Raw genomic sequence first — 116,780 nt, forward strand, 5'->3', positions numbered from 1 at the left:
TTTGTGTGTGTGTGTGTGTGTTTGTGTGTGTATCTGTCTGCCTGTCTGTCTGTCTGAAAAAGAGTGGGAAAACCTCTATATTGTGTGTGTGTGTGTGTGTGTGTGTGTGTGTGTGTGTGTGTGTGTTAGTGTGTGTGTGTGTGTGTGTCTGTCTGTCTGTCTGTCAGGCATTGTATGCATGAGAGTCAAATTGACCCAAACATCCTATGAAGGACATAAATGTGTAGGGGTATTGTATCATGTGAAGTCAATTTATTTTTTTCTTTCACATGTTCTTCAAACAGGTCAATTTGACCCGAACACCACATAAGGGTTAAAAGACTTATCAACCTTGCCCCCCCTGCCTTGCCAGCCTCTTCAAATGCTGACTATGAAATGTTTTTTATCCTTCTTCAGGCGACAAGAAGCTGACATCAGGTCTGATATTGCACCTCCTACCATTGTTGCTGCAGATATTTGTGATTATCCTGCCTATTCAGAGCTGCTTTGCTACTTTCAGCAAATTTGCAGAACAATCTTTTTAATGCATTTCAGTCTGGATTTCGTCCACACCACAGCACTGAGACTGTACTTATCAAAGTTTTAAATGACATACATCTGAATAATGATTCTTCCAAAACCTCAGTCTTACTATTATTAGATCTCAGTGCTGCCTTTGATACAGTTGATCATGACATGCTTCTTGACAGACTGGAAAAGTGAGTGGGACTTACTGGCACTGTACTACACTGGTTCAGATCCTATTTACAAGATAAGAGACTACTTTGTGTCAATTGGTGAGCATGTGTCTGAATGAAAAAAGATAATGTGTGGGGTGCCACAAGGGTCCATTCTCGGACCACTTCTTTTCAATATCTACATGTTGCCCCTAGCTCAGATTATGGAGCATCATAATATTTCTTATCATACTTACGCAGATGATACACAGCTTTATATTTCTGTGTCATCACATGACTACAGTCCCTTACTTCCACTGAGTGAGTGTATTCATCAAATCAATGAGTGGATGTGGCAGAATTTTCTTCAGCTTAATGCAGATAAGACAGAAGTGATTTTATTTGGCCCCAAATATGAAAGGTCAAAGATCAGTGCTCACCTTAACTCCATGTCACTGACAACAACAGATAAAGCCAGAAATCTTGGTGTAATTATTGATTCTGACCTGAATTTTAACAACCATTTAAAGCTCATTGCCAAATCAGCCTACTACCACCTGAAAAATATAACCAGAATTAAGGGATGTCTATCCAAAGGAGACATGGAAAAACTTGTTCATTCGTTCATTTTCAGTAGGTTGGACTATTGCAATGGAGTCTTTACTGGCCTAAACAAAAAATCAATTAGGCAACTATAGCTGATTCAAAATGCTGCTGCACGAGTCCTTACAAACACCAGAAAAATGGACCATATCACACCAGTCCTCAGATCACTGGCTTCCTGTGAGTCGAAGAATAGACTTTAAAATGTTACTGTTGGTCTACAAAGCATTAAATGGTCTAGGACCAAATTATATTCTAGATTTATTTACTCCATCTGAAGTATCCAGACCTCTCAGGTCATCAGGGACAGGTCTATTGTGTGTTCCCAGAATCAGAACCAAACAAAATGAAGCAGCTTTCAGTTATTATACTCCTCACCTGTGGAACAATCTCCCTGCACACCTGAGGTCTGCACCAACTGTCAGCTCATTTAAATCAGGGTTGAAAACATTATTATTTGCTACAGCTTTTACTTAAAATAAATATATCTACTCAATGATTTTAGTCATTCTAAATGCTAAATTATTGTCTTTTACTAACTTCTGTTTTTAATTGTCCTTTAAATGTACTTTTTTTTTTTCTATTCTCTTCTAATTTCTTTCTTTCTTTCTTTGAAATGTATTTTGGATTCTATTTAGGATTTTCATGTATTTTTATGCTTCTGTAAAGCACTTCAAATTGCCTGGTATATAAATTGTGCTATACAAATGAATTTGCCTTTGCCTTTGCCTTTGCCTATGTTACGGTTTGTCACCAATCCTTTCAACAGGACCCATGTTGCAGACCAGAGAGAAAGCAGGTAAAAGAACAAAAATTTATTACAACAAAAAGCGCACTCAAAAGGAGTGGAAAAATAACGAATAACACAAAACGCACTCTAACAGAGCAGAGAAAACTAAGGGATCTCCGAAACGACGGGTCTGAGGCAAGGCACACGTGGAAGTGGCAGACAGGCAACTGAAACAAAGAAACACACCTTAAGTTGTGGCACATAAGAAACACATCAGCAAACTCATGATGGAACAAGAGAGAGAAATTACTCACAACACTGAATGCACAACCAGGCCTGGAAAGATCCCGGGAGGAAGAGACTGGAACAATCCAGGACAGCTAGGATTCTCCTTTTATGCTGTGCCTAATGAGCCTGATGAGCTGCCGGTGTGCTCTGGGTAGGCGGAGCCGGCCAGGTGCAGGGACACACCCATCTGTACAGACAGGGGGAGACAGACAGACAAAATCCACACTGGGAAAAGGGAAAAGGAAACACAAGGGTGAGACAGGCTGCCAGGTCCTAACAGCCTATTGAGAAATGGATGACTTACAACTCTCTGCAGCTAAATTCGGACATGACCCAAGTATTCATCTTTGGCATGACCTAGTACACAAATTCCAACTGTTTATAAGTCATCTGGCAACCAATATAAAATCCACAGCCAGAAATCTAGATATCACTTTAGATTAATAACTGAACTTCAAACCACACGTGAACAATCTGTTACTTCCACCTACGAAATACTTCCACCGAGGAAATATTAGCAAAATAAAATCAGCTTTGTATTTTTCTGACTTATTCATGATTTGGCTATTGCAATGCACTGTTTACATGCTTGCTTCCCTTCACTGGCTGCTGGTTAAGTTCAGGATTGATTTTAAGTTTTTTAAATAACTTTTAAGGTTTAACATGGCCTGGTGACTATAGATGACTGGGATTTTGCTATCAGGGCTGCTTGGCTCTGGAATTCCTTCCCAGAGATTAGGCTTGCCAGCACAAACATTGCCTGTTTTTAAAGCATTGCTTAAAACATATTATTATTATTATTATTATTATTATTATTATTATTATTATTATTATCACATGTGGGTGAGGAAGAGGAAGAGTAGGGTGCAGCAGTTAAGTCTGGCCTTGTTAGCTGACACTTGAACTGTTGGTGGTCATGTTACATTGGGGTCAGATGGGTTAAGGTTTTTTTTTTGTACTGTTTTTTTTTTTTTTTTTTTTTTTTCTTTTTCAAAACGTTTTCTAACTATCAATCATGAGTTCCACAATGTAATAAGAGTGCAATGCTAGCTCAGTGGCATACTCCTTTAGTGAGAAATATGCTTTGCTTGATTAACAGATGTCTCAACCTATCACAGCTCCACATAGGCTTCCACCTGTTTGACCAAATGATAATTTTCTGACTGTTACTGTCAAGATGGTGACAAGAAGTAAACCCATAACTAGGTGATTTATTGGTGACTTCAAAGATTCTACATCTACTGGGTGTTACTGGCCATTTGACAGATTTGTTTTTAGTGTCGTTCAAAACTGGACATATACATGCCGACATGTATTGTTTTGTTATTTTTTCTATACTTACTTGCCTGTTCTCTTTTGTTTTAAGCTATATCTCAAAGTGTTTTGTGTTCAAGGATCAATATAATGAGGTAAACTTCACTTGTACATCAGACATTCAAGCAGGAAGCAAGGCAATAGGTGCAAGAGGGATTGAATTTCCAGGACCAAATACCTGTCTTTTTCACTATCTTGATTTCTCCAAGACGCCTGTCAAAATTCAGAAGAAGACAGCATACAGGAAAGAAATAGGGAAAAAGCTCACTTTGTACTAAGCTTGTGAGTGATACCTCTAGCTTTGTGCCCCCCTTTCTTAGTGAAACAAAAGAGAGTTGCTAATCCAGAGCTCAAAGAGTGCTGGCCTTCCTGTGTAATTACCAACGCAATACAACACTCTGTCGTCTGGGGTATTACTGCCGCCGCACGAGATGCAGGGTTAGGGGAATCAGAGGTGGGGTGGGCAGGCACAGTGAACCAAACCAAGATGGTATCAAGTTCAATCAAATTGCTGTCAAAAGAATGCTTTGGCTGTGTACATCCCAACACACAAACACACTGGCTTACACACACATTACGCGGTTAGACATGTACTTTCTGTCAGTAGCCTAGCCTCTGAGATTTTTCTCTCTGCTGATGGGAGCCAGCACATTGCTGGCTGTTGATGTCACAGTTTGAGTACCTCTCTCTGATTTTGTGTTATTGTGTGCCGCCAGCTGCAGCTGAGTAACCAAAATCTCTAAATCACTTTTCTCCATAGAAACAGTGAGCCCTTTTACCCTTAAAATCTGCACTGTCCTCCACTGCAGATTTGCAGACCTTTCACACTGACTGCCTATTGCATGGCTGAGGACAGAGGGCTCTTCACAGGTTCATCCATCTAACAGGACTTCACTTCTCACTCTCAGATTACATTTGTTGTGGTTATATGAACAAGACAGTTGTGAAGAAATGTTCCATCATCAAGAGGAATCTGATTGGATTCAACATTCAAAACATTGAGTTCCACTCCATGATCAGTTCCAGTCTGTGTGTGACAGCTTGACAATCGAGCAAGTCAAGTCATTGCACAGATCAAGCAAGTGACAAGTCAAGTCATACAAAATTCTGATGATTGCACCCATTTTCCATATTTAATCAGTTAAAAGACAGTGGTCAAAAAAAGCTGACATTTAAGGCTTTATTGTATTTATTTTACATATTATAAATCTTAACGATATTTAATATTTTGTGGCCATCAACAAGAAGTTCCCTAAATGATCAACAATGAAGAATAGGATCGTGAGAGTTGAATGACTTTATCATGGAGATTTACAACTGCCAGTTACTTCTCCAGTAAACAAACAGAATTACCAGCGGTGGAATGTATCTCTGTAAGTATGTTTTCACAGTCTGGTATTGCTACTTTAAGTCAAAGACCCAAATACTTCTTCCACCTTAGCTTATTATTAAGACCAAATCATGGATATATATCAACCAAATCTACAGAAATTGTTGTTGCCATACAATCAGATCGGTTCAGCGGAAAAGTGGATTAAATCACCAACTTGGAAAACTTCATCGACCACTACTACCTACAGTGCAACATGTCTGCTCATCTCTACTCCATCTCCATTACACTCCGCTTCAAAGCAATAGGGAATGGGTGTAATGAGAGGAATTTCCAGCAGTAATTTTACCCCAGAAAGCATCAGTGCACATCAGAAGACTTGTAGGTGCAAGATGTTAGTGAAGAAAATACATGAAAGATTGACTTGTTTTTATGTGTTGACTATGTGCCGATCAGGGCATTACTTTCCCCTGAATATGAGCTTTATTGTGTTCTCCTTCTGGCAGAAGGGAAAAGTCTGTATGGATGATATCTTAGTTCATCCTAGAAACCAAGGCAATCCATGATAGATGACTGGAGGGGGTAATTGAATTGATTGAGGCAGGTGGCCTTGAACAGAACAGAGCTAAATTTAAGTTCAAAAAGTGGCAGATTTGCTTCTTGGGAATCACATTTGATGAGAATGGTGTGAGACCTGACCCAGAGAAAGTGGCTAGGATAGAACATTTCCCACAACCTTGAATCGGAGCTCAGGTGGTTTCTTGGAATGGTCAAGTACATGGCCAAATTTATCCCAGAAGCTCTCTACAACAGGACAACCACCTTCCAGAGACTGAAGTCTGCATTGGGATCTGCTCTTATATTTTCCTTCCATGATGCTACCAGGTACTCTGTGGTGTTGGCTGGCTAGCAGTGATGGCTCTGGAGGAGTCCTGCTACAGCAGCATGTGAGGACTGGAAACCTGTGGCCTATTGCTACAGGAGACTCAGGGATGTGGAGACCAGGAATACTCAAATAGAGAAAGAATGCTTGGCTTGTGTTTGAGAAGGTGAAGACTTTCCAAATACCAGTTTGACTTGACAACTTTAAAATGATCACTGACCTCAAGCCCTGGTACTGTCTGTTCTGTGTCTTTTTGCAGTCTTGATGAAGGCCCAGTTTGGGTAGCCACATGTTGATTGCTTCCCTGTGTTTCTGCTCCTTATCCTTGCCTTCTGTCCTTGTGAGCACATTATGAGCCCAATGCTGAAAGGTTTTGATAACCCCCAGCTTTAGCTCCAGAGAGTGGTAAGAATCAAAGCGCAAATATTGATCGGTGTGTGTGGGTTTTCTGTATACTGTCATCCTTTCTTCTCCAGGTTAGTTCTGTTGTGTTGAGCTAGTTTCAGAAGAGTTCAGAGACCACAGTGTGAAACACGATTTTATTCATGTAACATCTTGTCTGCATTATGCCCAGACGAACGGACAGGCTGAGGGGGCCATACAGGTTTAGTTTGTGTTCACACTTAAAGGTCAGTTTCTTCAATCAAACCAGTGCAAGGATGATACTTTGTTTCAGTTATGCAATTGGTCCAGTTTGTGTTCACAAAGACCAAACTCAAATGGTCAGGAAGAGTAAACAGACAAACATCTGTGGGTGGTGGTTGTGCACCCAAAAGCTGTTTGGCAACCGCTAATAAATCCAAAAAGAAGAAGACTGTAAACAAAGCCATGTGGTTGGAAGTGTCATAAGATTATTGGTTTGACAGTAAATCCCTAACAATTTCTACCTGGACTATTATACCTTGTACCCTTCCTGTCATTGGTTCGAATGGTGTTCACAGCAGAAATTAAATGTTCCTCAGTTCACTTGACATCGGACCGAAACTACCCCTTCCTGGTGTACCAGGGAGCGGTTATGTGGTCCAGACTTGGGTTCAATTCGTGAGAAACAATGGACAACACCAGGTATTGTCCAGCCAGTTACACTCCTAGATCCTACATGGTGGACATGGCTCAGTGGGGACAGTACAGGCGAAACTACCATCATCTGTTGAGGGCACCTACAGCAGGGATGTCAAACTCAAATACACAGTGGGCCAAAGTTAAAAAAAATTGTTCCAAGTCGAGGGCCGGACTGGTTCAATGTTTATTGAAAACTGATTGAAATGACTATATTGCACATATTGAACCTGGAACAAACAGCCTTTAAGTTACTGCCTATAAAACAACATTAATCATTAAATGAATGAAAAATCAGTTGCATTCATTTCTTATGGCTTTATCTGCAGCTTTCCATAGTAATTTCAAATGAAAACATTTTCCCACAGGCCAACAACAGCCAAAAAATCGAAAATTCCCAAAGAGTGCAAAAAGTCAACATATATTAAACCTGAGTGTGCTCCTCTCTGATGCATGCTGGTCTAAGCCAGATACTTGAACCTGGAACTAACACAGCTTATAAGACCGTTTTTAATCTATAAACAACAACATTAAACATTAAATACAAGAAAAATCAGTTGCATTCATTCATTTCTCTTTATGCAGCTTTTCCAGAGTAATTTACCTGTCACTGTGTTTTGTTTCATAGTGTCTTCTTACGTTATATTCTTCCATGACAGCCGCACTGTCTCCACACAGAAGACAAACAGCTTTGTCCTTCATATCCGTGAATACATACTCTGCCTCCCACCTGCCTTGAAAACCCTTGTTTTCAAAGTTTAGCCATGTTTCGAGGAGAGGGTAGCCGAAAGTTGACCACAGGTAATGAGCTCCATCAGGCTGCTGATGAACGAGTGGGGCAGGGATTCGCACTCGTGGGCCTTTGATTGCACTGGCAGTGCATTGTGGGACTTGTAGTACTAGTGGTGTGTGCAATATACTGGCAGGCTAGCTCTAAAAATTATTAGATATTATCATGCGGGCCAAAGATAATTCCATTGCGGGCCTTGTGTTTGACATATGTGACCTGCAGTATCAACACACACACCTACATCAATAGAGCTCTTTACTGTAAAGGTGTCCAAGGACTGCAATAAACAATGAGCACACATACACATTGGCTGGAACAGCAAGCACTAACACACACACAGGGGACAACTACTGTAACTCACTCAGGTTGAGTGAGCAAACCACCACTTCGGCTGGACATCTCTAGTGAGGAACAAGGACAGAGACAGACAAGAGACATATTACCTTCTGTTAAAAGAAAAAAAGGCATCAGTGCACAGTCAGAGTTTTCTGACTGTTAATGTTGAGTTCTTAGTTATATGTTAAGCAGACATTACAGTGCTACATGTTCTTGCTCCCACATTTGGATACGTGGTCAGGACCCCTGGGCATCACTTTTTAAGCCACTGGGTTACTCTTTGGCATATTTTTTCTAACTTAACTAACATGCTTATTTTAACCCAAACCATGATCTTTTACCAAACCAAGTAGTTTTGGTGTCTATACCTGACCAAACTGTGATGTTTCACAACATTAACCACATTTGTTATTGTGCTCAACAACCTTTGTTTTGAAAGTCTAACTGGACATTGTTATCTGGATTCTGCTTATTTATTATTGCTAACTCCTGAACATGCAAATCTGATGCTGGAGCTGTACTCCGCACGTCATAGTTTGAAGCATATGGCCACTGACCAAGCATCCACCTGTGATGAGTTGGAAGTGTAAACATGTTATACAGTGGTGCTCTGATATGATAATACAGCCATTTCGAAATCATACGCTAATGTTAGGTCTTGAGTCAATTCTTTCACAGCTGTAACAGCATGGGAAGCAAAATGAAAATGAAAACAGAGGAGGCACAGAATTCAAATTAGTGGTGCATTAAAGAGGCGCTTAAAACAGCAGAGAAAGGGGTACAGTGACATGTCACAATAAGATTAACATTATACCTGTAACAATTTAGTTATGAGCACGCAGCTGTTTTAGCTAATGTGCCCACATAGTTTAACTGGTTGTATAACCCGAATCAGTCCCTCGATAGTCTTTAATGACTTGTTTTCTCAATAAAATTGGGAAGCCATATCTAACCTACTGACCAGTGAGTAAGTAAAAAAACACATTACATACCTTTCTCTGTGGGTTTTGTAGTGATGGCTGAAGTTGGATGTTGTGGTGGTCGTGTCTGATTTTTGAGCAACAGACCTTGCACACTGCTGTTGTCTTCTTTATACTGTCATCAATAACATAATCATTGAATCCTTATTTTTTAACTAGTAGAGTAGAGCAGCAAGTCTCATGTCCTCAAATTTGCAACTCAAGTCTGACTTGTAACGCGAATCACCTGTGGTTGCTCTGGCAGCCACAAGCTTCTCCTCACTCTAAGCAGTTAAGGTACAGCAACCCTACACTTTTTTGAAGGTAGTTTAAAACCAAAAGAGACAGAACTGACATACTCTGTCAGTAGTGCACTCTTTCTCTTCACTCTCTTTTTCATTTGTTACCTATCTATTTCTGTCACTTTTCACGTAAACAACTGAGTATACTATGATAACAATGATTGTCTTCTTAGATAGACTATCAGAAAATGTGTGCTGTTCCTTCCATATTTAAACAAACATGCATGTCCCCCCACTCTATGACCATTTTTCACTCTAGTAAAGCCACTGGTAACACCTATAAATGCTTTTGGCTTGTACAAAATATTTTAAAGCTATTTATTTGCTAGGACAAGTATTTAATCCAAACATAATTGACTAATCTCATGCCTCAAATCAAAGGGTTATGCAGTTACGAGGGCTCCTTTTCTCAGATTGAAGACTTTCTTGAAGCATTTCAGCTTGCACAATGGTTTCCGCCAATAAGTGGAGCAGGAGATTAGGGGAACTGCCCACACATTTAATTGATTCTCGTGATTTGGTGAGCAGTGATAGTGCTACTGCATGACTCATTTCTCACACTGTGGATCAGTTTTCTTCACTAAATTAAAATAACATATGTCTGCAAAACAAGATATGTCTGTCTGGTCCAAGTAAATTAAATCAGTGCTGCAAATTTTACTGAATAATGTCTGCATGAGTTCAGTGATGTGATAAGCTTCATGATTTCTAACTGTGCACTTGCTGTATATGTTTTACCACTGGTATCCGCAGAAGCAAATATCACTTAAATATAACCCAACTATTTTTTGGTTTGTGGACTGATTGGTCAAAGGCTGATGTATCATCAAACTTTATTTCAGTTTAACCCTGATCAGCAGTTGTGATTGTGCAGCTATGCTCAGCACAACATGATTGCCAGTGACCCAAATGATGACACACTTCAATAGTTTCCAGCTGCGATGCTGAGTTATAACTTGTGGAGGTCTAGAATAGAGAGCCAGGCTCTCCTCTGGTCTCCCCTGGATAGGAACCACACAGAGCCAGGATCACACGGTCTTTATTTATCACCGGTCCACCATGTAGACCCAATCCTTCATACAGAGCATGGTGGAAAGCCCCATTCCAGAGCTGACAAAAAGCTCCCATACTCTGTTACAGCTATTCTCACTCTCATTTTCTCTTCACTCAACACATCCCTCTTTTTTTTGTTTTGGCATGATTTTTTTTATCACAATGGTAATGTCATCAGCATGAGCAATTGCTGCAACTCTGTGCACATGCCCTACCGTGTGCCTCTGATTTGGATGTCAGTTCCTTTAATTAAAGGACTTATTGCTAGAACATATAGGGCAACCCTCAGCGGACATGTCTGCTTGACTCCCCTTTCCACCTCAAAACACTCAGTTAATACCCCATTTATATTTACATAAATGCTTGATTTAACGTACAGACATGTGGTCATTTGAATAAAGCCATTGGGAAAGTCATATGCTTTCATCACTGACCAAAGAAAGTCTCTAGAAATGTAATCATATGATTCTTTTGGTCAATCAGCAGAATTAAGAAAGAGCGCTGCAGCCGGCAGCTACAAAACGGGCTGCAATGTTACCCCTCTAGGCAACTGTGTACCATCATTATTATCATCACCATGTATGGCCAGTTCCTGTTTTTGAAAATATTCTGCATCTAAATACTGTGTTCCCTTGCTCCTTCTCTGATGACTGACCTCCCTCTTGCTCCTGTCCTGATATTTTCACATCTCAATTGGTAAAGTAAGGGCTTATGTCAACCAAACCAGAGATTGTGATTGTTGGATCAGTGGAAAGATGAACCTGACTATGTGTGAAGTCCAGGTTGAATGATTACAGCAAAACAAAAACAGTTTCAGTGTTCATATGGGTTGACTATTGTTTTAAGACAGACTTGAAAAATTGTGAACCTGTCTTTTAAGGGCAACAGACGTTAGTATCATAATCAAACCCACATGGGCATTGTTTTATATGTCTTGTCTCATTGAGATACGCTGTCCTATTTCCTGGTATGTCAACTCAGAAAAGTAAGAATTTTATCACATCCTTGCAACTGTATCCTGACTAATTTATCTGCCTGTATGATATGCTTGGTATGTGCTACTGGCAATTGACATGTCAAATGACAACTGTGCAGCTTTGCCTTGCAAAAGTTACTTTGTCAGTGAGACTCATGCTGGTGGTTGCAACAATAAATTAAAAACATTCAGATAAAGCAATCATAATAACATATAACAAAATCAATAACAATATCAATAATTTGAACAATGCTGCAAAACTCTGGAGTGCATCCATTGCCATTGTATCTTTATGTCTCATGACAAGGTTTTTTAAAATTATCACTTATTTACATTATCATAGCAACTGCTTAATTATAAAGGTTAGGGGAAGGTCATTCATGTGGAATATAAGCTACATTACGGTATGATTATGGAAAGGCATCTAATGTTCCTGTTACAATTAACAAAAAAATCTACTGTAATTTGCACATCTTGAATGGCACATGAACTTAAGTACATATTTTTTAGTATCTTGTTTGTCTTCCTGGATTTAAGAGACTTTATTTCAGTCTAAAGCCAGGAAGACCAGAGAGTATTTTCTGATGAGGACACAGAAAGACATATATTTGTGTTTTACTTAACATATTTCAGTTTGTTTATACTAAGGTTTGTTCAAATTATGTGTACCCACTGGAGACCAAACCCAAATTATAACATTACAGTTTTGCATTTGGATGTGTATCTCCTTTTGTCTCCAGTCTTACAAGTACCCTGCTTTTATCATATATCAAGTTATGGTGCATGACTGCATTATAAAAATGATGGGAACATGAGCCTCTTCTTTGTCTTAGTGGCTTTCCTTACTCCTCTTCAAGGAGTAAGAGTTTCAGAGAGGAAAGGACATGCTGCAGCGGTTAGATTAAATATCACATGTAAACAAATCAGCATCAGAAAGAACACACAAAACACTGCGTTCCCTTGAAACTTAAATAATTTATTGACCACTAGAGCACCACAACAATACTGTGTTACAATACAGCATAGTGGGTCACAATAAGATCATCTTCACCATCATCAAAACAACAAATACACAATAAACATAACAGCCCCATTGTGACAAAGTTGGTGCCTAGCTCTCTTTTTTTTCTTCCATTCAGTAAGTCCACTGACACTGAACACCTGAAGGTGCAGGGGGTCAGGTCATCTACAATAACACTCATTTGATAAGGGGGAGAGTTCTGACTAAGTAAGAAAACTAGGTATTTTAAAATAATAAAATTAAAACAGTGTCAGTGCAATTTGTTTTTATTAAAGACACAAAACGATACTGAATGACAGCTTTTGCAAGTTTGTGGTAAAAAAAAAGTTTTATGTTGGCAGGAAGATAACACAATGATGAAACTACAAAACACTACTACAGTGCGACAGAGGTGGCTGATGGAGAAATTTCATAATACATCTGGCTCTAAGAGCAATTTTTTCAGGTCATATCAACTCTTCATTAATACCTTCTATAATCTTTCATCACATGAATTGCTGACAGCATTTCTCAAAACATAACATTATCATCATTTACGAAGAGATAACATCTTTCTTTGAACCCAGACTTTTTATAGCTAGTGTGGATTGAATCTGTGGCTGTGCTGAGTGCTTGAGATGACACCACGGTAATTATTAAACTTATGAATTGTCATCACTTCTTTGAGATTTTTTGTATGTGCTAGTATACACTAAATGGGACATGAAGGACACTTCTGTTTTTGTAGATGTAACACAAGAATCTGTCCACCGATAACTGACTGGTTGGTACCACTGAAGGGCTCATTCTGGTTTTTTACAATCTGAGTCTAATTTTTGTCATTATCTTTAGTTATACCAACACTGCACTTGCTACTTGCCTCATATCCATCGTGTGTGGGATTTGCATGTTCTCCCCATGCCTGCAGGGGTTTTCTCCCACAGTCTGCATGTAGGATAATTGGCAACTCTCTTTGTGTCAGCCCTGTAACAGACTCGTAACCTGTCCTTGCCTCTCACCCATTGTCAGCTGCGATCTGCCCCATCTGAGAAAATTTGTTAAAGGCTGCCAAAAACAAAAGTATTAAATAAACAATGTCAACGATTTTGTTAATGTATCATTCTTATCTAGACATACGGAGTGAGTGTGTTACACACCATTGAACTTTATGTTCCAAGGTTGTATTTTTAATCAATTTTATTACAAATTTAGAATGTCTTTCATTCTAAATCACTCTAAATTAGAATGAAACACAAACACAGAAAATCAGGTTTTACTGCTTTTCGCTATTGGGTAGAAATTATGGCCAACTACAAAAATAAGACCATTATTATAATAGACCAGAATTATCCTTTAAGGTGCTCCCATGTGATGTATCTTTTTCTTGTCTGTTGGCTTTTATCATGCAGTTATCAATGGAGTAGATATAATATATCATCAGTGCAAGGTTGATACTATCCACTATTCTACCTGGGTAAAAATTTGCAGGGTGCTAAACCAAAACCATCTTAAATAGCAAAACAATGGAAAGATTTAGAAAATTACAAAGGATACCAAACAAAGACAAACACACAAATGAGGATGTGATGTGGTGTGACTGTGAAAACTGTGGAGAGGTGAGGTGAGGGAAAGAGGACTGAAGTGGTGGGAAGGAGTCAGTGGTGGGGCTGAGTTATTTTCAGGACTTATTTCACATGTAGACACTTGTCACTTATACTTCCAGTGTTTGCCTTACTCTCATGTTTCGGTGTGACAAGTATGTGAGGTGATGCATGTTGACAGGGCCTTCAAAACGCAAATTAGGGCATACCTGTACAAAAGCCATATCTGTGTCACTGTATGTGTATGTTTGTATGCATGTATGTGTAGCATATATGTGTCCTGTGTAGTGGGGTCACTATAATCTTATATATAATAATTTTGGCATGACTTTGATACCACTGCTAAAGATCATTTTACAAAAATTCAACATTTTCATCAAATAAGCTCTGCAAGCTAAAATTTGATATGAGTCACCTCTTGACAGTGCAAATGGGTGCACTGGAATAGGCAGACAACTGAAAGAATAACCACGGGTGAGCTGGAGGAGAATGTTTAATGTGTATAAAAAACTGTATGTTGACATTAGGTTTGTCACCTAGTACACAACATGAAGGCAAACTACAACCTGGACTTGTGGACCAAATACTGCAATGCAACACTGTACCTTGTGGTACGTCCTGTACCTGGTATTTAGCCTTGGTATCAAAGTCAAGTTTCTGGTATCATGACAGCATTGGTCCTGTTTGGTGTGAATGCATTGAACTAGCATTGAATTGTTCTGCTCCAACAGACCTCTCCTAACACTGGCAGAAGTATAATAGTGCATGTAAGAGAAAGCTGTACATTTGCAGTTTGACTGTATGTATGTCAAAGTGTGTGTGAGTGTGTGTATTTGTGTTAAGGAAGGAGAGAGAGTGTGTTTGTGCTAGTTTTAAGGGGTTCTAGCTGCACTTGCAGGACTTGACCTTCATATTTGAGAGCTGTTCTATTTTGGGGGTCTTGCCAATGTAGTAGAGGATGGTGAGGGGCTCCAGGTCCTGGGAGACGCAGCAAGGCGATGCCGATGCTTCAGGGTTGATGGTGTTATATAAGCCTAACACCTGAAATACAAATATGTGCCATACCATGATGAAAATCTGACACAAAATAAAGTAGAAGAAAACATTCACGCTCAAGTTACTGACCTCACTAGATCAAATCCCACAGATTGCTTAATCTCTGACCCTGTCCCTCATACAGTACCTTGGAATGCTGGGTGTCAGCGCTCCACAGATATGGACATGCCCCAGCACAGAAGTTGGCCTCATAGCCCTTTGGCTCATGGATCCACCTCCAGCCCAGGTCCTTCTTAAAATCAATGTAGAGTGATCGTAAGCAGCAGTTGTCCTGAACATTTCTACAAAGAGATTAAAGGGAGAGGTGGTGCAGTAGCAACTGAGTTTCTGCTAAAGTCTGACTTTGTTACAGTGCATTATAGGTCAAAATGGGATAAAAGCTGTGAAGAGTCTGAGATCTCTGAATATTGCAACTTTTACTTAACAATGTTGATGGTGGGAGATACCACACGCTTTAAACAACATATAAAACCAGGTATCAGTAGACTTACGCCGTTGTATTTGAAGGATAATTCCAGTTTATATTTATAAATGTGGTGAGGTGATTCAAAGATATGCATTATTTCATCCATTATTCTTCTGCTACTTATTCCTTTCTATAGTTCCCAGTCTATGCTGCAGATCTACTTGCAACATGTCTTGCATGGGTACAGATGATTAGCACAGTCAAAGAGTTAAGAAAAAAAATGTGATAAATTACATTTGACAATAGCTAAGCCAGAACCCAGCCTGAGCCTGAAGCTGTATGCAAGAAAATGACCCAAACCCAACTCAATATTTTGTTGGGACCTGTCAAGTAGACAGGTGATAATTGTATTGCTTGGCTTTGACTGCTCATGTTTTTTCACCTGTCTTCCTTCTTTCTGTTCCAAGATCTCAAAAATTAACAAAATGAGTGGTGATACCTATATTATGATGGAGATTGCTACGTGACTACAGCTAAACCAAATGAATCTATAAATATATAATCATGATTCAATATCTGACCAGAGAAATTCTCACAGGTCTATGTGACAGGATTTTACTCAGCAGCCTATAAAAGTTTTAATGGAGCCTGCCTCACTCTGCCTTAACAAGCTTTTAACACACAGGAATTTCATTGTTATGGCTTTCCATAGAGAGTGCATTGTGTTGTGGCAAAAACAACAACCATCAATTCATCAAGTCATGCAAATAGAACTTTCCGAAAAAAAAAAAAAAAACAAAAAAAAAAACTCATAAAACAATAATCATTTGCACTGGACAGCTAAAATATCAGATCTTACATGCAAATAATGTGACGTGGGAGCATGGCTGCTTATCATTGAACAAAAGTAATTAACAGTTCAGATTACTGGAGGATTTCACCATGACTCCTGATACCTGAGGAAAATGTCAGGTTAACATGTGTAAGGAGAACTCACAGAGGGGAGAATCTCTCCTGATGCCTGCATGATGATAGTAAGAGTGCGAATTCCAGGCTAGTACCTGGAGCAGTAGGCAGTGTCCAGGGCTCTCTTTGATCGATGGTTCTTGTGCTGGGACTGGGACTGGGACTCTAGCCGGTATGAAGGTAGCAGCATGAGGAGAAGGTGTGGAGCCCGAGTGCTGTGCCGCCGCTTCTTAAACACTTTCAGGTCACTGCCATGGATGAAGCTGTCATCAATACCTGGAAACATAACAGAGAGATCAACAAGATGCATGCAAGTACTTGTGTTAATGAAATTAACAAAACATATCATTAAATCTAATCACCATTTATCAAAACATACAGACTAAATGTATCAATATGCTTCAGAGGAAGTGCTTGTCAGATTGTGGAAAAGCGCCTGTAAGCCCATCCTCCCACCCCTTTCTCAAATCAAAGCTGGTGGGCATTTTTGTGGACTGGTGTGAGCTGGACTACCTGTAGCTGAACATCATCAACATAACAAAGGAGCTGGCAGTAGACTTCAGGAGATCCAGGACCCTTACTACAATTTCCATTATGGGGGGGATGGTGGAGATTGTATAGGAGTACAAATAAAAAAAGGGCCAGAGTAGGCTCTTGTTCCTGCTGAGACTCTGGTCCTTCAGTGTCTTCCATTGAAGTACCATATTTTTTTTATTATTGTTTATTTTATATACACATAAAAAAAAAAAAAAAAAAACCTTCTGGCCCTGCCTGGGGCGGTATTGTGCCTCCTTCAAGCTCAGGTCCTCTACCAGAGGCCTGGGAGCTTGAGGGCTCTGTGCAGGATCTTGGCTGTTCCCAGGAGTGCGCTCTTCTGGGAAGAGACCTCAGATGTGCTTCCTCGTATCTGCTGGAGCCATTCTCCCAGCTTGGGGGTTACCGCTCCAAGTGCCCCGATCACTACTGGGACCACTTTTGCCTTTATGCCTCACATCTTCTCCAACTCCTCCTTGAGACCCTGATATTTCTCCAGCTTCTTGTGCTCTTTCTTCCTGATGTCACTGTCACTTGGGATCGCTACATCCACCACTGTGACTGTCTTCTGTTCTTTGTCTACCACCACTATGTCTGGTTGGTTCGCCATCACCACTTTGCCGATCTGGAACTGGAAGTCCCACAGGATGTTGGCTCGGTCGTTCTGGATCACCTTTGGAGGTGTCTTCCACCTTGATCCTGGGACCTCCAGCCCATACTCGGTACAGATGTTCCTGTGTACGATGCTAGCCACCTGATTATGACACTCACATAACTCTAATATAACACACACATTTGCTTCATTATTAGTATTATGGTAATGTAATCTTTATAGTAGTTTGCAACTTTGTAGTTTTTACCTGTTTTTTTGTTTGTTTTTTTGTTTTACCTTTTTTAAGTATTTCATCCTTCTTTCTAACTAGAAATAACAATTTTCGTGCACTGATCAATAAAGTTTTGCAGAATCTGAATCTGAAACTGTGAGCAACAACGAACAACTTCTGTTGTGCATTAGAAGAGGGGATACTAGAGGGAAGAATAGAATCAGCATGGTAATGGCAACGAGATTTCCAGTACGATGATATCACTTCAGAGAGAGGAAATTAGCATTTACAGTATACTGACTATTTACTAAGACCACATTTTTTCTCTTACCTTAACCAAATGGCCCATCATAGCGGTGTTGTAATTGGCTTTGTCTAGAGATATCATGTGCTCTTATTCTGTACTTTTCCACTGCACTTGTGTAAGCTAATGTATGTCCTTGTACTGTTCAGAACTGTAAGACTGCATGACTAATGAAAGCCGGTTTGAATAACAGGAGGCAGATGACACTTCTCTTTTCTGTCAGTAAGGTCTGTTGCATTAGATACACACACACACACACACACACACACACACACACTGTTATAGTCTGTGCGATTATTATTTGGGTTTTCTTTCTGTGTGGTTGTTTGTGTTTGTAACTGTCTCTCCTTGTCTGCAGTGGAGGTGTGGCCTGGCGGTGCGGCAAACTGACGACGCACCTGAGGTTGATCTCCCCTGATTCACCTCATGATTTAAGCAGTGTGGCAGAGTCGGCACGTTGCCAGATTGCCAAAGCTGTCTTGCTGAGACCTTCCAGCCATTTCCTTGTTGCCATAGCTTTCCTGTACTCTCGTTGTTTTAGTTGCCTGTGTGCGTATTTTGTCCTAGTCTTAGTTGTGTAGTTCTGAGTCTTTTGGTTGGTTTATATCATAGTCAAGGGCTTTTTTTCCTTCCTACCCGCTCGCCACGGTGTAGTGAATGTTTTGTTTTCTTGGGCTGATTTTGTGTTCATTATTATCATCAAGGATTTTGGTTGTGTTTTTGTGTTCTTGGTTATTGTTAATAAACCGTTTGTTTAACGGCTCCCTTGGTTCTCTTGCTGTTTATCTGCTCCTTGGGTCCTGCAAAAGTATTATTCATTCAACTGAATCATAACAGTACAATCTGGCCAATATGGACCCAGCGGATGCTCAGCTCGGGGACGGGGATCTCACAGTACACTCCGCTTTATGTAAGCAGGATGAGTGGCTAAGGCACCGTGACCAAGAACTGTGCTCCTTAGTTGAGACCACACAGCAGCTAGCCCTGCAGGTGAACCAGCTCACCACACAAGTGGCTGGGCTTGCTGTAGCACCCTCGGCCTCGGGAGCTCAAGCTTCGGCACCAGCTCCTGTCTCAGTGGCTCCGGCGGACCCTAACTCCACTCGTGAAATTCCTCTCTCCAACCCTGAGCCCTTTTCAGGGGATTGAAATAGGTGTTGGGGGTTTTTGGTACAATGTCAGCTCATCTATGCCCAGCATCCCCAAGCCTTTGCCACTTGTCAGGCCAAGATTTTCTTTTTGATTGGGTACTCAGGGGTCAGGCATTAGCCTGGGCAGAGGCGGTGAGCTGCCAGCTGGGGTTTGAGGAAATGAGTTATGATTCATTCATCCAGCAGTTTAGCTCTGTATTTGATCACCCTGATTATGGTGGCAACGCGCCCACGCATCCTCGTTTCGAGCTGCAGGCCACTTTAACCTCTGCAACTGCTGCGTGGCCAGTACGAGTCCTGATGGACTCCGGAGCCGAGGACAACTTCCTCGACTCGGAGTTCGCACTTCAGGCTGGCATTCCCCTTATTCTGTTAGCACAAGGATTAATGTAAACACACTAAATGGTAAACTCCTCACCACCATCACCCACCAAACTGCACCCCTTCAACTAGTATTGTCTGGAAATCATCACAAGCAGCTCCCATTCAAAGTCCCGTCTTCTCCATCAGCTCGCGTGGTATTAGGCCATCCCTGGTTCAAAGCCCATAACCCTCACATAGATTGGTCGGTGGGTAAGATTCTCAGCTGGAGCTCTTTTTGTCACCTGTCTGCGCTCAGCCATTCCTCCCACGGCTGGAGCAGAGACTCTGTGGTTCCTAAGGTCTATCACGACCTGGTCGAGGTTTTCTGTTAGAGTAGGGCTCTGTCTTTGCCTCCTCACAGACCTTATGACTGCTCCATAGGCCTCCTGCCTGGGGCTCCATTACCCTCCAGCCGCCTATACAGCCTGTCGAAGCCAGAGTGGGAGGCTATGGAGAAGTATACAGGTGAGTCACTGGCTGTGGGCATCATCAGGCCCTCCTCCTCTCCACTCGGCAAGGGTTTTTTCTTTGTGGAGAAGAAGAATAAAATGCTGCACCCGAGTTGCACCCAAGTACCCACTACCACTGCTTTCGGCGGCATTTGAGCCCCTCCAGGGGGCTACGGTGTTTTCCAACCTGGATTTGAGGAACACCTATCATCTGGTGCGTGTTAGAGAGGGGGGTGAATGGAAGGCAGCCTTCAATACGCTGTTAGGGCATTTTGAGTACCTTGTGATGCCTTTCAGGCTCACAAACGCCACCGCCATTTTCCAGGCCCTGGTAAACGACGTATTGAGGAACTGTCTCTACCGATTTGTGTTTGTGTATCTAGATGAAATTTTGATCTACTCTCGCAGTGTGGAGGAACATGTCCAACACGTGCGCCTGGTGTTACAGAGACTGTTAGAGAACAGACTGTTCATCAAGGCAGAGAAGTGCACTTTCAACCAGTCGTCGGTCCCCTTCCTTGGTTACATTATCAAGAGCGGGCAGATCAGAGCCAATCCGGTGAAGGTGCAGGCAGTGGCCTACCCCTATCAACCACAAGCAGCTTCAGTGCTTTCTAGGGTTTGCAAATTTCTACCGCCAATTTATTAAGGACTTAAGCCGCATGGTGGCGCCACTCACCCACCTCACCTCCACCGAGCTGAGGTTCGCCTGGACGGAGGAGGCGGAACTGGCGTTCAACCAGCTTAAGACTCTCTTTACTGCTGCTCCTATTCTCGCCCAACCAGATCCATCCAGGCAGTTCGTGGTGGAGGTGGATGCCTCGGACACGGGAGTCAGGGCAGTGCTCTCCCAGTGTGCGGCACGTGTCCAGCGTCTTCACCCCTGCACCTTCTTCTCCTGGAAATTATGCCCTGCAGAGAGGAACTACGACGTGGGGAACCAGGAGTTGCTAGCGGTCAAGATGGTGCTGGAGGAGTGGCATCACTGGCTGGAGGGGGCCGAACAGCCCTTTTTGGTTTGGATGGACCACAGGAACCTGGCATACACCCAGACGGCCAAGAGGCTGAATTCATGCCAGGCCACTCGGGCCATGTTTTTCAGCCGGTTCAACTTACCGGCCTGGTTCTCGTAACACCAAACCCGACGCCTTGTCCTGGTAATTCACACTCGCGGAGGGCGACACGGCGGAGGAACCTGAAACCATCCTGCCCACCGACTGGGTGGTGGCGGCAGTCTCCTGGGATGTGGAGGCCGTGGTTCACGACGCTCTCCAGGCCAAGCCAGACCCCAGTGGCGGTCCACCCCACGATCTCTTCGTTCCCGCTGGAGTACGCTCCCAAGTCCTTGCCATCCTGTTTCGGCCCGAACCCTGCCATTCCTCAAGAGAAAATTCTGGTGGCCAGCCATGGAGACAGATGTCCAGGAATTTGTGGCGGCGTGTGCAATGTGCACCCGGGGCAAGGCTCCCTCCGGTGGCCAGCCATGGAGACGGATGTCCGGGAATTTGTGGCGGCGTGTGCAATGTGCACCCGGGGCAAGGCTCTCTCCGGTCACCTCCAGCCTCTCCCGGTTCCCCACCGCCAGTGGTCTTTGTCACCGGGCTGCCACGGTCTAAAGGTAACAACACCATTCTTATCATAGTGGACCAGTTCTCTAAATTGGTCCATTTTGTGGCTTTAACTGGATTACCATCAGCTAAAAAAAACTGTTGGCCATTTAGTCCAACAGGTTTTCCGCATACATGGAATTCCTGTGGATATTGTGTCTGACAGAGGCCCACAGTTTATCTCTCAGGTGTGGAGAAGTTTTTGTGCTGCTCTCGGTGCCTCTACCAGTCTCTCTTCAGGCTATCACCCGCAGACGAACGGGCAGATGGAGCAGGCCAACCAGGACCTGGAGGCCACACTGCAGCGTGTGGCTGTGCACAATCTATCAGACTGGGCAGAGCTTCTCCCATGGATTGAGTATGCGCACAACTCCCTGGCATCCTAGGAGACCAACCTCTCTCCCTTCGAGGCATCGCTGGGTTTCCAGCCGCCGCTGTTCTCCGATCAGGAGGGACAGACAGCAGTGCTGTCGGTACAGGAACAGATGCAGAGAAACACTCGGGTGGCCCTGCTGCGCACCGCAGATACCAACAAGAGGGTGGCGGACAGGCGGTGCACACCGGCTCCTGAGTATCGGACGGGGCAGCAGGTTCGGCTTTCTTCTAAAAACATCCCTCTCCGGGTTAAGTCCCGGAAGTTAGCTCTCCGGTACATCAGGCCATTCCCCACCCATCATCCCCGCGCCCCCCCCCCGCAGTTCGGCTTAAGCTCCCGGTTGCCATGGAAATTCACCCTACGTTTCACGTTTCCCAGCTGAAGCCTATTGCCTCCAGCCAGTTTGGCCTGTCTTCCGAACCCCCTCCTTCCCCCCTGATCATCGACGGCCACCCGGCTAGGTTTATTTTGAATGCCGGGCTAGTCTGGGACTTCCACCAGACCAACTGTAGTGGGCCTGGTGGGACGCCAGGAGTCGTCCCTTGGGGGGGGGGTGGGGGGGAGGGGTACTGTTATTATTTGGGTTTTCTTTCTGTGTGGTTGTTTGTGTTTGTAACTGTCTCTCCTTGTCTGCAGTGGAGGTGTGGCCTGGCGGTGCGGCAAACTGACGACGCACCTGAGGTTGATCTCCCCTGATTCACCTCATGATTTAAGCAGTGTGGCAGAGTCGGCACGTTGCCAGATTGCCAAAGCTGTCTTGCTGAGACCTTCCAGCCATTTCCTTGTTGCCATAGCTTTCCTGTACTCTCGTTGTTTTAGTTGCCTGTGTGCGTATTTTGTCCTAGTCTTAGTTGTGTAGTTCTGAGTCTTTTGGTTGGTTTATATCATAGTCGAGGGCTTTTTTTCCTTCCTACCCGCTCGCCACGGTGTAGTGAATGTTTTGTTTTCTTGGGCTGATTTTGTGTTCATTATTATTCAAGGATTTTGGTTGTGTTTTTGTGTTCTTGGTTATTGTTAATAAACCGTTTGTTTAACGGCTCCCTTGGTTCTCTTGCTGTTTATCTGCTCCTTGGGTCCTGCAAAAGTATTATTCATTCAACTGAATCATAACACACTCACATTCCAAGGACAAGATGTGGACAGTGGTTGGCCTGCCCATGTCCTGGTAACTGACCAATTACATTCGGTCACGTTAGTCCATCTTCTGTATGGGGCAGGCCCTACCCAAGAAGAAACTGTGAACTATTATCAGAGGTCTGGGCTCATTCTGACTGAGGTCCTGCGAGAGCTCTGTCATTCTGAGCACAGCACTGCTATACTACTGTGTCCTCAATAAATACATTGTCTGTGAACTGAAGATTTCTCCAGTTTGTTCTTGGACTTCCAATGAAAGAATCAGGCTAAAAGCAGTAACTCTGTGATTCCTGAGAAACAAATTTAAGCAAATTAAATGTGAGCATACAGTGTTCATAGCTTCTCATTTCAATGCAAATTCTTCAAATAGTCAAATGTTCAGTGATGGAAATCAACTTCTTTAGACTTTTGGAGGCTTATTTCTGTTTCAAAAACAGTAAAGTCTTCACTGCATGATAGGCAGAATACATAGTTTTAATACACAGTCAAAATTATGGGGGAAGCTGCTGAGCTGAATGCACTGTTAAGAAGTGTCCTCCAGTAGCAAACCCTGCATGGATATTCTTTGAAAAATGCTAATCAGCCATGAAATTTATACAAAATACTTATGCATAGGCATAAAAAAAACACATGAAACCAGCCCATCAGCCATGATACATAAAAACACCCTGCATATGTTTAGATCAATCATGTTACCCACATTACTGAAGATGGAGTCATGCAAACTTACTAGGGCAGAATCTGACACACATTTAGAATTACAGATGACAGGACAGACTGTACCTGAAAGTACAGTATGTTAAGGTAAGTTGGCATCATGATCATGATCTTTCATTCAAATCTTGACCTCACCTGACCCTTAATCAAACAAGTCCAGAGCTGCTGCTGGGCAGTGCTGGCACAAAGCTCAAGGCACACGATGGCCAGAGAAAGTAAACAAATGTTAAAACTAAAAACACAAATAAAACTCACATATTGCAAAGGCAGATACACCCTCCATGTTTTTAAGTGACTATGTCCACTTTTGTTTCTAACTGATCAGACCAACTCATTGGCAGAGAGGACCTCTCCAAAACTGCGTACTCAATCATAAACAGACTGCTTCAGGGCTTGTCACATTTTGTATAACATAAATAGGGACGGATATTTTTGGATTAATTTGTTTATTTGTCTTTAATATAATATATAACATACCATAACTCTGTAATATAAGTGAGTTTTTTCAAATATGAAGAGAAGTAGAACCACAGAGTACAAACACATCAATTAGCCAATATAATACAATATATACAATGTCAGGCAGCACCAGTTTGCCAGCGGCTGCAGCAACAATCTCAGCTGTCTACTGCCTATATGCCAGAAGCGTCGCGATTATCATCTAGCCATCTAGTCTCATGGCACAGCATGTAATAGACCCACCGATCCACTAGAGGGTAGAGTGTAAGTGCAACGGTTTCTCTCACCTAGGTGTGAAAAGTGCACGCATGTATGAAGGTGCAGTATCAGCAGGGAGCAATAATAATAGGCGTGGGAGACAAATGTAGTATAAAAGGAAACTAAAATAACTATTTGAAGGAAAACCATGATCGCTTCCTAAACCTACCTGGACCTAACCAAGTAGTTTTGGTGCCTAACCCTAACCAAACTGTGACCATCACCTATAGTGTTTCCCAGCAATTCATATTTATATAAAAACATATGTATTCTGCTCCTTTAAAACATAATATAGTTTGTTTATCTCTTTTTTGCCTTCCTACTGTACATTACTCCATATGTATTGCCATCAATTGTCTGTTTGTCCTGACATGTTGCTGTGCCCCTCTTTTCAGTCAAAATTCTGTGGTAAAGTCCATCGTACTGTAGGACTATGACTACTATTGTACTTTACAGTTAAGTGGGGATCCCGGAGGCATTATAATGAGATTCATCTTACTCACAGAGAAGTGAGAATTAAAATGGAAATGAACTGCCTCAATTTTGGTACTAAGGTAATGATGCACGCCATTGCTGATACAGAGAATCAGAATAAAATGTACAAGTACTGTAGGTGTTTCTAGGGTTCCATGTAGATTCATTTCATGAAGCATTCACAATGTACTCACTTTAGCACGCAGTCTGCTAAAATCTTTTGCTTTAGAGTAAACCACAAAGCTTTGTATTCAAACAGCTGGCATGGTGTGCTAAACTCTGATAAGATGGAGTCACTTGTTGAGGAGTCAGTGCTCAGTCTTCTTTCTTACAACATGGAACTTTGTAACATTTTGATTGAAAACATTTTTTGAATATATATGAATGTGATGAACATATGAATGTTTTCCACTGAAGTATCTGTTTAAGATTTTAATACCTTCTTCTGTACTTTCAAACTCAGTTTAAAATTTGCACAGGAACACTCCTGACCTGTCACAATTGTCAAGAGAAGGGATAAACAATTGCCCCAGTAGCATCCATACAGTCATGACACAGTCAGTACATTTGTGGGAGTTTACTACCATATACCAACAATAAATGTATCCTACTGACAAGTATTGAGTGTGTATCAATGCCTGATTGACTGTGAAAGTGGTGGGATACCACTGTGAATGCAACTCTCACAAGATGGCCCCCAGCTACTAAACCTCTGATTCATACAAATCTCCTCAAACATAAAACCTTTTTTTTTCTTTTGCATTTTCCCCCATCTATTATTGCCTTTTTTTACATTCAAATGCCCAAATACAACATCAAATATCCTGGATGATCTAGAAGAATACACCAATGAATGCTTCAACAGACTCTGGGTCATGAACAAGGATAACAAAGACAATACAAGGATGGGCAAAGACAGCTTCACTCAAAGAGTGACTCTGCAAGAGCAAGAGACTCTGTTAAGATTCCTTCACCAGCCCAGGTACAATACCATCAGCATCCCTGGAACCACCATGCTGTATGGAGGTAAGCAACATACTTGACTTTAAGAATGCAGTCATAGAAGTACTGCAAAAGGAATTTCAGGCACTGCAACAAAGCATAGAATTCAGTAAGGATCAAATAAACACTCTCACTCAGGAAATAAATCACTACAACACACTATCATCACCGACAAAACCAATAAAGAAATCTAATTCTAGTTTTCCCAGCATTCCTGAGCAAAACACAGATGACCCATAGAAACTAGTCAAGGAATTCATGACTAAACAGCTGCTTCCCGAGAGCAACAATAACATCACATTTCATTTGTACATTGTTTGTGACTGAAAAACAACCAACCATAGCTGATCCTCACAAAATTCGAACATTACAAACAAAAAGTTCAACCACCAGACAGGCAACTGAAAGGAACACTCATACTACAGACTATGGCGTGAACCACTAGTGTCCATGAGAAATCATGCAAAGACGCAAACTGCAAGCAAATGATGAAAGAAGGAAAAAAACAAAAAATTAAGTGGACAAATTATTTATAGAAGGACATAACAAGGACATAATCCCTTGGCTTTTGAAATCTAAAAACTGAATTGAAGTATTGAATCCCTTGGCCAAACTACAAGTATGTAATGGGTGTGTTTTGAACCCAAATACTTTTGCTTATACTGACTTTAAACTCATATTCGGCAATGAGGGATAAGCAGCAATGGAGTTCAAAGTATAGTTTGGATATAAAGCAGGCATGTCAAACCTATTCCACAAAGGGCTGTTTGGCTGCAGGTTTTTCCTCCAACCAATCAAGAGCACGCAGTCTGACCAATCAGCCGCTAATGAAATCAGTCAAGTCTGGTGTGCTGCTGCTTGGTTGGAAAGAAAACCTTCAGCCACTTTTGTGGAATAGGTTTGACATATGTGATATAAAGTCTGTCAATATATTTGATGCTGCAAAACACCAAATGAACAGAGGAAAATCACTTAGCTCAGTCTCTTTAGGTGGATTCAGAGTCTCTTGAATCGCTTGGTGAGGTCAACACCAAACAATCACAGTCAGATGAAAAACCAGGAATTGCAGGGCAAAACTCATAGTCAGACAGAGGTCTAAGATATTTACTGGAGAACAAGAGGCCAGGTGTAGTCAAACACAAGCGGGTATGATAATGAGAGATCCTCATGGACTGGGGGAGTTTCAGTCTCGCCGCCATCAGACTGATGACCCTCTGGATAGCGAAGGGACGGATGAACATGGGTGCACCCTTCTTGAAATCCACCTGGAGAGGAAAGTCCTGGTTGAAAAGAACACCCCTAGGTAAGCGGGACCCTGGGTGCTATGATGAAGTAGCGACCAGCAGAGCAGAGGAGTTAGGCTCTTGCTTGGGACCAGATGTGGCAGCAGCAGCAGATGAAGGCTTGGATGGAGGGGCAGGAAGCCTAATTCTCCAGAGCTGGGAAGAGAGGAGGCTGGAACACAAAGGCAAAATGGAATGTTGAAAGGCCTGTGGCAGAATTGGTCAGAGTGTTGTGGGCATATTCTACACACAGGAGGGGTCCTGGAACACCAAGCAGCGGAGGACCTTCTCCATCTCTTGGTTCATGCACTCAGTACATTGGACAGGCTGGCGGTGGCCCCCTAGGTGGACGAGATGGAGCACAACCATGCTGAGGGAAGCTTGAGCAGGGGCACGAAGTGGGCCATCCTGCTGAATCGGTCCACTAATTGTGTTTCCCATCAATGGCGAAAGACCAGTCACAATGTCCGAGGAAATGTGAGACCATGGGCAATGAGGAACTGGGAAGGGCTGCAGGAACCTGGTGAGACAGCTTGTGCTGGTTGCAGTGATGGAGGTTGCTTGATGGAGGATGTCTCTGGTTGAGTTTGGATTGGTGACCCCACCCAAGGATGTCAGACCACAGGGCAGGAGGAACAAACTGGCGATCAGGGGGGCATGTGCTGGGACCAGGTTGACCCTCTCCCAGATTTCCCAGGTTATGCATGCAGATCCCAGAGTAATCTCCTCCTTCTCCTGAAACTGGTGCAACAAGGCACCAGGCTTGATATTGTGGGGCCACTCTTCCAGGGCCATTTTGACAACCAGCAGCTCCTGGGTGCCAATGTCATAGCTCCTTTAAGCAGGAGACAGTTGTCGTGAAAAGAAGGTGCAGGGTTGGAACTTCTGGACAGTGGCTGAATACTGGGACAGGATGGCTCCCACTCCTACTGTGGATGCATCCACTTCTACAATGAATTGTCAGTCAAGATCGGGCAGCTGGAGGGTGGGAACTGATTTGAACCTGGACTTGCGAGTCTGTAAGACCTCATCTGCAGCTGTGATCCACTGGAGGGACATTTTGGAGGACATGAGAGCTGTAAGGGGAGCATGTGAAGATGGTGGCCCCCTGAAGTAGCTTGAAGTTGGAAGGATCATTGAGGGCCCTGTAGTCTATAAAAGGTTCCAGAGTCTATAAAAGGCCTCAGAGCAGGGTTTTTCTTAACAAGGAAGAATATGATATGATATGAAATTGTGTGTGTCCAATTTTATATCAATCACATTGTGTGAGGGAAGGAGCTTTTCGAAACATGAAATTTTGGGCCTTAATTACAGTGTCACCATCTCCCCAATTAGGCTTGCATTTCTTGCGGAGTACATACACATTATTCCTTAGTTACTGGTCAGAGTTTCATGTTTGTAGGTCATTCCATTTTATGTCAATTTGAGCCATTAGGCCAGAAAAAATAGTGTCAATAATAAACTGACACAAACACAATATAGAAACCTAAATCAAAAGAAAACAAACTACTGTATACAAAAATTATAACAAGGGGACATCAGAAATGTTACACAAGTCCATTAAGTGATCAACACTCAAGTCATTTTTCCTGCCAGGTTTTCAGTTCTTCTGATGCACATAAATCTTCCTCATCCAGTCTAACCAATGAAGGAAAAGCATGTGAAGTGTGAGCAGGGGCCTTTAACTGCGAGATCTTTTCACCATACTAGAGTTAATGCAAAATGTAAATCTTCCTCAATCTCAGATTCTATAAGTATAGGTCCAGCCCTATCATAGCTACCACAGTTGGAAGTACTCCTGTGCTTATGCACAGTCAAGAAGATTTTCTTTCCTGCCACTGTACACTGTGCAGTTGCCTCAGGTCCCCATTTGCACTATATAATACTGTCAAGACATGAGCTCTGCTACCAAAGGCCAGTATTTTCTGTGGCATTTTCTGTGACATTTTCTGTGACTCCAAGGTCCACAAGCAGATAACATACACCAGTTTAGAACCCTGTAAGCACAAAGTGTAAAAAGACAGGGAGCCATGTCAGCCCTGTGTGGGGAAGAAAGGGGTCTGGTAACTGCAGAATCGTGGGTGTCTCATGCACTGGACAGTGTGCACAACTCCAGAAGCAGTCATAACTTTTCAGTGCTCCCATTCAGTAGCCAGACCCACAGCAGCTGACCTATCTTGGGAGGTGGAAGATTGTGCCATCAAGCTGTGACAGTGCATCTTTGTACAATGGGAGCTGCCATGGATTTCCCACCAACAGCTGCACCATGGTCGGGAACCAAGACGCACTTGAGCGTTCTGGTGCTACCAGGAAGACCGATAGATTCTCCTCCTGAATACACGCTAAAAGGCAAGCTAGTGTGAGAAGGCATCCACTCCAATGTAGGCTCTCTTGTGCATTCATGAAGAACCACAGCATGCATTGCGTACTCTCTGGTAAAACAAACAGATCCAACCTTGCTTTCCCGAACCTGTCCCACTACCCACTATCTGCACGAGGGACTCAGTTGCCACTCATTGTGTGAAGGACTTTACACACAGCATGTGGTCTGTGTGACCACAGCAGGAACCTCCTGGCTATTTCCAGCAGCTGTGCTGAGTGGACACAGCCCTGACAGTCAATATACACATTACGATTATGTCAAGTTGTCTGTCTTTACTATGACATGTCTGTCTGTCTGTCAGTAGTGGAGCCAAGTGGTTTAACACTTTTGGTTTGGTGGATATCTCCAGATAATTTATGTGGAGGGATAGACGCACCATATAAGATCTACACATCCCACCCCAGCTAGAGAGAGTTTCATCCATGTACACCAATATGTGTAACATCACTCTCCTGAATGGAACCCATGTCAACAGAACACAGGGAGAATTCCAGTATGTCAGGTCTGACTGCAGTGAGGGAAGGATGGTCAGCATTAAGCTCTTGCCAAATTGGGTCAAGGCACAGGTGGCTGAATCCCCTCTGGATTTTCCTCATTTGTCGGCGCCCTAAGGGGACAACCACATAGCTTGCTGACATCATATCCAGCAGTAACTTTGCTGATAGCACCGTCACTACTCTGCGGGGTGTGATGCACGACAGCAGAAAGTTTTGCGCACGCTGTCTGCCTGGGGACACCTTTGCTCCGACATACAGGTAAATTATTGACTGGGTGGGAAGTGGAAAGGTATTTGCCAGTTTATTCCAAAATCCAATGCAACTTTCTCCTGGGAGAGGACCATTAGGATCAGATCATCTAAGTAGAACAAAACCCTAAACCCTTTCCTACATAATGGGTCCAACTCTGTTTCCATATACTTGAAGAAAGTGCACAGAGCCAGGGAATAGCCCAATGGTAACTGGCTGTACTGTTATTATACTCTTTGGAAGGAGAAACACAGGAATTTTCTGTGTCTGGGAATGACAGGGATATGGAAATACACATCTCTCAGGTTGATGGAAGTGAACCAATCGTGGGGAAGCACACATTCCAGCACATGTCTAATTGTCCACATATGGAAAAGTTGCTTCATCAAGTACCTGTTGAACAGGCAGGTTGAAAATCTGCCTCATCCCACCTATTTTCTTTCGTGTGAGAAAATAGCTGCAATCAAACCATTGTTGGTTTTGGTCATTTCATGGGATTTGGTGAGAATAATAAGATTTAGATTAACAACAGACTTATCTTTCATTAACATCATTTTTTTTTTTTCAATTTTTTGAATCAAACAACCTGCAAACCGTGCCTCCAGCTCCTCACTCTTGTTGGGAATAATGTAGTTATTTGATGGCACGAATGTACAGCATGGGCAATGCAAGCTGATCTTGAATCCACTGTTTCTGTCTGTTGATAAAACAAAAACCAAAACCATAAAGTGATGTAACAATATAAAACATGCAATAAGTAATGAGGAAAAATATACAGTGATGGAAGTAATATGAACTCACCTCTGTGGTTCAGCCATTCACTCACTGCCTCTGTCACATCAAAGGACAGCCACTCCCCCTCTGTTTGTGTTCGTACCACCTTGCTGTCAATATACCGCTGTGTTGGGGACGTCAGGTCTTTGTGACCTAAGATCTGTAGAAAATACAGAGCTATAACAGGTCAAAGTAGTGAAACAGAAATAATATCTTCAATCTATTTATTTAACAACACATACTATTCAAATAACTGTACTAAGATGCTTGAAAAAGTTTTTTTGGGGGGGTTTTGTGGTAGTCTCACTCGTAAGGAGAAATACAGAGAGCTCTATGTACCACATTCCTGTTCAACAAGTCTTCCGACCTTGACAACAAGATAGGTCATCTGTAACCGACTTCTAAATAACCCATATAAGTGTTTTGAGATCTGCCTCCTCTGTGGTTAAGGCTTGCTAGGCACTGACGCCTTCTCTAAGACTCTTTGCAGCAGTATAACAACTTAAACAGATTCTGCCTTTGATTCTGAAAGACAACAGTCATTATTTGGACAAGAACATGTGGTGCTAAATAGATGAAAATGGGATAATCAATGTCATTAGGATACATTGTCTAAATCCATTAATGTCTTACAAAGGTTGTCACCAACTGAACTGGTAGATATTGAGATATTTCATAAGGGCAACTTATGACCTCAAATCAAAATCAAATTTTATGGCAATACACCCTATAGCTTTAGTATTGTCAAATATTAATTCAGTGGATCACCATAGACTGTAAGATTCATTCTCTAGGGACCATGAATGTCTGAACATTTCATTGCTACCCATCTCACAATTTTGGAGATGTCAGTCTGGACCAAAGTAGTAGACCCATTGATGACAGAATATTTTTTGTCTTGTTTGTAGACAAGAAAAGCTGTAGTACACATAGTGTTCGGTATTGAGAATGAATAAAGCAGAATGGAGATGTCATTGTCCGAATTCAAGTAGATATTAAAACTGGGGAATCTTTTTTTTCATAAACTTAATGAAGCCCTTTCAGAGCCTGAATAATATTTCAACCATATTCTTGATTTAGCAAACATGCACAACATTAAAACAGATTACATGATACTTAAACATAGAAGACACACAATACTCCACAGTAGCTTTTGATTACAGTTTGTTGAGGTCTAGCAGTCTGCTCTTTTCTCTCTGATTGATTGGCCAGGTCTGGAGGGAACAGTGAGAGCATAACCAGATGTTGGACAGATCTCCGTTATTCTGCTGTCCTTCAGAACCATGAGTTTATGTTGGCTCATCTTTGCCTAATGTGTAAAACACTATTCCTGCTGCTTTTACTGAGATCTCCTGTTAGGGCTTGTGTGGGAAACCTGACAGAGTGAAGCTCAGTGAAGCTCAGACACAAACAGTATATAGAGAAAACAATCAGAGGGAGTTGGTGTGTGAAGAGGTTTAATGTTGTGGTGGGATGAGGGCTAATAAACCTTGATGATGGTAATGTTTGAACCCTTTGGTTGACTGTCAATTTGTGACACTTACCCCAGGGAAATGCATATCTGGTGTGAAGAGCCAGGCTATTGTTCAACCAAGTTCTATTACAGAAATAATAAAATCTCACGGAAAATCCAATCAAAATTACAAAAATTATTGTGGAATTGGGATTCTTAGTTTATCATCTGGTACATTTGACCATGCTGTACACTGACTGCTATCATAAAGTTGAATATCCTAAAAAGTACAAGAGGTTTCTGTCTTGTGTGTGTATGTGTTTATTGCAGGGTGTGGCTGGCAGTTTGGGTCCAGCCTCCCCCTCCTCTCCTGAGCACACCTGAATTTAATTATTCAATCAATACCGACTTGCTGCCTCAAGATATATGGAAACCAGCCTTCCAACCAGTATTTGTAGAAGAGTCTGCTCACCAAAGTGGTAAACTTGTGATCAAAATGAAGCCTTGTGCTATTTTTTGCCTGCCTGTCTGTCTGCCTCCCTGACTCTTATTCTCTGTGCTCAGGTGCATGCCTCGTGCCCTATCTGTCTGCCTTGTGAGTTTCTGGATCTGGATTCCCTTGTAATTTGACTGCTTGACACTATTGGGAAAAAATATTAAACTTCAAATTTCTCATTCACTCCTGCCTGTATGTCTGAGTTGCAGCATTTGGGTCCGTATTCTTGTCAAAACCTTACAGAATGATTTGACCATCATGGACTCAGACAGGGAGATTGAAAGTCTGCAACAAGCCCTGTCACACCAGGGAAGACTGCTCGGACAACTCTTTGAAGCACTCCTGGAACCACAGCAAACTGTGCTCAACACTGTCAATCTACTTAATTCACAAGTCTCCCCGTTATCTCCCATCTTTGCGCCTCTCCGGCGACACCTCTGCAGTTCCTAGCCCCAGTTGCTGACGCTCCAACAATATATCCAGTCAGAGACTCCCACACCACCAATCTGGAACCATTCTCTGTGGATTTCAGTAAATGCCGTGGTTTTCTCCTTCAATGCACCATGACGGAATCTCAGAAACCATTAACCCACTCCCCCACTCCCACTGAGATTTCCAAGATATGTTTCATGCTGGGGCTATAAAGAGGGCAAGCGCTGGTGTGGCAGGAGCACTCCACTCTCAGGGTCAGTTGGTCCTATGAAATGTTTATCTCTGAATTCTGTAGTGTGTTTGGCCACCCTGATCATGCAGGAATTGTCTCCGGGAGATTATTAAATTTAGAACAGGGCACGTGGAGTGTGGCAGAGTACTCTGTGGAGTTCTGGACATTGGCTGCTGAGTCACAATGGAATGAGGAAGCACTCCAAGACATGTTTATCAAAGGTTTGAATGAGAAATTAATGGATGAGTTGGTTATCCAAGATTTACACTGAATTAAAACCTGTTGTAAACCTAGCCATTCAGCTTGATAGCCACATTAGAGAAAGATGCCAGGAGAAAGGAAGATCCTCTAACTCATCGGCTTTCTCCTCTTACTCAGTGAATTCAGCCTCCCTTGCTCTGAAAACTCTTTCGGTGTCCGAGGAGACATCCTGTGCAGTTGCTGTACCTGGTGAGAAACCCAATGCCACTGGGGAGAGTTTGTCTACCCTGGGAGGAGAGACAGCAGCGCATACAAGTGGGGGTGTGTTTGTATTGTGGAAACCTAGGACGAAGCGAATCATGACCCATACTGTGCGGCCAACCTGCTACCTGAGGCCCCCCTTCCAACCAGTCTCCTCTACAACCTGTCATGCCCGGAAAGAGAAGCCATGGAAAAACACACAAGGAGTCCCTCGCTCCACGTATTATTCGGCTCTCCTCTTCCCCTGTCAGTGCTGGGTTTTTTTTTTGTGGCTAAGAGGGACAAGTTTCTTCATCCCTGCATTGATTATTGTGGCCTCAATTCCGTTATGGTCAAAACTAAGTACCCTTTGCTTTTAATCTTGTCTGCCTTTGAACCCCATCAGGGAGCCACTGTCTTAACTAAGCTAGATCTCTGTGACACATACCATCTGGTGAGGATCAGAGAGGAAGACGAGTGGAAGACGGTGTTCAACACTCCGCTACCACATTTTGAGTACTTAGTGATGCCTTTTGGGCTCACCAATGCCCCAGCATCTCCAGAACTTGGCAAATAACTTGTTGAACCAGTTTGTCTTTGTTTATCTGGATAATAGCATGAGTTTTTCCAGGAGAAGCACAGAGGACATGTATTGCAGATTTTGCAGAAACTCCTAGGAAATAAATTATCAAAGCAGAAAAATGTGAGTTTCACGCAAACTCATGTTTTTGGGCTTTGTAGTTGAGGGCAGGCAGGTGAAGGTAGATCCAGAGAATCCGGCTGACTTCCCCTTCTGTCTCGTTCTCCTGGTCCTCTGAAACTGCCACCACCTTCTCCAAGCTGATGGGGTTCTTCACTTCTGCCCCGCTCCTCATCCAACCTGATCCAGCCCTTCAAATTGTGGTGACCGGACTACCTCTGTGTAAGGTAATACTGTTGTCCTCACTATGGTAGATTGGTTCTCTACAGCAGCACACTTTATTGCTTTACCTAAACTCCCCTCTGCTGGGGAGACAGCAGACGCATTGGTCCAGCATGTGTTCCACCTCCATGACATCTCCTTGGACATTGTCCCTGACAGAGGCCCCCAGTTTATTTTCCAGGCCTAGAAGAAATTCTGCCAAGCACTTGGGCATCTGTTAGTCTCTCCTTCTGTTTTTCCACCCTGTCACCAACGGACAATCTGAGAGTACCAATCGAGATGTGGTGTGTAAGTCTTTCTAATCCTTCTTCCTGGTCCACTCACCTTCCTTGTATCGAATATGCCCATAATTCTGTGACCAGTTGTGCTACAGGTCTCTCCCCATTCAAGGTGTCCCTGGAGGACCTGCCTCAGTTGTTCTCTGCCCAGGAAGGGGAGATCTCGGTACCATCTGTTCAGCTCCGTCTCCACCACTGCTACCAGATGTGGAAACAGATGCGGGCCTCTTTATTGAGATCTAGGGAGGAGAACAAGCGTATCGCAGAGAGACACTGCAGAAAAGCCCCTCATTATGTGACAGGTCATAAAGTATGGTTATCGTCCAAAAATATACTACTAAAGACTGGGTCAAAGAAATTCTCTCCTCCTAAAATAACCAGCATCCATGAGAATCCACCCTGTATTCCATGTCTCTCAACTCAAGCCTGTCTCCACCAGCAGGCCCCCAGCTCCTGCCCGGATCATCAACAATTAGTCTCTCCACACGGTCCAGTGTGTAATGGACATATGCCTCCGTGGAAGAGGTCCGCAATATATGGATGATTGGGAAGGATACAGTCCTGCAGGAGAGGTCTTGAGTGCCCCGGTCCCAGATTTTGGACAACATGATTAGAGACTTTCACCAGGCCCATCCAAACAAGTCTTGAGGCTTCTGCTAAGGGAGGGGGAGTTCTGTTGGAATCTGCAGTTTCCCTCCTTTTCTTTTGCCTAGTATGCCCCTGTGTTTCCCTTGCCCTCAGTCTCTTGTCTGTCCCTCCCTTGTCTCTTGTCTTGTGTGTGTATGTGTTTACTGCAGGGTGCGGCTCCTGAGCACACCAGACCACCTTCCGCCTCTGCATATAAGCACGGGCTTTCCAACAAGAATTTGTTGAATTACCTGCTCATTTAAGTGGTAACTTCGTGATTGACCAAGGACATTTGTGCTATTTTTTGCCTGTTTGTCTACCTCCTTGAATTTTGTTCTCATGCTCCAGCCTACGCCCTGTGTTTTTGCCTCAAGAGTCTGTGGATCTGGATTCCATCTCAGACCTGTTCACTCTGGCCTGCCCATCTGCTTATGTAATTTGACCTCTTAGATCTGACTGCTTAACACTATTGGGGGAAAAAATATATTAAACTTAATTTCTCATCCACTCTGTGTCTGAGTTGCAGCATTTGAGTCCATATTCTTGTCAGTTAAAAATAAACAGAAACAGAATGTGATGATTTGCAAAACATTGTAACCACATATTTAATTGAAAATGGCATAAAGAAATAGCAAATGTTGAAATTGAGAAATGTAATTGTTTTTGGAAAATGATATCCACATTTATTTATCCCATTTAATTTAATTGTAATTTAACTTATTTAAATTAATAAAATGCAGTCCCTCCACCATTTATCATGCAATTTTTTACTAACACTGTATATATGGTTTTTATGCAGGCATGTTTTAACAATTATTATATTTTACATTTTATCCTTTTACCACAATTGTTGTGGCAACTTTTTTTTATCATGCTTGAAAGCACTTGTTTTTAACAGAATGGACGGAAGACTGCATCTTATGAAAACATGATTTTACCTCCTACAAATCGGGGGCTTATTTATTTACTTATTTATTGATCCACTATTTTAATGTATTTTTTATGCATTCATTATAGTTGTAATTTTCCTTTATATACATATACATATCTATTTTTTTATTATTTCTATTTAAAACTTATAAAAGGATCATTTCCTCACAAGAGGCCTCTCACCGCAGCCGGAGCCCCCATCAACCCTTGTGCTTAATAAAATGTATTTTATAAAAACCTGTGGGAAGTTGGTGTCATTATTATTATTATTATTATCATTATCACTTTTTAGTAAGAGCAAGTCTTTTTACTTTGAAATTGAATTTTTTTAAAAATGTAAGGTTTTAGACAAAGAACAACAGAACCATGCATGTTCTTATTTTAACCCTGTGTGTATATATGGATGTGTTTTCCTTTTATTCAACTTTTATCTTCATTATTCGCATGTATATACATTGTGACTTTTGTCAGCACTTGTTTGAAAGCACTTTTTTATTATTTTAGCACTTATGTTTTACTAATCCCTCTTGTTTTATGTCTAACCTTTTAAATTCAAATTAAGCACTTATTATTTATTCTTTTATTATATTGTATAAAGCTTGCTCCTTTTAAGTAATGACAGCCCTAAGTGTTATAGCAGAGGCCCTGGGAAGGTAGGGGGTATTTTGATAAATATACAAGTTCCCACTGCCGGCCTGCACATTTGCCCAATCCTCCATGCATCTTTGAACATTACATTTGGCCAGACTTTTAAGCTCTTTTTAAGGATCAAAGATCCAGTTTTATCCCACAAATAAAAAGGGTCCCAATATTCCTTGGATCCCCATAGCCCCCGAGAGCCCGTGCCCCTCGCAGTGTTCCCCCAAGAGCACTGCGCTTTCACCCAAACCTAACCCTTGGGATAACCCTTGGGATAGTGGCAACAAAAGACTGCAAAAGTTGTGAAATGCTTAAAGAAAACACCTGGTGGAACATCTCACAGTTAATTAGGTTAACTGGCAACAGGTTAGTACCATGATTCAGTATTAAAATAGTGCAACAATTTAAGAATAACGTTTCTTTTCATAAAAGTGCAAAGATTTTGGGAATTTCATTGTCTACACTACATAATGTCATTAATAAAATCATACAATATGAAGAAATCTCTCTATGCAAAGGACAAGGCTGAAAACCAATACTGGATGGCTGTGATCTTCGGCCCTCAGACAGCACTGCATGGAAAACAGACACGATTCTGTAGTGGACATCACTGCACGGACTCAGGATCACTTTCATAAACCGTTGTCTGTGAACACAGTTTGTAGATGCATCCACAAAGTTTGCATTGTTCATATGTTCTATTGTTTTTATTTTCAATAAAGTTTTCGCCACAGATTCCACAATCCTTCACTTAGAGCTGATGCAACAGAGCTGATGCTCCCTTTTTGGTGAGTCAGTCCGCGAGTTGGCCTTTTGTGTCTGACCAGAGCACCTGTTTAGTTGACTTAAGGGCATTGAACAGAGATCGATTGTCAGTCACATAGACCAGCGAAGGAGCATTCAGTTCAGCATTACCAGAGGTGAGCTCAGAAAAAAGAGTTGCAAGAAAAATAGCATTGTCTATACCATCTGACATAGCAAGTGTTTCTTCTGCAAGGGTGCTTCATACAACACGTCTAATTCTTTCGGATTGCCAACAGAGAGGAGAAAACTTCCCTCTTTCTCCCATAAGAACGACCAGTTTCCCCCTCTGTGAACCTCCATCTGGGAGATTACCAAGAGAAGCATCACCGAAAACAACCAAGTTGAGAGCATCACTGTTTCCCCAAATGCTGAAATTGAGGGTCACCTTTTCTGACTTAAGCTTATGGATGATTTTGTTTACCTCATGTATGGACTGCACCGTAGCATTTTTGATATTAGATGCCAAACTACATGAGTCAAACATAACATCTGGTCTGGTCTGCTTGGCAACTCATAGGATCTGTCCTTTGACCTAAGCTGCTCTTTTTCAGTGTCATTAAGGGGGGCATCCCTCTGTATGGCACGTGCTGGTTGCATGTGAAGTGGTTGTGGATTATCAATGTAACTGTGCTGATGTACCTGAACTACACCATCAACAGTAGCCAAATCCATCCCTACATAGCAGAAATGTTCATGCTTCTCACACCCTACATGGAACACAGACAGTAGGGGAATCACATTTGTTGAAAAGTCTTGCAAGCCTTCCCAAAGAAAATCATCTACATGGCATGCAGGTACTCCAACATTAAACTGCTCGTCAAACCAATAAAAGCTTGCTGGATCCATCAGCAACATTTTAGCACCTGTGCCCAGCATGATTTCTTTGACTTTGTTATACCAATATAGAGATGCATCAGCAAGACCATATACACATTTCTTTAGTTTCCATAGAACTCTTGCATGTTAAGCTCTTCAAAACCTCTTTGCTACGAGTCATGCTTTACCCTTGGGAGTTTCTTTAAGACTACAGATCCATCTGGTGGAGATACATTTTTTCCCTGCATTTTCAACCTCCTCAAACACATCATTATTGTGCCAATTCTTTATTTCTTCTTGTTTTTGCTGCATCAAATGAAATGTCTTTTGTTATGAGTACCTCAGCCTCCCTGTCTTCTGACTCAATGTTAAGACTACCAACATGTGACATGTCAACTAGCTCCTATTTTCCTTCACTGTCATCAGGTTCAAGATGTTGTAGGTTATACCAGTTTTTGTGCTGTCCTGTGGCTTTTCCTGCTCTGCCTAAAACTCTGGCTGTACATTGAACGCCATCATTTCTGCTCACAAATGTTACAGTCTGACCTGTTCTTAACTTAACACACGCAAAAGGGGCAGGGTTACGACAGACACAGGCCCTGTGTTCTGTCAGTTTGTGTCACATTAGTTTGTGTCCGGGATGGGTGCAACACTTCTCCTGTATTCACCTCCATGTCACTGATGTTCTCCTGATGACAAACACTGCAGTGTTTGTCATGCCTTCCTCACTTTCTGCTTTTCTGTAAGCATCATCTTGTGCAGTCTGCTTATCCTAGTCATGTGTTTTCACCTTACAAAGCCTGGAGTGATGCACTCTAACAAGAATACCACCACAACAGCTCCATCCTGACCAATAACCACCCCTGGTCCCTTCCACTCAGTGCAGTTTGCCCGTTTGTAATATACTCTGTTTCCTGTCCCATCTTAGTCATCTGCAGGTCTGAGCTGCTTGAAAAGTGCTCCCCTAATTCTCTCTGAGCATTCAGCTTCAGTGAATGCTTTCCTGGAGGCATGCAAAGCTGATATGTGTTCTCTTACTCGAGCAATTACAGTGGTACCCTCTAAAGCGAAGGACGAAGGACTTCTGTGTTTTAGCTCTCAGTCTTAAGGTCTTTTAGTCTTTTCACTTAGTTTTGAGAGTTTTTCAGAATTTTTTAACTCCTTAGTATTTAAGTCTTGGGCATTTTAACTGCATTTAGTGTTAGGTCGGACAAGAGAACTTCTTCTGGCATACAACCTTGTCCTTTTGTGAGCCGCCATGCCCACACTGGGCACCACCGACTTACCTGGAGAGGTGGAACAACTGCTGAAAAAGGCATACAGAAAGATCGCTGACCTTCTCGAGGACAATAAACGAATGTCGGACGAGCTGCAGAGGAAGGATTCCCTGCTGACCACCTTCAGGTCTTGTCTCCCAACGGTGACCAGCTGGCCACCTCTGCACTCGGGCACACAGTTCTCTGGGAACCATCCTCCTCCTGTCATTGACCCATCTGCTCCACTCCAAGCAAGGCCACTCCCTGGACTGAAGTGGTCGGCCACAGGCGGAAGAGGGCTCCGAGCGGGACCCATGGTGGGGCTCCTTCTCTCCTGAGCTTGCCGCTCTGCAACAAATATGCAGCTTTGTCCGTGAGTGAGAAGCCGGTGGCCCGGCACCAGCACCAGGAAACTGCAGCTGTGCCCCTGTGGACGGACACCACTGCCTACCCTCCACTCACGGCTAGCTGCCCTCCAGCAGGTGGGTGCCCAACAGCATCAGGTGAGTGTCCACCAGGGGGCCGTCTGCCTCCGCTGTCCCGCTCCCTCATCCCAGCGCAGACGGCTGGTTAAGGACACGGTGTGCTGGCACTCCTCCTGTTCTCGCCACCAGGCCAGGGATCACACCTGGGGTCCTGGTGTGGGTGGCGGGGTGGCTGAGCTGGCTTGCCCCCTGAAGATTGAGCGGACACTCCTACAACCCTCGTCATCTGGGACTCCATCATGAGGCACGTCCGCATGAAGGGGGCGTTCACCCTGTCCTTCCCCGGCACCACCATCATGGACACAACAGGGAAAATACCAGACATCGTGAGCTCGCATCCGCAGGTGAAAAGGATTATAATCCACACAGGAGCGAACGACATCGCCAGGCAGCAGTCCGAACTTGTAAAGCGGGACTTCGCCCTCCTTTTCAACACCATGTCACAGTCCCAGGTGAGTGTTTTTATCTCCGGCCCTACCCCCACCTGTGGCAGAGGGATAGGCAGCTTCAGCAGGCTGCTCAGCCTCAACACCTGGCTCTCCTCTGCCTGTAACTCTCACCATGTCGGCTTTATTGATAACTTTGATGTCTTTTGCAAGAGACGGCATCTTTTTGGGCCAGATGGACTTCACCTAAACAGAGCAGGTGCCTACATGCTGTCCGCCAATCTGGCATACGGTGTGCAGCATGCCAATCTCCCCAAACCTGCACCAGCTGATCTGTTTGCCACTGACTGATGTCCCCCAGGTCCTTGCTCTTATGCATCAAGTTCCACCTCTAACCACCATACACACAACACTGGACATGGACCTATTCACACCAACACTTCACCCATTCCTATTATCATTACACTACATCAACACATCAGACACCACCGTGCTCACTCAGTGAACTCTAATGACCTAAGACCTCTCCCAAAACACCAGCTATCCGCCTCTTCACTTAATAAGTCGCCTGTCACCATCAACATGGCACTTTTTAATGTTTGCTCCCTTTTAAACAAATATTTTATTATCAATGACCTGGTTTTAGATTATAATATTGACTGTTTATTTTTAACGGAAATGTGGATGGGTACAGATGCGCCAGTTGTTCTCACTGAGGCCTCGCCCACCAAATTTTAACATTCTCTGCAAGAAGTGGCAGGAAGGGTGGTGGTACTGCATCAATAATCAGTAATGTATTTGGACCAAAAAACACCTCATTTGACCAGTACACCATCTTCGAACACCATGGGCTCTATTTTCGTTTCCGCCACCAGCGCGGCGGAGGCGTGGTGCAAAGGTGTGCTTCGCCAATGGGGTGTGGCGGCGCAGACTTTGGTATTTTCATGCACTGCGCTGTGGGCACAGCTACTTCCCCTCCTCATCTCAGTCCCACCCAGCGGCACAACTCGGAAGGAGGAAGGGGAGAAGGCGTGGAGTGGGTTTGACACTGCCAAGTCCAATGTCCACCAATCACACCAGCTCCTCGCCTCACCTTTAAAAATGCCACTGGCGAGGCGCATGGCAAGTTTCGAGGATGACTGAGCCCGCAGCCGGGGTGCGCGCTACCACGTCGACGACCTCCCTTGGCAGATGTAATTTGTTCCTGTGACGTGCAAAAAGAGTAGATGATTAAAGAAAATTGCATAGCCTACAGTGTTGAAGGCGTTATTCTCGTGGCCCACCTGCACTCCTGCTCACTCATGTCTAAATATGAGGTCCTTAGATGGTAAATCCTCGGCCTCTTCCTCCTCCTCCTCATCCTCCTCAAAGCAGTGATGTACTCCATCTTTGTAGATAACGTTAAGAATTACAATGATAACATTTGTATTTGGAATGAAATGACATCTGTCTCTCTCTGTCTCTCGAGTGCTCTGAGATAGATGCAGTATATATGCTCTGTAGGATGCCACGGCTGTTTCTGGTTTGCACAGCGACGTTGATTGATTAGTTTGGATCCCTTTTTCACCTGTGTACATTCGGTCAGGTTGAGTGACCATTACGCGTGCCGAACGTGCTTGTGATGTGGTCAAATGAGATACTGATCAAAATATATAAATTTAGGTCTTGACTGTATGTGCTGACTCAGATAGTTGCATTGAATCGTGGCTGTTGTTAATTATTGATTGCAGTGAAATGCCAGACACTGTGGAAACCTGCCTGTGAGGTATTGGTGACGTGGGCGCACGACTCCGCCAGTTTACGAAAATCCACTTGCCCAGCGGCGTGCCACTGGCGCACAGAGTTAAACCATGTCTGGGGTGGCGAGCTTTCAGCGCACTTTTACGCCACCGGCGTGGACCGAAAATCCAAATCCTGTGGGACTTACTGGCACTGTACTACACTGGTTCAAATCTTATTTACAAGATAGAGACTACTTTGTGTCAATTGGTGAGCATGTGTCTGAATGAAAAAAGATGATGTGTGGGGTGCTACAAGGGTCCGTTCTCGGACCACTTCTTTTCAATATCTACATGTTGCCCCAGCTCAGATTATGGAGCATCATAATATTTCGTATAACACTTATGCAGATGATACTCAACTTTATATTTCTTTATATTTTCTTTATATTTTCTATTTTCAGTAGGTTGGACTACTGCAATGGGGTCTTTACTGGCCTAAACAAAAAATCAATTAGGCAACTATAGCTGATTCAAAATGCTGCTGCACGAGTCCTTACAAACACCAGAAAAATGGACCATATCACACCAGTCCTCAGATCACTACATTGGCTTCCTGTGAGTCAAAGAATAGACTTTAAAATCTTACTGCTGGTCTACAAAGCATTAAATGGTCTAGGACCAAAATATATTCTAGATTTATTTACTCCATATGAAGTATCCAGACCTCTCAGGTCATCAGGGACAGGTCTATTGTGTGTTCCCAGAATCAGAACCAAACAAAGTGAAGCAGCTTTCAGTTATTATGCTCCTCACCTGTGGAACATTTTCCCTGCACACCTGAGGTCCGCACCAACTGTCAGCTCATTTAAATCTAAAACATTATTATTTGCTACAGCTTTTACTTAAAGTAACTATATTTGGTCAATGACTTTAATCATTCTTAATGCTAAATTATTGTCTTTTACTGGCTCCTGTTTTAAATTTTCCTTTAATTGTATTTTATTTTTATTTTTCTATTCTCTTCTAATTTCCTTCTTTCTTTCTCTCATTCTTTGAAATGTATGATTTTAATGTTTTTTTATGCTTCTGTAAAGCACTTGAATTGCTTGGTGAATGAATTGTACTATACAAATCAATTTGCCTCGCCTTGCCTTGCCTTTGCCTTGCCTAGACCCAATCCCAACATCACTTTTTAAAACATTTTATGGATTCTTTGAAGTTGAGCTTTTAAACATTGTAAATTGTTCTCTTCAGAGAGGCATCTTCCCCGCGGCTTTTAAAACAGCTGTGGTGAGGCCTCTGCTGAAGAAGAACAATTTGGATCCTAGCATTCTTAATAACTACAGACCAGTATCCAACTTAACATTTTTAAGTAAAATTTAAAAAAAAAAAAAAAAAAAAATTACCCAGCTGAATAATTTTTTAATTAATCATTCAATCTTTGAGAAGTTTCATTCTGGTTTTAGGACGATTCACAGAACAGAGACTGCATTTTTAAAAATTGTTAATGACCTCAGGTGCAATTTGGACACAAAGAAGCTTTCAGTCCTTTTGCTACTGGATCTAACCGCTGCATTCGATACAGTAGATCACACTATAATTTTAAGTAGATTCAGACACCTCGTTGGCCTCTCTGGCACTGTTTCTTAAGTGGTTCACTTCCTATCTCACAGACAGACAATTCCTGGTGAGTTTGGATACATGCTCTTTCAGAATACATGAAATAAAATGTGGTTTGCCCCAAAGATCAATTTTAGGCCCGATTCTTTTTAATTTATGCTCCCACTTGGCATTGTCATCAGGAGACATGGTATCAATTTTCACAGCTGTGCTGATGATACACAGGTATGTATTTCCATGTCTCCTGATGACACAGGGCCACTTGATGCCCTCTTTAACTGTATTTTAGACATCAAATCCTTGTTGGCAAAGAACTTCCTACAGCTCAACTAGGACAAAACTGAAGTTTTAATCATTGATCCTGAGGCCCAGAGAGTGAAACTTTTACCAAAACTGCAAACATTGACTTGAAATCCATCTAATCATGTAAAAAAAATTGGGCATCATTTTTGATGCTGAGCTCAATTTCATTCCACATATTAAATATGTTACAAAAACAGGATTTTATCATTTAAAGAATATTGCCAGAGTCCGCCCATTTCTCTCTCGGGCAAACGCAGAGATGCTGATGCATGCTTTTATCTCCAGTTGTATTGATTACTGCAGTGCAGTCTGGTCTTCTGAAAAGAAACATTACAAGTTTACAACTTCTACAGAACTCAGCTGCACGTTCTCTTAATGGGTTTTAAATGTCTTAGGGGTCTTGGGCCTTCTTATCTTTCAGAATTGCTTTTACTTTACGAACCCTCACGGACCCTCAGGTCCTCTGACACTGGCCTTTTAGCTATTCCCAGAGTAAGAACTTGAACGCACGGAGAAGCATCTTTCCAGTTTTATGGCCCCCGATTGTGGAACAGCCTACCGGAGGACCTGAGGGACACAGAGAACATTAATACTTTTAAAAAAGGGCTCAAGACCCACCTATTTAAATTGGCTTTTAACTCATGTTCTTAATATACTGTATATTTTATTTTATTTTATCTTACTATTTATTTATATTTTTACATTTAATCTGGGTTATACTTTCTTATAATCTGTCCTTTTATTTTGGCTTTTTAACTAAATGTTGTTATATGTTCATATATGGTTATTTTAGCTTGTCTTAATGTTCTTATATATTTTTATCTTGTATGCTTTTATAATTTTATCCCATATACATATCCAGTGTTTCCTCAGTGGGGGCCCTCTGCAACGGGGACTGTTATCGGCTGGGGCTGGGATGTCTCTTCTCACGGCTGGGGTGGGTGGGGGCTCCCTAGCTCTGTGGTGGTGCTCCGCTGCAGTGCTGGGGGTCCTCTGCCTGCCTGCCTAATTGTGTCTCTCCAGTAGGCCGTTGCTCCAGGGACTGTATCTTGCTGTTGTTCATTCTTGTCTCAATATTGAAGTTTTCTGCCATGTCTATGATTTCCTCATTATTGAATTCTCCACCGTTGTCACTGTATAGTCTCTGAGGGGGACAATGTACACTTATCCATGTGTGAATGAAGGAGTTGACAATTTCACAGGATTTCTTAGTTTTCACAATGTTTCCAGCACTGAAATACATGAAATGGTCGATGATATGGAGGTACCATATGCCTAGTTCCAACTCGTGCAGGTCCACTGCCACCATTTCATTATACTCTGAGGCCAAGGGCAAGCCTGCAGCAGGCTTTGGCTTTGTCTTGCTGTACCTCTTGCATATGTCACAGTCCTGTACTATTTGTTGCAAGATAGTAATACATTCTTTGTCCTTATTTCCTGTGCTATGAATGAGCCTTTGTAGATGATCTGCAGAAGCATGGCCAAACTGTTTGTGAAGCCTCAGGAGAACTTTATGTTTCTCATCAGTGGACATGTTCTCTGTCACTAAAGACTTCATCTTCAACTTGACTTGTTGCATCTGATGACATGTCTTCAGTGACAGTGAGGACTTCAACTTCAATCTCACTCTTTTTAGTATCTTTGTATCTGATGTCTACACAGTAGTGGCCAGAGGTAGTGAATTCAAGAGGCATGGGTTGTCTGAACGTCACAGCTCGGTCATGTCCAAAATGGTTCCTGCTTTCTTCAAAGATGTTTTGCTCAGCAGTAGTGAGATATCAACTTTGACCACTTCAGCTTCAACATGACATTTTGTCTGTCCTATTTTAGCAGGTAGTTTTACTTTTCTGGTGGAATATACAAAGCTTCCATCTCCGAATCAAAATGGCCTGCAACTGGGGATTTCTGTTTGCAGCATTTGGTTCACTTAGTCTGGGCGGAGGTCTTTCACATAGTTTTCCATGCCATTTCTCCCCATGCAGTACAAGTACATGCAGTGTCAACAATAGCTGCCCCCAGGGATTCAGCCAGAGTCAGATATGGAGGCTTTTTTGAACAGTGTGATGTTACACTCCTTAACATTTTCTTCTTCAGTTAATTTTATACACGTGTACTGTTGTCCTTGTCCTTGTGGTCTTTGCACTGTAAAGAATGCCACGTCCTACTGGTTCACTTGTATTCTGTTTGATGTGCCTGGCGTTTTTCCTCCGAAAATCCTCTGAAGTGCCGATTTCATGTTGGCGAACTTTAAGTCCGTGCACATGGTCAGTGCAAGGTGCCTGTTTTTCATGTCCAGACAAGCCGTGTCCAAGAGATTAAATGCTAACACAGCGTCGGGTAGCATCATACTTTTTCATCCGGTTATATATCGCTGCTCAAAGTCAATGGTGTAGTCCGACATGGACAGAGAACTGTCTTTTATAATGCCATCAAAATGGGAATATGCTTCATATGCACAATCTTTTTCCTCCTTTAGGAACACACTATCCAGTTTCATTAACAATGTATCCATAGCGGTATCGGTGTCCAAGTCATCTGCGGAAATTTCCATGGCTGTTTCACGGGCTTTTCGTCGAGTTCTGTAACCCACGTCCAGATCTTGATTTCATTTTTTCAACTTTCGTACAGCTGGGTCCCGTCAAACTTTGGCAGAACTTTGTAACTAGCAGCCATCCTCTGCTACCAATGTTAGACACAATAAACACTACATTTATATATATCTTCAATGACTTTATTCTTTTCTCAAACAGAGCAACTCAGTGACTACCATTTCCACTGCGACCAGTCAATGACTAAACATAAAACTGAAAAATGCGTTCCCAGGGTCAATTAAAAATTAATTAATGGATTTAAAGACAATGTCTCTGTTCTTTTTTTTTTTTTTTTTTTTTTAATTTTACTTAAAAATGTTAAGTTGGATACTGGTCTGTAGTTATTAAGAATGCAAGGATCCAAATTGTTCTTCTTCAGCCTCCAAAGAAGAAGACAAAGGGTAAACACAAAGAGGGAACATATAAGTTAACATCAAGCTCATTTAAGATGGACTGAGGTGACGTGGAAAATCTGTCCTGTGGTCTGACAACTCGAAGTTTGAAATTCTTTTCGGAAATCATGGACACCGCATCCTCCAGGGTACACAGGAGAGAGATCATCCGGCTTGTTATCAGTGCACAGTTCAAAAGCCAGTATCCGTGATGGTATAGGGGTGCATTAGTGCACATGGCATGGGAAAGCTCAACAGTGGGGAAGGCACCATTAATGATGAATGATATTTACAGGTTGTAGAGCAACATATGCTCCTAAGTAGACCAACGTCTTTTTCAGGGGCAACCTTACGTTTTTCAGCCATAGAATGCTAAACAACATTCTGCACACATCACAACAGCATGGCTCCAAAGTAAAAGAGTCTGGGTACCATTGAAAATGTTAATGAGCAACTATTGAGCAGCTGAAATTGTACATCAGGGAAGAATGGGAAAACGTTCCACTTTCAAAATTAAAACTGGTCTTCCCAAACACTTACCCCTTTTTTTTAACATGTTACCGGTATCAAATTCTAGATGAGCATATAATTTTCAAAAAACAGTAACATTTTTCAGCTTCAACAATTGATATGTTGTCTTTTTGCTATTTTCAATTAAATATGGGGTTTCAGTGTTTTGCAAATGATCACATTCTGTGTCAGCTTTAATTTTACAGTGTCCAAACTTTTTTGGAATTAGGGTTGTAATACTGTTGAGGGGTCTTAACTTTGAATGTTGTTTCCACTTTCCACCAACTATGTGGGAGTCCTGGGTGATTTACAAAGCATCCAGAAAAACAGGGAAGCCCGTTGTCAGTCCCAACCTGTTAAATATGGCAGCTTAGTCAGCTTATGCTTCTAACTATGATACTAGCTGTAATCATTCCTCCCATTCAAACTGTTCAAATTAAATTCTGGCCATATCTTACACATCATACCATTAAGCAAATGCAAAAAAAACTAATTTTCCTTCAACCAGAATTGTATAAGAAATGATGCTTTAAGGTGTTGCCTTGGATGTAGAATGGAATGGATATCATGTGTTCCTCACAGGAGTCAATGTATCAAATATCAATGTATGAGTTGGATGATGATGATGATTGGATCCTACACCCGGGAAATTTAGTCATTACAGCAAGCAGGTTACAAAAAGTGGCATAAAGAGGTCAAATAAAAATATAGAAGTATACAAGATACAGAATAGAAAAAACAACTACGTCTATGTACATTTGTACAGATTATTAGTAAATGCCAAAGAATCCTACTGCCATAAAAAAGTACTGTTGCTAGTAGTGTTACTGAGAAAAACTAACTACTGACATACCATGTATTGTATTGCACTTGAGAATACCATTGCACCTGAGAAAAATACGATTTCACTTGGGAAATACTGGGTCTATCTAAATGCACAATATATGGGAAATAGATTGGTGGCATGTTGGAAGAGTGGCAACACTGTCGCCTCACAGCTAGAAGGTCCCGGGTTCGATTCCCACCTGGGGCGCTGAGGGTGTGTCCTCCACCATGCTTTCGATGCCTGCTGACCCTTATCTCGAGTAAAGGGGCCTTTCTGTGGACTGTGTGGAGTTTGCATTTTCTCCCCGTGTTCACCTGGGGGATCCTCCATAAAAAAAATTAACCCCCCTCTTAAAAAAAAACATGCATGAAGATCACCACCTAACCAATGGTGACGGAAAAGAAACTGGGTACTCAGGAGCCCACCGCTCCTGGTCTGCCATGGAGGAAGGACTACCAGGATGGGTCAAAAGCGAAGAAGAATTTCACTAAGCATGGCGTGTGTGCATGTACTATGTGGTGTGACAAAGAAAGTCTTTCTTTTCTTTTAAATAGTGTTATTGCACAGTAGAGAGAAATATACAGCTTAGAAATTTATGTGAGCAGATATAAGCATTTGAGCATATATTAGCATTGAAACAGTAGTGCAAAAAAAAGTGGGTATGATGTAAGTTTGAGACACCATCACATAGTGCTACATTACATGATGCTGGAGTTAAAAAGTCTGACAGCTGCTGAGATGAAGGACCTGCAATAGCGTTCTTTCTTACAGACTGGATGCAGCACTCACTGAAGGAGCTGCTTAAGCCCCCCACCGTCTCATGCAGGGGGTGGGATGGGTTCTCCATGATCGATGTCAGCTTGGCTAACATCCTCTTCTCAGCCACCCCCTCAATGGTGTCCAGAGGGCAGTCCAGGACAGACCCAGCTCTCCTGACCAGTTTGTCAAGTCTTTTTTTTGTCCCTCTCAGAGCTCCCATAGCCCCAGCAGACAGTCTCAGAAAACTGCAGATGCTACTACAGAGTCGTAAAATGTTTTTAACAGTGTCCGACATACTCCAAAGGACCTCAGTCTTCTGAGCAGGTGCAGACGACTTTGGCTCCTCCTGTACAGGACATCTGTGTTATTTGTCCAGTCCAATTTGTTGTTGAGGTGAACACCTAGGTATGTGTAATCCCCCACAATCTCAATGACCAAGCCCTGGATGTTCTCTGGTGTTGTCTGTGGTACATTCCTTCAGAATTCTTTCAATCACCATCTCCTTCGTTTTTTATGCGTTTATGTGCAGGTGGTTCAGTCCACACCAGTTGACAAAGTTGGTTACAACCTCCCTGTATTCCCATTCGTTCCCCTGTGATACACATCCAATGATGGCTGTATCATCAGAGAACTTCTGGATGTGACAGCTATTGGTGTTTTGTCTGAAGTCCGATGTTAGAGGGTGAAGAGGAAAGGGGAGAACACTGTCCCCTGTGGAGTCCCCGTGCTGCAAACTACCACATCAGACACGCAGTCGCAAAGCCTCACATACTGTCTGTTGGTGTTGGTGTTGAAGATGGGTAGCAGGACCCCGCAAGACCCCACAGAGCTGATCCGCGCAGTCCCTGGGCAGTCTGGAGCTGATGCCATCCGGGCCTGTAGCTTTCCTTGCCTTCCTTACGTGTGTGTGTGTGTGTGTATGTGTGTATGTGATGTATGAGGTGGATTTTTGGGTCTTCCTCTTCGTACCAGATCATTCCTTCCTCCCTAACACATCTACAGGTGCTGAGTTTGTGTGAGAAAATCTCCCTGTTTGAAGCTGTGTTAAGTCAAGCTGTCAACTCCTTGTCTGGATGTAAACATAGCATGGCAACTGGCTGGTCCAGACAGGCTGATAGACAGGCAGCCAGGAGTGACTTCAGGGCCAAATCAATAACCTCAATACTTCACTGTTCTCTCATTTTGTTTTTTCTTTTGGACTACAGTTACAGTTACAACATAAGATATTACCCTGCTGTATTCTTTTTGTTTTTATCTGTCCATTTCTCTCCCTTTCTATCTCTCCAACTCAGTCAGCTGGCTGTGGGTGTTTAACTCGTTCAATTGAATCATATTTTGCTACAACCTTTGTGAGTCAGTCATCTTGTTGCTGTCAAAGTTCCCTTCTCTGGTGCTCTCTGCTGCTGTCAGTTGTCATTTCAGTCAAATCAATGCCACCCTCTTCCACTGCATTCGCTTCCATTTCTCATTCAGCATCCAGGGATCATTCCACTGATTGAAATACTGTTAACCAGCAGTCATTACAAAGCTGCTGATAAAATCATTATTTTATGATCACATCCTCAGACAAAAAGAACATACAACAAATACGGTTAATAACTGCAGCTGTGATTGAGATGTACTCAAATAATGATGATGATGATGATGATGATGACAGAATATGTGTATGGTTGACAAATTCAAATACAAGAGCATCTGTTACCATCTAAATGAGCTGCAAACATATTTATTCTGTAAAATATCAATAATAGTGTTTATTGCTGATATTTTATAATAAAATGAAATAAATACATGTTTGCAGTTCATTTAGATGGAAGAACAGGTGTGTGTTGTTCAGCAGCCACATTTACAATCGTGTGACTGCGCTGGAATAAATTTGGTGCAGGTTTTTATTATGGCAATAAGGTGAAGTGATTTCAACTTTGTTTCTGAAAAATCCAGCTTTTTTACGGAGAACACTTCTAAATATGGGCCACTATTGTAACTGAGTATGAGAAAGAACCAGCCAAAGGCATGAATCCGAGTTGTAGCATACCTGCTGAAATCTAAAAATGACCAGTGTCATTTTCATTTTCATGTTTTTATTGTGGGGGTATACTAGACAATGTTTACATGCCTTAATCTTCGTTTTATTTTTTTTATACTGTGTCTTGGTGCACAACCTCTGTTCGCTGTCTGATACAGCCCATTTTAAGGCCCATCTCTTCAAGGCCCCCCACTTGAAAAGCCCAGTCTACTCTGATCACTCAGCTGTTTCCAGTCTTCTTCATGCACTCTGCTCCACGTGTGTCCTTACTCAACTACCTGAGTTTAGCTGCACCTCTACTATGAATATCACCACAATCGTTTCTAAACCAAAAACGTCACAGCCCTACATGTCCATCAGAAATCAAGGATAAATGAATAATATCTTCAACCAAGATTACAGGTTTTCCTGATGTTTTCCTCAGGTAAATATTGCCATTCTTTCTGTCATGAAATGTTTGGTTAGTATTTAGGAATAAACATTTGTCTTTACATATGACATACGTAGAGAATGTGCTATAAAGGTCTCTGAAGTAGAAAGCACTTTATCGAAACTATACAGAAGTAACATGCTACCAGGAATGTTACAGTTCCCAAAACACAGTATGCCGTGTAAACACTTTCAGTGATGGTCAGAATGTATGAAAGTAACTCATTTGTAGAATCATTTGTAGGGAACCCTGGCAGCTCGTGATGTCAGCCAAGAGGAAAGTGTGTGTACCTGGTAGAGCTCGATGCGCTGCTCAGACACTCGGGCTGCAGGGTTCTGAAGACGGAAGATCCTGAGCTCAGCCTTCACCAAGTTGGAGGCATTCTTCTCCATGGGGGACACATCAAACGTCAGCCGCCTGAAGTAAGGGTTGAAATGTGTAGCAGAGATGACATCTACAAAAAAGGAGAATGGCTAATTGAGGATGTGTGTGTGACAGACAGAGGGAGGCCAGAGAAAGGGGAGGATATTTACAACTGTGCGAGTTTAAGGTTCGCTTTGACATTGAGGCATTTCGTTGATGTTCTTAGCTGGAGTGATCTACACTGAGATGAGGATAAAGTCTCTGATTAAAATGACCATAAGGAAAGATCTGGACCTCACCGCTGTTACCACAGATAAGAGAACAAAGGAGAAAACTAAATAGGCCTTTATAAATATCTTACATTTGCCCATTAGTGTAGATACAACCGTTTGACTGAAAATACATTTTTGGAGGAAATGGTCAACAATTTTATCAGATGAGGGCTACTCCAGTTATTTAGTACTGCACTCAAAATTGAAGCTTCAGAGCTTCATCCTAAATATCCTAACTTTTATTCCCCAGTATGGGTTACACTCCAAAAACATTCCACTCCCTTTCCCATAATGCAACTTAACATTTTGATAAGACTGTCCCTGCATGGTAAATACCCACATCTTTTAAACTTCACACCTTCAGTCTGATGCTTATGCTATGTTATGTCTCCAAACCCAAACCAAGATAACTCATCAGGTTATTTTGTCAGACTTCACAAAGGTCCTCCAGAGCCATGTTACACAACTATGTTCACAGGATTAGTACTAGCTGGGACTGATAAACAGTAGTCGATGTATAAAGACCATGGAGTACACCTTTAAAGATCAGTTCAAATGCTGAATATTTCTACTGGCATCAGACTTTTACAAGCTAGATTAGTGGAACCCTGACACCCAAAGCCAAATAACACACAGCCCGTTAGTATATCAGCAGTTATGCACAGAAGCAGCAACACAATCCTCCTCATATACTACTTAGAACCATGTGTGTGAAAGTGTTTGACAGACGCTTACAAATGACCAGGGTGGCACGTGCAGCACTGACAGCCATATGTATTGCCATGTCTGACAGATGCTGTGGAACACACACACATGTACAGTACAATACTGGAAACCATGTGTGTGGTGGAGGAGTGTTTGACAGTGTCCCACAGCACTGTGAATTAGGAGGCCCAGAGGTCTTAAATTGATGGCTGTAATGTAAGGCAGAAGCTTGGGATTAGCAAAACATTGTGGTTTGTTTAGAGAGAGTGTACAACCACAGTAACCAACTGACACACAGACTGGGACCAACTGACAGAAGCAGGCAGAGAAAGAGAGAAAGAGGTTTTTCACACACTTTTTCAATACAGTTGAATATGGCCATTTTTGAACATTGCTTTGGTATTGATGTTTCTGACTTCTAACTGTGATTTCTAACTGTCAAAATATTAATTACTTTTAAGGAAAGGACAAACTGTCTGGTTTTCTGTATAAAACAATTTTCTACTGCCCAATATATGTTTAGCTGCTCACAAAATACATCTAGCATTATATTTGACCAATGTACATAAATCGATCAAATGAAAGAACTACAAGGGAGAGTGAACAGTTCACTCTTCTATGATGTGCTAATCTGCAAGTGCAACCACTATACTATGTCCGGATATATTTCCAAAACTATTAGAATTATTAATAAAATACGGTCGTGCCTAGCTGAAGCCTCATCATCTCAGTTGTACATTTATGTACTTCCAAATATGGAATATTTGATGTACTCTATGAATGTGAATGTGAATGTGGATGTACTCATGAATGTGGATTGTGATATAAAGTGCTCACATTTCTACAATTGGCTATATATTTGTCACTACTGAACTTTATTATCTACTTGATTTTAAGATGCATGACATTTATTTCACCAATGCCAAATGCTCTATCTTGTAATGTTGACAAAAGTGAAAAATAATTTGTGTATGCGCCCTGTGATTAAAATTGTATTCATTCTTCCTTGGCTCATGCTACAGCTTTCCACCAAGTGTCATGGAAATCAGAGCAGTAGTTTTTCTGTAATTCTGCTGACAAACAAACTGAACTGAAATTATAACCTTCTTGTTGGAGGTAATGCTTTGTATTTCATCATCTCAAAAAAGACAGGAAAAGAAAAAAGTTTAAAATGAGTATAAATAAAAGCTGTGTAATGGTTTCAGTTTAAATTACTCATATAAAAAACCCGTCAAAAATGCATTTTGCATGATGTGTCTTTCAAAAGCTAATAGTATTTAATGGGAGGAGGCCCGGAAGAATATAAAGCTGGTTTGAAGTGTCAGAAAAAAATCTGAATGTTATTGACATATTGTAACTTTGAGAAGCTTCCTTGGCAACTTCACACATACTTTTGAAAGAATTAATGAATAGACACTTTTTTTCAGCTAACACTGTAAAGAGTAAGTTCAGCAGTTGGTGTATGTTGGAAACTGTGTAAACTGGGTGATCATTTACTTGCTTACTTGTTAAATGAGAAAAGTTACCTCCTTAGTGGATTTGTAGTATGTACACTGAATAAAGATGTAAACGAAAAAAATTTTGTTTTTGCCCCCATTTTTCATGAGCTGAACTCCAAGATCTAAAACATTTTCTATATACACATCAAGACCATTTCTCTCAAACATTGTTCACAAACCTGTCTAAATCTGTGTTAGTGAGCACTTCTCCTTTGCCGAGATAATCCATCCCACCTCACAGGTCTGGCATATCAAGATGCTGATTAGACAGCATGAATATGAATGTGAATATGATATATGAATATGGAACAGGTGTGCCTTCGGCTGGCCACAATAAAAGGCCACTCTGAAATGTGCAGTTTTGCTTTAATGGGGGGTCTGGGGAGGTCAGAAATCCAGTCAGTATTGTGTGACCACCATTTGCCTCACGCAGTGCAACACATCTCCTTCGCATAGAGTTGATCAGGTTGTTGATTGTGGCCTGTGGAATGTTGGTCCACTCCTCTTCAATGGCTGTGCAAAGTTGCTGGATATTAGCAGGAACTGGGATGTTTTCAGCTTCCAGGAATTGTGTACAGATCCTTGCAACATGGGGCCGTGCATTATCATGCTGCAACATGCGGTGATGGTCATGGATGAATGGCACAACAATGGGCCTCAGGATCTCGTCACGGTATCTCTGTGCATTCAAAATGCCATCAATAAAATGCACCTGTGTTCATTGTCCATAACATATGCCTGCCCATACCATAACCCCACCGCCACCATGGGCCACTCGATCCACAACATTAGCAAACCGCTCACCCACACAACACCATGCACGCTGTCTGCCATCTGCCCTGAAGAGCGAAAACCGGGATTCATCCATGAAGAGAACACCTCTCCAACGTGCCAGACGCCATCGAATGTGAGCATTTGCCCACTCAAGTCAGTTACGACGACGAACTGCAGTCAGGTCGAGACCCCGATGAGGATGACGAGTATGCAGATGAGCTTCCCTGAGACGGTTTCTGACAGTTTATGCAGAAATCCTTTGGTTATGCAAACCGATTGTTGCAGCAGCTGTCCGGGTGGCTGGTCTCAGACGATCTTGAAGGTGAACATGCTAGATGTGGAGGCCCTGGGCTGGTGTGGTTACACGTGGTCTGCGGTTGTGAGGTCAGTTGGATGTACTGCCAAATTGTCTGAATCGCCTTTGGAGACAGCTTATCGTAGAGAAATGAACATTCAATTCACGGGCAACAGCTCTGGTGGACATTCCTGCAGTCAGCATGCCAATTGTAAGCTCCCTCAAAACTTGCGACATCTGCGGCATCGTGCAATGTGATAAAACTGAACATTTCAAAGTGGCCTTTTATTGTGGCCGGCCTAAAGCACACCTGTGCAATAATCATGCTGTCTAATCAGCATCCTGATATGCCAGACCTGTGAGGTGGGATGGATTATCTCGGCAAAGGAGAAGTGCTCACTAACACAGATTTAGACAGATTTGTGAACAATGTTTGAGAGAAATGGTCTTGATGTGTACATAGAAAATGTTTTAGATCTTGGAGTTCAGCTCATGAAAAATGGGAGCAAAAACAAAAGTGTTGCATTTATATTTTTGTTCAGTGTAAGTGACAAGACAGCAGAAACACACTGTAGCAGAAGCATGATGCCTACAGAAATATTTACTGTCTGATGCAGCTCCTGACTGTTTGTCCAGCCAACTCTCAAGATTCTCACAGTCACCTGTGAAATACCTCTGCTGTGGTTGAGTTTCAACATGGCTATGTTGTCTAAGAATTCTCTCTCCTTATTTATCTAGTTTAACCTGTCAAGCAGACATTGGATGAGAGGCAGGGTACGCCCCAGACAGGTCACCGGTCGACACACACAGAATCACATTCACACTTACAGTCACACCTACAGGCAATTTTAAGTTTTGAGTTCACCAAACACAATGGGTTGTTTGCAGATGATGTCACGTCACTCTTTTGTTGTGGCATGAACTGCAGATGGAGAACCAAAAGTGATTTTCTCCATAGGAAGCACTATAGCACACACTCAAAATACCAATGTTTTGCATTATTTATGGTTGCTCAGATCAATCAAACCAAGAAACCAGAAGGAGTTTTAATTGAGTACCAAATGTTGTTGTTCATAAGGGTGAAAACTGCAAGAAATTGACTGAAAAACACTGGAAACTGAAAGTTTGTTGCTTGGTTGGATCCACAGTACAATAAAAGCTACACACCCTTGAAAAAAACCTGACCATAGTCATCCAAGAGCATTTTGGTACTGAGGTCTTGGACCCAACCGCTAACAAGAAAGTTGTATGCCTTCATACTTTTGTCTGCTTTCATTTGTTTTCTGGAGTAGATTGATGTCTGAATGAGCAGGCAGTTGGTTATATCTACTGCCTCAATAGCAGCAAATCTTTCAGTTCAGTTGAAAAATCCCTCCTCTTGATAACGTAATGGTCACATCCAACATATGTTCTGATTTTTCTGTTTTTACCTCTCTCACATGATTTCATCTAAATTAGCCGAGTAAGAACTTTCCATCATCTCATCCAATGCATTTTTCATTTCCGGCCCTCCATCTGTGAAATTGTCCTCGGAATATAAGTATGTCCACAGACTTATGAATGGTATTGGTATGCTTAGTAACAAAACCATTACCAGTGGTGTGGATCAAACCCACAGTGGGAGTCAACTTGAATGGGTCAACATGCATCAGTCGACCCTCCTTTAAAACCTTGCTCCAGACCATGGCTGAATGTGGGTCTGAGGCTCTTTTTGAAATCTAACTTTTATCTGGTAATTACTGGATGTATTGCTGTGGTTTATCAGGGAAATATACAAACTGCTAACAGTGAGAACCAGGGTAACAGCTGTCTCATATGAAAAGGTCTCATGCCAGTAAATCTGGGTCATATGCATGTCTGGATGTCTGAGCTTCTGGTATGGCTGTAAAAGCTTCATGCAAATGTCAGCATGTTAACATGCTGATGTTTAGTAAGTCATTGTGACCATGTTCAACATCTTAATTTAATGTCTTAGCATGCTAACATTTGCTAGTTAGCACTAAACACAAGTGGCCTACAGCCTAAGATGTACAAATGAAATGCTATGATATGATTATGGCTAGATTGAAAGTCAGAGGATCAACTAAGTTATTACAGTTCATCCTGAGGGAAACATGAATGTCTGAACCAAACTAAAAATCTATCCAGTAGATGTTGAGACATTTAGTCTGGAAGTCTGAAGTGCATGGAACTGTCACAAAAGAGAAAGAAATTCATTCTATATTTGTTAACAACACTTCTACAAGCAATTTCAATTGTTGCCATAAGTGAAATGGAAACATCAGTGATCCACCTTAAACTACTCTCAGCAGACGTATTCTATGAATGTTACTGCACCAGACAGATCAACAAGAACCTACTGAAAACAGCATGTAAAGTTATACAAAACAGCACAGGGAGATGCAGGGTCTTCAGCATAAAATCGAATCAAAAATTACACCGTCTACTCTATGAGAAGGTTATGACTTAAATGAATTTGAAAGCAATTCTTTGATCAAACAAGAACACATCAACATATTTAATCTCTCTGCTCCTTTGGGTGCTGCAGTGGCTAACATAAAACAGTATGCAGTGTGAGCAGCTGAGGCAGATTAGCCAAAACTAACGATGCTCTTTCTCGTTTCCTTCCCATTTGTCAACAGAGAAAGTCACACTTTCAGCTCCTGGAGGACCAGCTGAAGGCAAACTGTTTACACAAACTGCAGCAGAGCCTCATGAATGGGTCCACTGTACTGTAACACAACACTGGACATTGAGATGAAGCCATGCAGACACATGCTGTGGATGGCTGACACACACTCCCATACAAGCACACACACATTCACTAGTCCTCATGGAATTCACAAATAGAGGCCTGTCCTTGGCTTGAAGTGATATCTGCTTTCTTCAAGGCCATACCCATATTTTGATACTCAAAAGTAAGTTTTTGCTTTTCAGTATTTAACTGAATTTAGATATTCATTGTCGCAGTGGGAGATTTGTTTTCACAACCAGTACACAACGAAAAACATAAAATAATAAATACATAAAATCTTCATGTAAACCTTCATGTTCCTTCTAGCATCCCAGCTCGCAAGAGAGTCAGCAAGGAAGTTTATTTATGGCTGCTATGGCAGGGAGGACAAAATTCCTGTAGGAGCAAGCTCTTCCCTATTTTAATGTCCTGTATGTGTGGGCACATATTAGTAATGTGAAAGGTTGATTGCTATTGTGAGTGCTATGTGGTTAATATCTGAGAGACTGGGTGTGTGAAGGCAAACTACTTTGGAGGCAGTGAATGTGATGTCAGTAAATATGCTTTTGTTGGAGATCATTAACATGGTTAAGAGCAGAGGGAACACTAGAGCAGTGTGGGCTGAAGTATGATTTTGTAAAGCAACAACAGCAGGTGGGGTAGACATACAGGAGTTTATTGTCTATAATGAGTCCAAGATACTTGAGACTGCTCACCTGTTCACCTGTCTAACCATGGATGGAGGAGGGGCTGAAGTCAAGAAAAAGGTGAAGTTGCCTGATGATCCTCTAGATGTTGGAGAAGGAAGTGGAGGAAGAACCTCCCTTCAAACCTCCACACACCTGGCTGATCACGTTGTGAAGCAGAGGTATTTTTGTCTGTCTTGTTTGTCTGACACTTTGAATAGATAATGAAATTCTGAACACACTGATAGGCCATTTCAGTGTATTATTTACAGCTCTGGCACCTCAAATCTAGGATTTCAGCGATAAGAGAGCTATTAGACTGTATTTATCTGCAAGCATTTTGCAAAAAAGCATGGATTTAACCTTTTTTGGTCTGTCCTTTTTCTTAACATTTCAGTGTCATTGGTCAACAGATTGAGATAAGCAATCAAAGAGAAAAACTGCGATGAGATGTTGGTTTTAGGTTCACTTCATGATATGACTCCAACAACAGACTAGACAACACTTACTCATCTGCTACTCTGTCAGACTATAAATCTCAATCTGGAAACTCCATCAGAATGTTTGCTTTCTGTTTCACTCTACTCTTCCTTTACTATTTACACTATGGATAGCTATGCAAATTCTTTGTAAGGACATATCTAACATCAAATATATTGTGGGATAGAGTTCCATTGGAAATGAAAATCCTCCAGTAAGGTTTCACAGTCCAATGTGCTTTATGTATTTAGAAATCCTTCACCTGACATTGACATAGTACAATAATGGGCAGAAATCCCATGAGCACAGTTTAAATAGTGAGCTGTAAGTAAAGCAAGCACATCTGTCACTTACCAATCTATTTCAAATAATAAAACCCTGAATATCTTCCTGACTGAAGGACCTTGGAGTTCATATGAAACCTATGTTAGGATCCATCAAATGCAGGCTTCTTTCCTGAGGGGAGAGAGCTGAGAGTGCTGTGCTTGGCTGTTCACTCCTGCCCAACCTAGACACTCTATGACTAGTGGCTTTGTCAGCAGAAACCACTGGCTTCGCGGACCTCCTCCACTCTGTAATGACAGAGCTTGTACCACTATGAGTGCTGGACTTCTGGCTCTACTATATCTTTTCCATATAAAATTCAATGTAAAACAGCATGAGGCTGCACTGCACATGGTATTAGTCAAAGTGAAACCTATGATTAGCGTGGTCATTCTTATTTTCTAATTGGGGTCATGTCTAATAAATAGAATTATCATATATTAAACTGTTCATCATTCTGGATGTGCTCTGGAAGGACATCAAAGACCCCTGCCCTTTGAAGAAATAAGTATCTAAATTTGAATTAGAAATATAGTGTGGCAAACAACGACAGGTTGTTTTTTGTTTTTTTATGTACTCCGTGTTTCTGGGGCACTGATTTAAAATAGTGAAAAAATATTGAAAAATTAAAGTTGTTCTTCTGAGAACCAGTGACATCATTGATTCTTGGAAGAACTACTGGCTATTTCATCTTGGATTTCTAGTCGCCTATGGGTATGCAGATTGTGTGCTTTAGATGCTGTTCAAAAACAAATCTTCCTTCCTTCTTCCTTTTGTCTCACTTGTAATAAGTGGCAAATTTCTCCTTCAATAGTGTTATGCTGGAATCAGACATTTGGGAGTACAAACACATGAGCCAGAGTACATTGCAGAGGAATTACGACATATGGAGGAGGACAAGGCCACCACAAGTCAAGCACTCACAGTTGATGAGGATAGTGATGCAGAGCCACACCGTGCCGAGGACAACTGCTGGCTCCTGCAGTAAATGTGATTTGCGATATAAACAGAAGCGGAGTCGCTGTGCGGCAATGAAATTCACACAGGTCAGGTTCTTTTCAATGAAGTTTAGGAAGAGGCACAAGCTTGTGTGAATTTACACCAAAGTTTCAGGAGTGTGGAGACACATGCTTCAGGATACCGAAAATAAACTGGGAAAAAACACCATGGTCGCCAAAATGGATGGTCTTGCAAATATTGTGTTCATTTTTTGCATACGAATATCGCCTGACAGCCTATTGACGTTTCTTAAAGTGAATTCCACAGGGCAAGAGACTTCAGAGAGACAATAGTCTAGCCTGCGTAGTGCAGGCTATTACAGCATAGTTTCTGTCACCTGTCACCTGACAGTTCAGTTCATCTTGCACATCTGTTGTTTCTTTGAATCCGTGGTACTGATTTGTTTACAATTTATTTCCAGGAGTGAGATCATAGCATTATTCAGCTCACACAATCATTGCAGTGTGCGATAGAAGGTTGGTCATTCATATTTTTTTATATACATACATGGAACATTCAGAGAGTAATGAGGTGATATCTAGCACAATTAAAAAAATGGTATAGCAGATAGGGACTAAATCAATCAGACAGAAATTGGAACAAGATAGTGTATGAGTATCTGAGTGAAAACAACGGTGCAAAATCCAGCTGATCATTGTGTTTACACATGGGAAACACAACTTGATCACTGCTGCCAGTGATGGAAACAAACTGAAGGTTGTGACCAAGATGCTCACAGCAAAATTTGAGATGAAAAAAAGATGTGGGCAAACTGAAACATCTTCCTGGTATTAATTTTGACCAGGGTGATAAATGTGTGAAAATGTTACAGAAGAGACATGAAGAAAATACTTGCAAGGTTTGACATGCAGTAAACCTAGAGCGATAGCTTGTGAGCAAAAACTGAACTAAATTGACCCGATGATGCAGAAATGATGAGTGATGTCAGAAAATACAAAGAAGTCGGTGACTGACTACACATGCAACTGACTTGTTGCCAGACTCTCTCCCTTCCTCTTCACCATCAACACATCAGACTTCAGGCACAACACTGACAGCTGTCACCTCCAAAAGTTCTCTGATAATACAGCCATCAGTGGACGTGTATCACAAGTGAACAAACTGGAACACAGGGAGGTCATTACCAACTTTGTCAACGGGTGTGCACTGAACCATCTGCATATGAATGCCAGCAAGGCAAAGGAAATGGTGATAGACTTCCACAGGAAAATGCCACACACTACACTGGTGAACATCCAGGGTTTGAACATTAGAGATTGTGAGTGAGTACAAATACCTGGGTGTTCACTTTAACCACACAGGACTAACAACACAGATGTCCTGTACAGGAAGGGCCAAAGTCGACTCCATCTGCCGAGAAGACTGAGGTCCTTTGGAGTGTGCTGTTGTATTTCATGATACTGTGGTGGCATCTGCAATTTTCTATGTAGTGGTCTGCTAGGGCTGTGTGAGCTCCGAGGGGGAAAGAAAAGGACTAAACAAAGTGGTCAGGAGAGCTGGCTCTGTCCTGGACTGCCCCCTGGTCAGTATCAGGGAGGTGGGGGAGAGGAGGACGTAAGACATCAATCATGGACAATCCCTCTCACCCCCTTTGGGTTACACACTGCCTTCTACTACAGCCAAATATTTCACATTTTGACTCATCAGTCTAGCTGCCATTTTTCTGCGAAGGGAAATAAGCTTGATGTGTTTTCATCTGCTGCACTAAGTTTGCTTGGCCAACCACTGCGTCCACAATCCTCAACGTTGCCCGTTTCGTTGTGCTTCTTCAAAAGAGATTGAACAGCACATCTTGAAACCACAGTCTGCCTTGAAATCTTTGTCTGGGACAGACCTTGCTGATGCACTATAACTACTTTGTGTCAGTCTTGCCATGGTGTATGACCTGTGACATTAAACGGTCTTACATAACCTCATCTTGGTAGCAGACTTTGGCTGTTCCTCACCCAGTTTTACAGTTTTTGCCTGTTGCTTGAACACTTTTTGCAAAACTTGGCTCACTGTGTCAAAACTCTACACACAAGTATTGTATTGTTTGCTCTGACTATTTCCACAATGGCAAGTTCCTGCTGTTGGGTGAACAGGCATTGCCGTCCACCCCAAGAAGGTCTTCCAGCCATTCTGTAGGAAAATGAAACTGCGAATTGTTATTGGTTTGGTTATTTTTGACAGTAATGTATATACTGTACTTTACTGTATATACCATACACAGTACTGAAACATCTCAATATAAATCACTGCATGTTTCACAAAACTTTGTTGTATTTACACTACTGTACTGTATACTGTACACAGTGCTGTAACATCTCAGTGGTACAGTATTATGTACTATACTGTACTGTATGTTTCACAGAACTACCATTTTTTGTTGCAAAACGAGTGTTAGCCAACTATTGCTTAGCTGAGGCCTATTTGTGGTTGGCTGATTGATGTTCAAGTTTTTTCAGGTGTGTGTCTAAGTATTTCCAATTACCCAATGTGTTCTGTATTTTGAATGGATGTGTTTTCCCAATGGTTCCCTGAGATTCCATCTATGAACAGTGTCTTTTGTATGAAATAGTGTGAAGTGTGCATGAGCAAGTGTGTTGCAGACTTGCAACTAAAGTGCACTTTGGATCAGACTTGTTTGTCCAGCACATCCCACAGACGCTCAACTGGATTACAGTTTTTCTCGATTGCTAAAACACAAAACCTGCTTCCTGTAGCACAAACTTTTTCGTCATTCCCAGAAGCACACACACGTTTCCCATAACCAAAAACACAATTCACCTGTTTCCACACGACTCAATATTAAAAACACTTTCTGCAAAACCTTACACAAAAGTGGCCAAATAAATCATTCATTGCATGTGTTCATTCAGTAAACACATGCTCTCAATATAATTAACTCAAGTTATCATAACCTAAACTCAGAGACCACCCCCTTCTCCAGGTGAAAACACTCAGCCTAAAAATTGTTAACACACCAATCAGAATTGGGGGTCAATAAATAGAGCCTAGAGGCATGTTCATGTCCTTTGGAACAATGAATCCCAACCATGCAGAGGTTGATGCCGATGCTGATGAACCTGTATATGTGTTCAATATGGAAAGGCTGTGAATAAACCCTATTCTTGACATTTTGGTGGCAGTGTGTTGAATTAATCCCTCCTGTGTGTAACAAACACTCATGTAGTCTGTGTTTTGACAGCTTGTGTGTATTGTCTGAGGGTAAAAACTGATTGGGACCCAGAAGTTAGATGTTTGTACTGTTGGGTGTGAGTTTTTAAAATTATGTGTGAAGATTTGAGAAAATGGTGAGTTGTTCCAGGAATTGTGTCTTAGCAATTGAGAAAAACTGTAAGATCTGGGGAATTTGGAGGCCAAGTCAACACCTCAAACTTGTTGTTGTGCTCCTCAAACCATTCCTGAACCCTTTTTGCTTTGTGGCACAGCGCATTATCCTGCTGAAAGAGGCCAGGGCCAGCAGGGGATACTGTTTCCACGAAAGGCTGTACATGGTCTGCAACAATGCTTGGGTAGGTGGAACGTGTCAAAGTAGCATCCACATGGATGGCAGGATCCAAGGTTTCCCAGCAGAACATTGCACAAAGCATCACACTGCCTCCGCCGGCTTGCCTTCTTCCCATAGTGCATCCTGGTGATAACTTTTTTGACTTTTTTGGCAATTTGAGCAACAGTAGCTCATCTATTGGATTGAAGCACACAGGCCAGCCTTTGCTCCCCACGGGCATCAATGAGCCTTGGCCACCCATGACCCTGTCACTGGCTCACCACGGTTCCTTCCTTGGACCACTTTTTGATAGATACTGACCACTGCAGACTGGGAACACCCCACAAGAGCTGCAGTTGTGGAGATGCTCTCTGACGCAGTCGTCTAGCCATCACAATTAGGCCCTTGTCAAACTCACTCAAATCCTTACACTTGCCATTGTCCTGCTTCTAACACATCAACTTTGAGGACAAAATGTTCACTTGCTGCCTAATAACACTAACAGGTGCCATGATGAAGAGATAAGATGGCACCGCACTAGTGGTAGCTTGTTACAGTAGTTCCCGCTCACTGTGAGCTTTTTTTCCTGTTTTGGTTTCGTCTTTTTTATTATTTTTTAATATATGTATTATATATGCTCTTAACTGATTGGTGCACTATGGAGACCAAAGTCGCCGTGTTTGCTCTGGTCTTTCTCTTGTTTTTTTTCACTGTTTTTGACCGTGTCTGGGGACCCCATACGCAACCATGACCGTATTATTTACAGTAGGGATCAGTTGTTGCCGCTCCGTAGCACTGCGGTGCTGCCCCATGAGAGACCCTATATTCCCCGCGAGCTGATCGCCGCGCCAGAAGGAGGAGATACAGACCCGTCCTCCCGTCCATCATCATGGGGAATGTGAGATCTCTTCCCAATAAGATGGACGAGCGGCGCTGACCCGGCACCAGAGGGACTACCGGGCGTGCAGCATCATGATGTTTTCGGAAACATGGCTGACTACGCTGACTCCAGATACGGACGTGGCACTGGGCGGCGTTAAACTGCAGTGGGCCGACAGGATGAGGGAGAGTGGTAAGAGGAAAAGAGGAGGGCTGGCAATGTTTGTGAATGACAGATGGTGTAACTCACTATTAAAGAACAACTCTGCTGCAAGGACATTGAACTGTTAGCCGTTCGCATGAGGCCATATTACCTGCTGCGGGAATTCTCGCATGTTATCGCGATAGCTGCGTATATTCCCCCTCTGCTAACGCGAATGCAGCCTGTGATGTTCTCCACTCTGTCACAAGCAGGCTGCAGACAGAGCACCTACAGGCCTCCTTCTTATCCCTGGGGACTTTAATCATGCCTCTCCATCCTCCACTCTGCCCACTTTTACCCAGTACGTTATGCCAACACCAAGGAGGCATACACTTCATCACCCCTCCCTCCCCAAGATCTGACCACAACCTGGTTCATCTCCTGCCTGTGTACAAACCTCTCATACACAGGCAACCAGCTGCGTCCCACACAGTGAAGAGATGGTCCGCAGGCTGACAAGGCTCTGAAGGACTGTTTCGAGACAACTGTGTGAGAGGAATTTTGTGATTCTCACAGGAGGACATCGATAGTCTCACACACTGCATAACTGACTATATTAACTTCTGTATGGAAAACACTGTACCCACCAGGACTGTACGGTATTTTTCCAACAACAAACCATGGATTAACCCCGACATAAAGAAGAAGGAGAAGAAGAGGGCCTTTGAGTCAGGAAATAAGGATGAGCTGAAGGCTGTGCAGAAGAAACTGAGAAGGAAGGAAGGTCAGAGAGGGGAAAAACACCTACAGGAGGAAGATGGAGGATCAGCTGCAGCAAAAAAAATGTCAGTGGAGTCCGAAGAGGCCTAAAAACCATCTCTGGCCACAAGGTACCTGACTCCCAAGCTGCAGGGGATCAAAAGTGGGTGAATGACATTGCAGGGCTGTTTTGAGGTGACAGACTGGCAGGCACTCTGTGAGCCGCATGGGGAGGACACTGATGGGCACACAGAGTGCATCACGGACTACATCACTTTCTGTGTGGACTCCACTGTCCCAGCCAGGACTGTCCATGTTATCTAAATAACAAGCCATGGGTAACAAAGGACATCAAAGTCATCCTCAACGAGAAGAAGAGGGCTTTCAGAACTGGTAACAAGGAGGAAGTGAGAACGATACAGAGGGAAATGAAGGTGAAAATCAAGGAGGCTAAGGAGAAATACAGGAGGAAGCTGGAGCGGAAACTCCAGCAGAACAACTTGAGAGAGGTCTGGAGTGTATGAGGACCATCACTGGCTTCGGGACGAACAGCAGAGGAGTTGAAGGCAGTGTTGACAGGGCCAATGAATTGAATCAGTTTTTTAATAGATTTGACACTTAAGGCCAGGCTCATCCCCCCTCTGACTCCTCTGCTGTCTGTCCTGGACGACAATCATCAACCACTCCCCACTCCCCCCCTTCTCCTTCTCCTCCTTCTTACACCCCCCCATCCTCTGGTGTGAGCCCTCTTCACACCTCCTCAGACTGTCAGATGGACCTTAAGCTTGGTTTAGGCTTCGGCGTCGCGGCGACGCCGTACCTACGGCGTACACCCTACGCCGTCACTGAGCATTCGTAGTTCTGCGTCGAGGGAACGCGTTGCTCCGCAATTCACCGCCAAGCCGCTAGGGGGGTGCGGCTGTGTCTTTGTATGGTTTCGGGGGGCTCTTGCTGCCGCGAAGAGGAGTTGTAGAGGTGGTCGTACTTGCGTACCTCCTCGATAATTCTTTCTTCGGCTTGGTCCAGTTTTTCTTGTAGCTCTCACCACAGAAACTTTGAAAATGGCGGTGTTGTTGTGCTGCGACCATAGGGCTGTGACTGAACCGAAAATTACGTTCTGAACGGACCAATCACAGTCCTCGACGTTCACGTCACTACGCGTCGACGCAACGCGTAGTCAGGATTTTTTGGAGGTGCGCGTCAGGCTACGGCGTAAGGTCCGCGTAGGGGTCTGCGTCACCGGCGTAGGTACGGCGTTGACGCGACGCAGAAGCCTAAACCAGGCTTTACTCCCCAACCTGAGGACGACTCCCCCACCTGTCACCTCCCCAGTGTGCTTCACTGCTGACCAGGTGAGAAGACAGCTGATGAGACTCCACTCAAACAAGGCTCCAGGCCCTGATGGTGTCAGCCCCAGGGTGCTCAAAGCCTGTGCCCCCCAGCGGTGTGGAGTTCTTCACCATGTCCTCAACATGAGCCTAAGTCTCCAGAGGGTCCCCATGCTGTGGAAGACGTTAGACGTCGACGAAGACGTCGTGCCTCGTTCCTATGCCAAAGACATCACGGCCCAGGGACTCAAAGGACTACAGACCTGTGGCAGTGACCTCCCACATTATGAAGACCCTGGAGAGACTCGTCCTGGAACAGCTCTGGCCCAAGGTCAAGCCACTCTTGGATCCCCTTCAGTTCGCCTATCAGCCCCAACTTGGAGTTGAGGACGCCATCATCTACCTGTTCAACTGTGTCTACGCAACCAGGAACAAGTGACCCCTGTTTCCATCCAGGGGCTCAGAGTGGACATTGTTGAGGATTACAAGTACCAGGGGGTACATATTGACAATAAACTTGACTGGGCAAAGACCACTGATGCTCTCTACAGGAAGGGCCAGAGTCGTGTCTATTTTCTGAGGCGACTGAGGTCCTTCAACATCTGCCGGACCATGCTCAGGATCTTCTATGAGTCTGTGGTGGCAAGTGCTATTCTCTACACTGTTGCTTGCTGGGGGAGCAGGCTGAGGATGGCGGACGCCAACAGACTCAACAAACTGATCCGCAAGGCCAGTGACATTGTGGGTATGGAGTGTGACTCTCTGATGGTGGTGTCAGAGAGGAGGATGCTGACTAAGGTACGGACTATCTTGGACAACGTCTCACACCCACTTCATGAGATGCTGGCCAGGCACAGGAGTACGTTCAGTGAGAGACTCATCCCACCAAAACTCAAGACTGAACGCTACAGGAACTCATTCCTGCCTGTGGCCATCAACCTGTACAACTCCTCCCTCTGAATGGCCCTTGGACTTTTAACTGCCTGATATTATACTGATTCATATTTGTCCAAATTCAATTTTGCACATCCTCTGTATATACTCTATTTATTTTTCTCAGTATATACATTGCGTTTTATATTTTGTTTTATATTTGTTGCATATTTTGTTTTATATATACAGTCGTCCTCAAAATTATTCATACCCTTGCTAATTCTTGTGATTTTTTAATTTAGTGATGAAATGAATGCAATTTTCAAGTTTGTATACCAGTTATAAGTGACCAACAATTGAAAGAATGACAACAATACAAAATTCAAAAAAATCTTTATTTCAGAGGTATTTTATTGATGGATTCCCAAAAAATGGCATGTTCAAATTTATTCATACCCTCGTCCTTTGTCTTTCTTTAATAGTCAATCGCATAGCCTTTGTTCTTTATGACTGCTTCTAGACGATTCTTGTACGTGTCCACAAGCTTCCTGCATGTCTCCTGTGGGATGTTGGCCCACTCTTCCTTGGCGAAAGCTGGGTCAAGCTGGGTCAGATTGGTTGGTTTCCTAGCCATCACTCTGGTCTTCAAGTGATGCCACAAGTTTTCAATGGGGTTCAGGTCAGGACTTTGACTTGGCCATTCTAGGACATTGACATCATTGTCTTTGAACCATTTCTTCACTACCTTGGCAGTGTGTTTAGGATCATTGTCTTGCTGTAATGTCCAGTTGTGGCCAAGCTGGAGTTTCTCAGCAGATTCCTTCACATTTTCATCAAGGATCCTGATGTAATCCTCCTTTTTCATGGTTCCTTGGACCTTGACGAGATTCCCTGTGCCACTGGAGGAGAAACATCCCCATAGCATTATGTTCCCACCACCATACTTGACAGTGGGCACAGTGTTCTTCGGTCTGTAGGCTTCTCCTTTCTTTCTCCAGACATACTGAGTATCCATATGGCCAAATAACTCCAACTTTGTCTCGTCAGACCACAGAATGGTTGACCAAAAGCTGGGATCTTGCTTCAGATGACGTCTATAAAAGGCTAGGCGAGCTTCCAGATGTTTCTTCCTGAGCAACGGTGTCTTCCGAGGTGTACGTCCATGGAGACCTCCTCTGTGCAAAACTCACTCGATGGTGGACCGTGACACCTGTGTCCCTGCCTGGTCAAGCATTTCAATTAGGGCCTTGGTTGTGGTCTGTGGGTTGTTGTTGACCTCTCGGCAGATTTTCCTGGCAAGTTTAGAGGACACCTTACGCTTTCTGCCACGCCCACTGAGGTTTTTAACAGTGATGAACCTCTTGTGCTTGTTGATGATGCTCTGGATGGTTGACACAGGGACATCATACTGCTTGGAAATGGCCTTATAACCCTTTCCTTCACTGTAGGCACATACAAGACGGTGACGTAGGTCCTCGCTGAGCTCCTTCTTCTTGACCATGATGACCAGAAATTGAGAATGACCTGAGCACTTTTCCCCTATTTATACTCTTCTGGAAGGATGGGTTTTTTTTGTTTTTAAATCAGTGTTTAACATTTGGTCAACAATGTTAAAGGGTTTTATTCCATTGTGACACCTTAAAGTAACTACTGGACAAAGATTACCACATTTGGTACATTTTTGTTGAAATATTGTCAGGGGTATGAATAATTTTGAACATGGCATTTTTTGGGAATCCATCAATAAAATACCCCTGAAATGAATATTTTCTTAAATTTTATATTGTTGTCATTCGTTCAATTGTTGTTCACATATAACTGATACACAAACTTAAAAAAAATGTAATATTTCGTCATCACAAGAATTAGCAAGGGTATGAATAATTTTGAGGACGACTGTATATATATATTTCACAATAAATATTTGTCTCAGTATAGATATTTAGTTTTTTATATTTGCTTCATATATATTTTCTTTCTCTTTTCTTCCTTCCACCTGCAAAAAAAGAATAATTTCCCCTCGGGGATCAATAAAGGAATTCTGATTCTGATTCTGATCTGAACATATTCCTCAATAGATTTGATCAATCATCTGTCCCTCCCTGGCCTAGTCCTCTATGCTGCAGCCCCCCCTTTCTGCACCCAGTGTACCCAGCTCCTCCAACGGGAACATGGCTGACTGCTCTGACTCCAGACACGGACCCGGAGCTGGATGGCTTCAAGCTGCTGTGGGCGGCCCCTCCCCCACCTCCCCCTCTAAAACACTCAGCCCGCAGCCATCCCCCGCTGCTCATCTCATCAACCCAACCCCCCCACCCACACCCTCCAGCACGCAGCCCCCCTGCTCCAACCTGTCCCTCACAACAACCCAGGTAAGAAACAAGCTCTGGAGAATCAGGGCGAGGAAGGCTGCAGGCCCAGATGGCATCAGCTCCAGGCTCCTCAAGTCCTGCATGGATCAGCTGTGTAGGATTGTTGAGCGCATGTTCAATCTGAGCCTGAAGCTGGGAAGAGTGCCACAGCTGTGAAAAACATCCTGCGTGGTACCAGTGTCCAAGACTCCGCACCCCAAGGACCTCAGCAGCTACAGGCTGGTGGCACTAACATCTCACCTAATGCAGACCCTGGAGCGGCTGGTCCTTGTTCATCTCTACCCCCCGGTGAGCCCATCGCTGGATCCACTTCAGTTTGCCTACCAGCCTGGCATTGGGGTGGACGACGCTGTCATCTTCCTCCAACACCGAGCTCTCTCTCACCTGGAGAAACCTGGGAGTACTGTGAGAATCATCTTTTTTGATTTCTCCAGTGCTTTCAATACTATTCAGCCTGCACTTCTGAGGGACAAGCTGGAGCACACTGGGGTGAACCATCACCTCACACACTGGATTCTGGACTATCGCGGCATCCGTCCACAGTATGTGAGGACCTGGGACTGTGTGTCCGACACGGTCGTCTGCAGCACGGGAGCCCCGCAGGGAACGGTCCTGGCTCCGTTCCTCTTCACCCTCTACACTGCAGACTTCTCATACAACATACCCACCTGTCACCTGCAGAAGTTCTCTGATGACTCTGCAATCGTCGGCCTCATCACAGATGGGGACGACAGAGAGTACAGAGAACTGACACAAGACTTCATAGACTGGTGCCAGTGGAACTGCCTCCAGATCAATGCAGGGAAAACCAAAGAACTGGTGGTGGATTTCCCCAGATGAACACTCTGCTCTCTGACACCGATGAACATCCAGGGACATTGAGATGGTGACATCTTATAAGTTCCTGGGTGTTCACCTGAACAATAAGTCATTTAATGACACTGATGACAAGGTGCAGCAGAGACGGCCAAAGTGGGACCTTACACATACAGATGTTCAACAGCAAAGTCCTTCCATATCTTGTCTTACATTTGTTAATATACTTTGGAAACATACATACACCCACATGGGGCTTCTGTGTTGACGTGACCAATACCTACTTAATTTAAGACATGTACTAACAGATATCCTGTTATTGCAAAGGTATCAGGTCATCATGACCTTCCAAAAATTGTCAGGGGATATTGCATTACCAAATTCTACCACAAAATGTAAATAACATAAAGCAATCATTTGCAAACCAACGCCCATGTAGTAATATCCTTTACGCAATCATGTGTTTCAATAAGTAGTGAACCTCGCCCCATCTTATTTGTGTTTTTGGAGCATTCCACGACTTTTCCAGTTTTTTGTTGACCCTATCACAATTTTTCAAGGTGCATTATTTTCATAAATAGAACATATATTCAAAATCAGAACAGATAGACTTTCATCTGAAACAATCTCAAAACTAAATTTAAGGACACAACAGTTTTAATACTAAAATCACAATGGGGTTTAGGTCACATTTTGATTCCTTGTTGTCACAAAATATGCAACAGCATGGCAGGAAAGCCCCTCCCAGCCGCCTCTTGACCTCAAGTGACCACAAATACACTTCCTGAGTTGTGGTTGCAGCTGACTGAACTCTCTAGTCTTTCCACACTGAGCTGGACTCTGTGGTTTTGGAGAAAAGATGTAATGATTCAGCTGTGGCTGGCCTCAACTTTACAGGGCTACTTTACACACTGTCAGGGAGTTGGAGGTTGCAACATGAAAGAGTTATTATTGTCTTGGCCTGGGCTGAGCAGGACACCTGCAGTGGGCAAACATCTGAACTTGAAGACAGGAAGAAACAATTTGAGCAACAACTATTTCATTTGGAGACCATTATTGAGGATTTAGGCAACCTCAATACTCCACTTCAGCTCTTTTTACAAATTCTAGGCCATGAAAGGGTTTTTACCATTTCATTGGTCCAAACATTGGTCCTCTTTCATGACCGGAACAGGTGGCAGCCATATCGTTCATCCATGAGATGAACAATAACATATTCAATGTGTGGGAATATATAAATGAAAGCATTTGCTGTGAAATAATTGTGCTGTGATCCTGAGCTGTTTGGAATTCAGCTGTGACTGTTTTAGCAGATGTACTGGCATGAAGAATTCCACATGTGCACATGTGTCTCCTCAGCACTGGTGGTGGGTTCTGGCGCATACATCATCATCATCATTATCATCTCTTTCTCCTCACAGACATATGGTGATATTATTAGGTGTTCTGTGTAATATTTTGAACATTTCAGTTACCATGGAGACCTATACTGAGAAACACGTACATTTAATAAAACATAACATTAAGCTGTATAGAGAAGAAGCTAGTCTGTTTTTTTGTTTTTGTTTATTTTTCAGTGTTGGCATGGTGCTATTTCCCAAACTCAGATTTATTACCACATGCAACTGTTTACTACCTAAGAATCACTTTTACCATTTGAAAATGGAAACAGGGACTACATATTGGTCTGCTGGGCTGAACGCTGGGACTGACTTGAGGGAAAAGTATTTGACCTACTTTTGAGTATTTCTCACTTCTGTAAGACATGCACAGGGGAAGAGGAGGGTACAAGAGAGTAAGCTAATTTAGAGTGAAAAGTGTTTCCAAATAATTTACAAAAAGAGAAAGATGACAATAACAGAAGAGAGGAAAGTAATACTGTGAAATATATAAAATCAGACATACAGTTGGTTCTGTTCTTAAAGGCTGCATTTTGAAGCCCATTCACACTTCTCATTCTCATATCACTCATATCACCTTTAGATCTTGTATGCTTTCATATACACCTTCTGAGGGTCTGTTAGCCACATCACGAATATGCTTTTGTTCCTTTTTCTTTCCCATGATACATGCAAATGAAGGTCAGCCCTTCTTCAGTCCAGATGGTGGTGGTAATGCATCTGAAGAATAACAGCAAACAATCTTGGTGGAGGAGGTCCTGTGTGTCGGTGTTGTTAGTGCACAAACAACCTATCTAAAATAATAATTTCCTTGATAGATATATTAGATTATTTAATATTTCCATCTTTACATGTGTCTTTTTCGGAGAATATTAACTGTATCTAATAAAACAGATATATTTTTAAGCCAAAGAACATGCAGATATGGAAATATTTTTTATGCCCTTAACAGAATCTGCAGGTATTTCGTTTAGGCTCCATCCAGTGCCAATAACTTGCTGGCTGTATGTGGCTGAAACCAAGAGCAAAAAAGTTTGGTAAGCACTAGCTGTAACACATGCGTCTGCCCATTCAGATAATTTCAGTATTATTATTACTTATTCGACCCTCCCCCATCCCCAGAGGAAATTAAGTCCTTAAGCAATGAGAATGCAAGAGGCAAAAATCAGCACATCAAAAAGAAAAAGAAATGATATAACATAAATATTTTTTGTAGAAGAATAAAGAATCCTTTGCAGTGACAGTGAATCAGATCATTGTCCAGTTTACAAAAGTGATTTGTGGAAAAGGAAACCGCATAAATTGAGAGAGTAATGGCAACAAAGCAAGAAGACGAATGAAAGAATGATAAAGAGTACAGTAGATAGGAGCAGACGGCTACAGACACACAACAGCCAAGTGGAAATGAAGGAAACAGCGCACGGGGGGGGGGGTTGGGGGAGGGTGTCAGGAGCAATAGAATAAAAGAAAAGTCTGAGAATAAGAAGAGAGACTGAGAGCAAAAAAGGAAAAGAAAAGGATCTACAGTGAGGGAATGTGAGCTCCCGCCTGTCTGGTTCCCTGCAGACGCCTCCGCCCAGCCGTTCACCTGCCAATAGCAAATTGAAAACAACTCCACACATAATCCCTGGGAACTAAAAATACCCAGCACTTTGAAGGCCCATCCACCACTGCCTGTCAGTCTCCACAGGCCCAATTCCCAGCAACAGATAAAAACACATATACACAAAACAGATACGTGCATTATGCACTATGCACCGTGTGACTGGGATCATTGATGCATGAATTAAAACATGCACACAGAAGCACACATATGCGTTTGCATATAGAATGAAGCAGATTTACATATACCATATGCCAGGGTTGTAACTGTTCATGCTTTTGTCCTTCAGTACACCATGTAACCCAGACAATTACTGTCAAAATAGTCTATTTATGTTTACTGATCACATGCATGTAACAAAAATTATAGAACGCAAGTATTGGGAGGGTGCCAGTTGTTGTAGGCTGGAGTATGCCACTCATCTTCGCCCAATTATCCCACTTAGTCAAGTTTATGTCCTGTTGCTGCCAAATGGCAAATGCAAATGAGAGGCCAGAGCTGGAGGATCCTCCCATGAGATTTAGATCCACTGTTTCCAGGTTAGTTGCAGAGAAAATTGACAAAGTTGTCTGCCAAGACAGTTGTGTGGAAACACTTCAAACATCATTTACGAAGGTATAACCTGAGTGTGTTGATTGGTGAAACTAGACAAAAAACCAGAATAGTGTCTGCAGCGTCACACTGCAGATTTGGACTGTGCTAAATCAATAACCAATTCTATAGGAAGGTTTAATTGCTATCGTACTCATTCAGAGAGAATACAGGATTAAAGCATATGGTCACAGTGCTTGAACTCCATACAATGTGACTTCACATATCAATTTCAGTCAGTCCATTGTCCCTGATGTGTATAATTGAGAAAAACTGTAAGGATTCAGGAATTAACGAATTAACAAATTTCCAAAATGTCATATTTTTGTATTATACGACAGCATAAATTGCAAATTACTGACAAGTACAATGTGAAAATCAAGAAGCAACTACTACTATTTTAAAAAAACTCATTCTTTGCTTACTTATTAAAACCTGATTATGTCTTCACAACACTAAACAAGTAAAATATTTTGAAACAGTACATTAACAAACAAATTAATAATGGAAAAAAGGTAAAGTACTTTTTAAATACCTGCAAATAATAAATGTGTGTGTGTGTGTGTGTGCGAGTGAGTGTGAGAGTGATAGAAAAAATAAAACTAAACCTGGTTATCATCACCAAACTCTGCTTCAATTGGGATCACATAAATTTCAATATCACAAAAAAATTGAAACTGTTAATTCTCATCAACTGGCTTGTTCACAGCTGCAACGAGTTATCTGTGGTACTCTGTCAACTGTCTTCCTTGCTCTGCTTCCTCTTGTGACCTTTTCCATTCTCTCTGCTGGCATTGGATTATTATTAGTCATTTGGCAGATGCTTTTATCCAAAGCATTTGGATAAGAGGCTCCACACACACAGGTGTTCAGAGCACCCCAGATAGCCTGGTTGTAGATGGTGTATATGAAGATGTAGGTGTGAGACATTGAGAATGGCTCAATTCCCCCACATCGGGGAAATTCACTTTCAAAATGAACTACATACGCTATATGTACCTTCCCTTGTACGGATATGACCATGGTTAGATAATTACAGAGGATAACACCCAACACTCTAAATCATGCCTAAGTTGCTATGACTACCTTTAAACTAGAATGATTGGGATTTCTGGATTCGGTTTCCTGTCACAAAGGTTTACCTGTTCAAGGTGAAAATTATGCTACCCTACCTTCAAATAAACAAAGAAACTGTCAAGCTAAAATGTAGATATATTCACTTTGACTATGTTGTGCATTAAATAAATGATCTTGATTGATGATTTTTTTTGGCAAAATCAAATCTAATCCTCATTTCTCACTCTCATTTCCCCTTTATCAGATATATCAGATCAAATACTCAATGAAGTTATTCACCACTGCCAAGGTGGTCGTTTCACTAAACTGGGCAGTCTTTAAGTAGAAAGACACACACAGTTTTGAAATAACGTGAGTTGGTGGTGCTTGGTTTTGGGTCTTTTGCTTGAGCAGGCACAAAATGGCGGCCTTGTCACAGACTTCCGTATTGACCTCACAGGTAAACACAACACTGAATTATGTCTCCATAAACATTTGAGGTGAGAAATTGGCAAAGCAGTAACAGAAAATTGATTCAGATTTGAGAAGCACTGCCTACTTTTCACAGTTTTTGGGAGTTTGGGAGCTGCCCCTCTCTCAATGTGACAGAGAGATGCATCTTGCATTATCCAACAGACTTTTGAGAGGGCAGTTGTGGATGAAGGCAAAATAGAGAGACGTTTAACAATTGTCATTTACTGCATATACTACCCTACTGTAATGATGCAAAGTTGGCTGACTGGCAAAATTCCCTTTAACTAGACTCTAAACAACACAGTAGGGACACAATCACATGCCAAAAGTTGCTGTCCTGTGGATCCCTTGGGTGTGGTGCCACCAAAAGACTCCTTACACTCAACAGAGCAAAGACACAGAAAGTCCAACTCACAGTTTGGCATAAGTCCTGGAAAAACAGTTTGTGGTCTGGAAGATGAAACCAGACAGCAATGGAGGTGACATCCTCATCAGGACACACGCAAAAAGTCCTTTCTGGTCAGCAATGGCCTCCTCTTGTCTAGCAACTCACCAACTTTAGCTTAGCACAGACTCTAAAGCTACAGTTTTCTTCTGGTTATGACCAGGCTATCTACCCCAGCATTCCTCAGCATTGCTCCATCTTTCTCTCCCTTTCTCTACCTCTCTGTCACGCTTGTTCCTCTCATGCCCTGCCCTTTACTGTTTTCTGCCCTACCTACAACCAATTACCACAGGTGACTGATACCTACAGTAACGACCCCTACCATTACCACACCTGGTGGAATGAAGCTGTTACTTTTACACCGGGAGCATAGCATTACACAAAAATACTGTGCTGTAAATTGGGTATCTGCATAGAGATCGTATTGCACAGGACACAAGTAGAAATGCATGGAATAGGACATTTGTATGTATATCAAATAAACGCCTGTGTTTACCCTGTTGTTCGTCTCTCTTTCATGTGTTGCTGAAATGACATAATGGTCATAAACTTCTATATCTGAACAAATTGTAGCCTCAACCTTGGTGCTACACCAACAATCAAGTCAGTGTGTGTGTGTGAGTGTGTGTGTCAAAACACTGTAAAACACCAACACCACACATTTAGCTTCTATTTCACCTCTGTAGCTACCCTTTCCTGATCCTTGAAAATTACCAAGTATATTGTGTTGCTCCTCTGTCTTTGGATTGTTGTTTTGTGATGTCAGCATGATCCGGTTCAAGCTCTTGACTTTGTGCTTCTGTTGCAATGTTATTCTCTCAAAAAATGTTATTTAACTTAACTGAATTTTCTGTCGCCACTATGGCTAGCTAAATTACAATCTTCGTCTGTTGTCTAAGGTTCCTCCAACTCTATGCTCAACAAGTCATTCATGAGTCAGTGGACAATGATTTTTGTACTGTGGCTGGAAAAACATCAGTTATCACTGTCCAATTGCCCTGTGCAATTCATGCCTGTGTCCTTAGCAATCAAATTTCTGTGCACTCTCATTTACAGGCCAATATTTTAGTATAATGGTACACATCTTGTTGTGTGACTGTGGTAAGCAAAAATTGGTGAGTTGCAAGACAAGTGGATGCAATTGCTGATTGCAGAAGGTGTGTTTCTCCCCCTTTCTCAGGGTCAGTTATTTTAAATACAGCATAGTCAAAGTGAACAGATCTACTGTTAGGTTTGACAGTTTCTTTGTTTATTAGTAGGTGTGGTAGTATAAATTTCACCCCAAAAGGTAAACCTTTAATGCCATTAATTACACCTGCAGTGACATGTCAAAATGTCCACTCTAAAAAGGGTCTATGATCTGTTTCTCACTGTTCAACATATGTGTATGACACTCTCTTAAGAGGATGACCTGCTGGGACCTTTGAGCCATCCTGTGTCTGTGTCTGTGTCTGGAGTGGCTGTGGCTCAGGAGGTAGATCGGTGTCCACCGATCAGGAGGTCGGTGGTTCATTCCCTGGACTCAGCAGTCCACATGCCAAAGTATCCTTGGCCAAGATACTGAACCCCAAAACTGCTCCCGATGCTGTGCCATTGGTGTGTGAATTCATATGTACGTTGCTTTGAATAAAAGCGTCTGCTAAATGACTAAATGTAATTGTAATTGTCTCACACCTGCACCCGTATCTAAACCATCTACAACCTATCTGATGTGCTCTGCACACCTGCATGCCCTCCAACCAGTGCCACTCAGGATGTTTAGACCCCTGTCCAACCCAATACCAGCGGAAATAATGGAAGAGGTCACAAAAGAAGAACAAGGTCAGTTAACATACTCCCACAGAGAACACCTTGACTGATTTACTGAAATTATACAGAAAGTGGTGAGAAAATGTGATTCAGTTTAGTGACTTGCAGATGTTGGGTTGAAACTAGTAAGAAATTAAACTGTGACAACTCATTTCAGTTTAGTGGCCTGCTTAACACACTTATTAACTTGTAAAATGAAGTGTTACAGCATTATGGCAAAAAATATTGTTTTCTATAATTTTGTTGGTTTTTTTTTTGACGTCCTGACAATGTACTGAACCATGACCCCAAAACAAGGGTACATACTGAAAATACATGGAAATAAACACAAATTCTTGAGTAAGTAATTAATATTAATTTCCTTCATGGTTGGAACTTGAATTTATAAAATATGAGTAAAGGGTTTTTTATGTAGATGTCCAGTTTACAGCAGACTTCAACAAAACAGAAAATTTGTTTTTAACTGGCTGTAAAAATATCAACAAAGAGAAAGACTGCTACTAAAGCCAAGCACATAATATTTGGGGCTTGTTTTTGAAAGTACCACATGTTGCAGGGCTGGTTTGCAAGGAACATATTCATAAATAATATTAATACTAATAATAATAATAATAATAATAATAATAATTAATTCATACAAAGCACCTCAGAAATAATTAACAAATCAGCAATTACCTTCTGCAATAATAGAAAATAATAGAAATGAGTATATTAACAAATCCAACAAAAAGCATTTTTGTTGTTGTCAAGCAAGTGTGCTTAAGTTGGTCTGTGGAGATGTTCTCACAGTGATGAGAAAGGCTAATCACAAGCATCACTACAGCTAAAAACAAAACTAAACTGGATGAGATGCAAGGACAAATGTGCTTGGAGTTTAGAGTTAATGGTCTTTGGTGGAGTTTGGATACCCAACAAGCAGTTTTCACAAGACCGCATTCTGACAGAGAGGGTGTCATGCAGGCAAACTTTGGAAATTAAAGTTAAGTCAAGTGCAACTGGAAAAAGAGGTAACACTGTGCATTTTCCTACTCTGCAAGAACAAAAGCCTGCTATGACATCTGACTACGCTGGTGAGTGTGCAAAACTCCTGGCATTTGGTGAGAGGTTCCAGGACATGAAAAGCAAACAAACAGAACTGCTGATGCGCTGATGTGCTTGACAATCTACAACATGAAGTTACTGAGCTGCAAAGCAATGACAACTTCAAAGAAAGGTACAAGGTTCTTCCATCTGCTCAAGTTCTATAAACTGTATGTTCATCTGAGGAGATGTGCACTGAAGTTTGCAACATTTCTGCAAATCCCTTTTTTTACATCCAATGCCAATGTTTTTCTTTAATTACTTTCATATTCTATGCTATGCCCTGCGATCGGCTGGCGACCGGTTCAGGGTGTACCCCGCCTCTCGCCCATTGCTAGCTGGGATAGGCTCCAGCCCCCCGCAACCCCGAAAGGGATACGCGGGTATAGAAGATGAATGAATGAATTAATATTCTATGCTATATAAAGGACATGCCACTTCTTGCAATGGCACTATACACTGGCACATTACTTGACTCAAGTCAGACTGAAGTCAAGTAAATTGAGGACTTGAAACTTGTCCATCCAACACTGATAAAAAAAAAACCCTCAACTTGACTTTAAAGCTTAACTTAGACTGCAGATAGATGACTCGAAAAGACCTGACATTTTTTAAAAATATTTGTATATTTCAAAATACTGAAAAGGTTCAGGTGATGTCTAGTGCAACATGTGCAAACCTGCCAACCTACTAGGATGCAGTTGCCGTACAGAGGCCAACACATGAGACAGCTGTAATGGAGGGGGCTAGTCCAAAAATAATGAAATTGATTCAAGGATTATGCTGTCGATGATGGTAGTAAGAAGAGAACAGCTAAGCTAGTGAACCCAGATGCAGACACAGACAAAGAGTCAGATATGAGATTTAAGGTTCTTTACTGCTGGGCAAAAGAAATGGGATATGAGCAGGGGTTGAGCCAAGCAGAGAGGATCTGGGGAGAAACTGAGCAGGGGTATGAGACAGGGGAACAGGGCTGACAAGATGAAGGGAGGACTGCAGGATGAGGACTGCAGGGAGAGGAAAAAAAGGATTAGTCAAGGTAAAGAGGCAGCAAGCAAATGTGAAGTAGAAAGGCTGGAAATGCAGACCGACTGAGCAGGTACTGAAATCTGGTGGGTGGATGTGGCAGAGCTGAGTCTTTGTAGGAGTCTTGAGTACAGAAAAGGATGCAGCAGGAGGGGCTCTGCTCAGGGTCTGGCACACCTGTCTCCACTCAGGCAATCAAATGTCACAGACACACAGAAGATAAAGAGAGAGGGTCCCAGGGAGACAGGAGGATACAGAAGATCAGATTATGTTCGAGGGTCAGATGTAAGTGAGATTGGGTGCCTGGTGCCTCAACCTAACCAAAGTGCGACCATTATATAGCACTCACCAGATGTTTATCATTGATCTCAGCAAGATTTATTTTGAAAGTTTAACCAGAAGTTGGTAACTGGACGTTCCATATTTATTCATACCAACTTGACTGTATAGCCCTGCATGTTGAAAAAGAATGCTTAAGTGAATGGGCAGACTACTCCATCTCTTCCCTGCCTGTTTCACAGGTTATCAATCTGGGCGATGGAGGTCGGTATATTGGTGTGTTGTTTTATGTTATTCAAATTTCAATGCCCTACTCTTGATTGTTGTTCATTTAGGAAGCTGGCTATTGATGGCCATAATGTCAAGTAGCCTATCAGTAAAATGTATAAGGTGTAAGCAGGCTGCAACATTTTTTAATGTTGAAAACACAACTCAGACTCAGACATGCTTGAGAATTGCACGTGTGACTTACTCCCACCTTTTCAACAGTATTTGGTTAATGTAGTGCTGATTTCCTTCTGATACATGGTTAGTATATAGTACATAGATCTGTGGTTCTCTTTTAATATGAACTTGACTGTACCATAACAGCAGCCTGTGAAAGTTTGGTGTGATGTTAACTTTGGCCTCCTCCTGCTCAATGAAGGCTGTCAATTGCTTGCTGGGATGCCACCCTTGCACTGTTGCTGTATGGCAACCAGGCAATTAGAAAGCATGGCACACAACACAAACACACACACTGTGATGTGTAAGCATGCATAGTGGCAGCCAGGCAGATAAGCTCTACCTCATTACTCAGCGAATTACACACACCATTGTGACCACAGTTCCAGCAGGCTCTGCTCAACCAGCCAAAAGTACAACCCGAGGGTGAGCCCCGGCAGCCAGAAACACTGTCCAAACTTCCATCCAGCATGTGAGCCGCACCACAGCTTGTGCACCAAACCAAACAGTCCTTCCTCCTGCACTCCTGTTAAGACTATCATCTTACACAGGACTTGTGCCGTTGCTGTAAACAACACAGAAAGTGCTGGAGAACTTGTTATTCTTTTAACTCACTTAATCGTTCTCTTTCTCTCCCTTCTGTTACACAATGCTGCTTGGCCACCGTGGCTGAGCAGTTCAGATGGCAGCAGCGTCCAGGTCTTGCGTAAGTGAACAGAAAGCGGGCTCTCAACAACAACCCTGTGGTGAGGTCCGTCACTCTGGCAAATACCCTGAGGTCTTAAAGTTTTCAACTCTCCCTGCAGCTGCATTCTCTCTCTCTCTGACCATTCCATCACAGGAAAAGAGAATTTCAGCTGAATATGGAGGATCCTGATCAAGAATCTGAGACAAAAATAACAACTGTGGGCTGCAGTCATCACAGTTGAACACTGGCACTTTACAGACAGAAATGAAAAATGATGGTCAGTTCCCATGTCTTCAGCAGCAATAACACCAAGACTGCAATTTCCATTACTACCCTGAAAAGTATAAAGATCCATCAAAGTGACAATGATATAAGCTGAAGAAAACACAAGGCTACGAAAGAGTTTCAGCTCCTGGAGAACAGAAGACTATTTGTTCCACTGCTTGGATTTGATGGAATTGATACAAAATGTGAAAAAAGAACAGGTCTGAACAGGCCTGGAATTTTGTGATTTTAGGGGCAAGGTCACTTGGCTTCCAGCTGGGCTAAATTTTTTTCAGGGCATGAAAGCCACATGCCAGGGCATCAGCGTCATAAGTTTAAAACCCAATTTCTGATTTTTAGATAGATGGATCCATTTCTAAAAGCATCATTAATATCTTTTTAATAAACAGTGTAACACTTCCTACGGAGCCCCTAAAGGGACATGAAGAAAAAAGAAGGGAAAACAAACACAAAAAAAAGTTTCTGGTCACCATGATGACAGATCACACGCGCTCCTTATCATGTTGGCTCGAGATGCATAACTCATGCACTCCAGATACGTATCTCGTGCGCTAAAGATATGTATCTTGTGTGCTCGAGATACGTATCACGTTAGCACGACATAGCATTTCCGGTATTCAGCTCATACAGCGAAATGTGGCTAACACAAAGTGTTGCTTATGTTTGGCTTTAGTTAGCATAAAGAGCATGCAAATAAGTAAATGGCAGAATCACGTACTTACCTTGTCATCCTTAAACTGTCTAATTATTGTGTCTGATATATTTAGTGATTTTAAGAAAACATACAGGTCCACTCCTGCAGCCATCTTGGGCTCTAGAAGCTGCAGCTAACGGAGCAGTGTATAAACTGAATACCGGAAATGCTATGTTGTGCTAACGTGATATGCATCTCAAACGCATGAGTAACATGTCTTGAGCTAACACGATAAGTTTCTGAAGCGCACGTATTTTGTATTGTCATTTTCACAAACAAGGGCAGGTCTACACAAAGGTTGAAAGTAACATTGATTTTGTGTCATTCAAATTCATTGACAGTCCCTACAAAAAATCCCTGCAGTTGAGAGCGAGGGCTCAGAGGTGAGATACATGGCGCAGGATAATGGACAAAATTAACACTACTGAGAAGGCTATGTCCTTGTAAAGCCAGCTACTGATCAGGCCAAAGATATTCTGGCACTGATAACTGAGAGGCCTGAGAGACTATTCATTCAATCAAAGGGGTAAATTATGCGTCTAATCTAGTAACCCACTGGCTGACTACTATCTGAGCTGGTAACTAGCATGGCGAGGCTAGTAACTAGCATATCAGGGCTAGCTGCTCATGTGCAGTAACTGGGGCATTCATGCTGTATATTTCCAATTTCAATGTTACTCAATCATTATTTACACTGTAAAAGTGTAGCGTGATGCACAGATTTCTTTCTTCTATTTTCTATATAAACTGTTGTTATATGTTGCAGTATAATGCAATACATATATTTCTCAACACTGTTACATATTTATATTCTAGAATGGAGCAACTGTAACATGACCCAATTTCCCAGTGAAGTATTTCTGACTCATTCTGACATTAAACCTACCATTACAGTACCATCCATTACACTTACACCTACACCAGTTGGTTTATTCATTCAAGCCTACCTGTCAAGTTGCCTTTTTCTTCTCTGTGGGTTATGAAGAATCTTCTTTGTACTACAAGTAACTGCAGTTATGTTCAAGTGCCAATAAATGTCAGCAAAGCCTTAGTAAGCCTATCGGGCCAGTCAACAATCGGCACAGCTGCTGGGGCACTTCAGATAAAATTTCACTTATTGAGAGTGGTGAAAACAGAATGTCCTACTCAAGTACAGATAAATTCATAAATTGCAGATAAATTACCTATTTCAAAGTACAGTGAAAGTAAGGTGAAAAAAAAGTCAAACTTGTTTAAATTGTTCAAAAGTGAACGATTACTTTTCTCTTTGCTGACTGATGATTCTCTGTGAACAGCTCCACAAATGATCAGTTTCCAATTCAGTTCAGTTTCTGTTGCTTATGGACTCTGTAATGGATGTGATTTGAAAGGCTTGGGGATGCACCACTTACAGTAAGAACATTCTTCAGTTTTGTTTGTTTGTTTTCTTTAACAAGAATAGGTTTTATTTTATACAGGAGGACAAAGTTCAAAAGTTTTAAAAAAATCTTGTTTAAGCCCATTAGCATTCATCCTCAAACAGATAGAAGCATGTTTTATTTTTGACTCCAATCTGCAAATAAAATTCAAACAGAAGGAAATGCTAGCCATATCAGCGGCTAATCTAGTTAGCTTCATGATGCTAGTTACCAGCCTGGGCACGCCAGTCACCAACCAATCCAGTGGCTGATCCAGTGGGGTGCTAGATTAGACGCGTGAGTTAGCACTCTGCTGAAATTAATTGTTGGCTTCTCATTTCCAGTCGCTGGGTTCTCATCTCCCATCGTTGGCCTTGCAGTTACCGGCGCTGGATTATCATTGGCCAGATCAGTAGCTGGCTTTGGCCAGGATATGGCCTCTTAATTTTGTCCATTATCCTCTGTCATAGAACTAACCATTTGCGTGAAATTGAGCGAAGATGCCTCTGAATCCAGAGTGGATGTCTGTTGTATATCCAACTCAGATATAAAAATGGATACTAGAACCAGATACTAGGAAACTAGAACCTAAAAACTATGTAGGCAAGATGGAAGGTACAGCTGAAAAAAAAACAAAACAGTGTGTCTCTCCCCCTTGTGTCATCATCAACCAGGCGTGCTAGACCCCTTACACAGTATGATATCAGTCATTTCTGTTTGAAAAGAAGGCAAACTATTAATTTATGTAATTAACATGTCGAGCCAAAACTACTTTGGCCCATCCAAAATTGAAATCCTGCCACTGTACCTGTAATTTACTACTCCTTTTTGACATATACTCAATCGATAGCAGTACAAAGACTTGACTTCATTGAGTTTTGTAAATATATGCTTATTCTAAATTTGATGCTAGCAACACATTTGAAACGAGTTGAGACTTGGGCAATAAAAGACTGGGAAAGATGTGGAATGCTCCAAAAACCCCCGTTTGGAACATTTCACAGGTAAACAGGGTCACTAGTAATAGGTGATGGTATCACGATAGGATATTATTACATGGCCTCGGGAACACTTTGTAAAATTGGTAAACATAGTTCATTTTCAAATGATTGCATTCTGTTTTTATTTATGTTCTACATGGTGTCCAAACTTTTTTGGAATCAGGGTTGTAGAAATAAAGTGTTTTTTTTTTTTTATTTCAAATTTTTACACACTTCCCTGCATCTGTGCCTCAACAAAGTAATTGTTTGGACCTCATAGTACACATGTATGTCAAACTCAAGGCCCGCGGGCCAGTTTTGGCTGGCCCACGATGGAATTATCTTTGGCCTGCATGATAATATCTAATTATTATTAGAGCTGGTCCGCCGGCATATTGCACGCACCACTAGTACTACAAGTCCCACAATGCACTGCCAGTGCGTTGGCACATCAATCAAGGGCCCGCAAATGTGAGTCCCTGCCCCACTCGTCCAGCAGCAGCCTGATGGAGCTCGTTACCTGTGGTCAACTTTCAGCTACCCTCTCCTTGAAAAATGGCTAAACGGAAGGTGGACTTTGAAAACAGGGGTTTTCAAGGCAGGTGGGAGGCAGAGTATGTGTTCACGGATATGAAGAACAAAGCTGTTTGTCTTCTGTGTGGAGACAGTATGGCTGTCATGAAAGAATGTAATGTAAGAAGACACTATGAAACGAGACACCATGACAGGCAAATTACTCTGGAAAAGCTGCATAAAGAGCCAGAAGAAATGAATGCAACTGTGCAAACATGTTGAAGTGTTGCACTCTTTGGGCATGTTTGTTTTTTGTTTGAATGAAATAATTTTTTGGCTGTTGGCCTGTGTGAAAATGTTTTCACTTGAAATTACTATGGAAAGCTGCAGATAAAGCCATAAGAAATGAATGCAACTGATTTTTCATTTATTTAATGATTAATGTTGTTTTATAGGCAGTAACTTATAGGCTGTGTTAGTTCCAGGTTCAATATGTGCAATATGGTCATTTCAATCAGTTTTCAATAAACATTGAACCAGTCCGGCCCTCGACTTGGAACAATTTTTTTAATTTTGGCCCGCTGTGTATTTGAGTTTGATACCCCTGTCATAGTAGATCCTTACTGACTGCTAGAATGGCAGCAAAAAAATAGACTTGTACTACATCACCTGACTTTCTACTTTGCTTCCATCACAATGATGTTGCTCCATCACAATGATGTTGCTGCCCAACAACAGATAATAACAGGTAATAACCTGCCTCCCCAGACGGCTGTTTTTGTGTCTGGTAAAAACAACATGAGTTGATGGAGTATTCGAGACTTTGGTTTGTTCATGCATCAAAGCCGTGCATGGGTCAGTGATTTCAATAATAGGTTGAAAGAATGAGTGCATGATATATACTACTATAGGTACACTGATAGAAATTATGAAAAATCGGTATCTTTATTTGTCAGAAAGGTCTCGGCCTACTCTCAGTGTTGAATCGTTCCTGATCCCCATGTGTGTTTGTGTGTTCGTGTGTGTTCATGTGTTTGGCCGTTTTAACAAGTCTCTGTTCACAAACCAATAGCCGCCACAAGACTGTGTTTATTTAGAGAGGTGCAGGGGAGAATAGCCAGAGGTTTCACCCGGCCCAACTAAACACCATCAATCACACACAGATTCAACAACATTCACAGTGGCTCAACACATCATAACACACAAACACAAACACAAACAAAAGTGTTAGCAAGGCAAACTAACAAAGAGCCATGTGCCCATACCTACTCTTCCACTTCAAAACATTACACGCACACACACACACACACACACACACACACACACACACACACACACACACACTCCATATTCTTCTTATATCACACAGTCTTTCACAAATACACAGAACACAAGAAGAGCGGGGCCCTCTAGTCTCTCAGAGGGGGTCTACATCAAAAACCTGTTTCATGAAAAAACAAGCAAAGACATGGCCCCTACATAATTTTTGTTATTACAACTTAAAACCTTGCGCATTCTACCTCTGGATTCTCTAATTGATAAAACAATGATGATTTCCGCTAGCTTCTAAGGGAAGCTTACAATAGCAGGGCTGCTATGAATGAGAGATGAATGGATACTGTTGCTAGTTGTAACAACACTTTCACAACAAAACTTTGGAAAGGAGGACCAATAGTTATGACCTGATACATTTTGTGAAGAAAACTAAGGCATGTGAAAGACATGCTCTTTCAGCTGATTCTGAACAACACCAGAAGAAATTGGGGTGACCACCTATGCAAGTAGGGTTTGCTATTATTTCAGTACTTTGTCACGAGTCTATGATGGAATATATTCTTGAACTGACTTGGCTAAGAAACACGGTACTCTACAATATGCTACAAGCTCACCGTCTTTCACGACTTGATTACACTGATGATACACCACCCACCTGACAGTGCCAACAATATCACTCATCTTTCTCTTCTCCATCTTTACAGTGCTTCACAGTAGAGCTCTCTGTGCTACTGTTAGTTCTACTATTACTCAACATCTCAAAACAGGTAATAGAAATTGTTAAATTTGAGGGTGCCCTAGTGGCTTATAGGTTAAGCTGTCGACTACATACCACAGCGTTCCCAGTTCATGTCCATCCAAAAACCTTTGTGTCAAGTTAGCACACATCTCTCTCTCCCATTGTTTCCTGTCAATTCTCTACTCTCACCATTCTCTCAACACACTTGTCTGTTTGCCGGGATGTCCTGACGCTGTGACACAACACAAGATAAAAACAGCTAATTCCATGCTTAACCTCATTCTTGATGCTCCACTTCTGTTGGTACAGGCCTTTATCACACTGACATTGTGTACTGCTATCCCAGTAAGACAATGGCATCAGATCTCAGCTAGCTACCTGCAAGCTACAATTCTTCTGGAAAGTAAAGTTCATGTGACTTTCCAGGCAACTTACACATGCTATGACGTTAGTAAGATTTCATTTTGTGCATGTTGATGAGATACTTTGCCAGTGTGCTGATCATTAACTGCTGATTTAAATCAAAGAAAGGATGACATGTATGTTTCTTTGCGCTAAGAATATGAACATACTATATGACATAAAAGAACTTGTCCGTCATCAGATTGGTTTAGCTTTTAAGTTCATTCTCAACTTAGGGGAAAATAGTATTTTGACAAAACAGTATCAAAGTGAATGTTAATGCTTTTTTCTTAACCTTCAATCACATCAGATTGTCCAAAGCAAATTAGTTCACACAAGAAAATGTCTAAATACAGAATTAGAGACCCACCAATGTAATCTGCTCTATCAGTGTTGGGACCTACACTGATCTTATCAGGGCATGGCTTATTCACACATTAAATACAGTTTCTTAGTCAACATCATTGTAAAATGTTTATTTCCATGTTTCCAGTGTCAGTTTAATACATTCAGTCAAAGTAATCAGTAGGGGCAGCTTACCTGAGTCGAGGTACTAGAATCAATTCTGGGAGCTCTGGACCTCCTTTATTACTGGCCTCAAGGTATGTTCCTAGTCATGTTTTTTTGCTTGGGGTGGAATTCAAACAGAGGGCTGTTGTCCAAAGCTCACACTTTGCCAGAGCAGTACACACACTTGCAGACACATGGCATTAACTGTCCAAAGAAATTGGGCTATGTCTTTCAGTCTTTCTGCTTCATATTAAAAAAGTGACACATCCCTCCAGCAAACTCTTCAAAGGGTTGTTTGAGGCTGATCTGAAACAAGCAACACTGTCCTGCATCCCTTTGGTAATTTACACACCACAGGAATGTCTCTTCATACAGGTTATACCTGGACTGACAACAGTTCACTATGCAATGAGATTGCCAGCACTAAGTTTTTTCATTGTTCAAGCTGATCTACTATTTCACTGTCCTTCATTTGCTACCGTGAAAGCTCTGATATTTGAGGGGGCATTCATGTTGCAAACTTAGCTGTTTGAAATCTCTCACGGAATGCATTTACTGTGATTTTCCTCACACAAATACTGTTAAAAAACAGGTTAAATGTGTGTAATGTGGAAAATTGTTACCTGATGGGGAGCTAATTACTGCCTTTGAATTCAGCTCACTAAATAAAAGCAGAGAGCAACATGTGGTCCACATTTGCTTTGTAAATAAGCAGTAAATCTCTGGCTCACCATGTTCACTCCCTGTAACAAAAAGCCCGTCTTTAAATGCTGTTTGAAATCCTTGCCAAACTTATTAGTGTTCTGACAGGATATTTACAGCAGTGGGCACTATGTGTCACTGTCAGATGCAGGGATGCAGGATTGGTGCTGTGATATGCGTGTGTGTGTGTGTGTGTGTGTGTGTGTGTGTGTGTGTGTGTGTGTGTGTTTCCAGGGCCTTTCCAAACCAAACAGAAGTGTAAATCAGATGCTACACATCATTAAAGACAAACACTGGCAGTGAAAAGGGTTTCATCAGTGACTGAGGGGACTAGTCAGAGTGTGTTCAGCCATGCTGAGCAGCCTTCAAGGATGGATCTGCTTTATCAAGACATTTCACACCATTACACCCCTGATCTACCACAGGAACAACACAACCCTGCTACTTTGACACTTTCTAAGTAGTATCTATCTCTCAGTGTGTGTGTGTGTGTGTGTGTGTGTGTGTGTGTGTGTGTGAGATAAAGTCAACAATATCTGCCAGAGTATGAAGGACGCTTTGAGCAAAACACACCTCTCAACAAATCCTACACAAAACCAAAAACTGTCATTGAAGGTTAAAGAAATAATGACAAGTTTTCCATAATATTTTCCTAGGAATTTTGTTAATATGCAACTTATGCTACATGGGAGCTTCAAATTGGACATACAGTATGTGCACAATGTTTCGCAGTTGTTGAGGCCGTCTAGACATGATCAGTGGTATAAACCCTGGTCACCACAACATGTATCACAGAGTGCAGAGGCAACAGCTTGTATCGGGTTAATGTCACCAACATGCAGCAGGTAGTAGGAAAGCTCTGGGAAATTTGAAAAACATAACAAGTAGCCTTGCAAAGACTGATTGTGTGTTACGTATTTCAGTTTTAACAGAAAGGAAGGCATGCTTTCTGCCTTGGAACATAAGTAAAAAAACTGACAATCAAGATGGGGCTGGGTGAACAAAACCATTTTGCTCCTTTTTTTCCATAGTTGGTTTCAGATTATGCCACTGGCTGTCATTCCATTGGTCACACATTCAATGTAACAGACAAACAAGGTCAAAAATGAAACTGATCTAACGGGAAGGTGAAAAATCCCAGCGGCATCTAAATCCCAAGATAGCACTGCTGCTTTCTCCATAGGAAAACTGACTGAATAAGATTATTTCTGCAATACCAATAGCAACTACAGTATGATCAGTAAGTCAGTAAGTCATACCAATATTTGAGTATAAGATTGTGCTTTCAGTGGATTTCTATCAGTTTCAGTGGATTCCTGTAGTTTTCATTGTTAAAAAAGCTTCAGACATCCATATAAAGCACTCAAACCACTTCTACAGCATTATTTAATGATTTTATTTGAAATGAATACATTCCAAAGTGTATTTAGCTGAATTTGGCTCAGCAAAACAATAAGACTTAATGATACGGTTAAGATCAGGTATGCAAAAGCATTTCATTAAAGTTCGGGAATGGTCATGGTCATTCTTCAGCAATAAAAAGAACTACAAGAGACGGAATGTGAAGACAGACACACGGGCGCAGCTACCAGTCACCAGTGTGATACCTTTACATCCTTTTTTACACTGCACTATATACAATGAACATGACTACTTCCTGCATGGATCCTGAATGTTCTGACTGAGCATAATCACTGCTGCAATTCAGTATAAACATACTATTTGCTCCTACCATTTCACTTCTATCTGATCAGTGTTAATCTGCAGGAGGCTCTCTGACTCACCTTTCCTGGACATGCTCAAAACTGTATCAGTTTTGGTCAAGACATATTCAAGTTGCTCTCTGATATATATGGTTGTGTGTTTGAACCTGATCCAGAGACTACACTGTTGGGCTTTCACCACAGTGTCTCAGTGCAGAGCACTATTATGTATTGAATGGTGACTGCAAAGAAAGTAATACTGTGCTTCAGCTCAAGACCTGCTTAACTGAGCTCTCATGGCATGATGGGCAGCCTTTCTCTGATTTTTTTCAGATATTTGGCAGCCATTTCTGGATCGCCTTGCTCAGTATGACACTAAACCTGACCAACAACAAAATCCATAGTTTGGCGTCTGCCTCTCTCATTAAGTGCCAGTGTTAAGGTGTGTTTTGCTAGTGCTTGATTCTTTAAATATGCTCTGTTTCTTTTTCATCCTGAATCCTGCATCTCTGTTTTCTCTACTGCACTATGGGAAATCCCAATGAAAATATTATTTGAAAAATAAACATTATTTGCATCATCAAAAAACCCAAAATTATACTGTTGATCAATAAGAGTTTGGTATAAACATGACACTACCCTCAGTTATATTCCTATCAGTACATAACATTAAATGACTGCTGTGTTTCATAAATAAAATACACATATTCGAATGTAGACTTTATCCTGTAAATATGAACAGAAAACTAGTCACTTGTGTAGGCAGTGTTATATAGATACCCAGTCAGAGTAGATACAGCACACAGTGAGGTCAGTGTGAAGGAAGCTGGAGCTCCAAACAGTAGCTTTCCAGAGACGTACAATCAGATGTAGGGTACACGGGCCATAACACACAGGCATTCTGTCCACTCAGCTCCATGTCAGACACACAAACAGTGAAACACTGTGTCGGCCAGTCTACGCTATTAAGACTGCATTTTACAGCTGAAGCACACACAGCCATTCACACATACACAAGCAGCAGTGAAGGTGATACACTCCTTAAGAAAATCTTTGTGAAATTATAACTACTGATGATTTTCACAGCATCTAACTAAGGCTGTGATCAGGGGTATGGTTCTCCCGGCTGCTGTAATCATAACAAAGAGCAAAAAGTGAAAGGGCACGTGGAGTATTACACCATTATTCTTGCTTTCTGTCCAGGAATTCCTGCACAGCACCACTTTCAAGGCATATTTTTATACTGACATTTTAAACTCAAGTTAAGAAGTTTTACTCAGATGGTAGTGGAATGTGTTCGACATGTCCAAAGTGTCAAATATCTGAAAAATCTGTGTTCAGAGAGATTGGTGTTCATCTTTTGCGGCAACAGTGGATTTTTTTCTCAAAAAGAGAAACACAAAAAGGAGAAACTGAGTGAAGCCAACAAATTCAGCATTCAGTGTAGATAACAATTTCTTCGAGGAGAATAAGATGATTAAAGGGGTACTCCAGTAACTTATCATTGTACTACCATTAAGTTGGAGGACTCATGAGAGTCAAAGTATGGTCAAAATATCTTGACTTTTAGTCCCAAGTGTTGGTCAAGCTTAAACAATGCTAGTTCCTACATTTCCCATGATGCAATATACCATTTTTTCATTTGATCCTACATGTCTGGTAAACACCCATATTTTTCAAACACCATGCCCCCAGTTTCTGTGATAAAACTGAGATAACCATCATGACATCGTTCTGACATCATCAGAGGGTTATTTTAACTTGAGTAAGTTCTTCCAGAGCCAGAGAAGAAACTGTACAACTCTGTTCACAGGAGTGTAGAAGTCCCCCATAACATTTGTGTGTAAAATTGGTTGAATTCCCCTTTAACTTGTGACGTCAGTAAAACAGACCTTAAAAGTTATTAGCAATCATGTGGGCTCCTGCAAATAAATGGCAATAGACTGACAAAGGAGCAGGATGGGAAGGAGTAGGATTGGGGTGGAGGGAGGTGGTGGTGGTTAGAGGGGTCTTCCTTCCACCCGTTCAAAGCCCAGCAACTGAGAGTCTCTCCAACTGGAATTTTCCATGGAGCTAGTGGCAGGCAGGGTATACACACAATGCCTCACAGCTAACTGGGTTTAAATAGATCACTGTGAGACCTGGGACACTGTCTCCAATGCCTTCCATATACACCCCCACACCGCCTCACCCTTCTCACCCTGCTGCCCTGCATTTCTGTAAAGCTTTCAGGGCCATTGTGCCCCACATTGCTGCCTCTGAGGACTTCCTGGCGCCCAACCAAATAAGGCTGATACCCTGTAGTGTGTGTGTGTGTGTGTGTGTGTGTGTGTGTGTGTGTGTGCAATATTCACATTCAGCAACTCATGCTCACAGTGAAGTGAAAGAGACATAATAAATAGAGCCAAACATGAAAGGTTAATTGCTTGATTTCTCTCCTGTCAGCATCTGTTTCCAGATGAGGACCTGGCCAGTGTCACCGGTTCACATGAATGGGAATCAATTCTGGCCTCTTTCCTCCCTGTGTGTTGACTCAGTATTATTTATACCCTGTGAATGCTTTCCTGACTGCATTTGACATCAGGCCTGATCTATTCATATTTAAGGTATTTAGACAAGAGGCATGGCCAAGCATAACATTTAATGCAAAATACACCTCAGGGCATACAAAATGTTGTGCTAATTTATTTTTGCTTCAGTTTATGTGTTCACTTTTCTGATGTGAAGGGGAAAACGACACTAGGGGTTAATGGCACGACAGTTTCATCTAATATGATTATTTTGTTTCCACAGCCATTCCTTTCTTCTGAATTTCTTTGATCTCCTGAAGGAGAAATTCATCTTCTCCACATTGGAGGTCAAAGGTCAGGAGCTGTCAGGACTGAACTGAACCCACACCCTCTACTTAAAGGACTATTACACAAACATGGCTTCCTCTATAAACTGTATGTGGTTTCTAATTCATGAATGAAACTAACTGTTACTTTAGTAGATCAACACACCATATACACACAAACTGACAGTTTTTTTTTTTTTTATCATATCCTTTGCACGTATCTTAAATCAATCTGTGAGATTATCGGATCTTTTTAGGCTGTGCATTCTTGTACACTACTACACACAGGGGTTTTTGAGTAGTAAAGGGCAAATCCCTGCAATATATTTCAAGCATATTTAGGCTAACACTGATGTAAATACTTAAGGTGCAATCCACCAATTTTACACATAAAAATCTTTCCACATGGGCAAATAACACTGAAGATCAACGGCATGTTGTCAGGTCACCTAGTGCTGAAAATGCATTCCAGGAAAGCCAGACCTAGGAAAGCTGATAAGTTTGAAAGTCTACACAAAAACAAAAAGTGTCTAAAAAGATTCAGATTTAGAAGTTCCACGTGCTCAAGTTTTCTGGGCTGCTGAAATCTCTGACTTAAAAGGTGCTCAAATGTGCAAATAAAGATGTGGGTAAATTGAGTTTAGGTGGATTCACATGATTGTATAATACTGAATTTATCAATTATTGAATGAATTTATCAATTTATCAAGATGATGACCCAGATGATAACAACATAGTCATTATAAATGGAGTTCAAAGGTAAATCTTGTGTAACTGTGGTCTGTGCCTAACTGCTCACAATACTAGGGACAATAACAGCTCGTCTTCTTTAGTTGTCTCTGTCAAGATGCCACCCTTCTAACTGCAGAACAATACTACATTTGGAAATCTGACGACAGTATCATTACATGTTTAGTCCACTCCCTCTTCCTTTTAAAGCTTTAATTTACAACTGCTTTCACATTAAATGACCAATATAGCGAAAGAAAAAGAATCTGAATGATAGCCCCTCAGTGATGCATAAACCCTGCTGTGTGAAGTTTACCCACGGAGGAAAGCAGTGAGAGAGGCAGAGCAGCAGACTGTAGGGCCAGTTTGTCCTGATTACTGCTAAACAACTGGGATACCAGGTTTCCTCTGCAGCTTTATAGTGACATTGCACTGCAGACTTTCAGATGAGTGACAGTTTTCAAGGTGCAACTTCATCGACTGAAGGGAGTACAGTGGGACTGAATGTGCCTTAAAGGGTCAATTCACCAAATAACAAAAACATTGATGTAGTACCACTGTGCCTGTTACTATGGATAATCAACAGTTAATATGAGTGATTATAATTACAGTAGAAAATAGTTTCAATGAGTGGGAAGGAGACAGAACTCTTGAGACATCTAACTCAAAACCTGAGTGAACAAACCAAAAACTATCTGTATGGAGCGATACCACTGAGGACAAAACAGGTAAAAACTCATGACTTGTCAACTTGTGACATTAATGTGAAGTGGAAGTGGCAAAGGTTAATGACTTTTTCATGTCTTCTCTTGTTCAACATGAGAGTGAAATACAGAAAAGAAGTCCAAGCACTAATGTGATTGACATCTGCAGCAGAATTTGTTGGACTGACTGTTGATGGCCATGCACTCTGCAGCACTTGGAGGAGAAGTTGTTGATGTCCGAGAACTGCAGTTCAGCTCCAATTCCCCACTCTATCTGGCTGTTTTCCCCTACTCTCACCCAGCAGAGCATGGTGGGACGGATTTTACACGACAATCACAAACACACGTGACCACGTACAAACGCTATTTGGGACTCTCAACATCGACGGGGGCCACATTAGGTTTGCGCATGTGAGAGAACACACACTCACGATTTGCGCAGCCACACGCAAAACATACACATACTCACTCTCTGATGGATAGAAGGGCTGCATGTCGATCTTGTGAACCTCCTTGGCGTAATACTCCTCCTCGCTACGCTGCCGCTCACACGTCGCCGCCCGTTCGTTCGCCTTCTCCTGCAGCAGGTCCCGGGTGCTGTTGTAAATGGCGACAATGTCCCGGGACACCTCCTCGGGTTCTGGAAAATCTTCAGGGGGGGTGGTGAGCTTCAGTTTGCTCAGGATCTGCCCTCGGATGGCCTCGATACGCTTCTTCTTGAACTGATCCATGTCCAGCGTACTGCATGTGGACAAACTGAGCGCCACGGTGGCTAAATCCAAAGTGAGGAGAAGACTTACGATACACAGGTTCATCTTCTCCTCCAGTGTCTTCAAATCTCAAATAAAAAAAACAGATTTCGGAAAATATTCACCGAAGATACTTAAATTTCGGCAGGCAGACGCATTTTTTGGACAAAAATCAAAGTGGAGAACATTTACGCACATCAGCCAAGCGGCCCCGAACAGTATTTGAAAATCGTATAGTTCTAATTCCCCACGTTCAGTAAAGTGTACCTGAAAATCCATTCAACTGTCTCGGAACAGAAGAGACCCCGATCAGAAGGGATCGCACGGATCTTTCCCCGTAAACACACAGCAAGAGTGCGTAAATGTCCAGCTTAACGTTGCCAGAGGTGGATGCGCGGACATCAGACGATTCTGAAATACATGGATGAAAACAAGCGTTAAAAGCAGCTCAGGGGTTATAGTCAGCGGGACGCACAGTCGTGTAGCCTGCCGGACTGAGCACACCTCCACCGCATGAGAGTGTTCTGCTCGCAGCTCTCAAACCGCACCTCACCCAACACCAGGCCGAGCTCCGAGGTTTCTAACTGTCAGATTTCAGACTCCTGGAATGCGATTCACTGCTTTTTATTCCCCAGACAGATCAAAAAGTTGTTAAAAAACATCAGAACTCCGACTCAACACTGACGTTCAGAAGGGACGCTAGGTGCGAACTTTTTCAAGTTTGGCTGACGCGTTAAAGCGAAATCAAAAAGGAGTACGAAGTCGTGATTTCACGATGACAAGGTCCTCCTTTAAAAGTAGTTCAGAAAAAAAGAAAAAGGTTTGCCTTTGGTGCGACTGTAGAGCGCTTTCACGCGTCTTCCCTCACCCCATCTAGTTGGGGAATGGCTCTTATTTTACGCGTGCCAAGCGGACAGCAGTGGCCGCTTGTAGGAGTTTTATAAGGGACTAAAGTTACCACGAGCTTCCCCCTCCGCCCGCTTCAAAATGAGGTTGCGCTCATCACCGCCGGAGATCGGGACCCCTTCAATGTTACGTTACGAGACGATTTTTTGTAAATAGGAGTGCTCACTGTGCCCACTGAGACAGCGCTGCAACGGCTAATAGACCATTTACCCTTGGTGCGCCTTCAAGCAGGGTCCTAAAGCCCGTCCAACGGGCATCTGGAATTATTTTCTGTTGCGAGAAACATCCCTCCTGTTTTCTGAAGTTGAAACGCCCTCAATGCACAGTTCCTGCAGACACAGTTCAGCTTTTGAATTCGTTTTAAAACCCTAGTGTGTCCTCGTCTCCTTGGTGTTTTTATCAGTCACGTGATTATAATTGCATTACATAGGCTACTTACTGTGAGCTTATTATTATTAGCCCCTATTAGCCTGTATCTGGCCCCAGATGTGATGTGTGTTAATTTGATGAGACAGACATTGATTTAGGCATTGGCAACAGGCAAGCACAGTATTAGAACTATATTCTTACACAGTGATCCTCTTAAACAATTAAGAATTAAGAAATAAGAATTAAGATCAGGTAGGCTAATAAATCACAGCCCACCATAAAGTCCCGTCAGTAGATGTGTTTCATGATCCATATTATCAATTCACTTTTCAATTCAGTTAAAACAGACCAACTGCGAAACGAAAATCCTGACGCGTTCAAGGGCCTCTGGAAATGTGGGGTCCAGGGCAGTCGCCCATTTTGCCCTGTTGATATCTAGGTATCCAAGAGTCAAATCACCTCAGGAATGTGACCCTGGGTGACAGTCATGCCCAACATTATTCAGAGTATTTGATGAGCTACCTTTAATTCTAATTCTTGTTAATGTTGTTTTGCTATGTAGTTCTCCATCATATTGTAAACTTGTTTCCTGGATATTTCAATATGTAAACACTTACCTTCTCCTGCTCCCCAAGTCTGATCATCGCTTTAGTTTTCCTGTTGTTAATCTGAAGGGTGCCACTTCTGGGTGGAGCTGAATGTAAACTGAATGAGGCTGTCATCACTTGATGTGCTGCAGTGATCAGAGTTGAAGTCCTTCAAAATACTTAGGTCACATGGGCTATTCATCTGCACACTTAATATCGTCAGGAACAAAAAATATAATTTTTCATAATTTCATTTCACTCAGGCTTCAACTAAGTGGGGCCCTGAGAATCTGACAGAATGTGTGGAACCACCGCAGTGACTGTTCCTCATCCTACTCTCACACCATCTGAGCCTACATCACTACATGTGATGTAGTCAGTCACTAGCCAACTGATGTGACACTTAAACAAGTTCTTAATCATTAAAGTGAATGCAGATGGGCTGTAGTGTATGTTGGAGCAGAATCAGACTTCCCAGGTAGACCTGTTAGAGTATCTGAGACAAGATTTAGTTGGACTATATGTGAATTGGGCCAGGAAGTGCTGTTAAGACCATAATGGGACCACAACAGCAAATCAGCAAAGTCCATGGATCAGCGTGTCTACTCCATTCATCTGTCAGCTGATTGGATTGTGTCAGATGTTACCGGACAGGACAGGCTCTACCATGTGCTCCTCCACCCTCGTCTCTTTCATGCACTCCCATACACTCTGAGCCTGCTGGGTGGCAGCCTGATATATGTTCACACCGTTCAGAAAATCTCTCTTTTTTTCATTATTTGCCAAAGCCTGGTGCCGGTCTTCCGCGCTCTTTTTGACCACAGCCGGCCATCCATCAGGTCTGACAGCTGTTCTCTGACTCTCTGGATTCAGAGGCTGCTGCAAATCAGATGGTGTTCTTAAATCAGTATCCACACAGACAGATAAGGTGAGGTGTGTGTTGGAGAGTGTGTCTCAGGCTGAATGTCCCTCACAACACCTGCTCCACACAAGGAAAACTGCTGTAGCAGCAGACAGGAAGAACCTACAGGACTGGGATTTTCTGTTTTCTGTAAAGCTCTCCCAATCTAATCCATACAAAAGTTTGAAATCAGAATAATAGTATTATAAAACAAGGTTTCGCACACCTGAACCTGCAAGAAAAAAAAAAAAAAAAAAAAAAAAAAAACAGGTGATGATGATTATAGTTTTGGTTTCATGATGAGTACAAATCTTTGATCTGTTTGGCTAAGGTTTCATAATTTATTTACTGAACTGACAAAATGATTCCATCTCAAGGTCCACTTACTCACTTGTCCAAGAGCTGTCAACCATAACATGCAGGCTTCATCTGCAAATAAAGTTTTCTCACCTATCATGGAACTGTACATTTTCAAACCGTCAAAATGTTTTAGTCGCTACATGTTGGTCAGGAACAGAAACACAACCTTAGACTTACAGAGTAACTTCACAGCACTGTGCAACACTGCAGGCAGGTGAGAAGTTACATGAGTGGAGGTCAGGTGAAGACAAGATTTTCAGAGGAGGTTCTGTTAATATTATAAAAAATAATTCCACTTTATTGCAGCCAAGTTTTATATTCACAGCTTTGGCCATTGTTTGTTTCTAGCAGTCATGATAACATTGTACCAAGGCCAGATTAACCCAGTTGGGGCCCAGGGGCAAAAATGAGCTGTGGACCCCAATTGAGCCCCCTCACATACAGCACATTCCCCCTATCCCATTTTGCTCAGAGTCCCAGAAACCAACCACAGGCCCCAATTTGACTCATTTTCACATTTCTCTCATCAAAACAAACACCATACTAGTAACACATACAAACACCTTTATAGAATTTGTAAATTAATGTGCAATTTGCAACAGTTATCTGTAAAACATGACACTGACACTGTTTGCTCATAAGTTGCTTTTTGTGACAGGTCAGACCAACTCTTACTGGCAGATTCACAGTCAGACTAATAGAAACACTGATGCAATGTGTGTATAAATGAATAAGGTTTTCTGGGAGTGTGTCATGACTAGCCCTTTGGGGGTGAGGTGGGGTAGTTTCATTGAACAGAAGGCCATTTTGCTCTTCCAATTTATATAAAACAAAGAAAGAAACAAAAAAACATTTAATAGCCATTGGTTTCAGAATGTCTCCCCAATAACTCCAACTGCAGTTGAAAATTGGCCAGCTGGCTGGTGGCTCTGGGCAGAGTGAGCAGACAGAAGTGTCAAAGGGAGACAGATAGGAGGTGGTAAATGAGGCAAAACAGTGGTCTGTTCCCAAGGGTGCGTGCTAACAGGGACAGGATAAAAGGCAACATACCAGAGTGGCAGGCTGCAGTGCTGCCATGACAGACGAGCGTCCGGTGTGGTGCAGACAGGTCTCCATGGAACCATCTACCTTCTTTGTTGATAACACATTGCGCAAATATTTCCACGGGTTGTGCTGTTGGCAAGGGCCAGACACAGGGAGACGCTTTTGGCTTTTGACATGTTAAAAGAAAGCAGTGTCTACTTGTGACCCTGTCACACGCATGTGTCTCAGGTTGTGTTCAACAAATTTATGCAACTAAGTTTTCTGGGCCTTAAGAGGTACAATTATCAATTTACTCGCGAGAAATTTACAGGACTGTCTGAAAAATAAACACTCGTGTAGCACACACAGCCCTGCAAAAAATTAAGAGACCACTACAAAATTATCAGTTTCTCTGATTTCACTAATTATAGGTATGTCTTTAAGTAAAATGAACATTTTTGTTTTATTCTATAAACTACTGACAACAATTCTCTCAAATTTCATACAAAAATATTGTCATTTAGAGCATTTATTTTCAGAAAATGACAAAGGTCAAAATAACAAAAAGGATGCAGTCATTTTAGACCTCAAATAACGCAAAAAAACAAGTTCATATTCATTTTTAAACAACACAATACTAATGTTTTAACTTAGGAAGAGTTCAGAAATCAGTATTTGGTGGAATAACCCTGATTTTCAATCACAGCTTTCATGCGTCTTGGCATGCTCTCCACCAGTCTTTCACATTGCTGTTGGGTGACTTTATGCAGTTCCTGGCACAAAAATTCAAGCAGCTCAGCTATGTTTGATGGCTTGTGACTATCCATCTTCCTTTTGATCACATTCCAGAGGTTTGAATGGGGTTCAGGTCTGGAGATTAGCTGGCCCTGACAGGGTCTTGATCTGGTGGTCCTTCATCCACACCTTGATTGATCTTGCTGTGTGGCATGGAGCATTGTCCTGCTGGAAAAAGCAATCCTCAGAGTTGGGGAACATTGTCAGAGCAGAAGGAAGCATGTTTGCTTCCACAATAACCTTGTACGAGGCTTGATTCATGCATCCTTCGCGAAGGTGAATCTGCCCGATTCCATCCTTGCTGAATCATCCCAGATCATCACCGATCCCCCACGAAATTACGTAGTGGGTGCGAGACACTGTGGTTTGTAAGCCTCCCCAGGTCTCCCTCTAACCATTAGATGACCAGGTGTTGGGCAAAGCTGAAAGTTGGACTCATCAGAGAAGATGACCTTACATACTTCAGTCCTCTATGGTCCAATTCTTATGGTCTTTTGCAAACCTCAGCTTGGCTCCTCTTTGCCTCTCATTAATGAAGGGCTTTTTTCTAGCTTTACACGACTTGAGCCCTGCCTCTAGCAGCCTGTTTTGAACCAATCTCGCTGTGCACTTCACCTCAGCTGCCATTTGCCATTCTTTCTGTCGGTCACTTGATGTCATCCTATGGTTGCTGAGTGACATTCGAATGAGTTGAGGGCCATCCCAGTCAGTGAAGAGTAATTTTCGCGCTCTGCCAGTCTGTGGCTTTTTTTCCGCAATATCTGCTGCTTGACATTATTCTTATGAACCGCTGTCTTAGAAATTTTAAGGATGGAAGCAACCTGATGCTCACTGTATCCCTCTGCCAGTAAGGCCAGAATCTAACCATTCTTTTCCTCACTCAAAACTTTTCAACTCTTTGGCATGGTCAATAGTTATTTTTTGATTCCAGTTACTCTTGCGGTACTACTAGCACTGTTTTTGCCATCCAGCTTGTCCTATTGCAAGAGGACAGTAATGACCACAGCAGTGGTTTTTATACTTTCCCTCGTTAAATAAGATTTGGTTCAGGTGATCACCTAATCAGGACCTCATTAAGTAGAAAGAGGTGTGCTTGTATTGGAATTCAACAGACACTGGAATGGAATGGCTGTCATATATGTAGAGATGCTGATTTCAGAAAAAATTGCAGTGGTCTCTTAATTTTTTCCGGAGCTGTATATTTTTGCAGTCCCAACCTGTTGACCATTTCACGGTCTCTCAGATTTACATAGTTTGCCATCGTAGCCCAAATGTTGGGAACCACCACTTTGAAGGACAGGTCTGGATTTTTTCAAGTCTACATTAATACAACAGTCACATGCCATATGTTCATACAAAGAGTAATGGGTCTCTGTAATTATTCCTTCCCTCCATACTGACCATGAACAGGTCCCCACCAAACACTACACTAAGGGCCACATGGACCATGCTGAGAACTTAAGAAGTCTAGGACCAGACACAAGTCCAGTCTACAGACAGACTAAAGAGCACTGAAGGTGACACACGAATCAGCTGTTTATTTAACCAGCACTGTACAAAACATTTCTATTTACAGAGTTTACATCATCACAGGTCATTCAATTACATTATTGCTCAAAGACAAAATGGGACCAAACTGATGCCAAACCCATGGTGGAAAGCAGGTAATTATGTGTGTGCCCACACAGTGAGGACTTTCTCAGTATCTGTTATATTCCATTTCCACATATTAGTTTTTTCATGTCTCTAGAGTACATTATGTTTACAGTCACAAAACATTCCATTCTCACAATATATTCAGCAACAAATATCAGAATGTGAGATGTTCTAAAATGCTTTCTTGAGGGCACAATGAGTAAAGGACAATTTCCAGATTTCTCAAGATTGGGGGAGCTGTTACTTTTTTCCAATGTTTAATTTCTAGACATGTTAAAAACGTTCCTGAGGCCATCAGGATTTCTGTTTCCCAGACTATCCCTGATGGCATCACAGCTGAGTGTACACAGTCCCTTCAGTTTGGTTGGATGGTGTCAGTCTGAATCAATTTCCTCCAAACCCCCTACCAAGTGTGTATCAGGCTCCTCTCTGTCACTGTCTTTGTCCCAGTCTTTCATGGTGGCTCCCATCATGAAGTCATCTCTGAGGACACTCCAGGCGGGCTTCTCCTCTGCTGCAGCAGCCTGCATACACACAAACACACACAAGTTACATTAAAGCACACACTCACTTTATATACTGTGTGCCTTCAGTCAGTTCTTCCAGCTCTGCTCCATGTCTTCACAATGGTTTCATGAAGCAACAGTGACACCATGAGAGCCCTCAATGGAATCACAGTTTGTTAGTCATGAAAAAGTCCTTTTTTTCTGTTTTCTTCTCTCACTGGTTTGGTCTCAAGGATAATTGAACACACATGCATGAGGACTTTAACAGCAATAAGGCAGTGAAGTAGCAGCACGGGCCCAAGACAGAGACAATGACAGACCATTTTTCATTGCCTTTTCATCATCTGAGGCAGCTGTGATACATGCTCAACATCTTATATATGTTTATTTATTTTATTTAAACATGAATATGAACCATCAACTTAAAAATATTAAATACATAACTTCAGTCATTTTACTTCATTTCCTAGAAAACACTCCAGCTCTCTGTGACCATGAATACGATACTAGAAAACACTATTCCATCATGCACATGAAGCAATGACAAGAAGGACATCATTGAACTTACAGCATCATTTTCAGTCTTGCTCGTGACTTCTTTGCCTCCCTCCGTCTTTCTTAGCAAGTCAATGAAGTCTTTTTTAGAAACACATGAAAGAAACTTGGCCTTCTTCCTCTCCGAGCCACCAACTTCCTTCACCTTGTCGTCGATTGTTTTCTGGTGATTCCTCACTGCATTGAACAGCTGCACCACCCCCCTGAGCAGAAAAATACACAGTGGAATCAGGAATGACATGTACCTGAGAATGTTAACAAAACCGCATAGAGAAAAGGTATAGACACCTTGTAGCAATTCTTTGTAGAGCTCTTTCGGTCTCACGGTCCTTCACGATGTCAGGTTTCTCCCTGCACATCATCTCCCATGCTCGCTTCTTGTCAACCTGTGAGACATAGACACAAACACATCTTTCCACTAAGCTCCGCTAAACCTTTCATTCTGTACAACATCATGCAAAACCCTCTGCCTGTGTTCTTCTATGCATCATGTAAAATATTCCTACATGTTACATTTCAAATATGTCCCTCTCTTTTTCCTCTGGCTTCTTTTAGCTTCACAAATTTTGCACCAATGAATACACCCATTCAAGCCTCATTTACACCGACAGCAACTCTTTGCGGGAAAAAAAGAGAAAAAACTTGCCCTCTCATTCATTTGAATGGAGTCAGTTCAGCAGCACAGCAAGGGAGCCAACACAGACACCTCTGGCAAAACACAAGTCCATCCAGTAAAATCGTTGCACTAGGCTCAACTTTCACCACAATGCAATGCAATGTCATTCAGCAAGGCGATGCGTTGGCAAATCACAAGCGAAGCAAAGTGAACATTCCTGGTAGATTACTTTGTAATGTGAACGCTGTATTTCTACTGTTTTCCTCATGATCGTTGTGAAGAAAGACAAAACAATTGCTGCCATGGTAACGTACCAGAGTTTTAGAATCCTGTTTGTGAGTATTATAATCTGCTGTGTGTTTTTTTTGGCATCTGAGAAGCCTTATAATTCACAGATCTGTTACTCAAACTGAACCCTTCTGGATAGTATTTCATGTCTGACTAGGAGCTAAAGCAGAGCTGACTTCGGCCTGAACACTCACTAATGCCACTCATGCTAGCCAATGGTCTCTAAATCAGCAGGCTGATTCCAAAATATTGGGATGCAGTGTAAACCATAAATAAAAAGAAAATGCAATCATTTGTAAACCAACTGTTTACCAACACTTTGACAAAGTGTTCTGAGCTCATGCAGTAATATCCTTTACCCACATGTGTTCACGAAGTGGTGAACCTCGCTCCATCCTCGCTCATGAACGACTGAGCCTTTCCAGGATGCCCTTTTCATACCCAAACATGATACTATCACCTGTTACTAATGAACCTGTTAACTATGGAATGTTCCAAATGTGTTTTTGGAGCATTCCACAACTTCCCCAGTTGTTTTGTGCCCCTGTTCCAACTTCTTTCAAACGTCATCTTGTTGTCAGAGACCTGTAACACGTCCTCCATTGTGCTTCTCATATCTCTTTGTCAAGCTTTGCGGTCTTGAACCTCGCGTGCCGTAGCGACCGACAAGGTCACGTCCACCACCTTCCTTCTCTCCCTCACTTCCCCACCACATTTTTCAGCTACAACTGAACAAAAGAAGTTTATTGACTGAAAGATTGATTGTTGATCAGTATTGCTGAAGTTAGACAGGGCGGCTGTGGCTCAGGAGGTAGAGTGGTCACAGTACCACAAAGAAGCCCAAATTGCTCCCAATGCTGTGTGTGTGGATGGATAAAGTTAGCAATGAGGAGGTGGCTGAATGCAGACTTGTTTTGTAAAAGCACTTGAGTGGTTATCAGACTAGAAAAGCGGTATATAAATACAGTCCATTTACTATTGTACATTTAAAGAGCAGCTGTCCGTGATTATTTGTGCATAAGTGTTGTGGTAACAGCTGGTTTTGAGGGACAGTGCTCAGATTCAGCCCCTCACTGTTCACCTGATAAATGTAAAATGGTATTTTAAACATTGCCATTTTAAGTGAGCAGACCTTTTTATGAGACGGCATCCACAGTTTGGTTGTTAATCCCTGATCTCAATGTGGTGCTTCGTTATTAATTCCAATTTTTTAGATATTGGAGGTGGGCAATATGACTTAAAATTTATATCACAGTTTTTTTTGTTTATATATTTTTTGCGATGACAGGATTACACTGTGGTATTAAAGGAAAAAGGGATAGTCTACTCAAAATATGATTCTACCTCTTATAAATATATTTAAAACATAAAGGAACATATCTTAAAGAATTATTCAAAAAACTGATGGTGTTTATTGGCTAAAAAATGGGAGCGACACATAGTAAAGGGGGCTTTCCTATAATAACAAAACCAGTTGAGCTTGTGTTGCAGTATGAGGTGTCAAGATAACATTCGGTCTGACTAGGTAAGAGGACTTGATAAAGCTACAGAAAATCTGGTGGTTTAAGCTTGACCAGTACACTACTGCAGGTATCGGTATCAATAAGTATCATTAATATCTGCTAATGACCAAACCTGCTCCAACCCTTTCCCAACAGTGTTGCTGGCATCAAATTCAGAGTAAGCATATATTTACAAAAATCAATGAAGCTGATGAGGTACAAACAATAAACATATAGTCTTCGTACTGTTTTCCATTGAGTCTATGTCAAAAAGGATTAGGAGCTTTGCACATTCTGTTTTATTATATATATTTGTTTTAAACAGTACCCCAACTTTTTGGAATAGGCTAAAAATGTTAGCCTAGGTGGTGATTATACAGGAGAAGAAATATGACATACTGAAATTTTACCAATGCAGGCATGGAATTAAGCCATTTTTAGGGCAAATACCAATTAAGTGTGGCACTGCAGCTGAAATGTAGGGCACCAAGGCCAAAACCAATGGTACAATAACAATAACTGATAAGTACATATTATGAAGAAATAGTAAATGGACTGTATTTATATAGTTTGACTTTTCCACAAAATGCTGTCTGACAATATTCTTAATGGGAACTCATTATATTAATTTTTACTGTTATATTTCAATGACTAAATAAAGTCTAAAAGTGGGTTAAACCCGATCAAGATTAATCTGAACATGTTTCAATACCTGAGCAACTATTAGCATTTGAGTTTGAGATTGTAAGAGTCATCACAAAAAAGTACTTAAAATATTTTTTACAGTTGAACATTAAACATACTGATGAGAAACGTCTCAAGGTGAGACTACTCATCTTGTCACTAGATACACAGACACACAGCAGCTGACAGAAAGAGGAGGTCATATTTTACAGAGAAATATTAGCTTGCTCTGGGTGAATAAACATTAATGCGGCTTAAGTTTCATCAGGAGTCATTAATATCAAAATCAAGCAAGTCATGTTTAGAAAAGTCAACACACACACAGCTGTTTACACTGAAACAATTAGCCTGATCAGCTACCATCAGTAAACTATACAAACACACATTATTAGACTGTAAACCATTCATCAAACCAGTAACTAATCGCTGTCAATAACTGACAATATAATATTTCAGCAGTTACCTGGTGTTTCTGTGATGGTGACAAAACGTTATTAATATACATAACTTTACAGTATTTCCATTAAATGGAAGCTAGAGGAAGAGGAAATGTTAGGCGTCCGCAACAACACATTACTCTAGAAACACAAGAGAAAAGGCCTCATACGTTGACAATTCAGTGTGTAGCATCAGGGAAAAACTAGGGTGCATCCCCTGGACACATCGTGAGTTTACAGCATCCTTTAAAATTTTAACATAGGACGCATATCTATCAACATCACTGTAAATTGAGTATTACTGAATGTGGTATACAGGTAAGTGGCAAGTCAGATCGTACATACATACAGTTGTTAGTTAGCTAATACTGTGCAGCAATATGCTTGCAAACTTTAAAACAAGCATGTATTAATATGTACAGTGTTTAGCAGGTTGTGCTTATCGCATAAGTCAATTGTTAGCTCGCAGGTTAGCTGTTAACGTTTACAGAGTGGGAGAAATCTCGTGCTGCTGCTGATGTCCGTATTGTGATCATGGAGACACTGCGAAACATGAGTTTGCATATTTGCTGCGTCACATGTATTTCTGAATGAGAAAATCTGCAAGTTTCTTTTAAGGGCACAATGGCGAGTTCAAGACAGGGCATGCCAAACTGACCGGGTGGCAGAAGGATTGTAGACTTTGATTACAGATTTCCTTATGCCTGTATTTCCTGTGCTGCTACACATCTGAATTTGAAAGACATTCTATTTTTCTTTAGACTGTATGTTCAGATAGCCAGAAAGAATACCAGCATTCATTTAGCTTTGATGCTAATAAACTCTTACTGAGCCTTTTGTGTCTCCTTGATCTTTTTTATTAGCAAAGAACATAAAAAATTAGGAGGTTTCTCATTATAGCCAGTGCAGACCATCACTTTCACCGGTTCAAATGACTGATGACAGACTATATCAGCTGAAGATAATTAACACTCATTTTTTTAAAGGTCGACATAAAGCCTTTGGCTGATGTCTGTAAAATGTATCCTCTGCAGACACTGTCTGCACTCTGCCAAAAATGTGAGGTGAAAGACAGATAATTCTTTAATAGGGATGTCCCAAATGTTTGTCAAATGTCAAATATTTTTGGCCCAATCTGAGTTCTTTGATATTCACTATCTGCCAGTACTGATCTAATCATATCCTTCAATTTACATTGCTGCAGATGATACAGTATGTAATGCTTATTAAATATGTATTAGACAACTCAAAGAGTTGTAGCTTTGGTAAATGACGGCATACTTTATATTTCAAAAGCTACAACTGAGTAAGCTACTGAGTAAGCTACAACAAATTACTGAGTTTATAATAGCCGAAAATATTAACATGATATGAATGAAATTTTAACTTGAGGAGAGACGGAGAAGAAAACACAGTGCAGTATCAAAAGACAATAGAGTTCAGTAAAGAAAGCATCAACATTTGATCAGCTTTATCTTGGCTGGTACCAAACCATTCAACTATGACTACGCTAACATTCAACACCAGAGCCGAGAACTTCAGAACAGCCAACAGGAACAAGCTGCTCTGCCCCAAATTTAAGACAAGACTTGTATTGTAAAAATGTATAGCCTGCCTGATGGTTATCCTGAGTTACTCTGACTACAATGGCGCAGCTTTAAAAAAAGAAAACAAAATTTCATTTGACTTTGTATTTTCATTTTTAAACATGGCTACTCGCACATGTTAGGACTATAGGGGATACAGTGCCATGAAAGAATATGACAGTAGCCTCACAGTGTGCATCACTGAGTCATTCACTGTGCTGATTACCTGTTTCTTTTTCTCCAGTTGCTCCTGTCTTTCTTTCTCCTTCATCTTGTCCAGCTCTTTGTTCTTCACCAGGATACTGGTTTTGCTCTTAGGGGTTTTCTTTCCCAGGATCTTTGCCATTGCTTCTGCCCATCCAGCATTGGCATTATTGTCATCCCCCTCCTCATCCTCTTCTCTATCTTTATCCCCGACCTCCTCCCCATCACTGACTCCATCGCCGTCTTTATCATTTTCTCCTCCATCGCTCCCTTCATCATCATCATCATCATTATCTGACCTTTCACTGTTGCTCCCTCCAATAGAATCACTTTGGTCATTGTCATCCTCAAACTCTGCAGTGTCTCCTGAGTCACAAAAAGAAATACAAATGTTTATAACACAGACAAACAAATCTGTAGCCTATTAAGTACTAACTAAGTCTGTAGGTTTATTTAAAAGATTTAATGTAGAAAACAAAATGAAAGTGTTCAGGGGAGGTCGGGGTTTTGATGTGAATATAATTATTAGTGGTGAAGACTTCGGTTAAAATTTTGCACATAAAGACTTTAGATTATGTACCTGCAAGTTCCAGATGATTACTTTTATTTGAATACAGACTCTTTGCTCTTGGCGTGGATTTCTGTCCTCCACATGGAAGAGCCCTCTGCTGAGAGCTCGCTGTAGAAACTCCTCCAGTTTACACCCATCAGAAACTCTTTTTTTTGGTTTGTTTGTTTTCATACGCAACAGACAAACACAGATACTGCTGGCTTTGGGTTATTATTACCATTACGGTTATGATCATACTGTATATAATTGGTAATATTATTCAATGATTATTATTCAATTTATTTTATTTAAATGCTTTGCTGTAAATTGCTTCATTACTTCTAAAAGTTTATATTTGTAGCTGCTGGAGCACACACATAATGTTTAACAGCTTGGTGCAAGGGTCTCTGTCTGTCTCTCTTTTTTCAGCTTAATGTGTATTGACATTTGGAATATTGATACTCTGTCAGTGTTCGGGTGAACAAGACTTTTCATTTGGTTTCTTGTTAGATTTAACTATACTTTGACTTACCGTACAATACATACTCCTGTATACAAGGTTTTTTTTTTTTTTTTTTTTCCAAGTCCCGAAAAACTCACCAGTCCCTACTCTGTGTGTAACTGGTATTTCGTGTATTCATAAATACAGATATGGAAGAAATGCAATTCTAAATCAAGTGTCATGAAACTTAAGCATAATCCCTTTGGAGTACAGATAGACAGGTTTCTATCCACTTTTTTCTTTCCACAGCTGGAATCAAACCGGGTTGCTGTGTATGTGAGGAATGCAATTAACTATTCAGCTACTAGGGAGCACCAGAAACCACACATTAATGTTAATTATTACTACATTAACATTATTAATATTAACTCTTCAAGTGTAGCAAAAAAAATACCCTTTTGTCTTTAACTAGTCGTGGTAGATTTAACATCATTAACAATGATTAAACTAGGAACACCACCAGCTTTGGTCTACACTCTCAACTCTAAAGCTAAATTTAGAATTTCTTGCCTAGAAATTTGACGATAAACTCACAACAATGCTGTAAAATAATTTTGAGGAAAAAAAATTTAAATTATTAATTCTAAAATAGTTTAAAAGAGGTGATCAGTCGTTCACTTCTTGGCTTTTCTCAATGCCTGTTGTGTCACTGTGCTGTGTCCTGTTTACATGATTTTGCATTTGATATTGTGGAACTACAAAAAAAAGCAACATAAAAACACAAGTTGTTGGCTGTATCCAATATGTCATAATGGAATGTACCACAACCATTGGAGTAGAATTCTGCGACGTCTTATCGATAAGCATGGAAACCTCTTTAAGACTCTTGAATGGCGTCTTGTGTGCCGTTCTATAGCTAGAGCGCAGCACGAACACATTCGTCACGTTAGCATTAATGTTAACATTGTGGCAGTGACTCCTTTTCCTCTTGTAACAGCCAACCTTAGATCCCTAATAAGATATTCCACGATGCTGTATTTTTTTAAAAACCAAAAACACCATTGTGCACTTCATCTTAGCTTACATTATGTACTGTTAGCTGGCTGGCTAACAGGAACAGTGCTTTTGTAAACATCGCGAATGAGCATACATAGTACACCGCAGATGGAATAGCGTTAGCGAGCAAGATAGCATATATTATATTTGTGAGATTACATATCAGAGGCAACACCGTAAACGTGTTTTTCCACTGGAAACGCTACAGAACTGTATATAAAAACTCACCAGTTATCTGCACATGTGTTTTCATCAACGCTGCCATGATGGGGTTTGAGTTAAAGTGTTCCGTAAGAGTACGCCTACCACGCAGTGAAGGTTCCGGTGTTGTGTCGAAGTCTGTTTTTTTTTTTTTTTTCTTCTTCTTCTTCTTCTTCTTCTTCTTCTTCTTCTTCTTCTGCTTCTTCTTCTTCTTCTTCTTCTTCTTCGTTCATTTTATGGTGGGTAGCAACCAGTGTTATGGTGCATTACCGCCACCTACTATGTTGGAGTGTGGACCTGAGTAACTGAGAAACCATCTGTAAAAACTGGGACATAAGTTTGGTATACTGTTTGCAAACTGTCTTCAACTAATGCAGCAATATCTCCTATTCCCTTATAAAGCTTATCCATAAAATAAGAATCAGCCAACACTGGGAAGAACAGGGTGGTGTTACTGACGATGAAACTGTCGGAGTAAATCTGCTCTGCTTTAATTTCATGTCTCCAGTCATTTCACCACTGACCCATGCAAAACATTCTCGCTTGGCTCTTTCTTTCTCCAAACATGGGATCAGTACCTTTGTTGTAGCATGGTTCTCAGCATGGCCTTGTAGGTTACCCAATAATTCAGCATAAGCTGCTTTCGGATGCAGTGGCATTTCACCCACCTCAACCTGCAGAGCAGACACAGGAGTTGTTTTAAAAGCACCACATCATATTCTTAAAGCTTGGGCTTGAATCAGTTCCAGCTTCTTAAGTGATGTCTTTGCTGCTGACCCATAAGCAATATAGCCATAACATACAGCCACTGACCTGATCAGTGCTATGTAAATATGTCTGATTGCAGCTCTGCTCGCTCCCCATTCTGATCCTGTTTGACATCTCATTACATTCAGGACCTTCTTGCATTTATAATTTATTCTATTAATATGTTCGTTCTAAGTAAGTCTTGAATCTAACCACACCAAGAAACTTAAAGACATTCATCTATTCTCTTAATTGTATTAATTGTCCATACATCTTAACCTGTGTTTCCACATTTCTTTTCTTTGTGAACAACACTGTTTTCGTTTCATCAACGGAGAACTTAAACCCCCATGAATATGACCATTTTTCTACCCTATTTACAGATTCTTGTATTTTTCTCACTATATGCTTAATGTTTTTCCCCCTTTTCCACAAGGCTCCATCATCACCAAACAATGACCGTCCTTGAGGCGTACCATTATCCACAACATATCTTTGTGACAGTGCTGTACCTCTCCTTACCTGTATAACTTTCTTAAATAAGAATCTTTAATCCAATTGTACGTCTTACCTGATATTTCTATTTCATTTAATTTTATCAATAATCCTTCCAAACCATATCATATGCCTTCTCTACATAGAAAAAAATAGCCATTACAGATTCTTTGTTATCTTGAGCTTTTCTAATCTCTGTTTCAAGGCACATAACAGGGTCCATGGTTCCTCTCCCTCTTCTAAAACCACTCTGATATGGAGATAAAAATCCTTTACTTTCAATGTAAAATGTTAATCTTTCTGTAATCATTCTCTCCATTATCTTACCTATATTTGAGGTCAAAGCTATTGGTCGATCATTCATTGGACTTGAAGCATCCTTCCCTGGTTTCCTAAGTGGAATAATGACTGCCTCTTTCCAGTCAGATGGTAACTTTCCCTCCTCCCATACTTAATTATAGAAGCCTAGCAGCTTCAAGGACACTAAAGTACCTAAATTCTTTAACATAACATAGCAGACTTCATCTCTCCCTAGAGCCGATTGACCAGATCTTAATATTGCCCTCTTCATTTCTTCCAGAGTGAATGGAGCATCCATTGTACTGTTAAAATTACACCTCTCAAGAATTCCAGGATGTTCTGATCTTGTTAACTCTCTTCCTCTCTTCCCCTCCTCACTCGAGTTGTCAGAATTGTGAATTTGAACAAGAGCTTTTGCAGTCATCTCAGTTTTCTCTCCATCAGAAACTGCTGTTTCCTCCCCTCTTTTTAGTACAGGATACTGCCATTCTCTTCTGATCCCCTCTCATACTCCTAATCATGTTCCATACATCTCCTATAGGTGTTGTTCTACCAATCTTGTTACAAAAAAGTACGTCAGCTTTACCTTTTGGCTTTACAAATAACTTTTCTTACCTGTGCTTGAGCATATTTATATTTCAATAAATTCTGGAAATTATGAGTTCGTCTTAATATTCTGAGAGCTTCATTCCTTTCTTTCACTGCCTTACCACACTCATCTGTCCACCAGGGAACTGCTTTTCTCTTCATTTTCCCTTTACTGTTAGAAATTGTCTGGCTAGCAGCTTCCATCAATTTTGTTTTAATCATTTTATCAATCTCCTCAATTTCTTCATTTAAATCCACTTCATTCATTTCATACTCGCAAATATATTTAAAAATTTCCCACTTTGCACTGCCATTGCTTTCTTTATCTCGTTGGGTTTCCCCATGTTCATCAGCTCTGTCCGTTTCCGAACTCCAACTGACAAATGAGTACTCAATCTGGGATCATCTGTCAAATTTCTCAGATTGTTTTGCACGGTTTTAACCATAAATTCCGAAATTCGCGCTTCAACCACTACACTAGCTTCCAATTTGACCAACCAACCAACCAACCAAACTCTCCTTCTCCTTGCCAAGGCCACATACTTGAAGTCTGTTTCTGTCGATCTGTTTCCCCTTATCCTGGCCCCACGATTTCAGAAGGAAAGACAATTGTGACTGGAGATGAACATTATTCTACAGCTATGTCATCCAGCAGATTGTAATCGACAGTGGCATGGTTGTCGAACAGGTGCTTGCTGACCTCAGACGGAGGAAAACTTTGAGAGACATTTGTCTGCTCAAGGAGGACCTCTCAGGATGAAATGACTGAATGCTGAATATCCAGCATTTCAGTAAGTCGTTGTATTTATTTTATACTGTATTATATTTTCTGTATGTGTTTGGGTTTATTGCCTTATTGTAATCACATTGAATAAATTAATAAAGTTTCGCTGAAAAAAAGAAACAAACCATGGACACATTTTTTCTTCTTCATCAATTTCTTCCTCTTCTTACATTACTACTGTCTTCTCGGGTTACGTCACTACTACAGTGTTTGGGGAACTAATGTGAAATAAGAAACAAGAGCAGAGGGAAACACGCTTCTTGGTCATTTGGGAGTTGCAGTCGAACTCCTGAAAACCATGGCTGTAGGTGTGCAGCATCATTTTAATTTGGTACATAAAATGTGGGAAATGATTTCTAGTTATAGACGCGCATCAAGGTGTCGACCACCGTCAGACCAGCGTAACATCAGATTAAAATGAACTTAAACCCTGTCCGGCTTTATGTGGAAAACAACAGCACAGTGAAACAGACTTAACCTGAATGTGGTATGGGATTTTCACAGGAACCCATGGAAACCAGTGCTACCACTAAATGCATGTTCATGTTGGAGGATTGGAAGTGATCTCAGGTTCAGAGGAGTGACGTTCCCTCATCAGTGTGCAGATGTGTGAATCACACTGTCTGCCTCTTCCATCAACTCCTCCTCTGCGCTCCAAAACGGTGACAGAAATTGTGGGCATGTATTGTGGTGTGATGTAAGGGCAGCTTCAGAGTGGCACCGCCTTTCCGATGGCCCAGGGGCTGGGGGTTCCACCCCTCTTCTCTCCACTTCCATCAGGGCAGGCTGTGCACGCCGATGATGGACCCAGGTTGAGCCAAAGGAGACCTCAGATGGACCTTGGGAGCAGGATGGACCTTTTTTGGGAGCGCCATCTCCCTCCTGGGCTGCCGGTGCTTCTGGCAAAGAACAAAGATATGGTTTGAGTCTGCTGAAATGCACAACCAGTTCTGGCCCGCCTTCAACCAGCACAACTCGATATAACACTTCTGTCACCCTCTCTAAAATCTTATAAGGGCCTCTAAACCTCCTCTGTAACCTTTGACACACTCCCCATTTCCTGGCTTTATTATGCATCCAAACCAACTCCCCCTCCTAGTAATACTGGAAATTAGCACGAAAATCAAAAGCCCTCTTCTGCTGCCTTGACGCATTTACTTAATGCCTTTTAACTGCCTCTATTACTATGGACAG

General features: G+C 41.8%; 2 protein-coding genes across 4 annotated transcripts; both read right to left on the minus strand.

Moving 5' to 3' along the window:
- Positions 1-12,236: 12,236 nt before the first annotated feature.
- Positions 12,237-98,501, minus strand: tgfb2 (transforming growth factor, beta 2). 3 transcript variants are annotated; one of them, XM_076737619.1, is made up of 7 exons: positions 97,169-98,501; positions 52,812-52,975; positions 31,174-31,306; positions 30,959-31,069; positions 16,404-16,584; positions 15,064-15,217; positions 12,237-14,921 (listed from the first exon to the last, which is right to left on the minus strand). In XM_076737619.1, the coding sequence occupies exons 1-7, from the start codon at positions 97,512-97,514 to the stop codon at positions 14,763-14,765; spliced, it is 1,248 nt and encodes a 415-aa protein (XP_076593734.1). In that variant the 5' UTR covers positions 97,515-98,501; the 3' UTR covers positions 12,237-14,762. The 3 variants fall into 3 exon arrangements, with proteins under 3 accessions (XP_076593734.1, XP_076593735.1, XP_076593736.1); XM_076737621.1 differs by having other exon boundaries at positions 12,242-14,921; positions 15,064-15,168; XM_076737620.1 differs by lacking the exon at positions 30,959-31,069 and having other exon boundaries at positions 12,238-14,921; positions 97,169-98,334.
- A 5,401-nt stretch (positions 98,502-103,902) lies between these two features.
- On the minus strand, positions 103,903-112,828 carry rrp15 (ribosomal RNA processing 15 homolog). The gene is made up of 5 exons (XM_076736268.1): positions 112,700-112,828; positions 110,446-110,789; positions 105,395-105,492; positions 105,120-105,309; positions 103,903-104,569 (listed from the first exon to the last, which is right to left on the minus strand). The coding sequence occupies exons 1-5, from the start codon at positions 112,734-112,736 to the stop codon at positions 104,420-104,422; spliced, it is 819 nt and encodes a 272-aa protein (XP_076592383.1). The 5' UTR covers positions 112,737-112,828; the 3' UTR covers positions 103,903-104,419.
- Positions 112,829-116,780: the final 3,952 nt, after the last annotated feature.

This window comes from Chaetodon auriga, chromosome 8 (assembly GCF_051107435.1).
Source record: "Chaetodon auriga isolate fChaAug3 chromosome 8, fChaAug3.hap1, whole genome shotgun sequence".
In the NCBI taxonomy this organism is placed as follows: domain Eukaryota; kingdom Metazoa; phylum Chordata; class Actinopteri; order Chaetodontiformes; family Chaetodontidae; genus Chaetodon; species Chaetodon auriga.

What these genes read in the sequence shown, in the direction of transcription:
- rrp15 (XM_076736268.1), bottom strand. Translation starts at nt 112,736, where the DNA reads ATGGCAGCGTTGATGAAAACACATGTGCAGATAACTG. An exon ending in AACACATGTGCAGATAACTG is followed by an intron (nt 110,790 to 112,699) that starts GTGAGTTTTTAT and finishes TTTGTGACTCAG; the next exon opens with GAGACACTGCAGAGTTTGAG. An exon ending in AACTGGAGAAAAAGAAACAG is followed by an intron (nt 105,493 to 110,445) that starts GTAATCAGCACA and finishes TATGTCTCACAG; the next exon opens with GTTGACAAGAAGCGAGCATG.
- tgfb2 (XM_076737619.1), bottom strand. Translation starts at nt 97,514, where the DNA reads ATGAACCTGTGTATCGTAAGTCTTCTCCTCACTTTGGATTTAGCCACC. An exon ending in GCCCTTCTATCCATCAGAGA is followed by an intron (nt 52,976 to 97,168) that starts GTGAGTATGTGT and finishes CCTTTTTTGTAG; the next exon opens with ATGTCATCTCTGCTACACAT. An exon ending in CTGACACCCAGCATTCCAAG is followed by an intron (nt 14,922 to 15,063) that starts GTACTGTATGAG and finishes TTTGTATTTCAG; the next exon opens with GTGTTAGGCTTATATAACAC.